Source organism: Triturus cristatus, chromosome 9, assembly GCF_964204655.1.
Source record: "Triturus cristatus chromosome 9, aTriCri1.1, whole genome shotgun sequence".
In the NCBI taxonomy this organism is placed as follows: Eukaryota; Metazoa; Chordata; class Amphibia; order Caudata; family Salamandridae; genus Triturus; species Triturus cristatus.
Genome location: NC_140592.1, coordinates 982,182,156 through 982,326,334, shown reverse-complemented (window position 1 = coordinate 982,326,334; position 144,179 = coordinate 982,182,156).

Genomic DNA, 144,179 nt, shown 5'->3' with positions numbered 1-144,179 from the left:
ATAATAGCACAGATGGTTGAAGTGATCAAGCGAGCAAAGGATAGGAAGGGAACAGCAGGGAAGGTATATTTTTCATGTATGGTAATCTATACATATGATGTCTACTCTCTCTCTCTCTCTCTATATATATATATATAGATATATATAATATATATATATATATATATATATATATACACACATACACACATGTGCCACACACACACAAGCACGCACCAGTGAAGAAACAAAAAGGTATGTCATCATCTGATAACTTGTAGATCACTAGAACTTAAGAAGGTTGTAACAAAAATCCATACTTTGGTATGCTGGAATTAAAACATGACAGAGTTTTTTCAGATCTTCCTTTTGCTACACCTTACCTCCAAGAAAAGTGAATATCTAGATGTGGCTCAACATCTATTCACACATACCAACCGCCGTGCATCACAGGGGTGAAGAGTAAAGACCAGGAATCTTAATGGGACCCCTTGTTAATGCAGCAAAATGTTTATCTTCATATTGCAATGAATTATGCAAGTAGTTTATCAATCAATCAGTATTTGTTATGCGCAACTACTCACCCGCGAAGGTATCAAGGTGCTGAGGGGGGGAAGGAGGGGCAGCAGGTCCTACTGGGTGCTGAGGTTCAGTTGAAGAGCCAGGCCTTGAGATCCCTCCTGAATTGGGTCAGTGACATGGATAGGCTGAGGTGGAGGGGCAGTATGATCCAGGTTTTGGCAGGAAAAGGATCTTCCTTGGGTCCTGCTTTTTTAGATCTGAGGGAAGGTGGCAAGGGCCAGTTCGACAGAGTGGAGGTGTCTGGTGGGTATGTGGAATGAGAGGTGGTGGTTCAGGTATGCAGGTCCCGCGTCATGGAGGGCTTTGTAGGTGTGTGCGAGGAGCCTGAACATGACTGTTGACTGGAGCCAGTGAAGTTCTTGCAGGTGTTTGGAGATGTGGCTGTGGTATGGAATGTGGAGGACCAGTCTGGCTGCGGCGTTCTGATCGTTCTGTAGTCTCCTGAGGAGTTTCTGGGTGACGCCTGCATAGAGTGCTTTGCCTTAGTCGAGTCTGATGTTGATGAGTGCATGGAGGACTGTCTTTCTGGCCTCAGTGGGGATCCATCTGAAGGTCTTTCGAAGCAGGCGAAGAGTGTGGAAGCATGATGAGGAGACGGCATTGATCTGGCGGTTTTATTGTGAGTGGGAAGTCCAATATGGTGCTAAAGTTTTGTGCGTGGTCTGTGGGTGTATGGGGGGTTCCTAACATGGCAGAGGTGTTGGGTTCCAGGATAAGGACTTGGGTCTTGCCCGAGTTGAGCTTGAGGCAACTGTCTCTCACCCAGGTAGCTACGGCCTCAAGTTGTTTCTAGCAATTGTGGGTTCACATCGGCATAGGATATGATGTTGAGTCCGTGGTTCTTGGTTACGGCTGTGAGCAGGGCCATGTAGACATTGAAGAGGGTGGGGCTCAGGGGGCAGCCCTGGAGGACTCCACAGCTGATCCCGTGGGTTCTGAGAGGAACGGTGGTAATCTGACTCACTGTGTTCTACCGGTGAGGAAGGAACGGATCCAGTCCAGGGCTTTGTCGTGGATGCCGGCGTCATGGAGTCTCGTGCTTAGGGTGCGACGGGAGATGGTGTCAAAGGTGGCTGAGACGTCCAGAAGGATGAGGACTGCTGTTTCTCCCTGGTTGAGGAGAGAGAGGATGTCATCGGTGACGGCAAGGATGGCGATCTCGGTGCTGTGGTTGCTTCAGAAGCTGTATTGAGAGGAGTCCAGTACGTGGTTGGCTTCAATGAACTCTGAGAGTTGGGCATAGATGGCCTTCTTGATGACCTTGGCTGGGAAGAGGAGCAGGGAGAAGGGCCTGAAATTCTGAAGGAATGTCAGATCAGGGGGTGGTTTCTTCTGCAGAGGGTTAATCTCGGCATGTTTCCAGTCATCAGGGATGGTGGCGGTCTCGATAGAGCAGTTGCTGGTGCAGCATAATTCTGGAGCAATGTAGGTGGCTGCTCTGTAGAAGATGTGGTATGGGCAGGGGACCAAGGATGCTTTGGCAACCTTCATGGTCTTGAGAGCGTAGTCCGTGGTGAGCAGGGTCTAGTTGAGCAGGATCTTTTGGAGGGTGTTGTTGTCAGAAATTATGTTTGTGGGAATGATGGGTGTGTCCGAGGTGTCGAAGCTAACGTAGATCTGCTTGATATTATGGTGGAAGTAGGTGCTGAGTTTGTTGCTGAGGTATTGGGAGGGTGGGACTTCAGTGGTCTTGCTGTTGGGTTTGACAAACTCCTTGACGATGGTGAAGAGTTCTTTGCTGTTGTTTGCATTGGTGTTAATTCCGTTTTGCAGGGCCGTTTTCTTTGTAGTTTTGAAGAGGAGGTGGTGTGCGGTGACGGAGGCTTTGAAGGCTGCGTGGGCTTCTGGGGTATTGTTGTTCCTCCATCTCTTCTCAAGCCATCTACAGGTCCGCCTGGAATCCTGGAGGGAGCCAGTGAACCGACTGGCTTTCTTGGAGTGTTGAATACCAGTTGCTATCTTGAGGGGTGCCAGCACATCAGAACAGTTGTAGATCCCACTTTGGAGGTTGCATGCTGTGGTATTGGTGTCTGTGGATGTCAGCGGTGTGGTTGTGCTGAGGGAGGCAGTGAGATGTTCTTGTGTTACCTTGTTCCAGTTACGGCGGTGGGGTCAATTGGTGCGGTGGTGTACGATGGGTTTAGTAAAGGCAAAGTGAACGCATTGGTGGTCGGTCCAGAGGAGTTCGGAGGTGTGGCTAAAGGTGATGTTTCCGCTGGTTGAGAAGACAGGGTCGAGAGTGCGTCCTGCTGCGCTGGTCGGAGAGGTGACTAGCTGCCTGAGTCCGATGTTAGTGAGGTTCTCCAGAAGGGATGCGGTGTTCTAGGCATTGGGGTTGTCTAGGTTGAAGTTGAGGTTGCCAAGTAGGATGTAATCGGTAGATGTGAGGGCTTGGGGAGCGATAAAGTCGATGATGGCGTCAGTTAAGGGCAGGCGGGGGCCAGGAGGTCTGTAGACGAGGGTGCTGTGGAGGTTTGTGTTGGGGTTGGTCTGGAAGTGGAGATGTTCCAATGTTGTGATTGAGTCATCCGAGGGGAGGTCAGGCGTTGGGTGTTTTTGAGACGATAGTAATGCTTCCTCCTGGTCGGTTGGTACATCACAAAGTCATGCATTATGTACACAGTTACATAATCTCAGGAATCCTTTCTTTAAAAGGAATTCCTATGCAACCATGTGTCTGATTATTTCACTTGTAGTCAAAGAAATCCCGTAGTACTGTTCAACTCACAGCACACAATGTTTTTTAACTTAGCCAAGTCAAAGCTAATGAGGAATATTCCATGTGACCTGTTATAGCACAGCTACATACGAAATAGAAATTCCCACGACAGTCAATAAAACAGGCAGTGCTTGAAATTCCTTAGAGCACTCTGTATTTCTTCCGCATTAGTCTACAAGATGACAAGACTCCTCCAAAGGGAGAACTGCACACTGGTTAGTTCTTAACCAAGCAAAGACTAAAGACGAGTTTCATAAGTAGGACTCATCAATACCAGAACCTGCACACGAATATCCAGTGCAGAAAAAATGCATCAAGAATGAGTTATCTGTGCGAGGCACCCTTACCAGACCAGACCTTACCAGACCAGACTGGCTACACAGCAGAACATGTTCACGCTCTTCATCTGGTTCACCAACTCGACCAGCGACATCATGACAAGCCAAAGCCCCTTGGAGGCACCTTGGGAGGGGTATACTGTTGAGCCAGTGAAGCTGAAACACCCCTGCTGCCTAAACTGCCTGGAGCACAAGTGTGCATCAGCGGTGCCTCCATCTAGGCCCAAAAATTGATATTGCACGCAAAGCTAAGGAAGCTTATGATGTGGCAAGACTTTAGTAGTTGCATTTTCTTATGCTTGTCAGGGGGGCTTGTTTTTATATTCACTTATGCTTTTTAATTCAGGTTTGAACTCGCGAGGGCTCAATGGTCTACTGTGGGTGTGGTTCGGTGTGGCAGGTATTAATAACCATGCCCATTCTGGAAACGCTGTTTGCTGTAAAGATATCTTTTTGAGCACAGCTCTCCGCTTGCGCTACAACGTATCCGTGGCATTGTAAGCGAGTTTTCGAGTCCCCGGTCAGCAGCTTCATGCTCTTGGCTTTTAAGTCCCTTGTTGGCTGCCTCATGTTCCTGATAACACTGCAGAGACAAGGAAGATAGCAACATTATGTACGGGCATACTAAGGCAGTAACCCGTCACATTTTGCGTGCATGATGGCATTCAGGCTGATAACTGTTAGTGAGTGCAAAGTGCATACCAACCTTCAAAGTCAATTAGCATGCTCATATTATGCTGCGTGTAATAGTGGGAGCCACCGTTCCCTGCATTATTGTTGTGTTGTTAATGCAGAAGCCACTTGCTGCCCACAGTTGATGTTTGTCTTGTCAATGCAGAATTCACCATTCACCTTGTTGCCCACATTTTAACTTGCCTATCACAATAATTTAAATTGTTATTGTTGATTTTAAGCACTTATATATGTTTGTGTATGTTCTGAGGAGATTTATGTTTCAATATTCCAGTCAATGTTTACAAGGTGAACGTAGTGCTGAATTCAAGCACATTCATTTCTAAGGAGCTTATGTACAATATGTGCAGTCTTTGACAGAACTCCTAATTTGATTACCAGTTGCTGGTGTGCTTATTAATACTGCAATCATATATGTATGATGGTGTCTCAAGATATTAATGTTGTATGCCACCTGTTTGATGTACTGTTTAACCTTTTGCTGTGCACTACTCGAGTGACCTAACCATTCAGAATAAAGAAGCAAGAGCGATCCACTGCATATTATGCCTAATTAATAGGTAGGTGCTCTTTTCTTGGAGGTGGGCGGGCATGGCAGACAAGTATACTGATTGCAGTTAATGTATCCCTATTTCACAGATCATCATCGTCAATATCACTGAATGCAGATATAGAGGAAGAGAGATTAACAAAAATGGAAAAGGGGATCATAGCATGTCCCCTAGATTAGGAAACAGCCTATATTTATGGATACACAGCACTAGTGTATAGTTGGGTAACTGAATGTTCTCATTACAGAGCGAGCCCAGTTCATTGGAGACTATCACTGCACCCGACATAGAACGGAACAGCTGACGAAGGACGGAACTTGCGAAACCATCATCTCTCTCTCTCTCTCTCATACCATTCCCTTTCCCCTAGTACGCCCCTGCACTACCCATGTAGTGCTCGTGGGAAGGGCTTTGGTATCCAGGTGGAGTTGGGCACTAGTACCCAGAATCTACGTTGTGTCCCTGTGGGATGACCAGGTCAGTGCTTGATAGTTTGATATTAACAGTGGTGTCTGTGGTGGGCATGCAATGGAGAAGCCCTTCATCTGCTGCCAGATGTTGCATTTAAGGACAAAGACCTGATCACCATTAGCGTTGCTGCAGTAGTGAAATTTTAGCTGCCACCCCTGCGTGTGCAGAAGCTAAGCCCTCATGTGATGCTAGGATTAAACCTAGACTGCAATCTGAGTTTGGCATTACTCTATACCCCACTCCGGGAATATGACAAATGGTATGTTTTGCACACTAAACTGGTAGGAGTACTTTGCTGGATAGTCTCTCGGCAATGGGTGTCTTCACGGATAGTGTTGACACCCATTATAATGTCTCTATACATCCTCATACTGGAAAAAGTAATTGCAGCGCCAGCAGCAGTTTGCACTGTTGCTTGTGTGGCTTCCTCAGCCATTGAATTCCCTGCAACATGTATTCCTACATGTTGATGACTCAAGGTGTGAATCACATGAGTCCATGTCAAGAATTCTTTCAAGTAAGCCACCTCTTCCCAAAGTGCTTTATGCCTTATGGGGCAACCGTTGGGAATCTTTGAATCCATTCTAACTCCAATACAGTAGATAATCATTGTAAGACTGGACACAATAATATGAATTGCACACTGTAAGTGTAGGGAATTCGTGACTGTATTCTCAAGTGCCAGAATTAGAACTTTTAGTTCTGCCAGCAGCGCTGTGCAATCACCTACTGACTGCGTGTAAGTCTTCTCAGGTTGTAATTCACAATCCTGCATTCTACCCTTAATGGTTGTTCATGCAGCTGAGTATTGCTGTTTTGTCCCCAGAGCAGGCTGTGCCAACTCCTCAATATAGATGATGTAGTCATACTGATCAAGAGACATGACTTAATTTGGCAGAGAGATATTCATTTTCATATTGCAGGTATGCTTGTGTTTGTAGTGTAGAGTCAAATCTGTAGTCTACATCTGTTGTGGTGAGAGAGTTCCATCAGGGATGTAATGCTTGTGCCCACACTGGAGTCATGACAATGATTCATTTCCTCTGAGCCAGTGCTCTCTTTCTCACCACAGCTGCCTGTACTGCGTCAGACTCTTTTCTATTGCTGCAAAACACATCTCAGCATTGGTGTATAAATGTGATTTATCTGCTATTAGCACAGTGTCTCTTTCACTAAATGTAACATAGGTATATCCTGATGCACCCGCTTTGAAAAGTTTACAGCCAAGTGTGATACACACACTGATTTCGACAGTACTTGTTATCACAACACTGACCTTGTGGGACTTTGACTGACAGCAGGAGTTGGCACCCCATTGAAGAATCACTTATCTCAGATTTTTATTTAATGTTCCTTTGTATTCATAGTTACCTTGCCTGTCATGCCACATGATTTCATTCAAGAATATTTATCCTGTGCATTTGATGTGGTTCCCTCTATTCACACATAGTGAAATGACACATTGCTTCTCACTGACCTTCTGTCGCTACTAGCATTGACAGATTAGTAGGTGCATGTCAATGTGGCACATCATTGTCTCCACATTGCTGTGCATTGTTGCCACTATGTGCAGATCAATCAATCAATCAATCATGGAATTGTAAGTGCACTACTCACATGCAAGGGTCTCAAGGCTCTGGGGGGGGGGGTGGTTAGGCAGCTCCATTCAGTTGAACAGCCAGGTCTTGAGTGACTTCCTGAAGGCGTTCAGGGAGAGCGCATCTAATGTTGATCAGGAGCTCGTTCCAGGTCCTGGCTGTGATGTAGGAGAAGGCTCTCCCTCCTGTTTTGGTTCTGTGGATGCGCAGTGTTTCGGCATGGTTGTTGGATCTGAGGTGTCTTTTGGGTACATGGAAGGAGATTTTCTCATTGAGGTATTGGGGTCCGGTGTTGTGGAGGCATTTGCAGGCGTGGGTGAGTATTCTGAAAGTGATTCTTTTCTCGACGGGGAGCCAGTGGAGGGATGCCGAGGACGAGTCTGGCTGCGATGTTCGGTATTGACTGGAGCTTGCGGAGTAGAGACTTGTTGATCCAGTGTAGAGGGCGTTTCCATAGTCTAGTCTGCTGGTTATGAGGGCGTGGGTGATGGTCTTCCTTGACTTGAGGGGGATCCATTTGAAGGTCTTTCAGAGGTTGCGGAGGGTGTTGAAGCAGCCGAAGGCGACGGCGTTGACCTGTCTTTTCATGGAGACGGAGGAGTCCAGTACGATGCCACGGTTTCAGGTGTGGTCCATGGGGCCCAGGGGGCTGCCGAGGGTGGTGGGCCACCAGGTGTTGTCCCATGCAGACAGGGAGGTAACGAGGATGAGGACTTCTTTCTTCTCCGAGTTAAGATTCAGGCAGCTGTTGCTCATCCAGGATGTGACGTCCTGCATTCCTCCCTGGAAGTTGAGTCTGGTGGAGGTGGGATCCTTGTTGAGGGAGAGGATGAGCTGGGTGTCGTCGGCGTAGGACACTATACTGAGGCCATGTTGTCTTACGCTGGCGGCGAGGGGTGCCATGTAGATGTTGAAGAGGGTTGGACTGAGCAAAGATCCCTGGGTACTCCCCAATTGATTTCCGTGGGTTTGAAGAGGAAGGGTGACAGCCTAATTCTTTGGGTTCTGCCAGTGAGGAATGAGCGGTTCCAGTCGTGGGAAATTTGTTTTATGCCGGCGTGGTGGAGTCTGGCGGTGAGTGTGTGGTGGGAGACATTGCCGAAAGCTGCTGAGAGGTCAAGTAGGATCAGGGCCGTGGTGTGTCCTTGGTCGAGGAGGATGCAGATGCCGTCTGTTGCGGCGAGTAGGGCGGTCTCGATGCTGTGGTTACTGCGGAAACCGGATTGGGAGGGGTCGAGGATGGAGTTGTCTTCGATGAACCTTGTTAGTTGTGCGTTGACGATCTTCTCGGTGACTTTTGCTGCAAAAATGAGGAGGGAGATGGGCCGGTAGTTTTTTAGGTCCGTGGGATCTGTTGGGGGCTTCTTGAGCAGGGGTTTGACTTCTGCGAGTTTCCGTCGGCGAAGGTGCCAGGCTTGAATGTGGCATTGATGGTGCTTCATAGTTCTGGTGCAATGGCAGTAGAGGCTCTGTGGTAGATGTGCGGTGAGCAGGGGACTGTGGGGGACCCTGAGTGGATGTTTTTCATGGTCAAGGTGGTCTCTTCTGTTGTGACCAGTGTCCAGGAGGAGATGGTGGGCTGGCTGACGTTGCCAGGGGGGGGGGGGGGGTGGTTGTGGAGTCCGGTGTCCGGTCGTTGAAGTTGTCGTAGAGGCTCTTGATTTTCAGATGACAGTAAGATCCAAGGTTGATGCAGAGGACCTGGGAAGGGGTGATGTCCATGGTTTCGCAGGGGGGCTTGCGGAATTTCTGGATGACGCTGAAGACTTCCTTGGAGTTGGAGGGTTGGAGGGTTGGCAATGATTTTGTTATGGATGAAGGTCCTTTTGGTGGTTATGATACGTTGGTGGTATTCCACCATGGCGTTCTTGTAGATGGTGTGGTCGTCAGGCATTTTGCTGTTTCTCCAGTTTATCTCCAGACATCTGCAGGTGCGTCTGGCTTCTTGGAGGTCAGTGATGAACCAGGCGGCCTTCCTGGGGCGCTGTCTGTTGGAGTTGCATAGGGGTGCGAGCTTGTCTGCGCAGTTGGAGATCCATTTGTGCAGTTCCCTGGCTGTGATGTTGGCGTCTGTCATGGTGGTGGGGTTGTCCCGGTTGAGGGTGGAGTTGAGCTGATCCTCTGTGACTTTGCTCCAGTCCCTCCACGGAGGGCGTAGAGCAGGTATGGGCAGCTTGGGTTTGTCGATGAGGAAGTGTACGCAGTGGTGGTCAGTCCATGGGGGTTGCATGGTGTGGATGAAGTGGATGTTGTTACCGCCTGAGAAGATGGGGTCGAGGGTGTGTCTAGCCTTGTGGGTAGGCATGGTGACGAGCTGTTTCAGTCTGATGTTGGTGAGGTTGTCCAGGAGGGTGGCGGAGTTGGGGTCGCTGGGGTTGTCGAGCTGGAAGTTCAGTTCTTCGATGAGTGTGATGACGTAGGTGAGGGTGGTGGAGCATAGGGCCCGCTGGGTCTGTAGGCGAGGGTGCCGTGGAGTGTGGTTCTAGGGCTGGCCTGGACCTGGAAGTGAAGGTGCTCGGCGGCAGAGATGGTGTTGCTTGAGGGGGATAGGGAGTTTTTGTGTGCGATGGCAAGTCCTCCTCCTGGGTGGTTGGGGCGGTCCTTCTTCTGGGTCTTGTATCCATCTGGGATGGTGATGGCAAAGTCGGGGGCGGAGGAGGCGTTGGTCCAGGTTTCTGTGAAGAAGGCGACATCTAGTGAGAGGATGTCGAGGAGGTTTCAGATCTCTACTGCATGTATGTGCAGGGAGCGCACATTGAGGAGGATACACCCCAGGGCATCGGCGGTGTTGGCGGCTGGGGCGGTGGTGAAGGTCTGGTGGCAGTGGCGGCAGGAGAACTGGTCATGGGTGGTTTTGGCGTGGACAACTGGCAGTTGTTTTTCCTTCTGGGTTGGAGTGCGAGAAGGGCAGCTGAGTTGTAGCGGTGGAAGGTCGGAGATCCATGGGCCCTGGTGCAGGCCGCTGTCGGGTCACGGGCAGGTGCAAACTGGCTTGGCTTTTGCTGGGGAGAGAGCATGGCTCAGACCAGAGGTCAGAGGTCTTGCACGTGCTCCCCCACATCGGCCGCCATCAAGTAGGGGGGAGGGATGTGCAGCTGGGAGGGGGAATGGGAGTCGGCAGGGGGATGGGCCGCAGGGGCAGCAGCGGCGGGGAAGAACAGGGCACACAGGAAAACATAACTAGGCACAGCAAGTAATCAAAAACGAGCAGTACAACCACAACAAAGGCAAAAGGTACAATCACAACAAAGGCAAAAGGTAGAATCACAAGAAAGGCAAAAAATTGCAAAAACATTGCAAGACACATTGAGGGACACTGACCAGGCTGCAGTGGGCACAGCACATGAGAGGACAGCACCGGCCTCGAACACCTGCCAGGTGGAGGCGAACGGAGTCAGTGGCGAGGCAGGCACAGCAGAGCTGCTGGGGAGACAGCTGGTCTCAGACCAGAGGTCAGAAGTATTACTCGCACTCCCCCGCAGCAGCCGCTATTAAGTAGGGGAGGGGGAGGACATGCAGCCGGTAGGTGGGAATGGAAGTCGGCAGGGGGAGGGGCTGCAGGGGTAGCAGAGGCAGGGAAGAGCCAAGCACGCAGGAAAACAAAACTAGGCACAAGGCACAGCAAGTAATCAAAAATGAGCAGTACAATCACAACGAAGGCAAAAGGTACAATCACAACAAAGGCAAAAGGTACAATCACAACAAAGAGAAAACATTGCCAAAACAGTGCAAGACACAGCGAGGGGCACTGACCAGGCTGGAGTGGGCACAGCACAGGAGCAGACAGCAGCGGCCTCGAACATACAATCACAATGAAGGCAAAAGGTACAATCACAACAAAGGCAAAAGGTACAATCACAACAAAGGGAAAAAATTGCAAAAACAGTGCAAGACACAGCGAGGGGCACTGACCAGGCTGGAGCGCGCGCAGCACAGGAGCGGACAGCAGCAGCCTCGAACACCTGCCAGGTGGAGGGGAACGGAGTCAGTGGCGAGGCAGGGACAGCAGAGCTGCTGGGGAGAGAGCAGGTCTCAGACCAGAGGTCATAGGTCTTTCTCAAGGGTCCAAAGTTTTGGGAAAGTAGCACTGCGCAGTGCTGAAAGCCACCTGTCTGCACTGCACTGTGTCTCAGAGAAAGGGTAGAAGTGTACAGTATTTAGACCATGCAGCACATTCCTGACCTATCCCCCTACACTGGCACACAATGTGCTGCCCAGCACAAACACAGATACACTTGCATCACAGTACTGCATGCAGGATTGTCTTCGTGCAGGAGGGGGCACCTTACTGCACATGATGTACCCCCGGAGCCATGATTGTCTATGTATGTTTGCAACAGACTGCAGCACACATAGGAAGTGGAGTGACTTGGCTGACTTCAGTTGAGTTTCCTTGTTACACATTACCTGAGGAAAGCAATTGATTTGTCGCATTCAAAAAGTTACCTGGTGTGTGATACATGGCATGCCTCATGAACCATGGGAGTTGCATAGAGACCCCCTCACAACATCCATGATACACCTCCCTTGTACACAGTGATGCTACACTGCATTTTGGCCAGCGTCATATTGCTCTGTACCTTTACGTCATTCAAAGGCACAGAAAGTGACTGCATGTCTTAACATGTGTGACGTGTGGGATTGCATTACATGTGTACCATGATTCATGGTGCATTTATGAGGCACATCCCTCAGACATATAGCCCTATCTTCTTCAACAGACACCAGATGGCTATCATGTCATACATTTGGTACTGTTAGAAGGACTGTAATGTAATTCAGTTTTGCTTACAAACAAGTAGTTCATTACGATCCCTCTCCCTCGAGGAAATCGGGGAGGCGATCCAATCATTGGCGACGGGCAAAACTCCGGGGTCGGACGGATTGCCCGCGGAGTACTACAAGGCTTACCGTGAGACCCTGGTACCGTTGCTGCGCGAGCTTTACAGCAAAGCGCTGGAGGAGGGGTCGCTCCCACCCTCCATGCGTGAGGCGTTCCTGGTCTCCCTGCCTAAGCCGGACCGCGACCCCATGGCCCTGGGCTCCTACCGCCCCTTGGCGATGCTCAACGTTGACTACAAGATACTGGCGAAGGTCCTAGCGGACCGGTTAGCGCCGGTGGTCCCGCACCTGGTGCACTCTGACCAGAACGGGTTTGTGCCTGCGAGGTCCACGTCGCTCAATCTCAGGCGATACTTTAGGGTGGCCGGTGAGGCAGTGCATAGATGGCCCAGAGCGGGGTGCCTCCTCCTAGACTTGGAGAAGGCGTTTGACTGCCTGGAGTGGGGCTATCTGTCCACGGTGTTACTGCAGTACGGGCTGGATGGGGACTTCCTCCGGATGGTTGACCTACTCTACAGGAACCCCACGGTCCGTGTTCGGTTGGGCCCCCATGTCTCGGAGGCGGTGCCGGTGGGCCGGGGCACCCGACAGAGATGTCCCTTGTCCCCGTTGCTGTTCGCCCTGGCGATGGAACCGCTGGCGGAGGCTCTGTGGACGACCCTGGGAGATGGTATACCGCTGGGGGACGCGGTTCACCAGGTGTCGCTTTACGCGGATGACCTGCTGGTGTACGTTAGGGATGTAGGTAGTATGCCGGAGCGGCTGGCCCCGTTACTGCGTTCCTTCGCCACTGTCTCGGGGCTCCGCGTGAACGCGGGTAAATCTTGTCTGTACGCTTTCGGCGAGGAGACTGAGGACCCGGGCTACAGCCTGAATGGCACGCCGGTGCAGTGGAGGGGCGGCACCTTTCGATACCTGGGGATACACATTTACCGCTGCCCAGCCGACCTGTTTGATGGCAACTTGGGGAGGGCGGTCATGGCGCTCGGGTCGCAGGTGGCCTTTTGGAACACGCTCCCGCTGACAACCACGGGCAGGGTGGCGCTCGCCAAAATGGTCATGCTCCCTCGTCTACTGTACTACTTTGTCAACCTGCCACTGTACGTCCCCCCTGCCTTTTTTGGCAGACTTAACCGGATGCTGCGGGATTTTGTCTGGGGCAACGCCCGACACAGGTTAGCGCTTGCAAAGCTCTTCCTTCCGACGGACAGGGGAGGTCTGGCGGCGCCCTGCTTTGAGCATTATTACCTGGTGGCCCAGCTGCAATGGATCGCCCGCTGGTTGGCAGACAGGGGCAGAGATGACACAGCCACGGTGGCTGCCCCCTACTCGCTGGAGCGTGTGACCGGGCTTTTCCACCCCTTGGCTGCAGTCGCGGGGCCACTACCGCTCCTCCTGGCGGTGGCGCACAGGTGCTTCCGGAGGGCCTTATACCTCACACACGCGGTGGTGCCATATGCGCCGGCGATACCCCTAGAGGGTTCTCCTGGAGGTGGGGGGGTGCTCGCAGCCCCCGCGCTGACGGGCTGGTGGGCGGCGGACGTACACACGCTGGGGGACCTATACAGGGATGGTGAGCTGATACCGTATGAAACCTTGGTGTCGGAGGACGGGCTCCCACCCGGCGGGTTCCTCACACACCGCTCTCTGCTGGCGAGCCTTACCGCCAAATGGGGAAGGATGGCCACAGAGCCTGCCCAACACCTAACTATGCAATATCTACATGTCATGGGGAGGGGCGGACACCTGGTTCGCTGGTTCGCCGCCTCGTTGCGAGAGCACACGGCAGTTGATCTGGGCCCACTCCACGGCAAGTGGGAGCTAGACCTGGGGAGGCCCATGACGGACAGGGAGTGGGAGAGAGTCCTCAGGAGCCCAGCGCGTATCCCCGCAATATGCGGTTCCGTCAAATCCAGCTGTTCATAGTACACAGGGCCTACCTCACACCCGAGCTGATTAATAGGTACTTCCACCGCGCTGACGCGCTCTGCCCTCGGTGCCGTGAGCTAGGGGCGGGGCTGCTGCACTTGCTGTGGGGCTGCCCAGTGTTGCACACCTATTGGAGGGCGGTTAGTGGGCGGTTGCAGGGGAGTACAGGGCGCAGAATTCCCTTTGACTGGCCCGAGCACATCTTGCACCAATTTACCAGGCCGCCCAAGGACAAGGTAGCGTCCCGATTCCTGGATCTGGGGCTCGTGGTGGCGAAGCGCCCCATCACCCGGAGGTGGAAGGCACACGACCCGCGGCACGCGCTGGTCTGGAGTTTATCGTTTCAGGCATGGGCCAGGGCGGAGGGGACGGCTATCCGTAGGGAGGACACCCTGGGGCTGCGGAGGGAGCCCATGGCGGACCGCTGGGAACAGTTGCTTGTTGAGTTTCGGCGCTCGGAGGGGGAGGGTGCCACAGGCTGCACAGGCGAGGCCAGACAGGATGGCACTGGCGCAGGCGGCGGCGTAGTGTAGGCAGACTCGCTGACGAGATAGCATAGCCCCCATTATGGCTGGCTCATGGATGGGGCGTATGGGGACGCTCGGGGACATCCGCGCCCATTGGGGCTTTGAGGGGTACTCCTGGAGTTCGGGGGGGGGTCGGGGTGGCAGGGGGGTAGGAGCGCACTAAGCGAACCGCTGTCAACGCTGCCATTGTTATGGGTTCCTCCTTTTGTATTACACGTAACCTCCCCGACTTTATTGATGCCTCAGTTGTGCAGGCGAGATTAGTTGCCCTTGTACGGCTCACTGGCTGGTGGGTGGTGGTGTTGGCCCCCCCTGCATAGAGGACATCAGGATTGTTCAGGGTGAAGTGGCTGGCTCCCGGGGGGGTGATGGTGGGTGCGCAAACAGACATCAGGTCGTTCCCCCCCCCCCCGTTTTGGTAGTCGGCATGTTCTATAAGTCTGTATAAGTTTATGTCTTACTGTATGTGAAGCAAGATGCCGTACAATGTCCTCCTGTATGAAAATTTAAATTCAAACTCAATAAAAATAGATTTGCAAAAAAAAAAAAAAGTAGTTCATTACGATTTTTGCCATTCTGGAAGTAGTCATTGAGGATTCAGTTCCTGAAGATGTAGGCATTATGCACACTCTCTGGGTATTTTGCCAGCACATTTGTGAACATCCTAAGATGGACCACAATGGCTTGTATGCTGCTAGGGTACGTGTGCTTCCCTTTCCTGTACAGAAGTGATGTTGCTGAAGGGGGAACCAGTTGCACATGTGTACAATCCATGACACCCGGTACATGTGGAAATCTGGCAATTGCATAAAACCTTGCTTGTTGTCCAGCTGCTATTGGTTTTTGTTGGGGGAGAGGAGGTACAAGGGTGTAGGGGGACGATGGCTTCCAGGACAGAGGGTCGGAAGGCCGAAAAAGATGACTGTGATAGACCTGCCACTCTTGTGATCTGAAATGAGCCAGATGGCAGCATGTAGAGGACAGACATCAGCTTGACTTGCGGTGGGATGTTGGTGGGCCTGGCTATTGGTGACTGGAGCCTTGGCACTATCTGGTTCAGCAGCTCTATTATGGACTCACCCCAGAGTCAGTAGTATGTGATCGCCTCATCCTCCCTTAGGTCAAGTGCTGCCTATGTGGTGTGGGTGGGGTGGTAGTGGTCTCCTTGCAACTCCCAGCTGGGATAATAATAATTTCCATTCCGTAGTTGAGCTTGCGAAAAAACTTTTTTGTGTGGCTTGTCTCATTGTAGCACAGCTAATGGGTCATTTCTTATGCCTGAGTTGTCGATCCGCAGGAATTTTTATGCATTTTAGGCTCTGCACGCCGCTTGCCAATAATGCGCAATACATTGTCAAAACCCTAAACCCTAAATATCACTGCATCAGTTTGCACTGGATTTTATGCGGGAGCAGGAGGGAGCACCTACCTGGAATTTATTATTCTCTGTGCAACGCAGCCGGTTCTGGCGCTGGTAATCTCCAATAATTTCCAATACAAGTCTACCAAAACCAACCCATTTGTCAACATGCATACATTTGTAAATATAGAGTACTGTCTGCGCCGCAGTAGTGCAGAATTAGTGATGTAAAGTTGGAGCTGGACTCTTATAAATAAGCCCACAGCGCCTGATTCACAAATGTAAACGTAAACTTTTGTGTACGTTTATGATTGTTTGCTATTCACAAAGATTTTTACGAATAGTATATTTAAAAGATAGTACTGTCCTATCTTTTTATGTGCAGAGACTCCTCACTAGTAAAGATACTACTGGTAAATCCTGGTAAAAACAGAAATGAATGTGTAATGTAACTGGTGCTCATGTAAAGCACGCCAATGCCTTGGGGTCGAGTTTGCGTTATATAAAACTGCAAAAATAAAAATACATAAAGTCATGTTTAATGCAGGAGTTCCAGAGAATGGAGCATTGAGTATATGATGTTCTTCCCCTGAAATAATTTTGCTCTCTTTGGAGAAGCCAACATCATGGTAGCACAACAACCATGTATTGTTGCTTATATCTTTAGTTTCAGTGTTTTCTAGCTAATGAACGTTTGAACACCTTGGAGGTGCTGCTGCTGTCACGGAAGGAGAAGGCAAGGCAATCACTCTTGGGTACAAGACCAAATGTATCATAACATTAGCTAGATAGCATTAAAGTACAGTGTCCATGATGCTATCAAGCAATTCCTTCGAACTTTGCTGCATTTATTAACTAAGCCGAGCACAAAGAGGCTGGTCACTAGGAAATCATGTCTCTACACTGCCATGGGTCATTTTGCAAATCCTAACAATAAGCTGTAAATGAAGAAACAGAGGCCTGCTCATGAATAATTCTAAGATGAAATAACTTTTATTGTTATATAAATGTTAATCCCGCAAGGAATTTTTTTTGTTTAATATGCCGAAAAAGTGCACATTGCAAAAGGGACATGCATGAGAACATGGAGTGGTGTAGATATCAGTGGCCTGCTCTCTCCGATGCCCACTGCTGATAATAACACATTTGCAGGGGTGCTTTGCTGATTGGAAACTATCATTACAACTCAGGCCTCACAACGTGATGCCATCACAATGACTCCCTTACAGTGCAGGTACCATTGCAGCACATGCCATTACAACGCATGCTATTACAAAGCAGGTGCATTTACAACGCATACCTTTACATCACATTTATGGTTACAGTAAGAGTTCAGGATAGTTTAAATGTATGTATTTGTTTTTTGTTAATTTAATAATTATTGTATGATTATAGGATTAGTATATAATTAGTGTTTTTTAAAACTTTAATAACCTAAGTATTTTTCTTTTTTTAGAGAATTAATCAATATAATTTAATATTTTTATAAAAAATGTAATTATACTATGGAAGGCTTTGTAACATAACCTTTTACATTTCATAACCATTTGGGGCCCATTACGATGGCGGACGGAGGCACCCCTGCGGTGCCATCGGAGGCGAAAAAAGAAGTTTTCATCAAGCTGGAGGCAGACATCACGACTGCCATATTACAATGGGTAAAGATAGCGTATTTACCTTCTGCCACGGTGCTTTTGGATCCGCCAGAAAATTCCCACCGCAACGGTGTTGGAGAGAGCCAATGGACACCCACACTCCGACCGCCTACTGCATAACGATGCACCAATCCGGTCATCCGAACGTGGCGATAAAGCCTGCCCATTCAAGATGGCAGAATCAGGAAAACAGAGAAGAAACTTCCTGAGACGCACCCCTCCATGTAGCTGCACGCCATGGATCCTGTACTACAAGTCCTGCCGCTGCTCTACCTGATCCACTACTATCAGATATGACGCCGTCATGGACCCCACCCGAGGTACATCCAACACACACCACTGCATTCATTTCCCTACCACCAATATCACCCACACCAGCTCAGAGACTGCGAGCCTGTCAAACTCGGACACCTTGCTTGACACAGGGAACTATAGGTAGGTTACACAAAAATGGCATGCAAAACGTGCCGTAGTCACCTCATTTTTAGCCGGGCCAAATTGCGGACACAATATGGACTGCCCGTGGCAGTCACAGCACATCAGTGGCAAAGCGCTGGGCAAAGATGGCCACGTGGATGCAGATGTTCCTCTGACGAGGACAATGTCGCACAGTGCATTTAGGGTAGGGGTATTTCAAAATACTGGTGGGGCTCGCAAAGGAACATGGCAGATGTAGTAGAGGGTGTGGCTTAGTACGCCTAAGCATTGATCCTTTGCTCTGCATGGTGTGCTGCCTGACTGCCAAGATCAGGCCATTGGCCATGTCATTGGGTGTTAGGTGCATAATATACATAAGCAACAACAATACCTTGGTCTCTGTGACATAGGGCATTGAAAATACATCCTAACTTAAATGATGAAACTTCAAAAGATTTTAAAGAGTCCCTCAGAAGTGAGCTCAAACGTAAATGGAGTGTGTTACTGATGCAGAGTGAAGACTATCTAACAAGCCCCAGGATGAGTGCAAAAATGGGGAGACTAATAGAGACAACTTTAGGCACCTGCCTATTGTACTGCTGGTGCTGAGCACTGGCAAGACTAAGCCCACTCAAAACCCTGTTGTAGCCAAATCTTCACAGCATTCCCTGGCCAACTGCCAAACCAAAGTTTTTTGACAAAGGCATACCAAAGTAGCCTTACATCGCTACTGTAATGAAGGAGGTGCAGGGACAGCGTCAAGCATGAAGTAAATGAAGAGACTGTCAGGACCATCTACTAGAAGTAGCCTGCGCAGAATGTATGCACCTGATAAGTTTGCAAAGACGAAAGTTGTGCTCTGTCTGTTGCAATGCATGTGTAGTAATTTGAGCTTACAAGCGGTTTACACACACTACTCATAGGGCAGCACTAAGCTCACAGTCAGTGCAGGCACATCATCCGTGAGATCATATTGAGTCCACTCACCTTAAATGGAGCGCTTAGTGGTCCGTCGCATGCCATGCTGTAAGCCATAAAGAATCAGTGATGGAATAGTCCATTGAAATCACATTTAATGCGAACAGTGGCCATGAGAGAAGGTGACATGATTTGTCAACGATGGTGGAGGGAGAGTGGAGGGAAAGGTCCAGAAAGTGTTCATTGTGAGATCATATTAGGAATAGGAGTTTTGGAATGACCAATATAAAAATTGTAGAAGGGCACAGTCTCCTGAAAGTTATTAAGGAGCTCATGCTAGTAAAATGAGGCTTGGATTGATCCAAGGAGGAACAGAGGAATGAAGAGTACAACAAATGTGAAATTTGAAATCCTAATTGTACAATGAGTTCTGAGATGCGTCACAGAGTGAAGGTAGATGACACATGAAGAGAGGTACCATGCTATACAATTACAAGCCATATCATACCACAATCAGTCAATGACAGGCACACACCATACAATGGCAGAACATACAGCATAAGGACAGGGCATGCCATTCATCACACCAGAGTATTGCTGCCCTGCTTTGTAAACTTCATGGCCTCAGCAGTGGACATCTTGACTCATATCTGTTTAGCAGCACAACAAATTGCCATGTGTGTTCTGTGCACCAAAAACAATATGTATGCAGATAATCAACCTAACTGCTCTAACCCAGTACTTAACATGTACACCTGTAGCTTAAAGAACTAAATTGGCAAACACAGGTGAGGGGCACAATGAAGTAGGTCAGAAAGGATTGTGCCAGAGTATAGTGACACACTGGAGTTGTGGGTAGTGGAGTGCCATACACTGGAATTCTACAAAGTGGAATGGTGTATAGTAGAGTAGCATGGAGAGGAATGTTGCACAGTGGATTGATTTAAAGTACCATGTGAAATATTGGAGGATAACAAATTGTAGTGGTGGATAATGATGTTGTGTACACTGTGGTGTCATATAGTGGGGGCAGTTACAGCATAACAGCATATAGTGTAGTGGCATACACTTGCCTGGTGTACAGGACTAGCATGGTGTGAATTAGCATTAAGTTGAGAGGATACAGTCCCATGGAACATGAATGTAGGAGATATGACAGTAAGTAAAAATATATTGTGCAAAGTTATGCTGCACAGTGAATTCATGGTCACAAAGGAAAATCAGAAATTTGGGATGTCCAGGGACCATTGTCTCACACATTAGATCAACACACTCTCCCTAATTACAGTTGATGTGGCCAACAAGTAGCTGGATACTAGTACGCTAACTTCACAACAACACACTGCACATAGCACCTGCAGCAATGTTCCCTTGTGCGCACAACCTGTTGCATAGCTCTGAGTTTTGCACTAATCATGCTGTGACCAAATGCCATGTACATGTGTGAATGCTTGTGCTTGAAGTCCACAGTACACATTTGCACTTCTGCAGTACCCATGGCAATCAATATGCATAGCTTGTTCAGTCCAAATATGGAAATGTGCAATGTGCCTGCGAAACACTACACATCAAAGAGAACTGCCCACAAGGTGGTTACACATGAAACTATCCATTCACATATTATGCACCCTGTCCACCACACAAGCCAAACAGTAAGGACTAATTGCCGTTTTTGATGTAGAGGAAGCAAATCTCTGATGGGTTTCCAAGCTGAGCCCACACAAGCCAATGTAGATGCCAAGAGTTGCCCATAACACATATGTATCATATACCCATTTACCCTATGATCCACGAATCACATTACCTGCTCAACTTTCTGGGGTCCTTCACACCTGCAAATAACTTACATGCCACAGTGACATTGGTACCAATTTACTTGATTTGACAACATAAGCACCAACATTGACCAGCATCATTAGCAAGCACAGCCACAAGGGTCATGCACAAAATAATATTTATTATTCAACACGAACATCTCTCAGACAGACTGCAAAAATGTCAAGGCAAAGTGCCAGTCCAAATCCAACAAAGCACATGTGTGCTTAAAAACGTGCCATACAGATCACTGCCAGGGTAAACCTCCCTAGGGGTAAACAGTCTAACTATCGAGTTTTTTATTTCAATCTACAAGAATATCGAGTTGGAAATATCGTAGGGACATATTATCGAAGTCAAGAATATCGACGACTAGAATATCGATCTGAAGGTAAGAAATATCGTTTTTGTTAATATCGAAGTTAGTAATATCAATAGCAAAAATATAAATGATACTAAAATCGATATTAAAATTATGTTATGTCTTTTAATATGTATTTTATATGTTTTTATATTTTTTGTCAATTATTGTACTAGTTTTAGAATATATGTATTACATTTTTAGAAGTTAGTAATAATTTTTTTAAGGAAATTGTGCGTTTTAGTACCGTAGCGGGTTGTGGGTTTATAGGGGAATAGGGTGGGAAGTAATTTCATTATAGTAAATTAATTACATTTATTTAGGAATTAGTCATTATTTTTAAATACATTTTGCATTTTAGTTCTGTAGTGGGTTGTGGGTTTATAGGGGAATAGGGTGGGAAGTAATTTAATTGTAATTAAGTAATTATTTAATTTTTATTTGTTGGAATTGATAATTTTATTTTAAATAATTTATTGGTAATTTGTATTAATCGGTAATTAATTTTTATTAATTGATTAATTGGTAATTATATTAAGTGCATTCATTTATTATTGAAGTGTGTTGTGAGGTGATATGGCAATAGGGTGGGAAGTAATTTAATTGTAATTGCCATTATTTATGTTAGTGTTGAGTATTGATAATTAATTGTTAATTAATGATTAATTAGTAATAACTTTTTAATAATATATTTTTTGGGGACATTAATTTAGTGTTCATTAATTAATAATTAGTAATTAAATGTGATTAATTGTGATTTATTGGTATTTATCAATAATTAGTTGTTAATTAGTTATTAAATGCTAAATGTGTTTTTAATAATTATGATTTTTTGGTATTGAAAATTATTTATATTTTATTACATTATTATTTGGTAATACATTCTTAATAATTATTAATTAATTGTATTTATCATCAATTTAATTGGTAAATAATTATTAATTGGTAATTTTTGTAAGTAATTATTAATTGGTCGTTTTAATTAACGTATTGTAATTTAATAATTACATTATTATTATTATTATTTTTTTTAAATATTTCAATTATTAGTAAGTTATTTTAACCCTTCCTGTATCCAACACTTTCCCTACTGTTGCACTCTCTGGAGTTGGAATAGTAATTTTAACCCCTACGCTATCCAACACTTTCCCTACTGTTGCACCCTTTGGAGTTGGAATAGTAATTTTAACCCCTACGCTATCCAACACTTTCCCTACTGTTGCACTCTTTGGAGTTGGAATAGTAATTTTTACCCCTACGCTATCCAACACTTTCCCTACTGTTGCACCCTCTGGAGTTGGAATAGTAACTTTAACCCCTACGCTATCCAACACTTTACCTACTGTTGCACCCTCTGGAGTTGGAATAGTAATTTTACCCTACGCTATCCAACACTTTCCCTACTGTTGCACACTCAGGAGTTGGAATAGTAATTTGTACCCCTACGCTATCCAATATTTACTGTTTTAGCGAATGTATTGTATAATTTATTTAATTTTTTTTTACAATTTGTTATATATAGTTGTTATTTACGTAAATGGGTCGCGACACTGCTCGTCATGCTGCAAATAACCCCAAAGGATTCTGGATAGTGTAGTGGCTACGGTGAGTACGCCTACGCCACGAGTATATAGAAATATAATGCCATCCCTGGACACGTGTTTCGAGGTAATTGCCTCTCGTCAGCAGGGAGCAGGTAGGTATGCGGGGTGCCGATGACTGCCATATATATAGGTAAAATACCTTCCGAGGCGCGCAGGTGCAGACACCGGGCTCGCCAGCCAAAGTCGCTCGAATGAGCTATTAGTAATTTACGTAAATGGGTCGCGACACTGCTCGTCATGCTGCAAATAACCCCAAAGGATTCTGGATAGTGTAGTGGCTACGGTGAGTACGCCTACGCCACGAGTATATAGAAATATAATGCCATCCCTGGACACGTGTTTCGAGGTAATTGCCTCTCGTCAGCAGGGAGCAGGTAGGTATGCGGGGTGCCGATGACTGCCATATATATAGGTAAAATACCTTCCGAGGCGCGCAGGTGCAGACACCGGGCTCGCCAGCCAAAGTCGCTCGAATGAGCTATTAGTAATTTACGTAAATGGGTCGCGACACTGCTCGTCATGCTGCAAATAACCCCAAAGGATTCTGGATAGTGTAGTGGCTACGGTGAGTACGCCTACGCCACGAGTATATAGAAATATAATGCCATCCCTGGACACGTGTTTCGAGGTAATTGCCTCTCGTCAGCAGGGAGCAGGTAGGTATGCGGGGTGCCGATGACTGCCATATATATAGGTAAAATACCTTCCGAGGCGCGCAGGTGCAGACACCGGGCTCGCCAGCCAAAGTCGCTCGAATGAGCTATTAGTAATTTACGTAAATGGGTCGCGACACTGCTCGTCATGCTGCAAATAACCCCAAAGGATTCTGGATAGTGTAGTGGCTACGGTGAGTACGCCTACGCCACGAGTATATAGAAATATAATGCCATCCCTGGACACGTGTTTCGAGGTAATTGCCTCTCGTCAGCAGGGAGCAGGTAGGTATGCGGGGTGCCGATGACTGCCATATATATAGGTAAAATACCTTCCGAGGCGCGCAGGTGCAGACACCGGGCTCGCCAGCCAAAGTCGCTCGAATGAGCTATTAGTAATTTACGTAAATGGGTCGCGACACTGCTCGTCATGCTGCAAATAACCCCAAAGGATTCTGGATAGTGTAGTGGCTACGGTGAGTACGCCTACGCCACGAGTATATAGAAATATAATGCCATCCCTGGACAAGTGTTTCGAGGTAATTGCCTCTCGTCAGCAGGGAGCAGGTAGGTATGCGGGGTGCCGATGACTGCCATATATATAGGTAAAATACCTTCCGAGGCGCGCAGGTGCAGACACCGGGCTCGCCAGCCAAAGTCGCTCGAATGAGCTATTAGTAATTTACGTAAATGGGTCGCGACACTGCTCGTCATGCTGCAAATAACCCCAAAGGATTCTGGATAGTGTAGTGGCTACGGTGAGTACGCCTACGCCACGAGTATATAGAAATATAATGCCATCCCTGGACACGTGTTTCGAGGTAATTGCCTCTCGTCAGCAGGGAGCAGGTAGGTATGTTAGAAGTTAGTAATAATTTTTTTAAGGAAATTGTGCGTTTTAGTACCGTAGCGGGTTGTGGGTTTATAGGGGAATAGGGTGGGAAGTAATTTCATTATAGTAAATTAATTACATTTATTTAGGAATTAGTCATTATTTTTAAATACATTTTGCATTTTAGTTCTGTAGTGGGTTGTGGGTTTATAGGGGAATAGGGTGGGAAGTAATTTAATTGTAATTAAGTAATTATTTAATTTTTATTTGTTGGAATTGATAATTTTATTTTAAATAATTTATTGGTAATTTGTATTAATCGGTAATTAATTTTTATTAATTGATTAATTGGTAATTATATTAAGTGCATTCATTTATTATTGAAGTGTGTTGTGAGGTGATATGGCAATAGGGTGGGAAGTAATTTAATTGTAATTGCCATTATTTATGTTAGTGTTGAGTATTGATAATTAATTGTTAATTAATGATTAATTAGTAATAACTTTTTAATAATATATTTTTTGGGGACATTAATTTAGTGTTCATTAATTAATAATTAGTAATTAAATGTGATTAATTGTGATTTATTGGTATTTATCAATAATTAGTTGTTAATTAGTTATTAAATGCTAAATGTGTTTTTAATAATTATGATTTTTTGGTATTGAAAATTATTTATATTTTATTACATTATTATTTGGTAATACATTCTTAATAATTATTAATTAATTGTATTTATCATCAATTTAATTGGTAAATAATTATTAATTGGTAATTTTTGTAAGTAATTATTAATTGGTCGTTTTAATTAACGTATTGTAATTTAATAATTACATTATTATTATTATTATTTTTTTTAAATATTTCAATTATTAGTAAGTTATTTTAACCCTTCCTGTATCCAACACTTTCCCTACTGTTGCACTCTCTGGAGTTGGAATAGTAATTTTAACCCCTACGCTATCCAACACTTTCCCTACTGTTGCACCCTTTGGAGTTGGAATAGTAATTTTAACCCCTACGCTATCCAACACTTTCCCTACTGTTGCACTCTTTGGAGTTGGAATAGTAATTTTTACCCCTACGCTATCCAACACTTTCCCTACTGTTGCACCCTCTGGAGTTGGAATAGTAACTTTAACCCCTACGCTATCCAACACTTTACCTACTGTTGCACCCTCTGGAGTTGGAATAGTAATTTTACCCTACGCTATCCAACACTTTCCCTACTGTTGCACACTCAGGAGTTGGAATAGTAATTTGTACCCCTACGCTATCCAATATTTACTGTTTTAGCGAATGTATTGTATAATTTATTTAATTTTTTTTTACAATTTGTTATATATAGTTTTTATATTTACCATCTACACCATCTACACCATCAGTGCATTATTGCAGCTGCTGTGAATATGTCTTCCAGAACAGTAGTGGGGTGCCATGCTGCTGATAGGCAAGTGAAGGGTGATGTGGGATGCTGTTATCTGTATCATTTGGCTTAACACAACACTTTGGTCAAGTTTATAGACCACTATCTCATAGCACCCTGAGTGCAGAAGTGTCCATGACTTAAACCACACCCGCACCATCCCATGAGTCACAAGAGTCTGTGAGCCACACTGCACACACATGGATGATAACGGTACTGTGATAGCTAATTCACAGACCTACATACATGTGTCTAAATAGGTCGGATCAGACATCAGTTCTAAGATCTAATCTGCAACCAGGGGAAGGACATTTTGGCTGACATTGGTCAGGTCAATGATACCTGATAAGGAAACACATGGATGCTGATGGCACCACATGACAAACACCCAGACCCCCCCCCCCAAAACAATAAATAGCATTACACATGAGACATCTCTGTCCTTCCTGTGTTGATGATGTCTAGAATTAAGGTGGTCAATCATGCAAAAAGATATACCCAGACCAATACTCACCCCCAACTTGCTGCTGTTGGGCCTTCAAGCATCCATCCAGCTCAGGCTAGGTAACCGCCAGGATGCGAGACATTAGTGGGGTCATGGTCCGACACACCAAGCCAGTTCGAGGGGCGAGCCCTAGCTGCATCTCTGTGATGTTCGTACTGAAGTGGGCGATGTTGTGCCACCTCTTGTGGCAGTGGGAACTGCACCGGTTGTAGACCCCCAGGGTCTGTAGGCATGGGAGCCATGTAGTGCAAGTTTACAATAATATCTACTGGACATTTGTGAATCAGTATAAAAGCAATAATACATACAACACATACATAGCATGGTCATCTAGCCCATGTCACATACTATGCTCTGATAAAGATTGAAGAGTACAATGGTAATGACTGTCAGGATGTCCCTACTAACTGGCCATTACATTAACATTTGAGGTGCACCACTTAGACCAGGCTGAGCAAGGACATCCTCTGTGGTGCGTAATGTGAGTGACCATCACAGACATTATACAGTAATAGAAACCTTGATAAATGCTCACTGTGTATGACACTACAGACACCTTTGAGTCATGCCTCAGTGCGATGCATCATGTGGTACAGAGGGTAAAGTAGTGCACATGACACAACATTCAGTCATTAAGGTGAGATGGCTAAGGGCAGTCATGGGTACAATAGATCTATATGACTGTTTTTTCCACATATTATGGTGCACTACTCAGATGGCTGAACTAGTCAGTTTATAGAGTATGATTGTCAGCATTGTGCATTCACAGGACATCCCTTTAGGCAAATGGTACACTAACACTGGCATGCCATCATGATACTCAGCTGCATGTCCCAAGTGAATTTACAAACAGTACATACACATGTAACCCACAGATTACAATTAGCATAATGGTAGGATTGTGTCTACAGTGTACATGTCTCTGATGTGTCGGAGTTGATTTCTGATAAACATTGGCCAATGCAGAAACATGCCTTGAGCTCGTGGGCCGACAGCACTCCTCTCCATTGGCTAATAGTATACATCTATACATAACTTAGATGCACCATGAGCACAGTAGACATGGCCCATCACAATCATGTAGACATGCTAAGTCTGATCTAGATTGCTAAACACCTCCCAGGGAAGTGGTGCATAAAGTGTGACTTGTTCCAGTCATCATTGTACATGTACAATTTGCAAAAGACACCCTGTCCACATCAACATTGCATGCAGTCAGGGGTCATGGGGATGGAGTGTCAACAAACCATTGCACTATAAGTGTGAAGTCACCATGCAAAACAAAATAACAAACATTAATCAGAAACATGCCTTCTAAAAATTGTCAAAGGGATCTACACTGCATCGAATGTTTCTATACCCTACACATACTTAATTGCAACTTCTAGATTGTCAATTATGGGCCATGTGTAGCGCCACAAAACTAAGCATGCTAATTTTCTTGCACCCTGAGGCACATACAACTGTACAGTTACACCAGCCAAGCGTTGACAGCATTTTAAATATGCACACATTCATTTACCAGAGCTGACCGTACTGTGCAAGGACCTCATCCTCCAGGATGAACAGCTCCTCTATGGTGAAGGCACGGGCTCTGATGTTCTAAGTACAGCACATGAGTGCTCCCAGAGCTTTAACATAGCAGCAGTTGATGGGGAAGTCAATCAGGCAGCAGTGTCTGTGTGCAGGTGGCAAGTATGCACAAATGCCAGCCTCATATTGAATACTGGTGTGTCTTCTGTGTTATTCTTCAATTGCCATTGGTCTGCCTCTGAGGCATTCCTCAAATCTCCCCAATGGCACTAACTTCTGTGGCTGATCACACCTACCGCGATGTTCAAATGGCCATTTTCTGACCGCTCCGGCATGTCCTATTGGCTGCCATGTCATGTGCTTCGGTGTTGACACACTGCGGTGATCAGAATGTCTTCACTGCCAGGCTGGTTTATTTAAAATATGTCTACTGGCAGAGACCGCAGTGGTTGACATATACCGGGCAGGTGACACCATCTTACGTTTGCATTTTTTGAAACATGTTTCACAGCATTGTGCTCCACACAGATCCAACATCTAGGGGCCGATTCCGATCCTGTAAAAAGGCCCTACGAATCGTCGTACGGAGCGTTTTCTCCGTACGACTCGCACCTGGTAAACTGTCCCTACAACCTAGGAAGTACGATTTGTACAGAAAGCCTATTTCTGTACGAATCGTACAAAAGACCGTACGTGGAAAAAATACCTACGATTATGATCCGGAACAGCTTGTACGCGATGTCTGGATGTATTCAGGCAGCGGTTTCCGGCCCAACAAGTACGATTCGCCCCTACGCCACTCTGTGTGGCTCTTTTTTTACGGGAGTCGAACACAGCCGGAAAAGCAGAGTTCGACGCGAACCGCTACGCAACGGAGCCCTGGTACGTGACGTACACGCCATGAACCCCATCGTACGTGTCACCCCGGTCCTCTTGGCCTACGACCTGGTGCACCGCACCCGACGCACACGCCGCAGAAGGTGAGAACAACACCCAGGGGCCAGCATGGGGTTGAGGGTCAGGAAACATACCCCATACACAAACCCAAACTTATAATATGTAGGCCATACATTACCACCAGGCTCTGGTCACTTGGGGGGGCTTGTCCAGCAACCCCTGCGTACTGCAACAACGGAAGTGGACGTGTACGGTGCGTACCACACGTACCCCTATGGCACCATGACAACTGAGGTACAGACCGTACCCACACATGAATGCGTGGGTATGGTGCGTACCACACGTACCCCTACGGCACCATGACAATTCAGGTACAGACCGTACCCACGCATGAATGCGTGGGTACAGTGCATACCACACGTACCCCTACAGCACCATTACAACAGTGGTACGGACCGTACCCACGTACCACACGTACCCCTACGGCACCATTACAACAGTGGTACGGACCGTACCCACGCATTCATGTGTGTGTACGGTGCGTACCACACATACCCCTACAGCACCATGGCAACTCAGGTACAGACCGTACCCACGCATGAATGCGTGGGTATGGTGCGTACCACACATACCCCTACGGCACCATTGCAACAGTGGTACGGACCATACCCACGCATTCAAGCGTGTGTACGGTGCGTACCACACGTACCCCTACGGCACCATGACAACTCAGGTACGGCACCATGACAACTCAGGTACGGACCGTACCTACGCATGAATGGGTGGGTACGGTGCATACCACACGTACCCCTACGGCACCATTACAACAGTGGTACGGACCGTACCCATGCATGAATGCATGGGTACGGTGCGTACCACACGTACCCCTACGGCATCAGTACATTTGGGATACGAGGCGTACACACGCCATGAATGTGGGCTTAGAGGACTGGCCCAGCATGTTAACATCATATTGGTGTGTGTAGGTCCAGGCCAGCAGTGTCCAGCTCCAAGGGGGTGCGTGGGTGGGTGCATATGACTCCCAGCAGTGTCCAGACATATGAGGGGTGGGTGCATATGACTCCCAGCAGTGGACAGACATGTGGGGGTGGGTGCATATGACTCCCAGCAGTGGACAGACATGTGGGGGTGGGTGCAGAGGACTCTCAGCAGTGGACAGACATATGAGGGGTGTGTGCATATCACTACCAGCAGTGTCCAGACATATGAGGGGTGGGTGCATATCACTACCAGCAGTGGACAGACATATGGGGGTGGGTGCATATCACTACCAGCAGTGGACAGACATATGAGGAGTGGGTGCATATGACTCCCAGCAGTGTCCAGGCATATGAGGGGTGGGTGCATATGACTCCCAGCAGTGCCCAGACATATGATGGGTGGGTGAATATCACTACCAGCAGTGTCCAGACATATGGGGGTGGGTGCATATCACTACCATCAGTGGACAAATATATGATGGGTGGGTGCATATGACTCCCAGCAGTGTCCAGACATATGAGGGGTGGGTGCATATCACTACCAGCAGTGTCCAGACATATGGGGGTGGGTGCATATCACTACCAGCAGTGTCCAGACATATGAGGGGTGGGTGCATATGACTCCCAGCAGATGACAGACATATGGGGGTGGGTGCATATCACTACCAGCAGTGGACAGACATATGAGGGGTGGGTGCATATCACTACCAGCAGTGTCCAGACATATGAGGGGTGGGTGCATATGACTCCCAGCAGTCTTCAGACATATGAGGGGTGGGTGCATATCACTACCAGCAGTGTCCAGACATATGAGGGGTGGGTGCATATGACTCCCAGCAGTGTCCAGACATATGAGGGGTGGGTGCATATCACTACCAGCAGTGTCCAGACATGTGGGGGTGGGTGCATATCACTACCAGCAGTGAACAGACATATGGGGGTGGGTGCATATCACTACCAGCAGTGTCCAGACATTTGGGGGTGGGTGCATATGACTCCCAGCAGTGGACAGACATATGAGGGGTGGGTGCATATCACTACCAGCAGTGGACAGACATATGGGGGTGGGTGCATATCACTACCATCAGTGTCTAGACATATGAGGGGTGGGTGCATATGACTCCCAGCAGTGGAAAGACATATGGGGGTGGGTGCAGAGGACTCCCAGCAGTGGACAGAGATATGGGGGTGGGTGCATATCACTACCAGCAGTTTCCAGACATATGAGGGGTGGGTGCATATGACTCCCAGCAGTGGACAGACATATGGGGGTGGGTGCATATCACTACCAACAGTGTCCAGACATATGAGGGGTGGGTGCATATCACTACCAGCAGTGGACAGACATATGAGGGGTGGGTGCATATCACTACCAGCAGTGTCCAGACATATGAGGGGTGGGTGCATATGACTCCCAGCAGTGTTCAGACATATGAGGGGTGGGTGCATATCACTACCAGCAGTGTCCAGACATATGAGGGGTGGGTGCATATGACTCCCAGCAGTGTCCAGACATATGGGTGTGGGTGCATATCACTACCAGCAGTGGACAGACATATGGGGGTGGGTGCATATCACTACCAGCAGTGACCAGACATTTGGGGGTGGCTACATATGACTCCCAGCAGTGGACAGACATATGAGGGGTGGGTGCATATCACTACCAGCAGTGGACAGACATATGGGGGTGGGTGCATATCACTACCATCAGTGTCTAGACATATGAGGGGTGGGTGCATATGACTCCCAGCAGTGGACAGACATATGGGGGTGGGTGCAGAGGACTCCCAGCAGTGGACAGAGATATGGGGGTGGGTGCATATCACTACCAGCAGTTTCCAGACATATGAGGGGTGGGTACATATGACTCCCAGCAGTGGACAGACATATGGGGTGGGTGCATATCACTACCAGCAGTGTCCAGACATATGAGAGGTGGGTGCATATGACTCCCAGCAGTGTCCAGACATATGAGGGGTGGGTGCATATGACTCCAAGCAGTGTCCATACATATGGGGGTGGGTGCATATGACTCCCAGCAGTGGACAGACATATGAGGGTTGGGTGCATATGACTCCCAGCAGTGTCCAGACATATGAGGGGTGGGTGCATGCATATCACTACCATCAGTGTCCATACATATGAGGGGTGGGTGCATATGACTCTTAGCAGTGGACAGACATATGGGGGTGGGTGCATATCACTACCAGCAGTGGACAGACATATGAGGGGTGGGTGCAGAGGACTCCCAGCAATGTCTCACTCCCAGGAGGATGGATGTCCTTCACACACTGCATGACCCACCACATGTGGGTGTGAGGACATATAACACATGCATACCCATCCATGGCGGATGCAGTACAATACACACCCTGATTTCATGGCAACAGACTGTATAGTCATGTAACTGCATACAAAACTAAGATAGCCAAAGGGAACACACACTGTCACTCACATCCCAGGACTGATAGGAATGTCCAGGTGCTGGTCCAGCCACCAAGATGTTGTCTCTCATGGAAGGAATAGGGTACAATCCCACTAGATACAATGCACACAATTGTGAGTCAGGTACCCAAATACCCTGCATAACACATACCTTTTGTGTGTTAGGCCGTGATTACACACATGCATAGTGCTGAAAAGGGACAATTTGTCCCTGATGCCACTCCTACATACCCAAAACACAAGTACAGTGACTAGCAAGGATGGCACAGATGATTCAGCAGGAGACATCGGTGAGCAGGCATGGCCATTGTTGAAGGGATACGTCACCAACAGAGGAAATGTTGACACAGGTCAGCACAACAATTGTGCAACTGTTTACAGGGACGATTTCAGGTGCCACAGAGGAAGGAACACTCCTTGGGACAATGTCTCCAAAGGAAATGAACACACACTACCAATAATTATTTGCACAGACATTGTGATGGCACACAGATACCATGGTCCACCTCATGACCATCATACAAAAACATATCTCATAACCTTAACATATTACCAGAACACCAACTTCATGAGCCTCATCACCAACATCAAGTACCTGAAATGCAATAGTGTTGAAAGTAAAAGAAAAGGCTTTATTCAGCACAGAAAAATAATAAATTAATAAGACTATGTTAAAGGCCAATGGCCAGTCCATTTCTCGAGTCCAAGGGTGGACGTAGGGGACCGCGTCCACCCCTACCTTGCCTGCACAAACGAACCTCAAGGTTTGTCGACCGGGGGGGCATCATCTGTGGCAGTACCAGGCACCGCAGGGACAGGAGGGGGTTGGGTAGGTGTGGTGGGTGCAGGGATGGACGTCTCCACCACAGGGGGTGGGGCAGCGCCAAAGGTGGAGGTGAGCTCAGCACTGAAACACTGCTGCTAGGGCCTCCATCCTAACCCCTGCACCTGAACATACCCCAGGGCCAACGGAGGGTGTGGTGGCCGAGGGATGGGGTGCAGCGCTCTTTGGGGAGGGGGTGGACATGGGGGGACTCAACTCCCCTGCCCGGGGTCTTCCTCGCCCGCTTGTGAGGTGGTGTCACAGTGGGGGTGAGGGCCAGATCAGCCATGTAGATGTCCTTGGGTGACAGTTTGGCAGGGGAGCTCAGGGGAGTGGTTTTGGAGGAACTGGGTTGTGAGGACTGCAGACTATGACTGTGGCTGCGTGTCTGTCATCTTCCCCCAGACCCTGTGGGTGTGCCTACATCCCCCTGAGTGTGCGTGCCAGGATGTGTGCGCTGTGCCTTACTTGTGGGTGTTCTGGATGTGTCTGTTGGGGTGCGTGCCCGTGACTGTCTGGGTGTGCGTTGGTCAGGCATGGGAGAGGGCAGTGTGGATGAGTCCAGGGTAGGGGGGGACGGAGCACTGCAGGGCAGTAACTGCTGCTGTCAGTGAAGAGTCCATGGACCGCAGAATCCTGCGTTGGTCAGACATCGTTGCTGACATGCCCTCCATGAACGACACCACCTGTGTGAGCAGTCTAGTGTGGTCATGGAGGACATTCAGCATCGATGCCTGCCCAACCTGCAACTCCCGCAGTATGTCCACAGACTCGTCACTGAGGGCAGCAGGTGTGACAGGCGCAGGGGGTGCGGTGCCTGGCCCGAAGGAGACATGGTGGGACGCTGCACGGACAGGAGGGACGGCAGCAACTGGGAGGGCAGAGATGGGAATGGAGGAGGCGGGGACAGATGCTGTGGGCAAGGATAAGAAACCAAAATGCATCAGTCACCTGTATACATCTGACACATGAGCACAAAACAATTGGTCACAGTGCATATCCGGCAATGCATCATGAGTAACAGCTACATTACTCCACACATATGTATGCCCTGTACTGCCCATTTGGTAGACCCACTATGCCCCTTGGACACCATGAAAAAAATAACACACCAGGCCACAACTTGAAGGAGAAATACACTGAGAAGCTAGTGTCTGTGAACCGGTGAGCACAGCAATACAATGAAGTCATGCCACCTCTCGTTTATCCTGAAAGAAAAAGTAGTGGTGCACCCAATGGAAACTAACACACCTCAATACTCAAGGTGTCACCACACTCAGAGACCTGTAAGTACTTTGGAACACAAAACATAAAAATGTTGTTACCTTGGGACTCACAATAATTTACACAATCAACATGTTTTGAATGTGGAAATTCGCCATTTCGTGAAAAGAACATTCATGTGCCTGAATGAAATATGTCGTACAAGGGAGTGTACACAAAAGTACATTTACCCTGTCATTGAAGAAGCTGACACCTTTTCTAAGAATCCACAGTTAGAAATAAATGGTGTTGCAGAAAGTACATATACATGTGCCCACGGAGGTCTTGATGTCTTGACACTCGTTAGTTCGTATCACCAACAACAAAGGAGTCTCACAAAATCCAGACCACTGTGGGAACATGTATATGGAGAATCTGCAACACCAACTAATTCTAACAGTGGCTTCTTGGAAAAGGTCAAAATGGTAGCATCCCCACTTCTATGGGGTGTCTCCCTGGGCACTGGACAATAGCTGGACAGCTATTCACTTTTTACTGGAATAAACTATGCGCTTCTCAATCAGTTAACTTGCTAAATATTCTGAATGGTTTATTTTCACAATCAAAAGATCTGTGTTCCAAAAAATTTCATTTCCCAAGATGCACTATTTCTGACTTGATCAATACAACATCTTATTCATCGTTCCAATGCATTTCGGCAAGAAGCCTTCATCAGGGAACATCTATGAAAATCAAAATTAATATGAGGAATTTACACCCGAATCACTATCTTTACCACATCCTGCCTTTATTTCAGAAAGTGCGTTAGTGCGCTAATTCATCATTTTGTGCCACTTTTACCGTATCTATGACTAGGGGTGTGTGTTAATAGCATGCCTTTGATGTAATTCACAGGCTTTTAATCTCTTATTGGAGTACCTCTAACGTTGTGGGCGTGTTGGTTATTCTTATGAATGTACATCGCCTTGCGGTTGATTAAAACTCGTGCTAGTGTTAATGTATAGGTCATGCCGTAGCATGCATCGAGTCTCGTTTAAAGGTTACTCTCAGGTACCCAGTTCACCACTAATCTGATGGTTCTAAATCTTACCGGTGTTACGCGGTAACGTGCTTCTCTCTCCGGAAACTGCCATGTATGTTGAGATAATCCACGGCTGCTTGGATGATAAAGTGACGTATTTACGTGCTCGCGTGCTAAACTAGATATAGAAAGAGGATTATTCTTATGGTACTAAGAACCGCTGCTCACAATGTGATCGGTAGTGGTTAAACATGAATATTATGGTCGTGATTTATGAATAACGCAATATTGTAAAGAGTTTCAAATGAAATTATGTTTACAAAACTCCTACCTATTAAAAAAATGTAAATAACGGTGTGCCATACAATCAATTGTATAATCACTTGACAACAGATGTAAACTAGTAATATTTACAAAACGATATGTCGCCAGCAGTCCGATATGATGCCCAAAATAGGTTGGTGACTTGCTCTCAATGCAAATTGCTACTGTTCATGAGAATGTCTATCCACCGCTTGTGGTTTAAAGGTAACATTGAAAATCCACTCTCTCATTCATTCCATTGGGTTGTAATGTATTCAAGTGGTATATCCAGAAGTTCTCTCGTTGAAGTAATGAGTTATGGTTATCTTTGCCTTCCTGTTTTTCTACTATCTCTAGTACACAAACTTTAAGTTGACTAATGTGATGGTGTGCTTCAATGAAGTGGTTAGCTACCGTTAATTTCATTTGTTTAGTCCTGATGTTACTTTTATGTTCATTCATCTGAACTTTTAGTTTGCATTCTGTTTGACCAATGTACGCTTTTCCGCATGGACATTTCAGCATGTAAATTATGTTAGATGTGTCACATGTTGCCGTGACTTGCAATTTAATTTTGTGACCTTTCATAGGGTGAGTAATTTAGATGCCTTTGATTATATTGTTGCAGTTGTTGCAATTCCAACACGGAACTGTACCTTTATATCTGATCTGAGACTTGTCTTTGCTAGAATGTTTAATGAGTTCACCTATGTTTTTGCCACGGGTGTAAGCAAACATTGGTTCCTGGATAAAGATGTTTTAAAATCCTGTTCTAATTTCAATAAGATCCAGTGTCTTTTAATAATCTTTTTGAAATGCTGGCTCACGGTAGAGTATTTACACACACTTGGCATTCTGTCTGCCTTTGTTTTAGGAAGCCTTCATGAACTCGTGGGTAAATTTCTGGACAGCTACTTACAACCATGTGTTTTTAAAAAGAGATCATTCCTTAAGGACACCACAGATTTCCTTAACAAACTCAAACAAATCATAATCACAGTAGAGGAACCTACACTACTTTGTACTATAGGTGTAAAATCTTTATATACATCAATTCCGCACCAAGAGGGCTTAGAGGCTGTCGAAAAGGCTCTGTTGAATACTGAATATGATGAAGGCATAAAGGTGTTTTTAATGGAACTTTTGGAATTTACTCTTCTACACTCCTATTTCAAGTGGCAAGACACATGGTATTTACAGAAGACTGGCACATCGATGGGCAATTGTGCCGCGCCCACGTATGCCAATACTTTTATGAATGCCTATGAGGAAGAACATATTTTAAACATTCAACCTTGGAATAAACGATTACTATTATACTTGAGATTCAATGAAGATATCTTTATGATATGGAGAGGTACTTAACTTAATAGACGACAGAATACAGTTCGCGCATGAGATACATGAACGTCCCATCAATTTTTTGGACGTAAAGATCACTAAAACTCCAACAGGTTTTGAAACGAACCTATACAGAAAAATTGCAGACATAAATAACACTTTGGCATATGACAGCTTCCATCCTCAACCTCTTAAGCAACATCTACCATATTCTCAATTATTGAGGGTTAGAAGGATTGTCTCAGACCCCACAAAAGAAATACAACAACAAGAAGATATGCTACAGAGATTCAGAATAAGAGGATCATATTGACACAAGCTAAAAATCGCATTACGAATACAACCAGACAAGAATTACTGATCACGCAACCTAAAACAAAGGCAGACAGAATGACAAGTGTGTGTAATACTCTACCGTGAGCCAGCATTTCAAAAAGATTATTAAAAGACACTGGATCTTATTGAAATTAGAACAGGATTTTAAAAACATCTTCATCCAGGAACCGATGTTCGTTTACACCCGTGGCAAAAACATAGGTGAACTCATTAAACATTCTAGCAAAGACGAGTCTCAGATCATATAGAAAGGTACAGTTCCGTGTTGGAATTGCAACAACTGCAACAATATAATCAAAGGCATCTAAATTACTCACCCTATGAAAGGTCACAAAATTAAATTGCAAGTCACGGCAACATGTGACACATCTAACATAATTTACATGCTGAAATGTCCATGCGGAAAAGCCTACATTGGTCAAACAGAACGCAAACTAAAAGATCGGATGAATGAACATAAAAGTAACATCAGGACTAAACAAATGAAATCAACGGTAACTAACCACTTCATTGAAGCACACCATCACATTAGTCGACTTAAAGTTTGTGTACTAGAGATAGTAGAAAAACAGGAAGGCAAAGATAACCATAACTCATTACTTCAACGAGAGAACTTCTGGATATACCACTTGAATACATTACAACCCAACGGATTGAATGAGAGAGTGGAATTTTAATGTTACCTTTAAACCACAAGCGTTGGATAGACATTCTCATGAACAGTAGCAATTTGCATTGAGAACAAGTCACCAACCTATTTTGGGCATCATATCGGACTGCTGGCGACATATCGTTTTGTAAATATTACTAGTTTACATCTGTTGTCAAGTGATTATACAAATGATTGTATGTCACACCGTTATTTACATTTTTTTAATAGGTAGGAGTTTTGTAAACATAATTTCATTTGAAACTCTTTACAATATCGCGTTATTCATAAATCACGACCATAATATTCATGTTTAACCACTACCGATCACATTGTGAGCATCACATTCATATAACTTTATTAACACACGCAGCGGTTCTTAGTACCATAAGAATAGTCCTCTTTCTATATCTAGTTTAGCACGCAAGCACGTAAATACGTCACTAATCATGCAAGCAGCCGTGGATTATCTCACCTGTAAGATTTAGAACCATCAGATTAGTGGTGAACTGGGTACCTAAGAGTAAACTTTAAATGAGACTCGATGCATGCTACGGCATGACCTATACGTTAACACTAGCACGAGTTTTAATCAACCGCAAGGCGATGTACATTCATAAGAATAACCAACACGCCCACAACATTAGAGGTACTCCAATAAGAGATTAAAAGCCTATGAATTACATCAAAGGCATGCTATTAACACACACCCCTAGTCATAGATACGGTAAAGGTGGCAAAAAACGATGAATTAGCGCACTAAAGCACTTTCTGGACTAAAGGCAGGATGTGGTAAAGATAGTGATTCGGGTGTAAATTCCTCATATTCAATACATATTAATTTTGATTTTCATAGATGTTCCCTGATGAAGGCTTCTTGCCGAAATGCATTGGAACAATGAATAAAATGTTGTATTGATCAAGTCAGAAATAGTGCATCTTGGGAAATGAAATTTTTTGGAACACAGATCTTTTGATTGTGAAAATAAACCATTCAGAATATTTAGCAACTAAACTGATTGAGAAGCGCATCGTTTTTTCCAGTAAAAAGTGAATAGCTGTCCAGCTATTGTCCAGTGCCCAGGGAGACACCCCATAGAGGTGGGGATGCTACCATTTTGATAATTCACACGCTCCAAAGCAGGGAGCGATACCCAGGAGCACGGCACAAATTAAGAAACTTTATTGCAAACCAGACAGTGCACAATTGACTCTATAAGGGATTATTCTTTGAAAAGGTGCCAGTGTGTTCAATGAAAGTGGAAATGCCGTTTGGTGTGCACTTCCTTGGGAGATATCTTTCATGCGGGCACATCATTGTTCTCAACACAAATCATCAAATTACCACATTTAAAACATGGGGGGAGGAGCCTAGCGCGCAACCAAGATGGCCGCGTAGGTGCGAAGCTCCCGAGGACCTCCGCGACCTCCTGCATTAATCCTGACTATATCCTGTCCTAGATGAGGGGACTGTGTCTGTGAACCCGAGCTGAGGCGACACCCGTTTTCCGTTTCCGAATCGGACCTCGGACACCGGCGGGAGCACCGATTGTAGTTTGCGGCCTTCTCCACGCCGGCCCCCCGGATTGGAGTTGTGGGGCGATCCGGGGACAAAGTGAACAACAGCGGCGGGCAAGGCTGGGCGACTCGCGTACCCCGCGCTTTCACTTTTGCTTTTGCGCCCTCCTTGCTCTCAAGCGAGGTAGGGTTGCGGGGCGGTGTGCGGTGGTGTGGCCTTGTCCGGGTGCCCAGCCGACCCGCCGGCTGTGTGTCGTCCTGCGGACCTGTGGTCACCCCCCCCCGGAACCCGTGAACTGGTTTGTCGGCCCTTTCGAGGAGATTGGCACGACTTTGGGAGTGCAGCCATGTCCACAAAGCAAGATGGCGACCGGGCAAAGGTGAAATCGACCCGCCGTGGCACGGCCCATCAGTCCAACAGCATGGACCGCTACACCCTCCAGAAGGGATCTCCAGAGGCGCCGCGTACGTCCCCTGCGGGCCCGACTGATGCGTCTGCTCGGCCCGCGGATCTGACCCTCCGAGACGTCATGGGCGCCATTGCCGAGATGAAGGCCTCGGTGGACCAGCGCTTTGACACTCTGGCGCAGAAGATAGACTCGGTCCTCGTGGATGTGGGCCTGGTGAGGGCCGATTTGTCCAAAACGAATGACCGGGTCGATTCTCTGGCCCACACTACTTCGAGCCTCACAACAGACTTGGCGGCCCTCCAAAAGGAGGTGCGCCGGCTTGGCCAGGCGAGCGCCCTGATGGACCGTCGACTGGAGGACTCCGAGGGTCGGGCCCGGAGGAACAATGTTCGCATTGTCGGGGTGCCGGAGGGACGAGAGGAGGAGGCGGCGGATCTGTTTGTGGAGGACCTGATTCTCACCCGTCTCCAGCCCCGGGGGCTGAGTAAACTCTTTGCGGTGGAACGTGCCCACAGGGTCCCCGGAGGAAGACCTAAGGCCGGAGCCCCGCCGCGGCCTCTCATTGCCCGGATTTTCAACTTTCGGGATAGAGACGCTATCCTGCAGACTTCTAGGCTACAAGGACCGGTCAGGCTCGACAACATGGACGTGAATTTCTACCCTGATTTTACTCCGGCGGTCCAAAAGCAGAGACTGAGTTTTCTCGGAGTTAAACGTCGCCTACGGGACCTGAACCTTAAGTACGCAATGCTTTTTCCAGCTAAGCTAAGGGTAGAGGTGGATGGCCGCACGCACTTTTTTGACCGTCCCGAGGCGGCTGGGGACTGGTTGGACACTTTGCCCGGGGATCGGGGCCGGGAGGGTGGGGGGGGCGGTGCGGTTGGCGGGGAGGGCTCGCCGGATCAGGACTGAGGGGTGAATGGTAGGCCTTGCTCTGGACAACATTCTTGTCACCATTTACCACTCGTGTATGTTCCCCTCCTGTGGAGGTCGTACGGGGTCTATTGGGGGCTTTCCCTCCTCCTCTGGGGGACTAGTTAGTTTTTCATCTATGGGGCGACAGGCACACTGCACTTTGGGGGGGCTGTCTGGGCTCATGCAGGGGTGCAGGGAGGGGGGAGTTCTGTTGGGATGGGTGGGTGGGGGTGGGGTGTGGTTTCTTTGTACCGCAAGGCAAACCCTTTACTGTATTGGTGTTTTCGAGGTGCTCTTTGGGGGATGACTGATGGCTTCTATGTGTGATGGGGGGTAGGGATTTGACTTTGTTGTCGTGGAACATTAACGGACTGGGGGATAGGATTAAGCTTGGTGTGGTCCTGCAGTATCTGAAACGAATTTCACCAGATGTGATCTTTCTGCAGGAGACACACCTTATTGGTAATTCCTTTCATGCCATGAATCGGCGGGGCTATCGCTTGGTGGCCCATTCGGGCTTCACCTCGGGCTCGCGGGGGGTGGGCATCATGGTTAAGAACTCGCTCCCGTTGGAGATTGATGAGGTGCGACATGATGAGAGGGGACGCTACGCTGTCTTGGTGGGTAGAATGGAGGGCAAAGTAGTCGTTTTTGTATCAGTGTACGTTCCGCCGGGGCTACAATCTACCACGTTTGCGGACCTGGGGCGCCTCCTCCTTGACCTCCCGGGGGGGCTTCTGGTAGTTGGGGGGGACTTCAATGCGGTGGCTTCTGGGTCTATGGATCGTCATCCCCCTAGGGACCTCCCCCGGGCACAGGCGTGGCTGTCCGGCCTTTTAGATACACTGGGATTGGTGGATTGCTGGCGACTAAAGCATCCTGCGCAGCTGCAGTACACCTTACATTCGGGTGCCCATGGTAGCCTCTCGCGGCTTGATTATGTCCTTGTCCCCGCGGCCTATGCTGGGAGAGTGGGAGAGGTGCGCCATCTGGCGCGGGGTATTTCAGATCACTCCCCACTACTGTTGCACTTTGATGTCTTCCCGAGGGGGGAGGGCAGGGTAGCTCCAATCAATGCCTGGTACCTGCGCGACCCCACTATTCGTGCTGACTTGATTAAATCCTTGCAGCGGTACTTTGAGGAGAATGTGGGGTCTGTCCCTTCGGCTATCTCCCTGTGGGAAGCCTTCAAGACAGTTCTCAGAGGGGAGGCCCTCTCCTTTATCTCCCATGCCCGGAGGCGCGAGCAGGAGGAGGTGACCCGGGTGGAGGCCGAAATTACTGAACTAGAGGGTGACCTGGGGAGTGGGGTGACGGATGCCGCATTACATGTTCTACACCTTAAGCAGGCGGCCTATAGGGCCCTCGTCACGGAGGCGGCCAGGGGCCTCAGTAGAGAGCAACAGGGGCGACTGTATGATGTGGGTGATAAGGCTGGTAAATTGATTGCGTGGTTGGACAAAAAGGAGAGAGCGAATCGTGTGGTCCCGCTGATCGAGAGAATGGATGGTGTACGTGTCACCGAGCCGGAAGCCATTGTCTCCTGCTTCGCGGATTATTTCCGCGAGGTGTATTCCCCGGTTTCTCCCTGCTCGGAGGAGGATTCCCATGCCCTGCTTCGGGACATCGCGCTGCCCTCCCTTTCGGTGGAGGACAGGGAGTCGTTGGAGGCTCCTCCCACCTCGGACGAAATTGCCCTTGCCATCCGCTCGGTCGCATCTGGCAAGGCCATGGGCCCCAACGGCATCCCTATCGAGCTGTATAAGCTGCGACCGGATGTACTGGCGCCCCACCTTCGCGCAATGTTCCTGGCGGCCCGCTCGCGGGGCTCCCTTCCGCCGGACCAGCGTCTGGCTACAATCGTGGTGATCCACAAGGAGGGGAGACCCCATGAGCGGGTCACATCCTATAGGCCTATCTCGCTCTTGAATGCGGAGCCTAAAATCCTCGCCAAGGTGCTCGCCAACCGGCTGGTCGGTGTGGTGGGCGATCTGGTCCACCAAGACCAGTCCGGCTTTATACCCCATCGCAACACGGCCCTTAATTTGCGGCGCCTGCACGGGGTGCTCGCGCGTGTTCCGTATGTGCGGGAACCGGCCATCTTGGCGTCCTTGGACGCCACCATGGCGTTTGATACGCTCGAGTGGCCATACATTTGGGCGATGCTGGCGAAGTTTGGCTTTGGACCGGGATTCATCAGCTGGGTCAAATTGTTGTACTCGGGCCCATTGGCGCAGGTGGTGGTGAATGGACGAGTCTCGGCCCCATTCGCGCTGGGACGGGGCACGCGACAGGGTTGCCCCTTGTCGCCTCTCCTGTTTGCACTGGCCTTGGAACCCCTGGCGGAGTGGCTGCGGTGGCACCCTTCCATCCGTGGTCTCCGCTGGACCCCCGAGCATGAGGACCGCGTGTCCCTCTACGCTGACGATATCCTGTTGTATCTCGCCTCCCCGCGTAAATCACTGATTGTCCTGGTCGATGTTTTGCGCTCATTCGGCCGCAACTCAGGCCTTGTCATCAACTGGGCTAAATCCTGTGTATATGTGCTTTCCGGGGAGGCTCCCGTCCTCCCGCGGGACTGTCCGATCCAGATTGCCTCCCAGGGGTTTCGGTACCTGGGTATATACATTACTCTGGACCCGGAGGCCCGCTACGAGTGGAATTTGCTTCCCCCCCTCCAGCGCTTGAAGGAGGACGTTGTGCGTTGGCGGCGCCTGCCGCTTTCGCCGCTCGGCCGAGCGGCATTGTTTAAGATGATGTCGTTGCCGCGCTTCCTGTACGCTCTCCAGAACACTATGGACTTGGTCCCGGCGCGCTACTTCCGTGAGGTGGAGAGTCTACAGCGTCGCCTGTTCTGGGACGGGAGGCCGCGTATTGCCTTGGCTAAATTGACGCTCCCGTGGTACGATGGGGGGGTTGCCCTCCCGGATATTAAACGGTATTACTGGGCCTCCCAGCTAGCTGCCATTAATCACGGCCTCTACGGGCCCGCCCTGAACCCGGCATTTGAAATGGACAAGATGCTCCTGCCTGGTGGCGACTACAATCGAGCGCTTTACTCTGGCGTGCCCGACCCCCGCCTGACGGGACCTACGCGTGTCATGGTGCGAGTATGGCACGCGGCTAACGCAGCTATGGGGTGGAAGGACCGTTTGACCCGGGCGTCACCGCTATATGCGTCTGAGAGGTTGGGCTCCCTGTGGACCTCGAGGGGCTTCGAGAAGTGGGACACGATCGGCATCAGTACAGTGGGAGATCTCTGGACGAGGGGGGGATTTAAAACATTCGAGACGCTGCAGACGGAGTTTCAGCTGCAAGGCAGTGAATACTTTCGGTACTTGCAAGTCCGTCACGCACTGGGCTCCGTCTTCCCGGATGTCGCATCCATTCCGGAGTCTTCCCCCCTGGAGGATAGAGTGCTGGATGGCCATGTCCCAGACAGCACGATCTCCCTTATATATAAAAAACTGATTAACGACCGATCGGGCCTGCTGACTGGCCTCCGCGAGGCCTGGGTTGCCGATGGGCTGGAGTTGGACGACGAGGACTGGATTTCCGCGGTGGCCTCTCCGAAGGAGGTGGCCATACCGGCTCGCCTTCGCTTCGTCCAGCTTAAGATCCTCCACCGGGTTTACGTGACGGGGCCAAGGCTTCTGCGTATGGGCTATGCTGAGGATGGGTTGTGTAAGCGTGGGTGTGGTGCTTTGGCAACTTTTTTGCATATTCTGTGGGAATGCCCAAAGGTGGAGCGATTCTGGCGTGGTGTGCATGAGGTCCTGCGAGTGGTTACGCGTGTCGCGCTGTTGCCTGAAGCGAGGAGATGCTTGCTGAATGTGTGGGAACCAACTGACTACTCGGTTCCGCAGACACGATGGGTGACTCTGGGATACACGGCACGGCAATCTGCACCATGGTTTACGGAGGCTCTTCGTGTGGCTCGCAGCCAATGTAAGGTGGCCGAGAGGGCCTGGCGACGTTTGTATGGTGGGGAGGCTAAACTCGCCTACAAGGCGGTGGTGAAGGCCTACCATCGGGACATTCTGGGAGCTAAGAGGGACTATTTGGCCAGGAGGATCGAGGCATCCGCGAACTCCTGTAAGGAGATCTTCACCATTGTGAAGGAGTTCACGACCCCTAGTTCCCAATCGCCCCCTCTAGTTTCTTCAGATACGTGGGCAGGTGATCTGGCCGGCTTCTTCACTAATAAGATCAAGGCGATTCAGGCCTCCTTTGTGGAAGGACCGGAGGATGGAAGCGGCGTCACCGGGGCTGGGTGCGGATTTCCGCACACACCGACGGCGGTGCTGTCTGATTTTCCTGCTGTTTCCAGCGATGTGTCCAGGCAGCTGTTGGCCAATTTGAAATCTGGCTCGCCACTTGACCCCTGCCCCGCCAAATTTTTGGCTGGGATGGCGGAGGTGGTGAATCCGCTGGTTAATCCCATCCTCAACGCCTCGCTGAGGGAGGGGAGGGTCCCCAGCTCTTGGAAGAGAGCGATGGTGATCCCCCTCCTAAAGAAACCGGGTCTCGACGTCGAGGTTCTGGCCAATTATAGGCCAATTTCACTTCTTCCGGCCCTCACGAAGATCACGGAAAAACACGTCCACGGTGTCCTGTCGCGCTTTCTGGAAGCTAACAATCTGCTCCATCCATCTCAATCCGGTTTCCGTCCTAATTTTAGTACGGAAACGGCATTGCTAGAGGTCACTGAGATCATCAGGGAGACTCTTGATGTCGGCGGGAGGGCGATGCTGGTCATGTTAGATCTATCGGCGGCCTTCGACACCGTCCCCCACAGGGCGCTCTTAGCGAGGCTTTATGACATCGGCCTTAGGGGGACGGCGCTCAGGTGGCTTACATCCTTCCTTGAAGGCCGCCGCCAGACGGTCTGGGTTTCCCAGAGCTCTGCCGAGATGCCGCCATTGGGAGTTGGGGTTCCACAGGGATCTGTGTTGAGCCCCACGTTGTTTAACATCTTTATGTCCCCTTTGGCGGCCTTGGTGGAAGCATATGGGGCCCAGATCATCTCTTACGCCGACGACACGCAACTCCTCTTCACATGCGGGAAAGACCAGGAGTTTGATGGAGGGAGAATTCGGGACTGTCTTACATTGGTCTTTGACTGGTTCCAACGGAACAGTCTAAGGGCCAACTCGAGCAAGTCCGAGGTTCTGTTTTTTGGTTGCGGTGTCGATCCGGAGTGGCAGCATTGGTGGCCGTCCGACATGAGCCCTCCTGCACAGTCTTCCTTGGTGGCTAAAAACCTGGGTGTCAAGCTGGACAACCAGCTATCGCTGCGAACACACATTTTGGGTCTGGCTGGCACCTGTTATGGAATTTTGAAAATGCTTCGTAAATTCCTGCCCCTGCTGTCTGAGGAGCACAGGCGTATTACTGTGCAGGCTCTCGTCGGTTCGAGGCTTGATTATGCTAATGCCCTCTTCCTTGGCCTCCCTGATTACCTAGTTCAGCGCCTACAGGTGGTACAGAACTCTGCCGCCCGGGCTATCTTTGGCCTGCGTAGACGAGCCCGAGCTTCCGGGCTGCTTCAGGCGCTACATTGGCTGCCTGTCCGGAAGCGGATCCAGTTTAAATCCCTGACTCTGATGCACAAAGCCCTGTTTGGATCAGGGGCTGGATACCTGCGGCGGAGACTAGCCTTCTATCGACCAGTCCGCTCCTTGCGCTCGGAATCCCTTTACAAAGCGGTGGTCCCTCGGGTGAGGAAGGCCCGCACGGGAGGGCGCTCTTTCAGCTGCAAAGCCCCACAGCTGTGGAACTCGCTTCCTCTTTCGCTGCGCAGCACTGTCAATTTGTTCCAGTTCAGGAAGAGCCTGAAGACCTGGCTTTTTAATCTTTAGGCTGTTCTTATTGCTTCAGTTTCAGTTCTTTTTCTCATTTCTTTTGCTGTGTTGTGTTATTTTTATTCTGAGATGCAGGTGGAAAGCGCCGGGACACTCTTTTCGAGTAGCCGTGCGCTATAAAAGAACGCTGTAACATAACATAACATAACATAACATACATGGTAGCTAAGCGTGACATCGCGCAGCTGTGGGGGTCCCAGAGGCCCCCGGCGGTGTCGGCCTGGAAAGAACACATGGATTGGTGTATGTTCCGTGAAAAGGTGGTGTATGTGGCGAGGGGTAAGCCTGGGGCGTGGGTGAAAATCTGGGGCCCCTGGAACGCCTACCGCGGGGGTATTTGTGAGCCACCACTGCTGCCGGCTGCCTCACCAGCTCTGTCCCCCTAGCTGACCCCCTCCCCCAGCCATGGGCACGGAGTTCCCCAGTCCCTGATCTGTTCCCATTCCCCTCTTTAGAGTCTTGCGGCTGGTTGGGGTCCCCCACTTAAGGAGCGCGTGCTGTCACTTCGGATTGCGGGTTGCCTTGCGGGTGTGGTTTTTTGTGTTGTTGTGTTTTTACAAAATGAAACCGTATTGTGGGCTTGGAGTCTTGTGGCCCGCGTCATTGATATCTCCTGATTTACCTCTTTGCACCGCCAAGAGCCTTTTTCTGTATGTATGTCATATGCTTCTGCCACTCTAGCGGCCGGCCAGACGGTTGTAGGCCCATACTTGTAACTATTTGAGATTGCAATAAACGGTTTCAAAAAAAAAAAAAAAAAAAAAAACAATGTTAAAACATGAAGAACTGTTGACAAGTGCTGTGAGTGCCAAGGTACAATTTATTTAGAGTAACAACTTGAATTATGTCATTTGTCACATGGCTATCCATCACCTGATTACACAGTTGGCTACACATATGACCTACTGCCTGTCATCTGGAGTGACACAAATGTCCACAACCAGGACAATGCATTAGCTAAGGGGCCTGCAATTAGTTTGAAAAAAATCCTAGCTGTACTGTGGGGGGACCATCATGGCAAGCCAGATGTCAGCATAGAAAGTCAAAACTGCGTTGCATCTGAACCACACACAGGTGCAAAAAATATATGTGCACGATACATGTTTGTAAAAAACTGGCACAGGCTGCAAAGCACGAACATTAAGCACTGGCCACCATCACAGGGGCACTGCACGTTGATTTTCTGTATAGCCAATTCTCACACACAAGTCAGACCTGGCAATGAAAAATCAGGGTTGCACATGTATGCCCCTCCCGCACACCCCCCCATACCTAAGTCAATGTGACTGATACAGATCAAGAAGTGACACCTCTTATTCAGGGTTACAATAACTGTGCTTGAAAACTTGCTTCATTGACACAACATCACCTCGTGGGGCTGGCAACACATATTTGTGACAAACAACCATCAACAGATTGTTGTGAATAGCCACACAGTCACTGCCCAGTGTGAGTATGCACAAGCAAAATGGTGTATCCCTGTCCAGTAGACACATGTAGCACAAATTTGAAAAATACAAACTAGGCCAGGTAACAATGCCACAGAGGCAGACCTATGCTGAACACACAGTAAATGTGCACAGGGTTGGATGACACACATGATTAGGAGGCCAGGGTGTCTCAGGGGACTGTAGTGGGCACACTGCTCCGTGGTCCTGGAATGAGCTGACTGTATAATGTTCAACTGTCATGGCACTATGCATATCTCCCACTCATGCACATCATGTCTGAGGCCACAACATTGGTCATGCATGCTGCAAGGGGGTTCAGTTGAAAGCTCACACTCCTATGTTGAGAATCATCATCAGTGACAACAAATATGGACCCCCAACATAGTGAACAGGTCATGGCACAGGCAAGGTACCAACACAAGTCACAGACCACACTCCAACATGATGCAGAAAGCTATGTGCACTTAGATTTACTGGCACCCTAGATGACCATGTGCAAATGTGATTACACACAGACCAGGGGACACATGTCAAGGAGGGGAAGGGATGAAAAAGAGCCCCAGGTGACATTGGGGAACAGAAAATGCACTGCACATATCAACTCTGGGAGTGTATTTATTTATGCGAAAGAGCACTTTCAAAAGCAGGCGACACATAACACGACCAAAAGCCATGTACCTACCCCCTCCTTGCTGCAGTTTCTCCTGTAACTGCCTATCGAGGTCAGGGAAGACCACCGCCAGGACACCTCTCATGTGGGGGGTCAGGCTTCGGCGGCCGCCATGGGGGTGAGGACTGTCGAGCTCCAGCTGGACCCGGGCGATCCGCCGGGTCCAGCACCAGATGTCCTGCCACCTCTTGCAAACCTGTAGCAGCGGCCGACTACGCTCCCCCGCATATCTCAAGGCCCTGACAACGTTGTTCCAGATCACCCCCTTCTAGTAGGCAGTTCCCTGTCAGGATGACAAAGTGACACTACATCAATACACCTGCTCCATGTCCCAGAGACACACATTAGAACATCTTTGAAATGTTGAACAGGGCATAGGATACTGACATGAATTGCCTCATTCACAACAAGAAATAGCCCTTTGTGCAAGCGCCAATGCACTACATGGCATTGAAAGTCAACAGGTTTCATGAGGGGTGCAACACACTCACTGATCATGCCACACTCTGTGCAGCACATGCAACAGCAGGCTGATGGCCAGCACGTGCCAAGCAGTCACATGTCCCACTCCACTTATGCACCCTCAGCAGACTAGACAGACACACCCAGGCACAGATCACTTGCCTGTCATTGACAACAGCGGATACAACCCTCACTCTGCACATGTGCCATTTGCCAGTGGGGAGTCACAGTTGTCGTGCTAGCTCTGCAAGTCAGACACAAAGCACGGCTTACTTGTCACATCAGATGGGTAGATCTGTTGCCTCCACCATGCAGCTGTGGTGCAACACTTCACATAGACACTCACCCATATGACAAGGAACATTCACACACATCAATGTCCATGAGGCCGTACACATCATGTGGACACTTTCACCACAGGTCCACTCAACTCATACACATGTGTGGGTACAGTCACCTGTCACACCAGGTGGACCACTGAATCACCTCAGGACAACAGGAAAAAAAGCCACCAAGGATTTGCCAGGCTGAATGTGTCATGCACTATGCAGTGAAAGTCACTGTAAGCACTATGCAAGTGAGGAGTGCACACAGGAACTACATCATGCTCTGCATGAGAGCCATAAGCATGACCCCCCCGGGACACACTCTAAACAACATTGCATGTGTGTCCCACCTGGACAATATATTGACTGTCACACAACAGGTGCATAGGCAAAGGTAGTGGAGTCAGCACTCACCTGCTCCCCTGGTCTCCCATACAGGCTGGTGTGCTGTGGGAGGAGGACGTCCAGCAAGGCCTCATCCTCCTCCAGGGGGAATGGCTGGGCCCTCTCCACAGCACGTGACATGGCCAGAGGAAGCAGAGACAGCAGCAGTGTTGTTGACTATTAAGTTGTGCAGGCAAGTGCCCTCTCATGGGTTCTGGCTGCCTTATATCTGTCATGTTGAGGGGCATTCATTTTGAGGAGCACATAGTGATTGGTCTGAATCATTCGAATCGTACGTTTACTCCAATCCCTTTAAACATACACCAGTGACAGCATTTGCATCGTTCAAAATTTGAGCATCATGTCAGGTCAACAACCACTTTGCAACATTGTATTTTGTGGCCAACTGACTTTTCCAGGACACCTGATGGACAAATTTCAACTGAAAGCTCGGTATCCATGACAACCAGCATGCATTTATGACCTAACACTTGTCCCTTATGTGTCCCCTATGTAATTTTGAAATCCACACACAGGTACTGTGTGTTTCACACATACCCCTAAGGCACCAGTTGTACAGTGCGTTTGACTCATACGTGTACGCACTAGTAGTACATGTACGTGTACTATTAGTGCGTACCCATAAGGGGATTGCACTAGTACTAGTGCGTACCCGTAAGGGGATCGCTATAGTAGTACATGTACGTGTAGGCACTAGTAGTACACATACGTGTACTACTAGTGCGTACCCGTAAGGGGATCGCAATAGTAGTACACGTACATGTACTACTAGTGCTTACCCGTAAGGGGATCCCAATCGTAGTAAATGTATGTGTACTACCAGTGCGTACCCGTAAGGAGATCACACTAGTAGTACACATACGTGTACTACTATTGCGATCCCCTTAAGGATAGTTGTCAAAGATTGAGCATCTGTGTGTATGTGTACTTTGGCAACATGCATGTAGTGCTTTATGGCTAATGATCTCTATTGCGCATGAAGTACCTGGTTGGGTATGTATTTGTGCAGGTTGCTCCCCACAATGGGACGTGAACGCCTGCTGATGGTGTGTCTCCTTATGGTGATTGTTCATACATTTTCGCGGAGTGACCCATGAGTAACCTGACACTCCTTCCTTTATATACACCTGTTGCACTGTGCCTTTCTGACCTTGTCTTTGTGTGCTACTTTTTGCCTAATTTCTAACCCTTTCCGCCTGCTGCTGCCTCACCTGTGGCACCGCTCCTCAACACAACAGCCCCACACATCACCTTCATGACAGTAACCTGGACTAAAGCATCCTCAGCACATGACGTCTTCATTGCCATCTCAGACGGATACCAGATCACCCGTAGGGACGGCAACACCAATCCCGGGGGATGAATTGCTATTTATTCACAAGTACACCCTCAGAGTCACAAATCCGGGTTTGCAGCAACTCCATGGTAACCCTCAGAGTAACACTCCTCTACAGATCTGCAGGCCTACATCCACTATTCCCCTAAGCCATCAACACATACATCTGCACGCACGCCCTCACCTCCACGGGCTACATGTGGCTGGGGGCCAGTAACTTCTTGCTGGAGGGGAACCACACCACCATCTATCATTGGTCCATCAACATTTGAATCCACGTCTCCGACAAGCAACACACTGCCCCACACCCCGCTACCGATCCCCCAAAGATGCTTGATGTAAGTCACGAAAGACAAGCTGTGTGGGACACTCAAAACAACACCCCCGCCACACCCTGCAACCTCACACACTGGATCAGCAACTGATCCAACAATCTTGCCACATTGACGGACTTTCCTGTGAAGCACAACAACAGTTAAGGCACCTGGGACAAGGCAGACCTACTGGACTCCTACAGACTTAGCCGGACTCTTGTGCAAACCTTGCAACACAAATATCCATCATTTGCCTTACAGCCCTGGAAAAATGCCACACACAGCCATCACCATATCATCAGCAAAGACAAGTGGAGATCCTTCAGATAGTGCCGAGACACCCAAACACACGACATCAAGGAGCTCATCAGCATTGTGAGTGAACTGACAGCAGATCTCCATCCAGCACACCCCACCCTTGCAAGGCAGATCATATCCCTTGCAACTTTGTGCCACTGCAAGCTCATGGGCATACACGACAGCCTTGGCACCCAGAGGCAGACAGCACTATTATCCGCAGGACAAACCCCATCAGGTTATGGACTCCCATCAGCAGCAAGTACACAACCTGGCTCATGTGCAACATACACTCTGGCTCTCCATAAGGCCCTTTCCCACACAACATCTAAACCACATCATTCCACATCCTTGAAGCCCACGTCCAACGCGTCCTGAATGTCTCCTTTGAGTTTGCCACATTCCATGGGTGCAGGAGGAATGCAGAGACCCAGGCCCTTCTTAAACAACGGACGGCAGTTCCGCTGGATCTCCCGGTACATCACCCTGCTTCCCTACCCAGAAAATGTCATCAGGAAGAAACTCAACAAGCAAGTGACAATTTTCCTCCATGCAACCATCTCCAGGCAACCGGCACCAGACCATCTTCCACAGTAATCACACCACTGCAACCGTCAGCATTGCCACCACTAACGACAACTTTGCCATGCTCAACAATGGTGAGGCCACCACCCTTGACCTCTCAATGGTATTCTACACCATGTGCTACCACACTGTCAGCTCACACATCTCCAACACTGGTATCCAGAGGAGTGCCCAGGGTTAAATCAGAAAGTCGCTCACCAGCAAGGCCCAGGGAGTCTGCCTCCACCCTGCAACATGTAGTACACTGGGGTCATCTGGCCCATGCCACAGGGCTCTTCTCTCAGCGTGACGATCTTCAATGCCTCCATGAGCCACCTTTCCACCATCACATGCGCACATAACCTCATCATCATCTCGAATGCCATTGACACCCAGCTGCTCCTCAAACTCACCAAAGACCCAGCCATTGCCAGATCCAAACTTCAAGAAGGCATGAGATCCGTTGAGGAATGGCTGAACATCAGCCACCTGAAACTGGACTTGGACAGGACAGAGGTCATCATCTGAGGATTGTCCCCTTACAGCTGGATCAACTCCTTGTGTCCCACTGGTCTGTGCACCACACCAGCACCCAGTGGTCACACACGCAAGCTGGTGTTCATCATGGACCCATCGCTCACAATTACCATGCAACTCACCACCATCTGTACCTCATGCTGCAACACCCTCCACATGCTGCAAATGACCCTCAGATGGATCCACTCCAAGGCAAGACAGACCGCCCCCCTGGTCCACGACACCGCCCGGCTCAACTACAGCACCGGCCTCTATGGAGAACAACAGCAAAACTGCAGGAGAACTTGTCCACATCCAGGGTGCATCCGCACACCTCATCTGCAACATCCCCCGCCCAAGCCACATCACCGTCCACCTGAGATAGGTACAATGGCTCACTGTGTGCTGCAGGATCACCTTCAGACTCCTCAACCACACTCAGGAGGCAGTCCACAACCCCAGACCCAACACCGACCTTGGATGTCTGTCATCCAACACCCCGCTGGCCTGACTCCATGCAGCCCACCTTGCCCTGGCCACCATTCATCACATCCACATAAAAACTGCATGCAGGAGATAGTTCTCCCACCTCGCCAAACAGATCTGGGACTCCCTCCCGGGGCACATCAACATGACCCATGACCTCTACACCTTCATGATACTCTTCCGAATTGGTCTGTCTGAGCAGTATTGCAAGCACCCCCTCAGCAGCTTGAGGCCATCACGGGTAAGTATTGGGCTCCATGTCTGTATTTTGTGATACATTGTGACCCATGTGTGTCCTCCACCGGACTCAGATCCAAGTGTATGGATGGCTGGAGTTTGTTCCACACTCAGGCATACTTCGACATATCCCCACACGTATAGTGTGGACTCATGCTAAATGACTGCAACATAACATTTCATGTATTCATTCTTTATTTATAGCTCTGGGGCGTGATTTTTGCACAGAAAAAGGTGCTGTGCAGGGACCATAGAATCCAAAGTTCACAGGGGGAGATGGGATCCTTGGCATTTGAAGTCATCAGAGTCCAGACCACAGTGTTTGGCATGATTGCTCAGACTGTGACCAGCAAGTCCATGTGGCAGATGATATCAGTCAATGAGGTGATGCTGTCGCACATGAAGGCCAGGTGCCAGGCCAGGTGACCTTGGAGATGTGAATTGGCCGCTGCCTCTCATGGTATTTTCCATGGATGACCCACCTTCCTCGCGGGACCCTCAGATGCAGACCTTGACGATGCTTGGGACGCTCCGTCCGACGAATCCTCCTCCTCCTCCCTCCCTGTGGCTGGTGGTGGTCTGCGCCTGGTGGCACAGGGAGGGTTGCCCATGTTGTCGGCGATCCGACGGAGTGAATGGCTTATGTCCCTTTGCACCGCCAGGAGCTCAGCCAGTCTTGCCTCCATCCGTCCTTGGTGTTCTTGTTGACTGGCGTGTTGCTCGGCCTGCTGGTTCTTGATCTCTGTGAGGGTTACCACTACCTGGCTGAACTCCCTGGTGTCACGCCGGTATGCCTCCATGATGTTGTGGATGTGTGACACACCGGTCCCTTCAGCTGGCTGGTCAGGTTCTCGCCTCCGCCGTCCTCCACTCCCACCACCTCTGCCCACACGAGCCTGGCCTGCCGTTGTGGGCACATTGGGTCTACGCTACGGGACCCCTGAATGATGGCAGTGGCGGTGTTGTCTGCCTCCTCCTGGGTGCCCGCCGCACCTTGTCCCTCCTGGTCAGACTGGCTCAGTTGTTCACTGCGGGCAGGGCTCCTTGGTGTCTCCTGGGATGTGGCAGGAATTGGGGGTGGTGGTTGGCACAGATGTTCCTGAACCAGGTTCTGCAGGGGCTTGGACACCAGAGGGTCCAGGTCAGTCGAGGTCATCCGCGGAGTGTTGAGAGGCGTCGCTGCCGGTGGGATCAGGCTCCTCCCGGGCCTGTGACTGTGATTCTTCCCCCCCATTGTTGGGGGGGATATTCATCACGTTGCCCTGTGTGTGAGAGACAGACAATGTTAATGCTGTTTCATGCAACATGCATGTTTCATACACATTCAAGTTGGCACTGTTCCTCCAGGTAGTTGTATGTGCCTAGCATTCTCCTCAATGTTCACTTGTGGATTGGTATGTAGCAGGGGACAGATTGATATGTTCTCCTGAGTCATTGACATGTCGATTTGTGGCTTGGATGCTTCTTCGGCTATGTATTGGTCTTGTTGTGTTGCATGTCCATTGTGACAGTGGGTAAATCCATTGCCTGTCCTGGTGGTGTCTGCTTGTGTAAGGGGTGTGTGTGACAGGGCCTGCTGGTGGGTGTAGTGTGATTTAGCCCTGGGGCTCCCAGGTGATGTAGCTGTCCCCCCATGGAGCATGCTGCCATGACAGTGAGTGTGAGTTCCTGTCCTAGATATCTGACCTTGTTGTCTTGGTGTTTGTGTTTAAACTGGTCACAGGAGGGCCTTGTCCTGCCTACACCAGGTCCAAGTGTGAGCTATCTTGTCAGTACTTTCCCTATCCGCATGGTGCATGGATATGTAGCTGGGCCATATAGGATGAGGGCAATTGTGTCTGAGTTATGATTCAAACATGCGTTTTGTGCCACCCACCCTCCCAGCATACCGGACATCCATTCTTGGGTTGGTGCTTCATGTAGCATGGGACATAGCATGGCCCTGCTTTCTCAATGGGGCATACTGAAGAACCAGGGCCTTATGGGCCTGGCGGCGCAGGGTACGCCTTAATCTCCTGAGTTCACCTGCTTTGTTGAACAGAGACGTAGGACACTCTGTTGAGCGTAGAAGATCAGGTTTATTCGCTGCAGCTAAGTACAGTTGTCCCAGAAGTACACCCGGTATGTTCTTAGGAGACTGCCACTTTACTCCATGGCGCACAATCTTTTATAGCACATAGATTCACCAAGAACACACCCAATGCATACATGTTTAGCCAATGGGAAGAGTTTGAAAACCAGATATAACCAATGAGAAAAGTTTGAAAACAAGATATCAAGTAACCAAAATAAACCTCTCTTACAACTGCTTTTGTCACCCCTCCCCACAAGTTAATCAGTGATTGTGTCTACAACTCAACTTGCAGGTGGCAGGACACATTTGTATGCTTTGGAGGACAGTTGTGAAATGAGAGAATACAAGTAGAGAATAGCGAAGGCCAGAAGATAAGATAAAGTCAGGAAAGAATGGTGCAAACCAACAGATAGTTGAAACAGGGATCAGTCGGACCAGACGGGGATTAGTGGACTCAGCCAGTCCCTGACATCAGTCTTGTAAACAGAGGCAGGAGGTTATTTTTACACGTCGCAGTGAGATCAGCAGAAAAAACTTCGTTCATTGTGCTGCCTGAGTGAGGGCAACACAAAATGGTGGCGGAACACAAAATGGTGGCTGAATATAAGCGAGATCGAAAATCGAATTTCCTCAGACCCTCCTTTTGCCATAACTCAGGCAAAACATCACAGATTCACGTTAATCTGAATCAATGTCAATAGCCATGAGGTCGTCAAGCTGTTGCTGCAACATCATTTTAATGTTCTCTGTGTTCTGTGACTCAGGTCTTGGGACACACAGAGTGGCACAAAGACCGCAGATGGCGGGGCCACACTGCATACAGAGACAAAAGGAAAAAATGATGGCCAAAACCACTCCAAGGAAGGTTAGTGCCTTCCATCCCCATTTAGACAGTAATCCCCAAAACCATCCCAATAAAGACCAATCTCCTTCGTCTTGATGGATCGATTCAGAGATCATATGTAATTTGGAGATGGCTTGGCATACCGTAGGGGCGTCGTCAGGTATATAAATACAACAGCTAGATCCGATCAATTTACAGACTCCACCACAATCTGCAAGAATAATATCTAGTGCAATCCTGTTCTGCAAAGTCATGAGTTCGCCTGAAGTTCAGCTGTGAGATTACTCAAGGCTCCTACAGTGACATCTATGGTAGTCTCAACAACACGAACCAGCTGTCTCATGTTTCTGCTGTTGGCCATTGGGCCCCAAAAAGGAAGAAATCCTTTGAGGAAATCACTTCCCTCTTGTCCTGCCGTGTCTTTAGAATCAATAATCCCTCTGCCATATCTGTTTCTATGATGGCCTGAAGGATCAGTGTATGTAGGAGGGAGAAGAAAAGCTATACAGCATGTTCCTGAAAAATCAGTTGGTAGCCATGTGTAAGCTCTATTGTGGCAGACAAAATATGTGCCCTGGAATGGCACTAACGGCGGTGAATTTTGAGACGTGTAGATGTATGTATGGGAACAAAAGCTTTTTCTTTGTCCAGTGTCAGTAGTTTGGCCATTCATTTGTAAACAGAAATTACCTTGATGAGGGACAGTCCAAATTGGTGGAGATTTTCCCTGTTTAGTTTTATCTGTAAGGCTAGTAATGTAACGAGTCACGTTCCAATTAGTATATGATTGTCTCTCATCAACAGGAACCTTATTATTCTCCACAATTTTAGTCATAGCCACCATCCCCTTTATCAGAGAATTATGACTAAAATCTGGCTTACTACCATAGGAACCAACTGGACGTCTAAATCGGCTCTGATATGCATTTGAAAATATTACAAAATAAGCCCAAGCGGAACCTTCATAAGAAAATGGAAGGACTAAATATGGCATCTCTTTATCTGTGGTATGAGGCATAAGTCCACACACCCAACAGTCGGTTGTGTTGACTACCAATTGGTGTTGGTGCAACAATTGGATAAATGAATTATTAAAATATTCTGTTCTCCTGATTAGTTCATGTTGGGGAAGTGTATATAATTGATGTGGGGAGATAGTAGAATGAAGAGGTAAAGAGATAGAATTAGGGACAACTTTTTGCTGCATAGCATGAATAACCCAACCTACACAAGCCAATAAGATACACAAAAACATAAAAACACACCATGTTATGCCACATCAACTGTACAATAGTTTACAATATTTCTTTCTCATCTCTTCCTTATTATCCTTCTTTCCTAATTTAACATCCATCCTCTAAAATTGTTGCTCACGGCAATCTTCCTTATTCACTTGGCTGTGATTATTAGCCGTACTATGACACTGCAAGTCCTGGGGGCCTAGCCACTATACAGGTCACAAACCAAGACTCCTACCGTGACCCTGCAACCTGGACAGATGATAAAATGTAGCAGAAGAGATGAAAATCTCAGGTGTCCTTGACCAATCTAGGTCTTAAATTGTATCTAGTCCTTGTTGGTACAGTTTGGTCTTGAAATAGGGTCTGTGGCTCTGTAGTGTTTAATCGGAGATGGGAAGGTATAGCTTCCTGTAGAATGTCGTCATCTTCTTTCTCCGATCGAGTTCCATCCAGGTGTGCTTTACTGAAAGGTATGAATCGGAGGACTTTTTCTCCTTCAGAATCACCTATACCTTTAAACCCACTGATCAAAAGGCAAGGGCAAGGGCACTTTCTTGCAGTGCACGCCGTGGATCCAGTTCTTTTTCCATTCGACTGTTACTGCTATACGAGTTGTCAGGAGGACTTGTCGAGGTGGCCTCCAGCGAGGTTCCAAATTCTTTGTCCTCTGAAAATTTTTCACGCAGACCCAGTCTCCAGGTTGGATAGAGGGACCTGAGTCTGTGGAGGCTTCTGGTAAAGCGTTTTGAACCTGTTGGTGAAGAACACGTAATTTAGTGGTGAGGTCATGTAAATAGTCAATCAGCATTGGATACTGTATGTCAGAGTACTTTTTAGGGCGAGGGACTCCCCATACATTAGCTGGGCGCCCGAAAACAACCTCGTATGGGCTGAGTCCCAAACGAGAATGTACAGAGCCAAAGGTAAAGCATCGGGCCAACTAAGACCTTTGCTGGCTTGTACTTTTGCAAGCTTAAGTTTGGGAGTGCCGTTATAGCACTCTACCAAACCTGCTGACTGAGGATGATTTGCCACATGGAACTTTTGTCTTATACCAAGACCGGTACACACCTTTTGCATAATTTGGCCTACAAATTCACTTCCATTGTCACTCCAGACAATGCGCGGCAAACCAAACCTAGGGAAGAACTCTTTTAGAAGAACCTTGGCAGTGGACAAAGCAGTGTTGTCTTTCAGGGGGAAAAGGCACATACCACCACCAGAACATATTTAAGATTGTTACATCGATCCTTGTGAATATAGTCGATTTGCAACACCTCAAAAGGATATGTTGGGGGAGCAAAATGACCTGCCGGAGTTGTGGTTCCCTTTCCCGGATTGTACATCAAGCAAATGATACAATGCTTCACCACATTATCTGCACATTTTGGAATCCCTTCGTTCAGCCACACTGGATCCAGAAGTTTACATATTCCTTTCGCACTGATGTGGGCTGGACCATGCGCCATAGTAACTACAGGCAGTACATAGGCATCTGGTAACAACCAAAGCTGGTGTTCTGACAATTCTATCCAACATCCTGTAGCGTCTAACATTCCTGTACTCTCTTTCCACTTTCTCAACTCTTTCTCTGTAGCATCTCCCTGAATCGATCTCACACTTTCTATTGTGTCCTCACACATCCCTCTTTCCCTGACCCAATTCGCAGGGCCCGCGACATACATGCGACTTGTAGCATCTCTGGCTGTCCTTTTTGCTACCTCGTCCGCAAAAGCATTTCCGCGACCAACATCATCAGTCATCTTCTTATGCGCACTACATTTCACAATTGCTATCTGGGTAGGCAAAGCAAGTGACTCAAGAAGATCAGTTACCAATTGACCATGCTGTATTTTAGTACCGTGGGAGGTAAGGAATCCTCTTTCCTTCCACAAACGACCAAAGCTATGCGCCACACCGAACGCATACTGGCTGTCGGTATATACATTCGCTCTCTTTCCTTTAGATAACACACACGCTCTGGTCAAAGCTATCAGTTCAGCCGCCTGAGCTGAATTATATCTGATGCGTGCTGTCTCCACAATTGTATACAAGGTGGTAACAGCATAAGCTGAAGTTGTCTCGCCATTTGGGAGTTTGAAACAAGTCCCATCCACCCACAGGATCCCATCTGGATCCACTAGCGGCGTATTTTTCAAATCAATTCTTCCTTTTGTTTCCTCCTCAGTACGGAGAAAACAATCATGTTGTTCCTGAATATCTTTCTCTTCTGGAAGAGGTAACAGTGTGGCTGGGTTTAAAATGTTACATCGTTTGATGTACACATGACTAGCCAAGAGCGTCAGCTCATATCCAGCACTTGTAAGATGTTGTGTTTTTGTCCTATTTAGCAAGGTATCCACTGCATGTGGTACCATAACAATGAGAGTATTATCTAGCACCACTCCAGCAGACTGACGAATAGAAATTGCTGCTGCTGCTGTAGCTTTAAGACAACTAGGCAATGCCTTGGCTACTGGGTCTAATGTAGCTGAAAAATAGGCACATGGCCACTGTTTGTCTCCAAATAGTTGTGTTAAGACTGACAACGCACAACCCTCTCTTTCATGGACATAAAGCGTGAAGGGCTTACTGTAATCTGGAGTACCCAACACAGGAGCAGAACACAGAGCAGCACGTAAATCAGTAAAACTCTTCTGACATTCGTCAGTCCAAGGAAGGGGTTGGGGTGTGTCTTTCAAAGTGAGTGCTAACAAAGGCTTGGCCAACAAAGAAACATTTGGAATCCATTGCCTACAATACGAGGTAATGCCCAGAAAGGCACGCTCCTCTCTTTGTGTGGATGGCACAGACATTTGCGCAATCGCTTGAATTTGTTCTGGGGTTAATCGCCTTCCCTCCTTTGATAAGAGATGACCCAAATAGGCAACCTCTCGACGGACATATTGTAGTTTAGAAGCGAAACCTTATGATTAAGATCAGACAAGTGACGTAACAGTGCAACAGTCACATTTTTGCAGACATCCTCTGAATCAGCAACAATCAACAAATCATCCATATATTGAATAAGAGTAGCACCTGCGGGCAAAGGAAAAGCATCAAGCTGACATTTCAGAGCTTGACTATAAATGGAGGGGCTTTCACAATAGCCTTGGTGTGCGCGCTTGAACCGGAAACTTCGACCTCCTAGAGAGAAACCAAAAATATCCCTACTCACTTTGGCAATGGGAATGCTGAAGAAAGCATTTTTCAGAACAATAACAGAAAACCAAGCCGCTGAGGCAGGTATCATAGTTAACAGGGCAGTAATATCTGGGACAACAGGAAACTGTGGTACAACAATTTTATTGACTTCCCGAAGATCAATCACAAAACGATAAACAGGAGGCTGAGAAAGATCAGTACGTTTAAGAACAGGAAGAATAGGACTATTGCATACATTTCCTCTCGTTTCCTCAATTACACCCTTCTGAATCAAATCATAAATGATATCCAAAAGCGCTCTTTCACCTTCATTGGAAATTCTGTATTGAGGAATGCGTGGCAATTTAGCATTGGGCTTGAGAGTAACAACATAAGGCGGGATCTCAAGACAACCAACATCATTTGGACCCGTAGCCCAGAGCGTTGCAGGAAGAGAGAGCAATTCAGGTGGGAATTGATCTTTAGACAAATACATTGAAGAATTCAATTTCTGCCCCAAAGTAAGATGCACACCAGAAGGAGAACAATATATTGTTGCATGCAATCTTTTCAATAAATCCAAACCCAACAGATTCTCGCCGCAACCAGTTGTTAAAAGAAGAGGAGCTTCCAAATCATAAGGGCCAATTGAAATAGGCAGAGGGTTAGAGACTGGGTTATGAACTGGGGCGCCAGAAAATCCTACTGATACATTCGTTGAGCCGACAAAGGTGCCCCAGGGAATTTAGAGTGAATGATAGAACTTCTCATCGCACCCGTATCTAAAAGAAATGGCTCTCAAGCACCCATTGTAGTGACATTAACATAAGGTCCACTCTGATCCACTGGAATCGATACAACTCCCTCACTTTGTCTATGGCTGTCCTAGTTAGCGTGAAGGCTTTCATTTTCACCTTCAACATGATAATCATCATTGTAATACTGGGTAGACTGAGTATTCTGTTGATCAAAGTAGTTCATAGAATTTGGAGGGGGAAGGGAACGCTGTTCTTGGGTCAACGCACCTCGACCTCTACCCCTGGGCGCTAATTGATAAATGCCACGACCTCGTGGAGCAGATAGTCCTCCATTACACTGTAATAAAACCGGGCAACTATTCTTGAAATGACCCTCCTCTCTACAATAGGCACATTGGTTAGGACCTAATAAAGGTCGCGGAATAAAAGGCTCAGGCTTTTGATACACCCTCCGAAACTGTAGAGGCTGTTGAAACTGGCGCTGAGCAGGACGAGGAGGATAAGCCTGTTGCAGAAGAACCCTCGTTTTTAATTCTTTAGTCTTTTTCTCTTGCTTGTCTTTTGCCTCTTTATCCCTGTTCTCATAATATTGAGCAGTAGCCAATATCTGAGCAGAAGAGGAAACAGCCCATGAACTTTCTGAGTCTTTCAACTTATGTGACAGCTCGGGAAGCAAATTAAATACAAATTTATCTACAAATAATCACTGTCCACCCTCCGTAGTCATATCCTGACCACTGTGATCAATAAACGTATCCTCAAAACAAATGAAGAAATCAGAGACACTCTCATCTTTCTTCTGCTTTCACGCAGTTAGTTTATCCCAATTAACTCGCAAGGCGGGCATCATCGTTTTCATTAAAGTAATAATCCTACCAGGGAGTTCTGAAATCAAAACATTAGGCTTAGCACCACCCACTTGAGCTCTATCCGCGTTAATTATAGCAGCCCAATCACCACCTAATGCTTGGGCGTGATCCTCTCTACGAATCCGAGCCCATAATGCTTGTGGGACTACATTACCCAACAACATATCAATATCGGCTAAATTCATAATACAGGCATCAAGAGTCTGGGACAACTCTTTATAATAACCAGCAGGGTTTTTACGGGGATCTGGTAGAGACTGCTTAAGAGCTAAAACTTCAGATCTTTTCCAGGGGACATGTACCAATATACGCTGGAAGTGCACGTGAACAGCTGGATTAGCACCTGCTGCTGCAACCGCTTCTCTCCACACTGGGGAACCTCTCTCATGTTTGGATGTCAGCCTAACAGCAGGATCCGAATCAAAAAAAGTCTGTGAGGAAAATAGGGACCTAAAAGTGACAAGTGTCTTTACGGCGTCCTTAATCCTAGAACCCACAATGATTTCCTTATCGAAATTACCCTGAACATCTAACAGACCCTGAGGAACTGAACCCAAATCCATATCCTCCCATCCTTTAACAAGAGTGTCACACATAACATTAAAAACATATCTCTGCGTGGGCGCTTCCCACTGGTGAAAGGTGGCCATGATATCATTCACACTATACTGGGGACCCTTCTCGATCCATTTGCGAGCGAGAGAGTCCAATATTACCCGTTCGTCGAAAGCTGGAAGCTGACTACGAGACAGTCTTCGGGGAAAAACCGGAGACATATTAAGAGTCTCAAAGAAAGGAGACAGAAAATCAGAGACAGTATCTGTGATTCGTTTGCGCACAGTAGGAGAATTAGACATAAGGACAGGGGACACGGTATTAGGTGAACTAACAGAAGAATTAACTGTTATAAAGGGAGCCGAAGGCAAAGGAGATTGATGTTCAGGAGACGAAGGCAAAGAAGTCGGTGGCGGAAGAGATGGGGGTGGCACTACCGGAAAGGGCAAATGCGGAAGAGCCGGAGCAGGCGGAGGCGCAACTAATGGCTGAACTGGTTGTAACAATGGGGGTGCATTAGCACCTTGTACATAGGGAGGAGGCAATCTCAATAAGTGAGACATCAAAGGATCTTCCTCCGGATCCTTACTTTTATCAGAAGGGGAAATAGGCAACACCGGATAGCATTTATCTATCGCCATACGATGCTGTCTGTTGGACAGGCCACACGAAGGGCTTGCTCCCTCCCCGCATGACAGGGCCCAAGCCCCGGCCCGCCAGGCGTGACCCACGAAGATCACCCGCACCCCGTCTCCCGACGGAACTCCTGCCCTCAGACCTCCATGTATCACGGGCCCCAACCACCACCGGCTCCCCCGGCCGGGTCAAGCCGCCATCTTGGGCCCTGCGCCACGAGGCTGCGTGGCCTCCACCCGACCCTAACCCTGGGCCTGGCCGGCCCCGACATCCCGGCACCACCATCCACCCATGAGGTGAGCGGACCACTTGGCAGGTCAATGGGAGAACGAAGTGTCAAGGGCTCTCCCCCCGCCAGGTGCCGATCGCCTCCAGCTCCCCCAGGCGCTGGCTCCACCCCCTGCTGGGTGTCTGGACACCTTCATCCCGGACCCTCCGACCTCCAAGTGCGAGGGTCCGGACATCAAAGGGCGCCTGCCCTATAACTGGAGCAGCTCCGGAGCAGGAAGGCAGTTGTATCCTGGAGTCGAGAGACACCGAGAGAACTCAGCCTTGACGGACTACTGGCGCTGCCGTAGCCCTATCTTGCGAACTATCGTCCTGCCTGCTGGTGCTGCCGCGGCCTTCTGCAACATCCATCCTCGTCGGGACCTGCTGGCGCTGCCGCGGCCCGTTGTAACGACCATCCTCACCGGGACCTGCTGGCGCTGCCGCGGACCGTACATCGACCATCTTCACTGGGACCTGCTGGCGCTGCCGCGGACCGTGTATCGACCATCTCTACCGGGACCTGCTGGCGCTGCCGCGGCCCGTACCAGCTAAACCACCAAGCTCGAGGATTGTGAGCTACCCACCAGACCATCTCAACTACCAGACTGGTAACCAGACTGTCCCGCTACCCTCTTCCCTACCTTGAGAGACTTGAATCGAGGGGACCCCTGAGTCCAGACCTCCTTGTACCATTCAATCGTACCTTAAGAAGTGATTATAAAGAACGCTAAATCTTCTCCTTGTGTGGTATCTGTCTGTGGGGGGGAAGTTATTTGTCTGTACGATCGCTGGAGACGGCTCTCCCCGGAGACCTCTCCCCCTGACCTCGGCCGACCCTCCCGGTCCGTCTAACATTGGTGGCCAGCGGCGCGATCCGAATCAACGCATAATCGTACAGAGAGTAGCTCACCCCACGACAAAACCACGATGTCAGCCAAAGATAGCGGTTCCACTGAAAAATTCCAAATGGATAAGTTGGAAGAATATAGCCACCGCGAACTTAAACAATTCTGCATGGAACTAGGCATTGCTACCACCGGCCTGAGTACCAAAGATGATTTGAAGCGCGCCCTTGAGTCGTGGACAGAAACTGGGATCGCCGGACCCTCCGACCAAAACAGTGTCGCACCAGAGGGGAACGCCACGGCTCCCGAGAAGCGGGGAACGGGCCTCTCGCAGGAGGAGATCCAAGAAAGAGAAAGAACCAGATTACACGAGTTGGAAATGGCACGACTCAAGATGGACGGTGAACTCAAGTTAGCCGAGCAGAAACTAAATCTAGAGCATATGCGGCTCCGAGAGGAACGAGAAGAAAAGCAGAGACAGAGAGAGCTCGAGGAAAAAAGAATAACACTCGAACACGAGCGCAAACTGGCAGAAATAGAACTTCGGAAACAGAATAAAGAACCGGGGGTGCCTGAGCGACCGCACACCCCGGGGCCAACCGAGAAAAAAGTCCACATCCCCAAGGATGTTGTCCGAGAGTATGTCCGAGAAGACGACATACAACAGTGGTTCAAAGCCTACGAGATCGCCATGACCTCCCACCGGATCGACCGGAGTGATTGGGGAGCCGGACTATGGGGGAGGTTCGTCAACGAAGGTCGCGATGCCCTGCTGCAGCTCCCAGATCACCAAATGTCGTCCTACGACCACATGAAGGCTGCCCTCCTCACCCGCTACGGCCTCACACCCGAGATGTACCGCCAGAGGTTCAGAGATTGCACCCGGATCCCGGGTACAACTTGGGTGGAGTACGTTAACTATTTCAGCCGAGCCTTCGAGGGTTGGATCAAGGGGAGCCATGTCACGACCTACGAACAACTCTTTAACCTTATGGTATGGGAACACCTGTCGAACAACTGTTTCGTCGAGCTCAGGCAGCACCTCCTCGACAGTAAATTGACTGACCCCCGGCAGCTCGCCGCCGAAGCGGACCGATGGGAAAGCACCCGAGTGGGCCGGAGAGGGCCACACGAGCAAAACCGAAGCAACCAAGGCCAGCACCGTCCTCGGGGAGGAGGAGGAGGCCAGGGGCGAGGGAGAGACGCCCTACCGGCAACACCCGGGGCCAGCACCCCGCCTCCGGCTGGCCGGGGCAACCCCCCGATGCGTCCTGGGTTCCGAGCCAACGTCACGTGCCACCGATGCCAGCGAGTCGGCCACTACGCCAATGACCCGAGCTGCCCGCAGAACCAAACACCCAAGCCCCGCCAGGTAGCTGCCGCCGCCCTGGGGGAAGAGCGATTATCAGAGGAACCGGAAGAGTATGAGCCGGCCCAGCAAGAGTGGGAACCGGCCGCCATGGTCCTGGCGTGCCTAGGGGGAAAAGACATGGTCTCGCGGGCTCCCCTACCCGCTAACACCAGGAAATACGGTCAGTGGGTGACCATTAATGGACATCGGGCCGAGGCCTTGCGTGACACAGGCGCCAGTGTGACGGCCGTCCGCTGTCACCTGGTGAAGCCCGAGCAGATCCTGCCGAACATTCTCTGCCCCGTCCGCTCAGCCGACAACTCTGAAAGTCTGTGTCAAATGGCCTGCGTCCCATTCGAATGGGGAGGGGTCTCCGGCCTGTTGAAAGTGACGGTCCGGGATGATGCCCCCGTGGACTGCCTCCTGGGGAATGACCTCGAGAGTTCCCCGTGGGCCACCGTCGAGAGAAGAGAACACCTGGGGATGCTGGGCCTCCCGGACTGGGCCTGCATAACCACCCGGTCCATGGCTGCCCGTGCCGTCCCCCGATCAGAAGAACCGGAATGGCCAGCACCTCCGCCCCCGGTCGCCCCAGTAGGAGACAACGACGAGGCCAACCCCGCGGAACCGACGACCGAAGGGGACGCACAACCCCCGGACTTTCCCAGCCTGGCTCAGTGGCATCAAGAAGGGGGGCCCACCCAAGAACAGTTCCGCCAGGAACAAAATACCTGCCCCTCCCTCGAGGGACTCCGCCAACAAGCCAGCGCCCAGAGCGCAGGGGACTCCACCGGATCTCACTGGGTCTACTGGGATAACGACCTGCTATACAGCGAACAAAGAATCGCAGAGCTAGGGGCCGGTCGAGTGCTGGTGGTACCTCTCCGCTTCAGAGACTTCCTGCTCAACCTGGCCCACGATGTCCCCCTGGCTGGACACCTGGGCCAGGACAAAACTTACAGTCGCCTAGTGACCCACTTTTTCTGGCCGAAAATGAGGAACGACGTCCTGAACCACTGCCGGTCCTGCCCCACGTGCCAAGCCAGCGGGAAGAGTGGCCGTAAGCTGAAAGCCCCTCTGCAACCCTTCCCAGTGGTCACCACCCCGTTCGAGAGGGTAGGAATAGACATTGTGGGGCCCCTGGACCCCCGCACGGCACAAGGACACAGGTTCATCCTGGTACTGGTGGACCACGCCACCCGCTACCCCGAGGCGGTGCCCCTACGAACTGTGACAGCTCCGGTGGTTGGCCGGGCCCTAATGGGGATCTTCTCCCGGGTGGGCTTCCCCCGAGAAGTCGTCAGCGACCGAGGCACGAACTTCATCTCCAAATACATGAAGTCCCTCTGGCAACAATGCGGGGTCACCTACAGATTCACGACCCCCTATCACCCCCAAGGGAACGGACTAGTGGAGCGTTTCAACCGCACTCTCAAGGGGATGATTGGGGGATTGGAAGAGCCCCTCCGTCGCCAGTGGGATGTACTACTCCCGTGCCTCCTCTTCGCCTACCGAGAAGTTCCCCAGAAGTCCCTCGGCTTTAGCCCTTTCGAACTCCTGTACGGGCACCCTGTGCGAGGGCCCCTCAGCCTAGTCAAAGAAGGTTGGGAGATGGCCCCCCTAAAGACCCCACCAGACGTCTTCAAATACCTCCTGGCCCTACGCAATCAGACCCGGCGCTTCAGGGAGATGGCCAAGGCGAACCTCGAGGCCAGCCAGGAAGACATGAAGAGATGGTATGATCACAATGCCTCCTCCGTCGAGTTCGAGCCTGGTCAACAAGTGTGGGTGATGTCCCCCACCGAACCATGTGCCTTGCAAGATAAGTGGACGGGGCCCTTCAAAGTGGTCGAGCGCAAAAGCCCCGTCACTTACCTCATCGACATGGGGACCTCCCGGAACCCCCTTCGGGTCCTCCACACCAACAGACTCAAACCACACTTTGTGCGCTCAGAACTCAGCCTCCTGATGGCTACGGACAGTGGGGCAGAGGAAGACTCCGAACCCCTCCCGGATCTCCTGAAGACTCAGGAGAATGACGGTTCCGTGGACGGGGTCCGGCTCTCTGATGCCCTCACCCCGGAGCAACGCCAGGGCTGCCGGGACCTCCTGCTGCGGTTTGCTACACTGTTCTCCCTCACCCCCGGGGTCACCCCTTGGTGTTTGCACGGCGTGGACACCGGGGACAGTCCCCCTATCCGACACCGGGCCTACCGCGTACCAGATCGGGTACGGGCCTGCATACAAGAGGAAGTGGACAAAATGCTCACGATCGGGGTCATCGAGCCCTCGGACAGTCCCTGGGCCAGCCCGGTTGTATTAGTCCGCAAAGCTGCTGCCCCCGGCACCACACCGGAACTGAGATTCTGCGTCGACTACCGGGGCTTGAACGCTGTCACCCGGACCGACGCTCATCCTATCCCCCGAGCGGACGAATTGATCGACCGGCTGGGGGCCGCCCGCTACCTCAGTATCTTCGACCTAACAGCGGGCTACTGGCAGATTGGTCTCATACCCCGGGCTCAGGAACGGTCAGCCTTCTCTACCACCGATGGCCACTACCAATTCAAGGTCATGCCCTTCGGCATGAAGAACGCCCCCGGCACGTTTCAACGCCTTGTGAACCAGGTCTTGGCGGGGCTCGAAGAGTTCAGCGCTGCCTACCTGGACGATATCGCTGTATACAGCCGCCACTGGTCCGACCACCTCCTCCACCTCCAAGAGGTCCTACAGGCCCTCCAGCGGGCCGGCCTCACAATTAAGGCCGGCAAATGTCAAACTGGCCAAGGGTCCGTGACCTACCTTGGGCACCAGGTGGGAAGCGGGCTGGTGGCCCCGCTGCAACTTAAGATTGCTGCCATCCAGTCCTGGCAGCCCCCCGTCACCCAGACCGAGGTCCGAGCCTTCTTGGGGCTCACCGGCTACTACCGGCGGTTCGTGAAGGACTACGGCAGCATCGTGGGGCCCCTCACGGGTCTCACGTCCAAAAACCAACCAAAGCGGATTAACTGGACCCCCTATTGTCAAGCGGCCTTCGAGAAGCTGAAGGCCGCCCTGTGCACCGCCCCTGTGCTCCAGGCCCCCGATTACAGTCGGGAATTCGTGGTACAGACAGACGCCTCCGACCACGGCATCGGAGCGGTTCTTTCCCACTTGAACCCCGAAGGTCATGACCCCAGCCGGTGGCCTTCATCAGTCGACGTCTCCTGGCCCGAGAACAGCGCTGGAGCACCATCGAGAGGGAGGCCTTCGCAGTGGTGTGGGCCCTCAAAAAGCTCCGGCCCTATCTCTTCGGTACCCACTTCCGGGTACAAACCGACCATCGACCCCTGCAGTGGCTGATGCAGATGCGGGGGGAGAACCCAAAACTATTGCGCTGGTCCATTTCCCTGCAGGGAATGGACTTCACCGTGGAGCACCGACCGGGCCAAGACCACGCCAACGCAGATGGCCTGTCACGCTTTTTCCGCCTCGACGAGGAGAGTCCCCAAGAAGATGGGTGACTCTCCCCGCCTTCAGCTGGGGGGGACGCATGTTGGACAGGCCACACGAAGGGCTTGCTCCCTCCCCGCATGACAGGGCCCAAGCCCCGGCCCGCCAGGCGTGACCCACGAAGATCACCCGCACCCCGTCTCCCGACGGAACTCCTGCCCTCGGACCTCCATGTATCACGGGCCCCAACCACCACCGGCTCCCCCGGCCGGGTCAAGCCGCCATCTTGGGCCCTGCGCCACGAGGCCGCGTGGCCTCCACCCGACCCTAACCCTGGGCCTGGCCGGCCCCGACATCCCGGCACCACCATCCACCCAGGAGGTGAGCGGACCACTTGGCAGGTCGATGGGAGAACGAAGTGTCAAGGGCTCTCCCCCCGCCAGGTGCCGATCGCCTCCAGCTCCCCCAGGCGCTGGCTCCACCCCCTGCTGGGTGTCTGGACACCTTCATCCCGGACCCTCCGACCTCCAAGTGCGAGGGTCCGGACATCAAAGGGCGCCTGCCCTATAACTGGAGCAGCTCCGGAGCAGGAAGGCAGTTGTATCCTGGAGTCGAGAGACACCGAGAGAACTCAGCCTTGACGGACTACTGGCGCTGCCGTAGCCCTATCTTGCGAACTATCGTCCTGCCTGCTGGCGCTGCCGCGGCCTTCTGCAACATCCATCCTCGTCGGGACCTGCTGGCGCTGCCGCGGCCCATTGTACCGACCATCCTCACCGGGACCTGCTGGCGCTGCCGCGGACCGTACATCGACCATCTTCACTGGGACCTGCTGGCGCTGCCGCGGACCGTGTATCGACCATCTCTACCGGGACCTGCTGGCGCTGCCGCGGCCCGTACCAGCTAAACCACCAAGCTCGAGGATTGTGAGCTACCCACCAGACCATCTCAACTACCAGACTGGTAACCAGACTGTCCCGCTACCCTCTTCCCTACCTTGAGAGACTTGAATCGAGGGGACCCCTGAGTCCAGACCTCCTTGTACCATTCAATCGTACCTTAAGAAGTGCTTATAAAGAACGCTAAATCTTCTCCTTGTGTGGTATCTGTCTGTGGGGGGGAAGTTATTTGTCTGTACGATCGCTGGAGACGGCTCTCCCCGGAGACCTCTCCCCCTGACCTCGGCCGACCCTCCCGGTCCGTCTAACACTGTCTCTCTGAAATTTCTATTTCTTGATTAATCTCATTATCTTTAAACTGCTGGGCAGCCTGTATAATCGTCATACTTTGTGTTTTCTTATCTCTTTTTGCCTGTTAAACTCTCTCTGTTTGGCTTCCTTGCGCCAGAGTCAAACATTGCCGGCCGGGCTTTTATTTTAAACAAAATTGCTTCCAAATTAAAAATATGTCAGGCTCAAAGCTACCATTCTGTGGCCACTGCAGAACACCATCGTTCTTCGTGTATCGGATCCATGCCTAATTAAAGGCAATGGGGCCAACACCATGTTTAGAATAAAGCTCATAAGTGGGAGTTCCAACCGGAGGAATTGGACAAGAGTCCTCCAGCCGGGAATCCCTTTCACAACCAAAACAACAAAACTTTCTAAACTTACTCAGACCAGGAATCGTTATTTCACTGGACTGTTCACAAACATCAAGGGGTTAAATCAAATAATATAGCACAAACTGTACTCACCCCTCGGCTTCGGCTTTTGCAATAGCCGAATCAAAGACCCAATTCAAACAAAATAGTGGCAGCTACCCACCAATACTTAACTAAGAGTCTTCTTACGCCAACAGAGGCCCGTCTAACGTCTCGCGATACCATACATCACCAAAAAGGGGGCCAAAGCAGGGCGGCAGTCAGGGCAGTAGTCGTCAGCAGCCGTCAGGAAGGAGAAACTGCGCTGAAAAAGACCTTCGGACCACTTTGACATACATGGGTCGCTTTACGTGGTTCGCGATTCCTCTAGAATTTTCTTGCGGGGTTCCTCACGACCTTCAGGCAAAACCGCTACCTCTGAAGCCGCCTCACAGAGGGCACCAATTGAAGAACCAGGGCCTTATGGGCCTGTCGGCACAGGGTACGCCTTAATCTCCTGAGTTCACCTGCTTTGTTAAACAGAGACACAGGACACTCTGTTGAGCGTAGAAGATCAGGTTTATTAGCTGCAGCTAAGTACAGTTGTCCCAGAAGTACACCCGTTATGTTCTTAGTAGACTGCCGCTTAACTCCATGGCGCACAATCTTTTATAGCACATAGATTCACCAAGAACACACCCAATGCATACATATTTAGCCAATGGGAAGAGTTTGAAAACAAGATATAACCAATGAGAAAAGTTTTAAAACAAGATATATAGTAACCCAAATAAACCTCTATTACAACTGTTTTTGTCACCCCTCCCCACAAGTTAATCAGTGGTTGTGTCTACAACTCAACTTGCAGGTGGCAGGACACATTTGTATGCTTTGGAGGACAGTTGTGAAATGAGAGAATACAAGTAGAGAATAGCGAAGGCCAGAAGATAAGATAAAGTCAGGAAAGAATGGTGCAAACCAACAGATAGTTGAAACAGGGATCAGTCGGACCAGACGGGGATTAGTGGACTCAGCCAGTCCCTGACATCAGTCTTGTAAACAGAGGCAGGAGGTTATTTTGACACGTTGCAGTGACATCAGCAGAAAAAACTTCGTTCATTGTGCTGCCTGAGTGAGGGCAACACAAAATGGCGGTGGAACACAAAATGGTGGCTGAATATAAGCGAGATCGGAAATCGAATTTACTCAATACACATGTTATTGGCATTAGCATAGTTTCTGACTGTGGTTCTGGCCGGTGATGGCTTGGGGGTAGTTGCATGCATTTGTTGTAGTTGGGGTGTGGATGCCATTACCCCCATGTTACGTAAGTTGTTTGTTCACTCACCAGGCTCTGCAACTCCTTGGGGTCCATGTACTCCCACCCGCGGAAGCATGGCCATCACCTTCTCCTCCCAGGGATGGTAATGTACTGGTCTGCGGGGCGCACCACCTCCAGTGATGTTGCTCTGGGCGTAGTCATCATTCATTGGACTGTTCACAAACATCAAGGGGTTAAATCAAATAATATAGCGCAAACTGTACTCACCCCTCGGCTTCTGCTTTTGCAATAGCCGAATCAAAGACCCAAATCAAACAAAATAGTGGCAGCTACCCACCAATACTTAACTAAGAGTCTTCTTACGCCAACAGAGGCCCGTCTAACGTCTCGCGATACCATACATCACCAAAAAGGGGGCCAAAGCAAGGCGGCAGTCAGGGCAGTAGTCGTCAGCAGCCATCAGGAAGGAGAAACCGCGCTGAAAAAGACCTTCGGACCACTTTGACATACATGGGTCGCTTTACGTGGTTCGCGATTCCTGTAGAATTTTCTTGCGGGGTTCCTCACGACCTTCAGGCAAAACCGCTACCTCTGAAGCCGCCTCACAGAGGGCACCAATTGAAGAACCAGGGCCTTATGGGCTTGGCGGCGCTGGGTACGCCTTAATCTCCTGAGTTCACCTGCTTTGTTGAACAGAGACACAGGACACTCTGTTGAGCGTAGAAGATCAGGTTTATTAGCTGCAGCTAAGTACAGTTGTCCCAGAAGTACACCCGGTATGTTCTCAGGAGACTGCCACTTAACTCCATGGCGCACAATCTTTTATAGCACATAGATTCACCAAGAACACACCCAATGCATACATGTTTAGCCAATGGGAAGAGTTTGAAAACAAGATATAACCAATGAGAAAATTTTGAAAACAAAATATCAAGTAACCCAAATAAACCTCTCTTACAACTGTTTTTGTCACCCCTCCCCACAAGTTAATCAGTGGTTGTGTCTACAACTCAACTTGCAGGTGGCAGGAAACATTTGTATGCTTTGGAGGACAGTTGTGAAATGAGAGAATACAAGTAGAGAATAGCGAAGGCCAGAAGATAAGATAAAGTCAGGAAAGAATGGTGCAAACCAACAGATAGTTGAAACAGGGATCAGTCGGACCAGACGGGGATTAGTGGACTCAGCCAGTCCCTGACATCAGTCTTGTAAACAGAGGCAGGAGGTTATTTTGACACGTCGCAGTGAGATCAGCAGAAAAATCTTCGTTCATTGTGCTGCCTGAGTGAGGGCAACACAAAATGGCGGTGGAACACAAAATGGTGGCTGAATATAAGCGAGATCGAAAATCGAATTTCCTCAATACACATGTTATTGGCATTAGCATAGTTTTTGACTGTGGTTCTGGCCGGTGATGGCTTGGGGGTAGTTGCATGCATTTGTTTTAGTTGGGGTGTGGATGCCATTACCCCCATGTTATGTAAGTTGTTTGTGTACTCACCAGGCTCTGCAACTCCTTAGAGTCCATGTACCCCACCGGCGGAAGCATGGCCATCACCTTCTCCTCCCATGGATGGTAATGTACTGGTCTGCGGGGCGCACCACCTCCAGTGATGTTGCTCTGGGCGTAGTCATCATTCATTAGGTCTCGCTGAGACAGTGAAAGCTGTCTCTTTGAGACATTTTGTGAGTGGGCTTTCAAAAGTGCTACCCACATGGTTTTGCTGGCCTAGGGCTTGAGTGCACGATGGCGTGCACGTGCACAGCTGCTCCTCTGCTCCTTGCATTCCCCCCTCCCTTCTCACCCAGCCCTTTGATGCTCTGCTCGATTACTTTCACTTTAGCCGCTTTGACCCTTGCATTCCCCCCTCCCTTCTCACCCAGTCCTTTGATGCTCTGCTCGATTACTTTCACTTTCGCCGCTTTGATGTTTGATCGCAAACGCGATCACTTCCGCTTGGCATAGCCTGTACTTGTTCCCTCTATGTTTTTCTCTCTGGTCTCACATGTGCTATTCCCTCTGTATTTTCACTCTGCCCTCACATGTGCTTTTCAATCTCCATTTTTCTCTCTTTCCTCACACATGCTATTCCCTCTGTATTTGTCTCTCTTCCCTCACATGTACTCTTCCCTCTGCATTTTTTCTCTATGCTCTCACATGTGCTCTTCGCTCTGTATTTTTTTCGCTGCCCTCGCATGTGTTCTTCTCTCTCTATTTTTCTCTCTGCTCTCACATGCTCTCTTCCCTCTATGTTTTTATCTCCGGTCTAACATGTGCCCTACCCTCTGTATTTTTCGCTTTGCTCTCACATGAGCTCTTCCCTCTCTATTTTTCTCTCCTCCCTCACATGGACTCTTCCCTCTGTATTTTTCTCTCTGCCCTCACATGCTTTTCCCTCTGTATTTTTCTCTCTGCCCTCACATACTATTCCCTGTATGTTTTCCTCTTTGCCCTCAAGTGCACTCTTCCCTCTGATCACATGCATACACAACTATGCACACATACAGACACACACATGCATTTACACACACATATGAACATATACAAACACACACAGACATGCATAAACATATGCATATACATGCACACCAATACACCAACCCCACATACACATATAAACAAGCACGCACACCAACATACTCAAACACATATACATACACACAAACATGCATACACATACATAGGTATACACACAAACATATGTGTACACATCCATGAAGACAAATGAACACAATGACACACCCATACTTGCACACCAACACACACATGCATACACAAACATATACACATACAAACACACACACATGCATACACACACAGATATATACATATAGACACACACACTATGCACACACACGCATCTCTCGTACTGTCTCAGGGGAAGAGTCAGTGTCAGCTGTCTCCTAGAGGGAGATCTCGCATGAGACAGTAAGACTCAGAGACATGTGGCGGTGGGGAGAGACAGACATGCCTCCCTTTAATTGTGTTGTTGCAAGATGGTGACTATCTTCTGCCACTGGTGCATTCAGATAAGCGGCAGGAAGTTCGTCGGACACATGCACTGGTTTCAATTTCGAGAAAGTGGGGTGAACGTTTCACAGATCGGGAGTGTGTGTCAACACGTGTTTCTCCTTCATGGCAATGCCAATCAGTACGTTTTGTTTAACCGTGTGGTCATGAATCCTTTAATTGCATAAGTGAGCGGGTATGGATGTAAACAAAAATTTAACACTAATACCACATTTTCTGTCACTCTTGTGAACAGGTTTGCTGTGAATGTATGAATGAGAATGGCGTTTTAGAATACGTCGCATGGAAAAGGGTCAACATGGTGTATACGTGTTTTTGGGTGTTTTTAAAAAAAAAATGTATTGCATGGTTAACATCATGATATACCGGATTCGGATGCTTCATTGCAGATCCGTTGTTTGGCCCGTGGTTATTTACGAGTTTGGAAAATACTTTTTATTGTTTTGATTCTTTTTGTCTCTGCCCTATCTCTTGGCTGCGTCCTTACTCTCCCCCATCTTCTCTCTACACCTCTTTGCAACATGTTCTCTCGTAATATTTTCATTTTCCCCAACTCTCCTCTTTACTCTCTCTAATTCTTTTTTGCTCCTTTTCTGTCTCTGTCCCTTCTCTTTCTCTCCCCATCTGTCCCTTCTCTAACCCCACTCCTCTTCCTCTGCCCGCCCCCCTCATCCCTCTCTCTCGCAGTACTGCAGCATAGGCAGCACGAGGTCTCTGATGCCTTCTCAGTGTTGGCCCTGGGGGTGGAGGAGGTAAGTCAGCCCCCCAAGTGAATCCCATTATCAACAGATAGTGAACCTCTATTTACCAACAAGTACGGAGCGGTCTCGGGTGAAGGCTGATGCGAACAGTGATCTGCTCCCGGCCCCGGCAGGGCCTGTGGGGTGGGGGCGTTACCTTACACTAGGAGAGGAAGTAAAAGTGATATCCTCCCCTCCCCCCGACTCCACCACTGTCTCTCCTCACCCTCCACCTCTCTCTCTCCTCCACTTCTGATTCCCTTCCAACTCGGTCTCTCCTTACCCTCCACCTCGGTCTCTCCTTACCCTCCACCTCGGTCTCTCCTTACCCTCCACCTCGGTCTCTCCTCACCCTCCCTCTCTCCTCACTCTCCACCTCGGTCTCTCCTCACCCTCCACCTCGGTCTCTCCTCACCCTCCACCTCCGTCTCTCCTCACCCTCCACCTCCGTCTCTCCTCACCCTCCACCTCCATCTCTCCTCACCCTCCACCTCCGTCTCTCCTCACCCTCCAACTCTGTTTCTCCTCACCCTCCACCTCACCCTCCACGTGTCTCTCCTCACCCTCCACCTCACCCTCCTCACCCTCCATGTGTCTCTCCTCACCCTCCATGTCTCTCCTCACCCTTCACGTATCTCTCCTCACCCTCCACACGTGTCTCTCCTCACCCTCCATGTGTCTCTCCTCACCCTCCACACGTCTCTCCTCACCCTCCACACGTGTATCTCTCCTCACCCTCCACACGTGTCTCTCCTCACCCTCCACACGTGTCTCTCCTCACCCTCCACATGTGTCTCTCCTCACCCTCCACACGTGTCTCTGCTCACCCTCCATATGTGTCTCTGCTCACCCTCCACGTGTCTCTCCTCACCCTCCACATGTCTCTCCTCACCCTCCACACGTCTCTCCTCACCCTCCACACGTCTCTCTCCTCACCCTCCACCTCACCCTCCACACGTGTCTCTCCTCACCCTCCGTGTCTCTCCTCACCCTCCAACTCTGTTTCTCCTCACCCTCCACCTCACCCTCCACGTGTCTCTCCTCACCCTCCACCTCACCCTCCTCACCCTCCATGTGTCTCTCCTCACCCTCCGTGTCTCTCCTCACCCTCCACGTGTCTCTCCTCACCCTCCACGTGTCTCTCCTCACACTCCACGTGTCTCTCCTCACCCTCTATGTCTCTCCTCACCCTCCACGTGTCTCTCCTCACCCTCCACGTGTCTCTCCTCACCCTCCACACATCTATCCTCACCCTCCACACGTGTCTCTCCTCACCCTCCACACGTGTCTCTCCTCACCCTCCACACACCTCTCCTCAACCTCCATGACTCTCCTTACCCTCCACACGTGTCTCTCCTCACCCTTCACACGTGTCTCTCCTCACCCTCCACACGTGTCTCCTCCTCACCCTCCACATGTGTCTCCTCCTCACCCTCCACAGGTCTCTCCTCCTCACGCTCCACATGTGTCTCTCCTCACCCTCCACACGTGTCTCTCCTCACCCTCCACACGTGTCTCTCCTCACCCTACACGTGTCTCTCCTCACCCTCCACGTGTCTCTCCTCACCCTCCATGTGTCTCTGCTGCACGCCTCACACTGCTGCACGCCACACACTGCTGAACGCCTCACACTGCTGCACACCTCACACTGCTGCACGCCTCACACTGCTGCACGCCACACACTGCTGCATGCCGCTGCACGCCACACACTGCTACACGCCTCACACTGCTGCACGCCACACACTGCTGCACGCCGCACACTGCTGCTCGCCGCACACTGCTGCACGCCGCACACTGCTGCACGCCGCACACTGCTGCACGCCACACACTGCTGCACGCCACACACTGCTACATGAAACATTGCTGCATGCCACACACTGCTGCACACTGCTGCATTACTCACTGCTGCATGCTGCACGACACTGCTGCACGCAGCACACTGTTGCACGCAGCACACTGCTGCACGCCGCACACTGCTGGACGCCGCTACACGCCACAGTGCTGCATGCCTCACACTGCTACACGAAACACTGCTGCACGCCGCACACTGCTGCACACAGCACACTACTGCACGCCGCACACTGCTGCATGCCGCTGCACATCACAGTGCTGTATGCCTCACACTGCTACACAAAACACTGCTGCACGCCGAACACTGCTGCACGCTGCACACTGCTGCACGCCGCTCACTGCTGCACGCCGCACACTGCTGCATGTCGCACACTGCTGCACGCCTCACACTGCTGCACGCTGCACACTGCTGCACGCCGCACACTGCTGCACTCCACACACTGCTTTTATGCGAGTTTATGCTACTGACATTGTAAATGACAATGCCTTTTATTTGTTTTAAAACCAAAACATAAATAAAAGGCATTGTAATTTTACAATGCCAATAGCTCAAACTCTTATAAATGGAAGACCTATTGCATTGCAAATGCTTGTTTTTCTCTTGACTGCCCTCTGCAGATCGTACCACCTGGCTTGGCATTCGGTCCTGGTCCTTCTGATGGGTGCAACAGCATTCACCCTATGGACGATCCTCTGCCACAGGCGTGATTTTTCAGCTATGCTGGTCTGTCTGACCAATGTTCCAAACAGCTGTGGCTCGACTAAGATGACTTCATTGACAAGGATCTCCAGCTCCTCCCTTGTGAACTTTGGATTCTTGTCTGTGGGCATGGTGTAGGGTGAGGGTGTGGATGGTTGTGGGTGTGTGGGTCTGAATGTGACGGTGTGGGTGTGAATGTGTAGAGGGGGTATGTGTGAAGGAGGTTGTGTGAAGGTGTATATGTTAAGGTGGATGGGTGCAGTTGTTGGTGAGTGCTCTCTAGATGCAGTGAGTCTGTTGCAAAGGCTCATGGTTTGTGTGTGTGGACCCTTTTTATTGGTCCATTTGTGGGTGTGGCTCAGTTTGAATTTTTGGTGGGTGTGTTATAAGGGGTGGTTGTGAGCTTGCCCCTCTGTTTGCCTGTTTGGATGTGTCCAGGTCAGTCCTTTCCATTTTTTGTGCAGTGTAGACGTGTTTTGTGGTGTTGTGCGAGTCGAATAGACCCTCCTTGTGCTGTTTTACAGTGTCCTTGGATCAGTACGGTACAGGGGTACAAGTCGTACAGACACACACCCCCATGTGTTGTGTATGTACGGTGCATACACCGCCATTTCTATGTACGGTGCGAACACCCCCATTGCTATGTACGGTGTGTACACCGCCATCGCTTATGTACAGTGCGTACACCGCCATTGTTATGTACGGTGCGTACACCGCCATCGCTTATGTACGGTGCGAACACCCCCATCGCTATGTACGGTGCGTACACCCCCATTGCTATGTACGGTGCATACAACCCCATTGCTATGTACGGTGCGTACACCTCCATCGCTTATGTACAGTGCGTACACCGCCATCGCTTATGTACAGTGCGAACACCCCCATTGCTATGTACAGTGCGTACACCGCCATCGCTTATGTACGATGCGTACACCGCCATCACTTATGTACGGTGAGTACACCACCATCGTTTATGTACGGTGCGTACACCAACATTGCTACTGTACGGTGCGTACACAGACATTGCATATGTACAAGTCATTCCCCGTGTATGGGACGGACGTTTTCCGTACAAATCGGAAATCGGAAAGCCGGTCCGGATCGTACTAGTACGGTCGGACTGCATTTTTACGATTCGTACGGAAAAGTGTCCGGGTACGTCTCGTACAACTTTTCACGATCTGATTCGTACGGATAGGGCTGATCCGTATGTACTTTTTCCCATACGAATCGTACTTCACGGGTCGGACGTGACTTGTACGATTCGTACGGAAAAAAATGCGGATACGAGTCGTACGGGAAAAAAGTATACAGGATCGGAATCGGCCCCCTAGTTTACCTTTCGAAGGGACTTGTGAGTGTGATGTTGTTTCTCCATCCAACACATGAACTACCTGTACACAAATGGCTTTTGTCTTCCTTAGAAGTCACTATCATCCATGTGTGCATGTACACACATTACCAGGGAGATTGCGTTCCCTGTGTGTGTGGCAATGTGTGTGATGCACACTCATCACACAGACGTACTAAACACGATAAATGCAGATATGTGGAAAACAAAAGGATGTCTTGTCCAGTTTACAGTTAATGTTGGAATATAGTGATGATGTTTTCATCAGCTACATCAAGGAGTGTCCTGTTCAGGGGCCCTATGCCAATTTACAGATTATTTAGTTCAGTATGTACATTTTAGCAACCTAAATAATATCATGATTACAGAGTATGTATACAGCTCACACGTGCATGATAATGATTCAACATTACAGTTACGCATGTGCTTGAATCATCATACACGATGTACCAACAACTCATATTTGACTCTTTCCACCTATGTGTACCCTGCCAGAAGGAGAAGGAGACAAGCACCTGTCTATCAGCCTTTTCCAGACTTGATGACCATGGAGGAGCGTGAGGTCATCCTGAAGTTCAAATTCAATCGCCTGACTATTCAAGAGCTATGTCAGCAGATGGCGCCTCAGTTAAGGGGTCACAGAAACTATCCCACAGTTCTGACACCAACAGTGAAGGTGCTGGCCACCCTGCATTTCTTTGCAACTGGGTCTCTTCAGTACACTGTGGCTACATCAGGTGGGATGTCACGAACCTATGTTTAGAATTGTGTTGTGTCATGTCCTATCAGCATTGTTGGTACACATAGACAGTTTCACACAATTCCTAAAAATAGGAGATTTGACAAATGTAAAGGCTGCTTTTTATGTCCTAGGTCGCATCCCACATGTTGTTGGAGCAATCGATGACACACACATTGGCCTTGTTCCCCCTCAGGTACATGAGCAGATGTATAGGAACCATAAACATCAGCATTCCATCAATGTGCAGTGACATGCCTAGCGGATATGACCATTTCACATGTATGTGCTAAATTTACAGGCTCTGCACATGACTCATATGTCATGTGGAACAGCAACATACCCCAGTTGATGTCACATCTACAACTAGAAAGGGCCTGGCTTGTTGGTGAGTAAGATGTGTCAATATTTGGAATGAGTGTGTGACATGCAAAACTCCTCATCATTGTGGTACAACCTGGTTGTGCATCTGTGTGTCTCACAACTAGGTGACTCGGCGTATCCAAATTGGCCTTGGTTGTTTACCCCATTGAGAAATCCAAGGACACCAGGGGAAGTCCGCTTCAATAATGCCCATGGGAGGACACGTCGGGTAGTGGAGCATACCTTTGGGCTCTTAAAGCCAGATTCCGGTGTTTGGGCAAGACCGGTGAAGCCCTCCTGTACTCACCAGAAAAGGTGTGTCAGATCACAGTCACATGCTGCATGATCCACAACTTTACATTGCACAAGGAGATCCCTCTAATTCTGGAAGATGGTGATCAGCAGGAGCCCCCGAGTGTGAATCCTGACATGGGCAGTGAAGATAGTGGTGAAGAGGAAGGTGTGGACCAGCGGCAACAGATCATCAACAACTTCTTCCCTTGACTTTAGTATGCATTGAGATGACATGATTTTTTGGTTGCATCTGTGTCAGCTGAAACAATGATGAATTTATGTGATGACACTATTTGTTGTGCAAAACCGTGGCCTACTTTGTGCATAGCTGTCTTTGGGCAAACTCCTAGATGATGTATACATTAACGGGGACAACACGCATTGAAACACAGGCATTATAATGCCATGCTATTCCAACACGGACAATACAACACTTTTTACATTAAAAGGCATGCCATTACAATACAGGTCACTCCCTGACAAGTACTTTCCCCGATGTACGCTCATTGTGGGGTTAGATTACTTATTTTTGGGATGTAAGAACATGGATTTTAATGGCTCACATTGTGTTGGCATGCATTGTAATGTTAGATGCCTTGTATTGACCTCGTTGTACTGGAATGCGTTGTATGTGTTTGTGTTGCAATGTCATATATCCCGTTATTGGTGTCGGTAGGTGTTACGTGATCTGATCCTTGTACTGTGTACTCCAGTAGCGTCATGTAGTGGATGGGACATGATGAAACTCCTCACTTATATCTCCTTGTTGTGTTGTTGTAGGTTCCTTCACCCTGTAATTACAATAACTGGCATGCCAGTGTATTGACATCATCTGTGGAATGTTGCTGTTCTGCCATACAAATTGGTCCTGATGTGTCCATGGGAAAGTCTGACACTGTGAGTACAACTCTGCTTTGCAAACAACTTGCAATGCAATGGGATGGGTGTTTAAGGATCAACTTGCTATTTATGATGTGTTGTGTGTTGGTGCATATCCTATATCTTCCCTCGTGTTTATCACTGCATTGTGTCTGAAAACTAATACATGTTTTTCTACTTTTAACTAGACAGATATCTCTCTATGTGCAAACTGGATGTAGGTGTCCATGTGCTTCACTATTGTATGTGACAAACATCATGTTGAAATACATATACATGGTCCAATGATATCCATGGAGATTAACCCACACGTGTTTGGAGTGCACCAGTGCAGACTTGCTGTTTAGAACCACTCATGCTGTGACTGTTTGGCTGTGTAAAGTCTCTTGTGGCATACTTGACATGTCTGTGGCCTCACTGATGAAACAGTGGTGTGATTACTCGGGCATTGGACAGTGCATTGTGTTTCAAAAACATACTTGTACTTCAGATGTTGCTTTATGTGAATGGTGGTACTGCATCTTACACTGGTGACACATGTGTGTTGTCATTCTGTGGATGTGCTCTCCTCACAACTACCTATGTTTGCAACACTGTAATAAAGATGTGTTTGTTTTGGACCTCAAGGTCTGTAAATGTTGTCATGTTTGTTGTACTCATCTGCTTTGTTGGCTAGAGCTGCACCCAGTGACTGGCTACACTATTTGCACATAATGAGATTTTTTGGTAAAGTCACCGTCAAATAAACTGATTCTAAAATACATGCAACTCTGACAAATGGATGTGTGATATGTAATTGTTTATTGAGGTGCATGACAATGATTTATCAAAAAATAAATTGAGACAGTGGGAAAGGGAACACAGAGGGGTTGAGTTGTCTGTGATGGTGGATGTACACATAGGAGCTGAAAACACATTGGTAAGTAAATGGCCTGCACACAACTGGTGACATCATTTGTGTTTTGTCTTACTCGCTTGGGGTAGGGCATTGCCCCTAGAATCTCCTATAGTGATTCTTGGACATCCCCGCTTCCATTTGGGGGGTTGCACTGCAGCAGGCTCTGAGGAATCTAAGGACAAGGCATATGTCTGCTCTCCCTCTCTGTAGCAGCCACAGAGGTAGAGGGAGTATCTGCTGACCGGCCACTAGATGATGATGGGGGGGCGTGACTTGACCTGCTCTGATGTCCCTCAGAACCCCAACGTGCTGGCACATGACATCGATGAGTTGACCAGAACTTGTGTCCATGGATTGCTGCAGCAACCTGATCCCCCGGAGTTCTTCCAGGACCTGGGCCATCTGTCCCTGGTTATTTTCATAGGCCCCAAGGACTCTGGCAATGCTGGCGAGGGCTTCAGTCTCGACATTGGGCTCCCGTGTTTGGCCTGCAGTGGCCCTCTCACCAGCCATGCCCCCCACCGGACCTATGCCCTTGGCTGGGCCTGCACCTGCACACTGTGCCCTGAATCCTCACTGAGCGTGGCGTTGTTGGTTTCCTCAGGGACAGATACTGTGGTACAGGCAGCAGTGGTGGTGGTGGTAGTGGTGGATGGTACACAGGTACGTGGGGAAGTAGTCTGCATTGTTCTGGCTGCTGTGGTGGGAGTGGTGTTGGGGCCAGTGACAACCATGGATTGCTATTGCCTTTGCAGTCCAGAAGGGCCAGGTTGATCCTCCACGTCTGAGTTTTCGGTAGAATCAGCATCCGAGAGTTCTTGATCCAGGGGGGAGAATTGGCTTTGCTCAGTGTTCTGAGTCTCAACTGATGGTGATTGTGATTCACCTGTTGGAGAGAAAGGTGACATTGTCAGGATGTTGAGTAATGTCCCCAAAATTAGTGACACATTAAGCGATGTTTAGAAGGCAAGAAAAGGCTTGTATTTGTACATAACAGACATTATTCATGTGCTTTACCCGCATGAGATAAAATAGTGGTACAACCCTTATTTTCTTGTGAACTTTCATTGACTTGAGGATTATTATACGTATTCACATTTTCTGTTTCAGTAGACATTTCATCACCTGGCAACTTGATGAACAACAACTGTATTTTGGGCATGTGTATTAGTCATTTAGCAATTGTATGTTTACAAACTGTGGGCATATTTAAAATTATTTTTGGACAATTTTCATTCTCCTTTATATGTGCTTTGTACTTTAAATGGATTTACATGCATGTATTGTTGCCGGGTCACCTTCATGTTTGCCATCCAATGTATGTACACATATCATTGGTCACAAGATATGGTCTCTCAACGTTATACTGTCCAGGGGTGAAGCAAGATAGCTTAAGATGGCTACATACCTGTAAGGTGAATCCGAGGAGTGAGATGGCTGCCACATGCCTCTGGGGGGGGTGGGGGGTTCCATGATGTTTGATAGTGAGTCAAGATGTACTGGTGGGAGTTATAGTGGTGTTCCCCTGTTCCTACACCCCCCTCCCTAGTAAGATGGCTACCTACCTGTAAGGTAAATAATCAGAGGAGTAAAATGACTGTCCATTGGGTGATCGGGTGGTAGCAGTGAGAATAACATATGTAATGATTGAATGTGACAGACTTTCTTAATTGGTATCTAAACAATAACATAACATTGTGTTGATTTTTTGGTAGTTACTTACCAGTCTGCATGCCCTGGGTATTCCTGTTGAACTCTCTGGAAGCAGGATGGCAAGCACCTTCTCCTCCCATTCAGTTAATAGTAGTGGTGGAATGGAAGGGCCCTCACCAGTCCTCTGAGCCGCAAGGTGGTTTCTGTTGGCCCATTCTATGACACAGGTCTTGAGGTGATACCACCTCTTTCTGATGCCACATATTGTGCGCAAGGTAGTACCTACTGCATTTACTTTGTTTTTTATCCTCTCCCACATTTGATTCTTCCTGGCAGCTGGGGTCTGTTGGACTAGTGTTCCAAACAAATGTGGCTCAACTCTAATGATCTCATCTATCATCACTGACAACTCCTTCTCAGAAAATGTTGGCATTTTTTTCTGAGACATGGTGAAGGGTGTTAATAGTAGGGATACTATAGAACATGTGGATGTGGAAAGGAAAGAGGGATAGCAGAAAAGACGTAGGAAAGCTTAGGGAGAATGATCATCTTCACCAGATTAACTTTCCCGTATATGGTCAAAGGGAGGTTCCTCCATCTAGAGAAGAGGCGATCAATTTCCTTGGTAACTCTAGACATGTTCACAAGGGGGACTCTTGCCAGATCTTTGACTATATAGATACCCAGGTATCTTAATTCCAAAGAATCGGCTCCTCCCCAATGATCGACATTCCAGCCCATCACCTCTGTCTTGGATTTATTTACCAGGTAGCCCGACAGAGCCCCAAATCCCTCCGTAATTGACTCTAGATGGGAAAGAGCCACCGCAGGATTGCTTGTATATACTGTCAAGTCATCAGCATATAGAGCTAATTTACAACTATAAAGCTGAGACTTGAAGGGATGGATATCATTATGTAGTCTGATGCTTGCGCTAATGGTTCAATATACATATTGAACAAGAGTGGAGAAATTGGGCAGCCCTGCCGGGTCCCTCTCTGGATGTTGAAACTTGAGGTAAGTTTCCCATTCAATAGAATACGGGCAGATGAGCCTTGGTAGCAATTTCTCAGGGTATGAATAAAAATTGGGCCAAACCCTAGTGCTGCCAAAACCTCCCATAGATATACCCAGCAAACCCTATCAAATGCTTTGGCCGCGTCCAAGGCTATTATAGCCAAAGGATCAGATCTTGTAATGGCCAAATCGATGTTGCCAATCATTAACTGAGTTTGCTCTTGGATCTGCCTGCCTTCTACAAATCCCTTTTGGTCTGAATGGACCAGCTTAGGAACCACCTTCACCAATCTCCCTGCCACTATGCCCATGAAGATCTTATAATCGGCATTGAGCAGGGAGATTGGTCAATATGAATCAGCCCTTAGAGGATCTTTACCGGGTTTAGGAATCAAGACTATGGTTGCCTCTTTCCAGAATTCCGGGACCTTACCAGCAGGGCTATAAACAGAGTTAAACAGAGAAGCCAGGGCAGGAGTCAGTTCTTCAGCCAGAAGTTTGTATACTTCGTTTGGAAGTGAGTCCATACCGGCAGCCTTTTTATTCTTGCATTTGTTAATTTGCATACTTATCTCTTCCATGGTGAACGGGGCCTCCAATTTATTTCTGCATGCCACTGTAATAGAGGGAAGAGACTTAGTACTTAACCAGGCTTGAACTAAGCTGAGAGAGGGCTCCAGATCTTCTTTGTATAGATCAGAAAAAAGGGAGAGTAGGCAAGATTGCATATCTTCAAATTTACTAGATGTTGCCCCCGTGGAGTTTATTATCAGCCTATTAATATTATTTTTTGCTCTATCTATCCTGGATTTCCAAGCAAGGAGAGCCCCTGCTTTCTCCCCATACTCAAAGTTCTGCATATTCCTTGCTTGCCACTGTGCTCTGCACTTCGCTTCTAGATTACCTCTGTACTCCCGTCTTACTTCTTCTAGGTCTTTTAGGACTTGCGGTAGATGTTCTAAGTCCCCTGGAGGTAGCCTGTTCCTCTCCCTCTCCAACTGACTTATTCTCTCCTCAATGGATTTTAAGGCACTAGCCTCAGATCTATTTTTAAACCAGATGAGGCTATGCAGACTGCCTCTCAAATTGGCCGTATAGGCGTCCCATATAAAGTCCATTGACGTAGACCCCTTGTTTAATTCAAAAAAGTCTGTAGTGGAAAGCTTTACCGCCTCAATAATCTCAAGGTCAGACAACTTAGCTCTGTTTAATGTCCACCTTGACTGAAGAGCTGACCCCTTAGCTCTATAGACAAACTGAATTGGTGCATGGTCTGAAAGATGACTAGATTTGACTGAGATTTCCTCGATGTCATTAAGGGATGGTGTATCTGTCAGAACATAATCAATCCGGGAGGAGTGACCGTACTTTTTACTATAAAAAGTAAATTCCTGTAAATCTCCTTTCTTGGCCCTCCAGACATCTGCCAAGTCTAAATCCTGTAGCATATTAATAAATGCTCGGCGAGATTTTGGAGTGCCAATGTAATAGCTCGTGTTAGATCTGTCCCTAACCGGGCCAAGAAGGAGGTTAAAGTCCCCTCCGATAACAAACGGAGGAGTTGCCAATGTTAAAATAGACTGGAGTTCCCAAAATTTAATAAGTAAAATCCAGAGTAAGATTGGGAGTTTCATCTGGGGGGATAAGGGCACCAGATTATCTTGGAAAAAGCTGAGGCGTAGGCTTGTCAAGGGGGGTTTGGCTCTGCCGGACATAAGCTGGTACGCAGTAGCTTTCCAGTTTAAAGCTTTCCGCATGTTACTGATGAGACCCGAGGATTCGGCGTGGGGGAGACTCCTGGGCGAGATGGCGAGAGCGGAGGTGGGGGGAGGAAGCGAAGAGGCCTTTTTGTATAAGTTTGGTGCTCCAAAGTTCTTAAAAAATGTTTGCCTAAAGGTTTTAAGGGCAGCCTTGGTTCTTTGGTATAAAGTTAGAACAACATGGGGGATAGGGTACTATTCACACTATGCGCCCATATGGGACTCCTCCGGGACACCTCACTGTTTAAAGGATGGTTTGGCTCTATCTATTAAGAGGGCTGGAATCACAATCTGGTCGGAATTGGCAGACCCAGAGGGGATACTCCCTTGGGAGGTTTTGAGGTCCAGGATCGGCACCGGTTTCTCTAGGTTTAAATTCCTACAGCTGGCTTCGTGGTTTGAGGGTGAGAAAGAGCAATTGAAAGGAAATTGGGAGTTAGAAAGGTTATGTCACTCTACCCTGGTTATAAGAAAAGAGATATCGGTGTGGTACAACCTAGCCCTAGAAGCTGTAGATCCAAAGACCTCCCCATCGACCAAAATTTGGGAGCAGTCCCCTTTTGAGCCCACAATAGAAGTATTGTTTGAGCCATCACTGAAGCTGTTGTATAAATACATTAAACCTGCGGCTTTAAAAAAGAACCACTTCTTTGTCATCAATAGGCTCTACTACACCCCAGCAAGAATTGCGAAATTTGCCCCAGCGCCAACCCCGAACTGTCTAAGGTGTAAGTTTCCTCTAGCTAACGACCTCCACATATTTTTTGAGTGCCCAGAAATAAAGACCTTCTGGAAGGAAATTGGAGTCATCCTCAAAGATGTGTTTAAGTCTAACATCGAGGTTAATATGTCATTGATTTTCTTTGGAGATGATGGCTCATTTTGCACAAGGGCTTTACAACAGCAAAGAGGTCTATTGTTATATTTGGTTCTGCTTGCACGCAGAGAAATATGTAAGAGATGGAAGGACCCTCAACCTCCTAACAGAGAAGATTGGCTTAAGGCTACCTTTGTTATGGCTCATCTGGAATATGGTGGAGTAGAGGAAAAATCTACGAATCTTTGGCATCCTTTTATGAGCTGGGGTCATAACCTACGACTAAATATTTAGGTCCAATGATTACACCAGATACCTACACTAAACAAGGGACTGGTCGACCATTGGAAACATATGTGGTAAGCTGGCCGGTGCCTTCCCCACAGATCGTTTAAGCGGCTTCATAAGATCCACAGGTGTTTATTGGTGAGATGAGGACCAAAAAAAAAAGAAAATGTGGATGTGGTGGTGAAGGTGTAGGAGGTGTTTGAGGTGTGTGTTTAATGAGGGTTGGTGTGTGGAGATAGGTGGGTGTGATGATGGGCTGTGTGAAAATTTCACCTCTCCTAGCAGTTGTATTGCACTACAATGCTGGGTTTTGGCAAAGGATGCTGGTCAGGGAAGGGGGTGTGTTTTATACTCAGTAATATGGGTGTGTCCGCCTGAGGAATGACCAACATCTGTGTTTTTAATTGCTGAATTTACTTTGGGCCTATTTCTTTTATTATACTAGCCTGACAGAGGTGGTTGGAACGCAGTTTGTTGCGACGGGACCGTGGTCTCAACATAATTTGCTCAGTGGTTATACAGCTCAGAAATCGTCATTTGGTTCTCAGGAAAATGCTTTTCTCTCTGCATTGGTCGTAGTTTCAGGCATTTTTGCCCTTGCGGTCGGAATTTTTGTGGTTTCTGACCACAGCGGAAGGATTCTGCAGTACGTTTCCAAAATTGTCCGTCGGATATTCCCCGGTCCCGGCAGGCAGTTTTTCGCCGACACCACGGTGGTCAGAGGGCTTTTCTGCCCACCATCTTAATGACCCCCTTAGATAGGGTATGTGAGGGATTTATGATTTATGGGTGGGAAAGTGTATTAAAAGGGAACCCCCCCTGTAAGTAAGTCTGTTACCCGACTGTGACGTCCCTCTTTTCTCCTCAGGCCTTCCTTGTGTATATATCGAAGTGTATTAATACTCAGGTATTAATTTTAATACCTGAGTATTATTTTATATATAGCATTATTAAATATAATTTAATATTTTTTACCAAAGCAATTTCTCATAAGAAAAGGGGGTGTAACATAACCCTTTGAGCATGAGATGTGAGGGATTTATGGTGTATGGGTGGGGAAGTATATTAGTACGCAGGTATTAATTTTAATACCTGAGTATTACTTTGTTTAGAGGATGAATAAATATACTTTCTTTTCTTCTTAAAAAATAATTTAAAAAAAGAAAAGGGTTTGGAACATACCATTTAGGAACAAGATGTTAGGGATTTAGGGTCTATGGGTGGGAGAGTGTATTAATACTTAGGTATTAATTTTAATACCTGAATATTACATTATTTGGAGAATTAGGAGCCAATTATGGTCTCGGTTGGAAAGCCTCTGACCTTAGGTCGGAGGCTTTCCAACCAAGATCATCGGGTTCAAAACCGACAGCCTCATTACAATGGAGGCTGTCGGTTTTTAAACCGACTGGACATTCCGGCTGGCTTCTGATGGGCTCAAGGAGCCCATCCTCGATTTGGAACCACCACGTAATCCATATGGACAGCGTTTTACGCCGTTCGGATTAAGATGCATGATTTCCGGCAGGGTTTCCATGTCAGGGTCTCCGATATGAAAACCCTGTTGGAAAGTGACTTTGTGGGCATCTAGCAGGGACCATTTTTCTTTGTGACCTATGGTTGGTGGCGGAGGGTGCACCTAGGGTACCCCCTTGTTGATCCCTGCACCATTTGGCAGGTACCTTGAGGTGCCTTCCACGCGATGCAGGGGTAAACACAACCTCCCATTTCCCGATGTGAGCTTGTGCTACAGTGGTTTATGGCTTTAGCTTATGCTCCCATAAGGAAATGTGAGAATGCGACCGCACCATATGCGGTCGCATCGTATTTTGGTGGTCGAGACCACTGACCAGAGGTCGGTTGGTCCCATTTCCGCGACAGTGTCGGGCGGACACAAGTCATAAGTCCCTCAATTACAATAAGAAAAGGGTTTGTAACATAACCATTTAAGCACAGGATGTGAGGGATTTAAGGGTTATGGGTGGGGAAGTGTATTAATACTCATGTATTAATTTTAATACCCGAGTATTAATTTATAATGATTCACTGTTTACTTTTAAATATTATAAAAATGTAAAGACTGCATAAAAACATAGTTATAATTTAGAATAACATGTCAACAATATATTAAAATAATAAATGAAGCATAACACAATACCTAATAGTTTTTATAGTATTGAATACATTTTATTAATAATTAAAAAGGAACAAAAGATTTAAGATACCATAATAAAAATTAAATACACATTTAAAAAACGAATTATTCATTTAAAAAAAATAAAGTTATTTATGTACTATTTTTTAAATGTTTGTATAATTTTGAACTGTGCCAATATTTTATTAAACATTAATAACAATTTTTCCCACGCTTTTTCATTATGTTAATTGGGAATAATTGGCCTTTTTTCTTTTTACTTTCAGCCTTGACATACACTGTTGAGCATCTGTTTCTACAGTTGGTGGAGCATTGCGGTCAAGATCAGATACAAGGGAGAGCTGCAGCAAGGTAAGAACTTTTAATATTTTAAATTTAAAATTGTAGGTGGCCAACTTTTTGTAAGGAGAGAGGAGGGATTTATTTGAAAGGTGGGTAGTGTAAAACTCGAATGTTATGTATGTTTTAACAAATTTTCATTCTATGCAGGTAGCTGTTGTAGGCCTACGTCCTGATGATTCCAGTTATTGCAAGATAAGTTTAAAAAAGTATTTAAAAAAAACAATTGAATACTTTTTAAAACTTATTTGGAATAATAGCAATCATAATTTTTTTCCAACTTGTTTTTTTTCACAATAAACGCTATGGGGTATATTAGGATGGCAGACGGATGGCCGCTGCTAGGCTGGCGGTGGCAACCGCCGGACTGGTGGCGGACATCCGCCCGTGAACGCAACCTTGAAAGCCGCTGGTCCCATTAGCATGGCAGTGACGACGCGGCGTTGAGAATCTCCACCTGCCACTTTTCTGCTTGTACCAATCTGCACGCATGCCTAGCGGGTGGAACTGGACTGTTACAGTGATGCCGGTGACGGGCCAGGCTCCGCCGGCATGATAATGATGCCAGCGGTAGCCAGCCTTTCTGCGGCGGTGGATCCGCCATGGAAAGGCATGCGGAGAATGTCTCTGGGGGCCCATTGCGGGCTCCCAATGTGTTGGGGGTGTGGGTGCACTGGGGGGGTACCCATGGTACCACCTACATGTCCCTGTACCAGGTGGCAGGCACTGTGCAGTGCCTGCCACGCAGTGCAGTGACATGCATGACATACTCCTATTCACACTGCGGTGGTGCTGCTGGCAGCAGCAACCCCCGCAATGTTAATCACGGCGGTCGGATTTCGACTGCGGGGCATCCTCATTGGACTGGTGGTTATGCCGCGGTCCTTGTGGATGATCTTTTCCCGCTACCATGGCGGTCGGGGAGAATTTCCGACTGCCATCCTAATAGACCCCTATGTGTTTAAAAGAAGGAAAAGGATTCATGGGTTTGGAGGCAATCCTTTCAAAAGGGTGAAGAAGGTTTTTTTTTTTTACTGATTTTTTTTATGGATTATTGGATTTTGGAACTGGGTGAACAAGGATGGACTCGTACACTTTATTTTTTCGATATGGAACATGGATATGCCGGGTTTAAGTTTGAACAAATTCATGTTTTTCATTTTTTTTTTTTCTTTTGGGTTTGCGTTATTTAACCCCTTCGATGCTCATGACGGAACGGTTCCGTCATGAGCATCGGTTGAGCTGTGCTCATGACGGAACCGTTCCGTCATGACCACGCCCGCGCTAGAACCCTTCAGCACCGCGGGGGAATCCGCGCAGCGCTGAAGGGGTTAATCACAACTCAGATTTTTAAACTAACAAATGCATTGTTGGTACTGGTGTTTACTCCACTCTGTGTTTTAGTTTTTTGATAGTGAAATTCATGGATTTATGGTTAAACCCTGTGGATTACTGGAGAACAGAAGATTTTTGGTGACACAATGAATTGAAATATCACCAAAAGTTAAAGAAAGAAGAAATCTGCTGTCATGCAAAAGGAAAGATTTGTTAGTAAAGGTTACTGTCAATTCTTCAGAAACGTTGATATCTGTGTAGGTTTGAGGTGTTACATTTTGAGAGTTACTACCTGTTTTTGTCTCTGTATAATATGACTTAGATTAGGTATAGTAGGCATAGAACTAGCTACATGCATAGGGATGTTTTGGGAAACCTCCCTCAAAACTGAGCCACAAGGTTGATTAGAGGTGGATGCAAGGGTTTTAATTTGTTAAATATTTTTACGAACTTCAATCTCCATTAAAGGGGCAGAGTGGTTATGCTCCGTTGTGTTTTTTCAACAGTGTCCCCAAGAATAACCACTCTGCCTGTGTAATGGGATGCATAATACTGCACACGCCTCCAGTGACTCCTGGACTCAGTTAATCTCTCCTTACAATAATGGTAGCCACCGTAACTTAGTAGTCTGTTTCCCCTGATGATTTAATATAGTTTTCTTGATTTCTTGCTGCCATTCTTTATCTGCAGGTAGAAAGAAAAAACGATAACAAAATGTTTTTAGTGAATATGAGTTTTTTTAAATATTACCTGGAAGGGAAAAAAATAAATTACTAATTTCACACCCTACATGTCTTTTTGATAAAAAAAGGTTATTTATCTTCGGTTATGCTATGTTTGCTTTGAATAGTTTTTTGGTTGATACCTGTGAAAAGAAAGTTATTTTGGGTGATAATTGAGTTTTGGTCGTATGTTACCTTAAATGGGTTTCTCTGTTCTATGAAAAGTAACTATCAAAGATAATCGTGTGGATTGTTTGATTTGTGGAGATTGTGTTCTTGCAGATAGGTGGTGTGGTATGGATTGGTCTCTATAGAAAGGAAAAAAAAAACAAAATGTGTTGGTTTATAAATGTGCTTGTAATATTATCTTGCAAGGGAAAATATTTAGAATTTATTTATTTGAGCTTCTACGTTCTTTTTTTGATTGTGAAGTTAATTTTGATTAGGCAATGCTATGTTTGCATCAAATGTATTTTTCCTTGAAACCTGTGAAAAGAAAGTTATTATTGGTGATAATTGTGATTCAGTTCAATTTTGCCTTCAATTGGTTGGCCTGTTGCGTAATCTGCAACTTCTGATAGTGAAGATTTTTTTGGGAGGTTGTGTTCTTCACACTGGTGGTGGGATATGGGTTGATCTGTAGAGAAATGTAAAGAAGACATGGCTGTATATTATTTTTTTTGTTTTCCCCAGCAGATGGATGGTTTGCATTAGATCTGTAAAAGAGACAATGTCTTTTTCTATGGTTACTTTTTACATACTCCATTTACTTTATATTGTTTTTTTAGTGAGATTCAGTTAGGAGTGATTTTACATTTTCCTTGTTATATTGCTGCAGATTTTAATACTTTATGGAATTAAACAGTTTCTTGTATAAAATCTTTACCTGTTGAGCTATTTCAATGTTCATAAACTCTGTGGATCGTTTGTATTATGTTGCGCTGTGGTTTTAGAACCTTTAATTTCAATGGTACAAATTAGCAGTTCTGGTAACGAAAAGAAAATGTGAGTGTTACTTTCTGTTCATGCTTTTTCTTTTGTATAGTTAAGTACAGTTGAATACTTTGTTTCAGGGCAGCACCCATATGGCTCCTTGTACCTTTTACTGTGTTAAACATTTGTCGGAATAGGAATAGGAATTTTGCTCCCCCACTACAATCCATCACTTTCATTGGGGTAAACACCTGTCAGAGCAGAAATAGTAAGTGTGTGTCCCCCACCAAGATGCAGCACCTTTCCCTGAGGCAAAAACCTGTCAGAGTAGGAATAGTAAATTTAATCCCCCACCTTCATACAGCACCTTCCCTGAGGCAAACACCTGTTGGAGTAGGAATTGTAATTTTGCCCCTCACCACCACCCAGCACCTCCCCTGAGGCAAACACCTGTTGGAGTAGGAATAGTAATTTTGTCCCCCGTCACCATCCAGCACCTTCCCTGAGGCAAACACCTGTCAGAGTTAGAATAGTAATTTTTCCCCACACCACCATCCAGCACCTTCCATAAGGCAAACACCTGTTGGAGTAGGAAAAGTAATTTTAACCCACTGCCACCATCCAGCTACTTCCCTGAGGTGAACATCTGTCGGAGTAGGACTAGTACTTTTAACCCACTATCACCATCCAGCACCTTCCCTGAGGCTAACACTTGTCGGAGTAGGAATAATATTTCTGCCCCCCTATCAACATCCAGCACCTACTCTGAGGCAAACACCTGTTGGAGTAGGAATAGTAACTTTAACCTACTATCACCATCCAGCACCTTCTCTGAGCCAAACACCTGTCGGAGTAGGAATAGCAATTTTGCCCCCCACTCCATTCAACACCTTCCATAAGGCAAACACCTGTCAGAGTAGGAATAGTATTTTTAACCTACTACCTCCATCCAGCACCTTCCCCGAGGCAAACAACTGTTGGAGTAGGAATAGTAGATTTAATCTCCCAGCACCATCCAGCAACTTCCCTGATGCATACAATTGCCGGAGTAGGAATAAAAATGTTACCCCTCCAATACCATCCTGCACCTTCCCTGAGGCAAACACCAATTGGAGTAGGAATAGTATTTTTAACCCACTACCACCATCTAGCACCTTACCTGAGGCAAACAACTGTCAGAGTTGGAATAGTAATTTTAGCCACCACCACCATTCAGCACTTTCCCTGAGGCAAACACCTGTCGGAGTAGGAATAGTAATTCCCCCCCACCACCCACCACCTTACCTGAGGCAAACACCTTTCAGAATAGGAATAGCAATTTTAGCCCCCCACCACTATACCACACAATCCCTGTGGTAAACTCTTTTCGGAGTTGGATTGGTAATTTGGTTTGCCTTCACTTTCTAGAATCTGGCCTTAGGTCAAATATGAGCACTCATTTTATGAATGACTTTCACTGGTGTACTGCCATTAGTAATTTTGAATACCACCTCAGTAATTTAGTTTATGAATTTTTGTTTTAAATACTTGAAAATCGATTTATGTGACGTACACTTACTTTTGAAAGTGTCCAGTACAGAGTCAGGCAAAAGTCTGTGGATTATTAAAAAATATATATTATTACCAAATGTTCAGGGGTTTTAGTATACTATCTGTATGTGTCTTTCTTGTAAGAATTTGACTTACTAGATTTGTTGGTGTTCGTGTACAAAAGCAATCTGTCTCTTTTTTTCCCTCTGTGCTCCAAATCGTAACATGCATCGTTTGGACACCAGGTAAGTCAATAATCCACTTATCACAAAATGGTGGACGGCTAAATTTATATGTTTTTGTGTGGTGAATGGTAATTCCTAACTAAATATGATTTCAATTGCATTTTTAATTGTGAACCTATTTCAGACAGATACTATATTTAATATGTAATGTTTAGAAACAAGTTTTTTATTCTTTCATGTTTAGAACGACATCCATTTTGTTAGGTGACGGAATACAGAGATTTATTAAAAATGAAGAAAGGACATCTGAAATATTTTTTGTGTAATGCATCTGCTTCTTTTTCTATCAGTGTTATATTGATTAGTTTTTTTTTTAACCTTGTTAAGTACAGTAAATATTCATTCTCCATTTCATTTTCTTACTGCTATTTCCAACATATACGAGAAGCTGATTAACACTATTTTCATGTTTATTAGAATTGTACTGTAATGGTATGCGTTGTGATGGTATACATTGTAATGTATACGTTGTAATAGTAGTTATAATGTTACTCTATGGGACTGCATTATAATAGTATTTGTTGTAAAATCGTGTTGTAGTGGTGTTAGCTTTGTAATGCCCGCCTTGTAAAAGCTTGCGTTGTTATGATATGCGTTGTAATGTCATACAACCTATCTGATATTTCCACTGTGAGACTATGTACTGGCTAATAGAAGGAGGGATATTTTTCAGGTAGTGGCTACTTACCCGGCCACCGGGCAAAAAGTATTTTGTTCCTGCTATTTACTCAATAGTAGAAATGATTTACTATTATATAGGGGCCGATTACCATGTTGTTTGGAACCTCTTCCGACCAAGGGGCATATTATCAAGAAACGGCGTTAAAATTATCGCCGCTTTAGCGGCAGAAAACTGCAGCTAAAGCGGCAATAATGGGCTTGATAATATGCCCTTGAGAATTCCCATAGAAGCCCATGTTCTGGTGTCAACATGGGCTTTTATTGGAATTCTCTGCGGCATATTATCAAGCCCATTATCGCCGCTTTAGCGGCAGTTTTCTGCCGCTAAAGCAGCGATTATTTTAACACCGTGATTGGTAATATGCCCCCAAATCGTTTCCGGATTCGTTTCTTGAAAATATCAGAAAAACTTCCATATTCACCCAGCAACTACCTAAGTAGTAGAGATTTTGCACTGTTATATTTAGTGAGGCCATAAGAGGAAATTGTCTTTTGAGAAGTCATAGCAAAGGAATGGGACTATAATTGATTGAGTTGAATGTCATTGGAATATAAATGAATTTTCCCATTAAATCAGAGAAAGACATATAGACATCAAATACACAGAGATTTGTATTCCTTGACTTTAATTGTAAGAAATAAGACACTGAATAAACAGAGACCTTTTGTAACCTCCATTCTTCTGACCTACCGAGCAATAATTTCTCAGTTCAACTTTAATACATATTTTCCAGTCATGGAATGTGGATCCACTATTGATGTTCCAGAACTGATTTGTGGCGTTTCTCTTTCGAATATTATTTTCTGGCTGTCGTTCAGACACAGCCTATGTGCTTGGAGATGGCTCTCACAGTAGGAGCAATAGTGCTGGCTCCTATCAGAAGTATCCAAGACAAGGACACAATAAGAATGAGCTTTCAATCCTGGCTGTCATCAGCCTTTGTGAGTAGTCATCAGACAGTGGCAAAAGGGCAGACCTGCTTAGATCCATTGACACCTTTAACAAGAGAAAGCTATGGTGTACCTATTACTTCTGCCAACTGCTCACTGTCATTACTCAGGAAGAGCTAATCAAAAGCTCTTGGCTAAAAGAAAGACCTCACAGAAAATATTTTGGTAGGCTTTTCTCCATTCTCCCTCACTTCAGTTGTGGGTCTCCACTCTTTATCAACAGGGGTACAGTCAATACACTACCACTATGTAGGGAAGCTGTATCTACTCTTCATCATGTCATGAAAACTACATCCCACTGGTCCATACAGTAAGACTTTCATCACACAAGGAGTCTTACTGCTCTGCTCTTGACAATATGCATAGGTGTTCGATACCAATGTCACATATCTACCAGGAAGAATTGAAGATATATGTTTGACTATACTAAGGAGTTGTAAAAGGAAGCCCAATTGAGGGCATCATTATGATGTCAGTCAGAAAGCATTCCAAGCGACTCGGTTTCGGAATAATTTTCGATCAAATCGGATTCGGGGAGTCCGCTCGACCGTTTACGATGTTTCCAAGCAACGATTGATCGGACTCCGATTGACTTCAATGGGAGCCTGTGTTCCGACCGACAACACGGGCTCCTATTGATGAAAGAGTTGATTGTGGAAAACCTTGCATCCTGTAGTGGGCACCACTTGGTGCCTTGCACACCATTCATGGTTGGGAAGAGGGGACCTATGGGTACCCCATTGGCCCAAACCAGAGGTCTACAGGTGCAGGGGGGCCTGCTGCAGGCCCTCAAATTTGGATTTGTGCAGCCAATCTATGTCGGACAAACCGATTCAGAAAGGCTGTCCGAATGTAACATCATAATGCGTCTGTCAGAAACTTGGTCCATGGACCTGTACAAGTTGGCTCAGACTGACTCGGAGTCTCCGAATGCCGATCGGAACCGAGTCGGAGCGACCGAACGATTTCTGACTATCGTAATCGGTCAGGTGAAAGTGTTTCCGAGTCAGTTGGAAATGTGGAATCCGAAACGGATTCGGACAAAACAAATGCCTTTCGGAGCTTTTTCGACTGACATCGTAATGAGGTCCTGAGTGTTCTTGGGCTTTCTGTACATTGTCATGTGTTTGTATTATGTTACATGTGAAGCATACTTGGTATGGCACCACTTTATATTATTATACGTGTTGCATAACAGTAGGGGTGGGCGGAATTTGCAGAATTAACCTTCGCAAATTATCGCGAGAATGTTTAAAATTATCGCAAACAAGCAGAAATATCGCGAAGATGCGGAAGTTTTTTTCCGGCATGTTCGCGAGATTTTCTGCATGGTTGCGGGTCGCCAACTTACCCATGTGGTTGCTTGCGGGCGCGGCCATCTTGTTTTGAGTTGTTCTCGCGGTGCATGATCGCGAGAAGAAAGACGTGATCGCGCGACGCATGACGTCACTGCGGGCGCGAACTGTCGCGAGACAGCGCAAATGGCTAAAAACAATACAACATCTCATGGAGAACGCGACCGGATCAAGAAAACTTGTCGGCGAACGCAGGGATTCAGGTAAGGCGATCGCGCGCGCGCGAGAATGTATCATTTTACAGCGCGAGCAAGAAACAAATTATCGCCAAGCTGCGGAAACCGGAATTTTTGACATTTTCGCGCTCTCCGCGGAACGCAAAAATGTCAAATTATCGCAATTTCCGCGAACGGAACGAAATTTTTGCCCAGGCCTACATAACAGTCCTGTTATTTGATGTGTAACACTTGTGTCTCTCCACAATATTTGAATATTAATTTACCATGCAAAGTACAGTTTTTGTTTCAGTGTTGATTAATATTTCATTTTTGGTACTAATATACGTTTTGCACACCATTCACTGGCATTTCCTAGTTAATCAGGATATAAATGTTTTAACTTGAAAGAAATTTTGCTTTCCCCCTACAGAACCAACTGTTATTATAAACTAGTAATTCCCCAGGGTCTGCGGGACACTGGGACACCCAATTAGTATTTATAGCCTCTGCTCTTAGGGACAGATTTATTAAGGGCTTGCATTGCCCTTGCATCGAGGAAGGCAACACACCCTTAAATAGAATTTACTAAACCACACATAACCACCTTGTGTGGCTTTGGGTAGCCTAGTAAATCCAGAGTAAAGCAAGGCAGCGCAAATAGCTGCCTTGTGTTCAGAAGGCATTCCACGGGTGGAGAATGGGCATTCTCATGCATCTGCACATGGATTTTGAATCAATCTCAGATTTGCTAATGTTATTTAACCTGGAATTGCATCAGAATGGTACACCTTCCCAAGTGAGGTGTAATGAGGAGAAATACTCACACTGCTCCTTGTTACTTCCATAGAAAGAGTAAAATGCCTCAAATGATTGATTGTGATTTTCTTACCCCTTTAGATAAAACAATGATTTTTACTCAAGTTGGACCTGCATTGCTGCTTTTGCAGATTTTACCAGGTCAGCAGACCTGTTTTCTATTGCAGCCTTTTTAGCCAGAGCCGTGAAACTGAGAATGTTGTTTGACTTAATAGGGCTTACTTTCGACCGCCTAATTAAGATATAGGCAGTCGGAAAGTAAACCGGCTGGTCATTCCGGCTGGCTTACAATGGGCTCGGAGAGCCCATCGGTCACTTGGAATCCAGCCAGTAATCTCAAGGGCGGGCTTTTCTGTCCTTGAGATTACAATGCACGGTTTCCAGCATGGTTTCCATGCTAGCCTGTCCGACATGGAAACCATGTTGAAGAGTATGTTTGGGGGGTCCCAGCTGGGCCCCCTTTGGTGCACTGCCTTGTGCCCCCCTGTTGATCCCTGGACCTTGTGGAAGGCACCTTGGGGTGCCTACCACGGGGCGCAGGGATGAACCGCACCTCCCATTTCACTATGGGCATGCATTATGGCTCGTTTTTGGCTCTAATGCATTCGCCCATAGTGAAATGTAGGAATGCGACCGAACAGTGTTCAGTCGCATCCTAATGCTTCTGCTTTGGCATACTTAGGGGGCTTAAACCGTTGCTTGGGTTCTTTGACCCACCAGTCAGGCAAATGATCATCCAGGCCTCGATTCTATCTAGACTGGATTATGCCAATGCACTGTACCTAGGGGTGAATAAGAGCAAAACCCTGAGATTACAGTGAGTTCAAAACATGGCGGCTAGAACCCTGCTGGGTCTCCCCAGAGCCTGCCCCACCTCTATGCCTATCCGTTGGTTGCACTGGCTTCCTGTCGTCAACCGAGTGGAATTTAAGGTCCTCTGTACTGCATTTAAAATCCTGAAACTCTCCTCTCCGGCCATCTTGTCCAATCTGCTGTCACCTTACCACCCTACACGCCAGCTTCGCTCCACTGGACAACACCTGGCGACTGTGCCTCATATGAGGAGGGTACGGTCCGGTGGTCGCTCTTTCCGTCTCTTGGCTGCCAAGCTTTGGAATGCTTTACCATACTCCATTTGTGCCATGGAAAATTACATGGTCTTTCGCAGAGCTATTAAAATCCATCTCTTCCCCAGAGCCTAGTGTTCTTTCTGACTTCCAGCCTCTATGTTCTGCTTCAGCGCTGGGACGCCTCTTTGCTGAGGCAGCTGTGCGCTATACAAAACATATTAACATAACATAACATAACAATATGGCAGTCAGGACCGCCGACCGGGTGTTGGTCGGTCCCAGGACTGAGTCGTGTCAGGTGGAAACAATTTCGCCCGACATAATAATAAGGCCTTTAATGTTTTAACCATTATCTTCCTTGCTACTGAATTTTATCATGAACTATTGTGTTTTCTATCATGGTTTTCCATGTTAAAACTGAATAAAGATTTATGACTGACTGACCCTTCAATATTGTGCCTTCATATTTCAGGATTTGCAAGAATCAATAACAGTTTTGTGATGTCTGAAACTGCCGAGATTTAGAAGCCAGGGTCAGGCAAACAAATCAGACCTGCTCTCAACAACACAATTTCATATACAATAGACGCAATTAATGCCAATAAGCCACTGCTACAGGCAGAGTGCAGTGTTCTAAGACAACGACCTTTCTTTTCAACCTTCATAACCCCCGATGGGCCTTGAGAGTTTTCCTCATCACCAGTGAAATAGTGGCTTCTTAGAACACAATGCTGAACAGAGAGATATAATATTTTGCATTTGTAACCAGAAGGCTTTCATGATTTATTGTTTGTATTCAACAAAAATAACCAGAAAGCCCATTGTTTTTTGTCCATAGTTCTATATTTCCTGGAAGATGTATGATCCATGGTTTCACGAAATTACAGCAAAAATGCTAGTGATGAATTGAAACATTTCTCCGCTCACGGTGACTAAACTTCTGCACTTCTATCTGCAAATCACTGCCCTGGATCAAAGTGCCTTTGAATTGAATCCAGCAGCGCATGATCTTTTTGTGCTGAAGATTCTCATTAGCATCCTTGTGCTTGCAAGCTACTAGCAGGGGTGCACTGCGTGTCGGAGCATGAGAGAATAGATTGTCTGGCTTCATTATAATTGGTTCAGGAGCTAAGAGACATTCAGCAAGGCTTCAATATCCGACACTTTAGAAAGGCATTTTGATGTTTATATAGGACTATTGGATGATAGTTTCCTCCAAGTACTCCCATTTCACATATGAACAATTGAGGAACACAGTGAGATGCACTAGTGTGCCAAACTCACACAGTGGGCAGAGTATCTGTGACTACAATGTGGCATGTCAAACGCCTATTACACCATTTAGAAATAGATACATTGATGGAATTGGAAGAAATTTATTTTGGGAACCCAAAAACTGGTGGTCAAGGTGTGGAAGATGAAAGAGGGTTGAGTCAAGAGGGGCGGAACTTGAAAAGCAGAGTCTGGCATTCAACTGATAGATTTAATTAAAAAAAATGCTGCAAAGAAATTGACAACAAGGACATGTGTGATAATACCTCTGTTCAAGCTTACATGATTGGCCACAAAATGGCTGCATTTTAAAACGTCTTAGAAGGTTAAGACATCTGCTGGAGGAAACTTTGTGTGCCCAGAAATTTAGAGGGGATTATAGTATCGGTAAGAAAACTCTAGTTGTTAATACAGTCCTGAGAAAGTTCTATGTTTGGTCCCATCAGTTTTGACTTATAAAGTAGCAAAGAGAATTAATGTACCTGCTGCAAAGCATGTTGTGTAGCATACAGATCACATATTTGTATTTTAGCTAGACAGAAAAATTGACTATTCCTTTTGACACTATCACTTTTTTACTTTCAGTTCTTAAGTTGTAAGCCTTCTGATATAGAACAGTGATCTATTTATCAGCATCAAGGAGCTTTATGCAAACTGTAAGGTCTGGGTTTAGATCCTTATTGTTTTTTCTCAATCTGTTATTCTAAGATTGCAAAGGAGGGTTCTTTTTAGAAGCAATACAATCTTTTTAGTAAAGACAACCACAATATTTGTATTACATTTTATATCCTGGCGATGTGCTTCTTCTGACCATACACTCTTAACATATAATGTCTGCAAGTATGTATGATATTCGATTTCTACTCCTATAACCCTCAATGTCTTTTGTAAAATTTCCTATACTGATTTACTCACTTGTATGATTTATCTTGCCTTTGTGAGTCATGTAAGGTGCTCTAACAGTATACACTGGCATAGGCAGTGCTGTAAAAGAATGAAATACAATATAGTAGATGCCAATTTAATCATTGTTAGGGAAATTACTCATACACATAGATAATTCTTGCATTCCAAGGGTGCATGTTCCTTTCTTACATAGAGGGTTGAACAAGGTCAAAAACCCTCCTCCAAGTCATGATTTCTCTCAAGTACTTATTAAGTTAAAAAAAAAATCTGTGGCCATAGTTACCTTCCTTTGTATGGGCTTCAGGTGTTAGGCTCCAGATAACTCCCAGCCAAACTGATACTTGAACAAACGACGGCTCGATGACCCTTTAAATCAGGCCTTTGTTTTAGACTCTGCTGGAAGTGAAAATAAGGAAGCCCCCTTGATGCCAGTAAATTGCTGCTCCTAACAGAAAGTAGATTTCGCGCAAGCACTGCTGAACTGTGTCCTAGTGTCAGAAAATGACACCAGATCAAATTCAGCATGCTTCCCTGAGTTGGCCACAACCCATATCCAGCCCAATAATAGCTGCAGAACCTGAGATCTGGAGGTATACCTCTACTTTCCAGCGCTGAACACCTCATTCAATCTTGTTGCAAGGGTACCATGGGCCATAGGGCAAGCAAAAACTAGAGTCTGTTGGAGTACTGAAATACACCAATAAACAGGGTGCAGTAGGCCTCGCTGGACACTGACGCTCAGTGTCACTGCAACCATTGCACTACCGATAGCCACACCCTTGATCAAATCAAGTTTAGCAATTCAAAATGGGAGTCGAAACTTCATAGAATGGGAATTCAGTGTCTTCCCATTTTAACAGCGTCATTGGCTCCTTCACAAGTATTTTGCTTTCACCCGGCCAGGCATACTATACATCACTTTGTTAATATTAGTCTTTGGATACTTGGTAGGACAAGGATACATTTAGTTAGCAGATCAGAAGCCTCTAAAATCTTCAGATCAATGAAGGTGCCCATTCTGCTAGATCCCGTAAGACGAATTCCATAATATGTGAGCTCCGACATTTATGGAGAGTAGCCCTCGTCTCCAACATCAGACAAATAAACACCCTTTCGTTCTATGTCTGACTATGTTTGAACCCCCAGGATGGGGTTCTGCATAGCTTAATTACTGCAAGCTTGGGGCCTAAAACCAGCGGCATCGTAAGCATGGAAATTAAAAACAGGGTAAAGAAGAACAGTCGTCAGGAGTCAGTGTGTGCCTCAGCATTCACCCCACCCATAACATCTGACTGACTATAAAGGAGTCGGAATTTATTAGTTGCAAAAAATAGTACCTATTCCAAGTTTTTGGGGAAATACATGGGCCTTTTGGTGCGTACTGCACCAATATCTACATCCTCTGGTAATAATTATGCATTTTACCCCAGTAAATTGCACAGGTTTAAATGGTGCAAATTTACCTGGGGAAAATTGCATGTGTGTGGTCTTAGTCGCAAACACTTATAATTCTCGCAAGTTAGATAACAGAAGTTGCCGCACATGCAGGAATATGACTTGTCACTCATAGTTAGGGAGATATTAGGGACAGAAAGAGACAGATTCCAAAGAGAAATAGTACACATAGGGCCATATTTATGACCCCAGTTGCATCACACTCGAACCACGCTATGTGGTACATGTGCGAAACAACTGAAAAATTAGATTTAATAAGCCATGCAGCCCACTTTGCGTGGCTCTGAGTGCCATCATAAATCTCGAGTAAAGTAAGGCAGCGCAAATTGCTGCCTTGCCTCACTCTATGCTATCGAGGTGATCCATGGGCAATGTGTTAGTGTTCCCATGCAAATCCCATGCTTTTGTCACATAACCTGATTTAGCATGACTGGTAAACCTTGGAATGCGCCAAAAAGACGTACCTTCCCAGGAAAGGTGTAACAGGGAGAAATATCTTTATTTCTCCTTGTTACTTCATCTTTCTATGTGTGAGAGGAATATAGATTGATGCTCCGTCCGGCACAAAAACAATCCTGCATGCAACACTAGCACACTTGCACCATAGTGAAAGGGTGCCTGCATTGGCGCAGGGCAGCCACAACGGCATCAGTGCATGGGAAAAAGCAAGAACATGCTGTTTTCTTTTAAATATGGCTCATTACTGTGCTTCCCTTTCATGCAGTGCAGCACAGCAAGATTACTTGCTGCACTGCGTGACAAATCTCATAAATGCCCCATAATATTTGTGCATTTGGAAATGCCTGTGTTTGCTTCAGAATAATAAAGCCAAACCGATTGCTTTGATCTGCGATTCCCTGTCAGTCCCCAAGGAAAAGAAGCGCACTCTGTCTGGCTACCCAACATCTTTGTGACCACTTTAGACATTTCGCTGATGTTGGATGGCAGAGTAGGTTAATAAAGAAATTGAGACGGGAAGTCGGCAGCTTGAAGTGGCCTTCTTGATTTAGAGGCTCAGTTTAAGACCTAAGAAAATTGAACGGGCGTGGCGATGAGCATGTGTTGTGTTGTGTTGTGTCCTGCGAGACACGTTCTAGTGTCTCGACAGGCACAGAGTTAGTAGCCACTCCCCTATGGGAGTGAGCACAGACACCCCACACCCATTCACCACTCGTGTCACGAGTGACGTGGCCTGGTTAATAAAAGGGCCAGAGTGCACATGCTCGTGGCCAGTTGAGTAACCCAGAATGCTGTGTCTGCGTCAGTTAATCAGTAGTATGTGGGCCTAGGGCCCATGACACAACAATGGCAATGAGGCGGGTCTGACCTCGTGTGCCCGCTGATAGGTGCTTCGTCGTTCCTCATGGGGAGGAAATGCACCCAGGATGTGAGATGCCCACTGCCCTGTGGCTCGAGCTCAACACTGTCGCAGAGGGGTGCCTGGTGACTGGCTGCCTCCTACCCCCGTGACAAGAAGAGGAACCGCAGTTATCTAACACCGGAGTAAGCGAAAGCCCCGCCACGCGACCAGTGAGTGAACAATGAGCCTACTCCCGTGCTCAGCCTAACGCTACAGCAGGGGACGAGGCCGGTGACCTCCAACGACAACCCCTGCATCGGTCCTGAGCACAAGGGCAGCCCGAGGCGTCGGCCAACTGGGGACACATCACAACCCAGCAACATGCTGCTCGGTTAGGCTCTCGTGGTTCGGCTCTGGAGGCCCCCATACAGGTGGGAAGAGTGGGCCACCCTGCGGCAACCCAGCGGAGTGCACACCTGTAAAGCACGCCGCAGGAGAGTGCCAATCACCACCGATGCCCGAGAGCAGCTACAATGCTAGAGGTAGTGCAATAATCGCCCCGCATGTGAACGCTGCGCCACCACAGAAAAAAACCACATGTGCGCCTGAGAAGAGGCGAAAGGGTAAGGAGCAGCACTGAGAAACGGTCCATGCCCCCTTACCTGGTCGGGTGCCTGGAAGCCGTGTCACCCGCCGGTTGCTGCTTCACAGAGAAATGCTCTAGTGGAAGCGCTGTCTTCCAGGTTCCGGCACCAAGCTGCTACTGGCCTGCGGGGAACGACCCCAAAAGTAGTTCAGCCTCCAGCACCCAGAGACGGCCCGTGAGTGAAGAGGCCAGCCTGCATAACTCCGACATCACGCCCGCAATCGGTGATCGGAGAGACGGCTATGGCGGTTGGAACGCAACGCACAGCGCCACCTAGCGGTCGCCTGGGAACACCGTAGCGTCCCACAAGAAGCAGCACACTGCAAACCGGTATGCGGCGGACAGGAGGGGCTAGAGAACAGCTAATTGTAGACCTGCCCCGCATAAGAAAGCCCGCAATAACCACGCTACCATGCGTTGCCAGCCAGCAGCATAAAGAAAAGAGCCCCGCTCATCCCTGCAATATCACTGCAATGCGCCTGAACTTGCAAAGTTCCAGAAAAGCAAGCGCCAAAGCTCCGCCCCAAGCAACAAGAAACAGCCTGCAGTGCCCCCGCATACCTTTGAAACCCTCAGAAAGGAGGGTGGTCTCCCTTCTCTGCACGGGGAGTGGCAAAGGCCAGCCGTTTCAAGAAATAATACCGGAGCATGCCGTAAGCACAAACGCGTTACAACAAACAAATGATGGACGGAATGCTGACAATGCAGACATTCTCCCCCAGTCAAGAGATCTGAGTTAAATCCATCGTTCTTTTGCCCACTACATCACCCCAGTTTAGACATGGCCATATGCAAATCAGTCTTGACCCTGTGCCTCATGGGAACAGTCCAGCCCGAACTGCCAAGACATGTCTTCCCTGGACCGGAATCAAGCATCCTAGGACCGGTTTCTGGCTATCAGCCGTCATCAGCCAGGATAGCTTGACTCCAGTGGCGTAGTGAGCACGGGTCCCACGTCTGGGAATACCCATCCCACTTAGGGCGAAAAGCATTACAACAAACAAATGATGGACGGAATGCTGACAATGCAGACATTCTCCCCCAGTCAAGAGATCTGGGTTAAATCCATCGTTCTTTTGCCCACTACACCACCCCAGTTTAGACATGGCCATATGCAAATCAGTCTTGACCCTGTGCCTCATGGGAACAGTCCAGCCCGAACTGCCAAGCCATGTCTTCCCTGGACCGGAATCAAGCATCCTAGGACCGGTTTCAGGCTATCAGCCGTCATCAGCCAGGATAGCTTGACTCCAGTGGCGTAGTGAGCACGGGTCCCACGTCTGGGAATACCCATCCCACTTAGGGCGAAAAGCGTTACAACAAACAAATGATGGACGGAATGCTGACAATGCAGACATTCTCCCCCAGTCAAGAGATCTGGGTTAAATCCATCGTTCTTTTGCCCACTACACCACCCCAGTTTAGACATGGCCATATGCAAATCAGTCTTGACCCTGTGCCTCATGGGAACAGTCCAGCCCGAACTGCCAAGCCATGTCTTCCCTGGACCGGAATCAAGCATCCTAGGATGCTTGATTCCGGATTTGCGGATTTCCGGATTGCGGTTTGAGCTTAAGTTGAGAGGGAAGGGTAACAGAGGCTGTCAAATAGGTTTGACACAAGACCTCAAATGGAATACCAGGACTTAACCCTCCTGTCCTGTATGTAACACAAAGAATTCTGACTGTTTTTGAGGTCTTTTGAGCTGTACAAAGTAAAAACGTAATCGATGAGTATTGGTCTAAAATTGTTTCTATTCACAAAATACAGGATATTATTGGTTAAGGCCAACACGTGTTTCAAGGCAAATATTCGTCTGAATAAAAGAAATATACTATGTGCACACACTGGATCCTCAGTATTCATGAAAATCAAGAAGATTATATCAACTATCACAGTATCATCTACACATTGGGCCTGATTCACAAAGATACACTTAGACCAAAAGTGCAAGTTTAGACCTAAAGTCTAACTTTACTACTACTAAAGTTAGACTTGTGTTCTAAGTTTAGACCATAAGTCTAACTTAGACAGATGTCTAACTTTATTGGTAGTAAAGTTGGTCTTTAGGTCTAAACTTAGACTTTTGGTCTAAGTTTACTTTTGTGAAATAGGACCATTGTGTTTAAATATCCTCACTAACATTTGTACAGAGACTTTATCTTTTGGCCCTGATGAAGAGACATGTTGTTGTGAAACACGTGTTGTCCATAATCAGTAATAATCTGTATTTAGAGAATAAAAACAATTTTAGACCAATACTCATAGATTAAGTTTATACTTTGTACAGCTCAAAAGACCTAAAAAACAGTCCCAATGTTTCCATGAATTAATGATTTTGAGGATCTGCAACAATTAGGTAATTTCGTTTTGCAATGAAATTTCCAAACAGAGTACAGTCACTATAAAAGGGGAGGACATAGCTAACTTCCTTACAAAGAGGGCAAGTACATTCATATGTTTGTTGAAAAGAGTTGAGGGAGAGGAACAAGCCTTCTGAATTACCTTTCTGAAGAGAGCAGGGGTGGGGTGGGGAGGAGAGACATTCTAAAAATGGTTTTGATGCATCAGTTTTCCAAGTAAGTGGAGAATGAGTTTAGAAATGTTCCATATATTCTCATTCTCTCCTTAACCACAATTCAGGTTACCCTATCAAATGCTGCTGACAGGTTCATTAAAATAAAAAGGAATCTGTTTCCTTTGATAACAACATGGAGACTGTTAGAAAATATCAGGAGAAACCAATTTATCTAATTAAGGTTTCCAAAAGGCTGCCATCTGAAATTAATTGGTTAAATTGGAGGCCAAAGCAGTTTTCTAGGACTTTAGAGAGGTAGGAAAGATTGGCTATATGAGGACAATTTCTATATTCAAGTTGTTTGTGTGTCAATACCTCTTTTATAATAGCCCATTAATCCCCTGACCTACATCAAGGGTGTCTGGCACTATTCCTTGTATCAGAGAACGATTGATTAGGTTAGTCCATTAAGGAATGATGAAGGATATGATATCTTTGAGATGAGAGGCAGGATTTGGGTCTTTGAAGTGAGAATATGGCTTGAGCTTATATGCAAACTACCCCATTTGAGTTATATGCATGAAAGGGGATACATTTGTTCACTGGGCTGGACAGAAGCATGTTAGGTCTTTTTTTTTTTAAATCAATAAGAGATAGTACTGGAAGGGTGGCCGTTGTGTCTCTCTCATTGTTTCAAATGTTTCTTTGGTTGATAATTAACATGTTTTTTTCTATGATGTGCCCAAAGTGGCTGTTACATCAAAGATACGTGTTTTTCATTAATTTTTCTCCCTGCATTGAGTATCAATGTTAAACCTAGAGAGATGTTGAAGTTATTTATTATCCGCTCTTAGAAGTAAAGAACAATTAAGTGAAGTTTTTGGCTTTCATGCTTTTCAGTTGAGGTAGCACCAACTCACCTCTACTCCCCTTCATGGGCTCAGTATGGATCATACAGTAATATTAGCTTTAGCTGTGTGTGTGTGTGTGTGTTCTACCTTAAAGTAGATTTTGACCTCTATGGTGGACAGGATAGGCTGGTATCCTTCAGACCTCTAACCTATTAGTCAAGTTTTTTTCTGTTGACCCTTGATTGCTATTTTTGGCAGCATAATGAAACAAAATGGGGGCCAAAATTGATCCTTTGATCCTACTGGCATTGGCTTTTGAGTCCTTTAGTTTTCCTTCCTTAGCAATCACAAGATCTCATATACCGCCATTCATATTGCTGAGGAATATCATCGTGAAGTAGGTCATTATTCAACATGAAAGAAAAAAAATTAAATACTGAGTTCTAATAATGTGCAAATGATTCTGTGTGACCTAGTGATTCGAATGGCAGCCTCTGCAAACCAGGTTCAAATCTTGGCCTCTGCAGTAGACTCAAGATCATGCGATTCTAAGTAAAACCCTTAGGGGCATATTTACAAAGCCCCTTGTGCTGCTGGTGCGTCAGTTTTTCCCACGTAAAAAGTGATGCACTGGCGGCGCAAGGGGCTTGTAAATAAGCCTCTTAGTCTCAGTGCCTAATAAATGTAAAATGTATTTGTGTAATCCCCACTCGATGTGAATGATCTTGTAGCTTGTCTCTCAACCTCTCTTGTTAAGTGCAGTGCTTCATTGCTTTACAGCTAGGATTGAAATATAACAATATACCAATACATACATACAAAGATACATTGGCCGATCCAGTTATATAAGGAGGTGGATAAACTTGAGTTTGACTGTGAATCTGAAAACTTGAACACCTGCAAACTGAATCAGGCTTTAACTTCAGAGAATCTCCCTAGAACCCATGTGGACAGTCTCCAAATTGGTGAAAACAGATTCTATACCAATGGCAGAATGTGTGCTGTACAACTACTGCTACCATAACATAACATTCTTCATGCAACCAGAGGTCATATTTGATGATGAAATAGTAAGTCCTGATATCTTAGGAAAATTTAATATTGGCACAGAATGTATTAGACTAATTATGTGGAATGTTCAATGTGCAGAAAAAACTTGAGTGGATGTTTCTTCCCCCTCACCTTTTTGTAATCATCCCAACATTAGTAATTGTCTTTCATTGTTCACAAAGCCTCACATACCCATTCTTCTTTTTATCTGACTTAGAAAGTAGTAGGTGTTTCATGGTCACTTGAAAGCTTTGTACCTCCTCTCCTGGAAATTCTTGCTTTCAAAGAGAAACAAAATAAACTCACCTTAACATAATTCTTTTCAGGTAATGCTCCAAAAACGATAAGCTCTTACCCTATCACCTTATTGGCTGGCTTTCAACAAAGGTTCACAACATGTGATGTGTGGACTTAATCTTAGCAACTGACAATTGTATTTTCCATCATTTATTTTGGATGAAATGTCCATAAAACACGCAAAATAAAAAGGTCAATCACAAACAAATGTAAGGATAAAAAAAAACAATCAAATCAAAATTCATCAAGAGAAACCCTAAGTTAGAATCAGTACATCGCTTATCCTTGGTTCATATTTTTGGCTAACAACATAAGCTTGATAATAGATGTCCAATTCCACCTTTTCTTTGGATTTCGGTACACAAACCTCTTTTCCATTATCCACACAGACCTCAGGATTTCAGTCAAGTTGTGGACTATAATGCCATTGGTGCTCAATCTTAAAACTCTCAATGCTTCTAGATGCTGCCTGACCTTCAACAGTTGACAAATACGTACAATCCATTTCCTTCAAGGACCATTATAAGAATGACAAAAGAAAAATAAGTGTGGTATCACTTCAGTCTCCCATTGACAAACTGGACAGCAATTGTTCCCATAGTTTGCACTCACCCAGTACAGGCAAAACGTCCTTGTGAGCAAAATATCATACCTGAACTTAACATGTAACTATTTGGAAAATGACAGGTTGTAGACATTGGGTTTCTGGTTGGCAGAGGTATACACCCTGTCCAAGCAGGAACCACAATCCTAGTCAGGGTAAGTGTAGTACACACTAAGGCCCTCATTTACAAAAATGTGTTGGGTCAGCCGGACTTTGTAAATCTGGGAATGTGTCAGGTTACATAGATGTTGTTTGGGATCACCCACAACAATACTCATGGAACGCCCCGTTCATGTTGAGTAATGAATGAAAGGGGCCCATTCCTCCAAGGCCATGAAAAGGCATGCAAGGTGACTTTAAATAGCTTTCTAAATATGGGCAGGCACACTGCACTGCTGGTGCATCAAAACAAATTGATGCACCAGGGGGTCAATGACCTTGTAAATGAGGCCCTAAAAGCTTACCTCTGCTCACCCTCAGGTTGCTTGCCACAGAGAAGTTAGGCTAAAGTAAAGAGGCAGGGGCCTATTTACAAGCCCTTTGCTCTGCTGGTACGTCACTATTTACCACATTATAAATGACGCACCAGTGGCGGAAAGGGCTTATAAATAAGCCCTGCAATGTGTAAAGTATTTGTGCATGCAGTAACACAGTGAAAACCCCATAAAAGGGTGAGTTTCGGGATGCGGGCTGTCTAGTTACGGAAGGCCAGCATGTAACTGAATACATCCTGGGGTGGCATCCTGGGAGATTGCTCCCAGCCCTCCTCCACCAAACTGAGAGGTCCTCTCACAGTGTGCCCATACAGAAGTTCAAAAGGTCTGAAGCCAACCCCGTTCTGCGGTAACTTCCTCGAGGCAAATAATAGACTTTTTCTTCGAGGTCCTGAAGCTTCTTGTACAATTGAATACCCATGATATATGTTCATTATTGCATTTACATTTTTTATTCATTAATCTTATACATGTTATTATGTTTTACATGTGTAATGTGTGAGTGATGTGAAGCATATTATAGTGGCTTCAACTTTTACCTGTGAGGTTCACTTAGTTTTGTGGTTACTTTGTTTGGGAAACAAAGTCTGTTATTTATTTGTTAAACCACAGTTAGATGCATCAAGTGGACATTTTTCCCGAGTTCCTGAAGCTTCTTGTACAATGGAATACCTATGACATACGCTCGTTATTGCACGTACTTTTCTTTTTTCTATTAACTGATTATACACATGTTTTTAATGTTTTGCACCTGTAAAATGTGAGGTAATTGGTCACCCATTATATGGCCTGAGCACCACGGTGCGCATTATGGCATCCACTATATGTTTCTAGCAAGATGTGTTTTCAACGTCCATTATTCGCAAATGTTATGCTGTTTCTGTTTGGCGCTTTGTCACATTATTTTGTTATACGTCTCGAGCGGAGTCCTGGGATCGGTTTTTGTTTGTTTCTTCACATTGGCCGGGTATGATTTTCTCCCTTTTCATAATACCCAGTTCCATGATCGTCATTTACTTCTGGGTTAGTTCCCACACATCCGGGTCAGATACACCTCTTTTCTTTTTCTCCGTGTCAGCGCAATACTGACGTTTGGACGCTTGATTCCTTCGCACAAGATTGATGTTTTTCTCTGTTGCGGCGGTAAGTCTCTTCATTATCGCATGTAGACACTCCCTGACATCCGTTTATCTCTGTTGCACTTTTTTATACTATTTTTCTTCATGCATAGTATGGAGTCAGTGTTGTGGACCGGCTTCTACTACTTGTTGATACGCTTGGTCTCTTTCAACAAGGGGGCTGTTTCTCGCAGCTGCGGCGGGTTCCTCCAATTTTTTCATGTTACCGAGCATTTCACGGTTGGTAAGTTTTTCCATCAGTGCATGGTATTATAGTTTTTTAACACTCGTTTCTCTCAGTCTCGCTTTTTTAAATATTCGTTTTTATGTGCGGTACGGAGTCAGTGTTGTGGATAAGCTTCGACAACGTGTTGAAGCAGAGTGTTTTTCTGGGCGGGAGGTACGCTTTTTTAGCTTTCTCGGTTTACCTGCATTTTTTAGTCCCCACTGTTCACTGGTGTTTGAGTTTTTTTTTTCGGTCATGGTTATGTATATATTGCATGGGACACGTGTTTTCAAGTCTTAGCATGTAACGCATGGACAGCACCTTCACCTTTGCACTTAAGCATGGGCATATGCCACTTTGAGATCTATACTATCAACAGTTTGCTCTGTGGTAGTTCTTTTTCTCTCAACAATGAGAGGGGCTCTTAACACCGAAAGAGGTAGAGCACCAAATAGACATAAGTAAAAAAACAAGTATCCTCTTTTGGCCTCAATCACACCATACAGTTACAACGATACAATTTATATAACCCGCATCATCAGAACATAAATGTATCGAATCTCAAAATATATATATATCAAAAATGTATTTCATATGATAAAAACAACTAAATTAAGATATAATCATGTTGGAAACATTTAAAATATCTTTGCATATTTTGTACAAACTCAAATGTGACAAGAATAAAAAACGTTTTCTACAATTTCGAAACATAAGACACACAAACGGGAGAAAACAGTATACAGAAATTATTCATATCATTGTATAGAGTCACCAGTAACTTCAGGATTATCTGTCACAGTTGAGATATTTTTCATAAACTTTTTTCATTAACTGGCAGTTATCCAAGTAATCTCGTTTCTACACACAAAGAGCATTGACTCGTTTCGGTGGGTAACACACTGGAAAGACTACCTTCTTCAGGATTGTTGATATCTCCCGGTTTATCAATGGTATAATCTAAAATACACGTACACAAAAAGACAGATTCTGTTTCAGTTTATGAATAAGTAGGTTTGGGCGGTACCTCCTCTGAAGGTGCACACTGCATGCTATTAATTTTTGTATAAGTGTTTAACAATGTTTACTGTCTAACATCCGAGTGCATCAGGCTGTTTTCTTTGATTTCACTTTTAGAAAGTGGGCATTTTCTTGTTTAACCATCCTGTGCATCTGACTGTGTGGAATCGACTTCTGGTTTAGACTGACAGGAGCCTGTTTATACATTCACTCTACACAGTCACACAAATTGAGTTGAGATGTGACCTGCATATCCTGATGGCCTATCACCACGCTGATGGGCTTTCCTGAGCTAGAAGGGTCGGAAGAGTTGTCACTGACACCTGAATAGGGATGTGCCTGTCCTCCCTCAATGCTGTCTCCACCCCCCTCCCCCCTGGAGACTGACTGGGTCCAAGAACAGGCAAGGCAAGAACTTGTGCACTACAAAGAAGAAGAATGCCTACTTGAGGTATAAGCATTGGACCTAAAACCCTAGACTTTTAAAACACTTTTGAGGAGACCCTGCCAAGGAGAAGAGCTGAAGAGCTGTGAGGATGAGTACTGCCCCTTTGCTGTGTGTTGCTGTGCTTGGTTGGCCTGCAGTTGCTCTTTCTTCTTTGGAGAGAAAAAGGACTGGCCTTTGGTTTGGATTCTGCTTGTGAAGTTTCTTTAAGGGCTTGCCTCCTTTTAAGAAGGGCAATCAAAGACTTCACCTGCAGCATCCCTGAACTTCACTGCTGGGAGTCCTGACCTGCCAAGTGGTTCCAATTTCTGTTTTGTGCCCTTGGAGGTTGTTCCTGCTGCACAAATTTACAAGAGACCTGAAGATCGACACATCGTGTGATATCAGCTGAAGAAATTGACGCAGTGCCTGTTTGCCCCAGCTGCATTGACCTTCTTCGCATCCGGATTACCGCGCATCGCACCTGTAGGCCAAGTTTTCCACCGCATCACCCGCAGACCAGAACTGTCTTGGATTTTGACTCATCGCTTTCCCTTACAGTCCGGATTTGTCTCTACACTGATGTATCGCCTCTGCAGAGACTAAGAAATCGACGCATCGCTGTGTTTTCTGACACTTCCCTCTTCTGCAGCTTTTTTCTATGAGGATTTTAATGCATCTAACGTATTTTGTGTAACATCATGGCATCCATAGAGTTCTATGAACAGAATCGCTTGAAACCTTTAAAAAGTCATATTTTGAGTTCTGTATGTTGGTTGCTTGTCATTTTGGTCTTGTGTGGTTTGGAAAAAGATATTTTATTTTTATAAACTGTTATACTGTCCATTTGTAGTCTTTTCATTGTGTTACTCCACTGTTATGCACAATTACTTTAAACATTGCCTCTGAAATAGGCCTGACTGTGCGTGCCAAGCTACCAATGGAGTGAGCAGGGGTTATCTTGGATGTGCAACTCCCTTACCCTGACAAGAAGGAGGGGTCCCTACTTGGACAGGGTGCATACCACTGCCAACTGAAATCACCCTTTCTAACAGTTACCTCAGACAGGAACCAGCCATATGGAACAGTCCAACCTTAAAGTTCCAGATCAGAGTCCCTGTCAACAGAACACAAGAAATTCAATACCGCTTTTGGCTATTTGGGTCTCTTTAGTTGGGTGTAGCCTGAGTCCTATGGGGCAGTGAGCATGGGACCCAAGTCTGGTTATTCTCATTTAACAAAGAGTATTTTACTGATGTACAAAAAAAGGGATGAGTCCAATGCGTGAATTCATCTCAGCCACTGGTAATTACTGTGGTTTACATTCAGTCCATCATTCTTTTGCCCACCATGACACCTCAGACAAGATTCAAGAATATGTCAATCAGTCTTGAACCTGCTCCAATTGAACTGTCCATCCTGAAGTACCAGAGTAGGCCCCTTCTGAACTGGAACACAAGCAACCAAAAATCAAATGTAGTCTTTGGTTGTTATGCCCTGCGTTTGACACATATGCACAGACACAGGGCCTGTGCTCATTGAGCCACTAAAACTAAGTTGCACCCAAATGAAGTGACCCAAATCGGCTAAAACCAGCTTTGGATTGCTTATGTTCTAGTTTGGAGAGGACCTGGCTTGACAGTAGGGCTTGATTGCTCCTATTGGAGCAGAACCAAGGATGCTGGGTCTAATTTGAGGTGGCATGTTGGTCAAACAAATGGGGACAGGGATGCAGCCCCAATTAATTACCAGTGCCTAAGATTAATTGAAGCATTCCTCTCATCATTACTTTGTTTGTGTTATTTTATGTGGCACCTTAAAGTGCGACGATTATACCCAGACATAGAACCAATGCTCACTGTGTCACTTGGAGCAAGCTGCACCAAACTGAAATTGACCAAAACCAGACTTGGTTGGTTCTCTTCTAGTTCTGTTCGGCCCTTCCTTAACTGTTTGGGCTGGTCTGTTCCTACTGGAGAAGGACCAAGGTTGATTTGCATATAGCTGGGTATAATCTGAGGATGCATGGTGTGCAAAAAATGATGGCCTGAGATGCAGCCTGAAACATTGATAGTGGCTGAAATTAATTATAGCTTTCCAGTCATTTTTTTTTATTCTTCAGCTTTAGCAGATATTATATTCAGAACTCCCAGACGTATGATATTTTTTTAACATTTCTGTTTGAATTTGTACATATTTATTTTGTGCTAATTCTTTCCATATGGATTAATTTTTATTTTGGATTTAGTATATAATTGAAGCTGCGATGGGTATATTTTCAAATTGTTTCTTGATAAATGTATACAAATATTTGGATACCCAAAAGGTTTTAGCTATATACACTCCAATATAGTGATCTGGAAACATTCTATTGTATAACACTGTAAACAGCTGTATATCTGCACTTATATAGGGTCATTAGGAAAAAATTTTTTTTAACTCCCCTACCTGTCAATCTTGACACCTACTGACCTGGCACTGTTGATTGACAGTAATGAGAGGTCTGAAGTCAGGCCTTTTGACACTGTGGCCCTGGTGGCACTGTAGATGATGGCTTGCAAGTAAGAATTTCTGATGAAAGAGCCAGCTAAAACTATGCCATGTAAGTGTGAGTGCTTAGAAAAGCATAATTCTGTTTAGATCAGGCACTGTTAAGTACCTGTTGTGTCTTCCCCTGGGCTATAAACAGCATCTTGATTCCATATCTTGCCCATTTGACGATGTTTCTAAACAGACTATGCTTCATTTTATCATTTTCTCCAAATGTACTAGTAATATTCCAAGTTGTTTTTAACAACAATTTAAAAAGAAGTACTGGTATAGCCTAAATCAATGCAGACCCACTCTTAGATTCTTATTAGTTTTACATAATGATGAAGTGTCTTTTAATGTGGGCACATTTTTAAAGGCTGTCATGCGGGCACGAACTTCAATGCACTGATGAGATATGCTGCTCGAATTTAGCACTTTACGAGATATTTTATCATTCTAGCTGAGGCATTTTATGGATTGGTCAAATCATAATTTAAATTGTTATGTTGTAAAATGTTTTTAGCATTTTCTGTTCGTGAATAGCTTTTATGGCTCCCACAATACTGCCATATAAAGTTTTGATTTGAATTGTATTTATTATTGTTGTCATACTACTGCAACCTGATCAGCCATGGTGCCAGTTGATGCACATCAGTGGAGGTATTCTCAAGGAGTGCTTCTGTTATGTTGTACATTTCCTTTGGTGCACATTGTTCTATTTGCAGGTTTACAAGTGTGTTACTGATTTAAATGTTAGGGTCCCTCAACGCCCACGTTGCCTCTTTACATTGGAAGTGCTATGGTTATTGGGTGTGTCCAGTTGTCTCATTGATATTTTATTTGTCAGTGAAGGAGGAAGAGTCCTCTCTCTGTGTGGTTGCTTCCTCATTGCCTTATTAATGGTTGCTTCTTATTGAGTGAGGGCCTGGAGACCAGTTTCAGTGTGAAACCACCTTGCAGGATATAACGAAAGGAGAGACGTTCACAAAGAGAGAGACATCCCTGCAGACCTGTGAGTGGTACTCTTTAAAGAAGGAACTAGCATTGTATATCGCGTGAACCAACACAACATTACGTGGAATGTTTGCTGTGTCTCATCCATGTATTTAGATGAAAACATACCCACACAGTGCATTTGTCAGTGCCATCAATTCTTTTGGCGGGACAGGCCCTATAACACTGTTACTGTACATATTGGATTTGCTAACTAAATTTTTTTTTTTCCTTCTGTATATCCAAGTTATCAAGTGTTTTTGAATCAGTCAAATATGTATCCAAGTGTTTTTATATATACTTTTACAATAGTCTACAGCTTGTTTCTAGTCACTCATATTAGCAGATATGGGTATCCAGGCAGGGTGAGATATGAAGTAACTTGACCAGGGTCGAAACAGGTATTGCATATGTCTAAAAAACCAGGACCTTCTGGGTCCAGTTATGAACTTTCCACAGTATCACTTCTCTCTAAATATGTATTGGTGTGCATATTCATTTATGGGTTCAGGCTGGTCAGAGGCAACATGTGGTGACATCACTGGTTGTGTAGCACAATCCCACACGTTCTAAGCCATTTTTGAGCAAATGCTTGTGGAAATTGCTTTGTAAAACAACCCACATTTTTGGGAATTATCTTGGGGCAGAGCTGTTCAAACCCCCTGAGTAGAAGTTGTCATTAGTAATACTAATTTGGGCAGTAGTACAGCCCACTACTTTTAGAAAGAATGTTATATATTCCTAATGTATTCATGCATCTCCCCTGCTAGCTTGGCTCCTAGCTGCTCGGCCAGTGTGAGTGTTCTGAGTGGAATATTAGTGTGATGGAGATGAATGAAATGTTTTGGTACCTGTGTAGTGAGGTGTGACATTTGAAGAATGGGCTGAGCAGCAGGCAGGGTGCTCCTGGTGGGGCTGCTGTACTTGGATACAATCCTGCAAATAAGACTAATAAACAATCTTCAGAGATACTCCTCGGCTACTAGCCATTCATCACAACATATTTCTGACCACAATTTGGAGACAGACCCATGTGTTACAACTGGTTTTCCTGAAGTTGACAGTCAAAAGAAGATTGTAAAACTGAAGAAATCTACAGACACTACACCAGTTGACAAACACAAGTAAATGGGAAGACTGAAGATATTCACAAAAACTATAAGAGTCTAGAAGTATGCTGAGAAAATGAAGCACAACGCCTTGCAAACCCACCAGTGTCCTTTACATCGGGCAGCCCTAGCCTGGGCATATTTCTGTTAATTACATTCCTTAGTTTTCTTATGTTTGAAGACAACCTGCAGTATATTGGATTATTCCAGCAAGTCTAATTTGCCAAGGCTGACAAAGAAAATGTAGTCTGCAGTGAGCTGGGTCAGCATTTTACTAGTGTCCTCTGAAATTGGAAGGTCTACATGTGACGCATTCAGCTTCAGTGTGGCACACTGTGCTGGGGCATTGCAAGATTGTGTTCTCAGGTGAGCTAGCCCTGTTTACAGTTATGAAGATGCAGCATTTAAACGAGCCACAACACATTTGTTTGAAGTTTTTTTGTGCACTCCTTACTGTTTCTGCAGGTATATCTGCTGTGTCGTCATCCAGGAACACAAGCAGTCCAAACTCGTTTTAGAGATCGCACATGCCTGAAGCCAGCCGGCACTGGATGTCCCTTTGTGCCGCCATCTTCCTTTACCATGTCTGTGACCGGCGCTTCTCGTACCCAGCTCTGGCTCATTTACGCACTGCCATCTTTCTCTTACGTCCTAAGTGCTGTGGCTCGTATTGTTCTTCATAATGTCAGCAGAGTGGCGTATTTGTTTATGGAGGGGCTAGCATGCTGGCTTACATTATGGGGCAGGGCCAAAATAAGACCAGGGAAAGCCTGGTCTTAACCTGTTGAAATGAGGCACAATTATCTATTTCTCCTATTTTTGCTGTTTCTATGTGTGCTGCATTGTGCAGCAAGCATAGAAAAGCAAATCGCCACTAGTGATTGTTTATGTGCAGGAAGGATTCCCTTCCTGTACATAAACAATCATTAAATAATAATGAGTTGTAATTCTATGTGTGCTGCACAAAGAAGTTACAAATTGCCATTAGTGATTGCTTATGTACAGGATGGGACACCTTCCTTCACATGAACAATCATTCTCTGCAACGCAGACACCCTTGCACTATGGTGCAACGGTGCCTGTATTGGCACTAGGCAGCTAGATTTAGTGTCAGTGCTAGGGGAAACGCAGGTGTGCACCACATTCTTGTGAATCCGGAGCATCCCTTCATTTTTAAACTGACAGAGAATGACAATAGCAATTTTGAGGCTACGCCTCGCTCTGCCAGTTTATTGTAAATATGCCCCAATGTGTCTTGAAGTTCACAAAATCACAAAACATTGCTTTTTGTATATAATGCATGAATGAGATAAAGAATGGAATGTTACAAAAAAATTATTGATCGGGTGCACGTTTCAGATCTAAAATAGACTCTTATGCATTGCAATGAGGGCACTTTCTAAGAAGCGAATTTGGTAAGCCAAATCACACAATAGCGGCTAGAGAACCTGATTTTGAAGCTGGGGAACCAGGTTTCAGTCTGGCCTATGGCTCAAACATCCTATGAATCTGGACAAATCACTTAATCTCCCTGTGCCTAAAAAATGATTGTGTCTGTCTGTCATACAACTGGTTCTCGTGCAGAGCGCTCTGATCCCTTCAGGTCGAGTTTGGCTATATAAAAATGCAATTATATATATTTTATATATATATATGTATATATATATATATATATATATACATATATATAGTAGTTATAGTTAGGACCACGTTTCCATAGGAAATCCGCAACATTCTATTTTGAATAACTTTGGCGCCGGTCGACGAATCCTCGCGAATTTTTCAAAATAGGTGGGGCGCTACGCTCCGCTCCTACCCTGAAAGTCTCGGGGGGATTCGTCAAGCGGGGGCTGAGATAAAAGGGGGGTCCCAAAACGCGTTTTTCCCATGCATTTTTCCATAGGACCTTTAGACACAGCTACAGCCCGAACGGCTGAACAGAATTACTTGAAATTTGGCAGAGAGGTAGTCCTCAGGTCAAGGAAGTGCCTTTTGTAGGTTTGGTGTAAATCTGTTCAGTAGATTCTGAGAAAATAGCCTTTAAATCAATGTATATATATCTGAGCCAGCTTACGGTGCGCTTACGGTGCGCTTACCGTACGCGTACGGTGGCGTGCGCGAGCGCGATTCTGATTGGCTGTTAGATCTTAGTAAACATTCGAATCGGTCGAAACCAGGAAGCGGCGGCCGCCATTTCGTGTGTTTCACTCAGAAAAAAAAGAGTGATATCTTGAAAAGGGGGCAAGGGAGAGAGTTACAGACCCCCTAACATTTGTAAGGGGGTCAAAGAAGGACAGAAAAGTACAAAGAAAACATTTATTGATTTTAAAAAAAATCGCGGGGTACGCGTACGGTAAGCTCAACGTACGCGTACGGTAGAAAAAAAATAAAATAAAAAAAATGAAATGCAGATTTAAGAGTTTAGATATTAGGGGGCTCTAAAAAGAGCCGTTGTGTTTATGAAGTGATTTTTTAGTGGTACCTACAAGTAAGTACCGATGCAGAGTCTAAGGTTCAAGAGGAAGACTCTGTTCCCTTCATCATTGAAGTGCACACCATCTCCTCTATAAATGTCTTGCATGTCGGAACGCAAGTTGTTGTGGTAAATGGAACCCATACCATAGTCACGGAGGAAAGCAGAAACAGACTTGTTGACGTGCTTTCTTGCTTTGTCAATCTGCGGACAAAATTGATTGGACCAGTTCCATTTTTGCCTTTGGCATATGTTAGAAAACACAAAGGCAGTTTTAGGGAAAAGTGAAAACAGTTGTGCGAAGGTCTCCTTCATAAGCATTTCCAGACCTACCTCTGTCAAAGTGCCTAGGTCATTGCCACCACAGTGCACTATTATGAGGTCAGGGTGTTGGATTTGCATGAAGGATTTCACCAATGGCATCAATTGGTGCCACTTTAACCCTCTCTGAGCAATCCATTTAATGTCTACATTTGGCAAAGCAAGGTCTCTCACCATATCTGTATTCTCTGCATACTTTTCACTCCAGAAGACATAGCTGTGCCCTACAATCCACACTGTGAACATCTTCAAAGGAGAACTGGATGCACTCAGGAGGTGTAATTCAGTAGAATGGTAAAAAGAAATGAAAGACAGTTTGGAAATGGAGGCATACATATTTTTTTATAAAAAAAAGAACTGATTGGCTGTTTCATACCATTCTAGAATAAAAACTAGGCTGTATGTGTAAATTAATAGAAGCATGTTTTGTATTGGTACAGAAAAATGTGTTACCAAAGAACAGTACTATGGATTTGCTGTTAGGTTTGAAAAGTCAAGCACTCTTGCTCTGTGGAATTGAAACATTGTGTGGCGAACTTCTGACCTAACTCCACACAGCAGTGTTCCATTAGCTGTTGCTATGGTAGCAGGCAGAAGTCAAGTTGGGGGAAGGGTACTAGGCAGAAGTCAAGTTGGGGGAAGGGTACTTTTTGAAAAGGGTTGGTTTTCAACCAATAGAAATGTGTGATTACATTTGAAAAAAAGGGGGAAGCACTGAGATTTGAAATTAACATGTATATGTGTGGAAAAAGAGAGGGAAAGTTTGCCATTATCTGGTTCTGCTGAGAGGAGAGAGGTGTAAAGAACAGAGATCCTGGCTCTGATAATCTGCTGTTTGAGTGCCACATTTCTTTCACAGCTAACTAATTTTAAAGGTGAGTTTAGAGTTTGAGAGGGGATGTATATGGTAAATTAAGAAATGAATAATAGAAATGGAATTCCTTTTGTTGAAGTTGTGTTTATTATTTTCTGTTTTGGGAGAAATTTAAATGTGAGGAACATGTAAAATAATATGGACTATGTTTTCACGATAAATTAAGGTGTACTGGTAAAAATAAGGAATACTTTAAGGGTTTGAGGTTGGACTCAGTAATGCAAATACATACAGCATCAGTAAGGCTGGTTGCCCTTGCTGGAGTGTAGGCAGTCACCCAGGTTACACATGGTGCTGGTTTGAAAAAGCAGTTTGGACATGTGCTTTTTTAAGAATCTGAAAAGTGGATTCAAAATGTGTCAGTCTGTAAAAGTGTTTATCACTTGCCAAAAAAAAGAGTAGTAAGTGTGCTTTCAAATTGGCAAAGAAATTTCATTTTGTGACTAATATGAAAACATGACTCTGTGTGCAAAGAGGAATTACAGGCAGAGATTTATTGCGTATTGCTCTGGTGATTTCACAGTTGCATTAGATGGAAAGGGGGAGCCATTTTTTGGTGCAGAAGCAGACTCTTAGCACACACCCAGCTGCTTACCCTGTGGAATCATGCACAGTATTCACAAGCGAGTGGGGTTTGAGGTTTCAGTCAGTAATGCAAATACATTCAGCATCACTAAGGCTGGTTGCCCTTGCTGGAGTGTAGTCAGTCACCCAGGTTACACATGGTGCTGGTCTGAAAAAGCAGTTTGGACATGTGCTTTTTAAAGAATCTGAAAAGTGGATTCATAATGTGTCAGTCTGTAAAAGTGTTTATCACTTGCCAAAAAAAAGAGTAGTAAGTGTGCTTTCAAATTGGCAAATAAATTTCGTTTTGTGACTAATATGAAAACATGACTCTGTGTGCAAAGAGGAATTACAGGCAGAGATTTATTGCGTATTGCTCTGGTGATTTCACAGTTGCATTAGATGGAAAGGGGGAGCCATTTTTTGGTGCAGAAGCAGACTCTTAGCACAAACCCAGCTGCTTACCCTGTGGAATCATGCATAGTATTCACAAGCGAGTGGGGTTTGAGGTTTCAGTCAGTAATGCAAAAACATTCAGCATCACTAAGGCTGGTTGCCCTTGCTGGAGTGTAGTCAGTCACCCAGGTTACACATGGTGCTGGTCTGAAAAAGCAGTTTGGACATGTGCTTTTTTAAGAATCTGAAAAGTGGATTCAAAATGTGTCAGTCTGTAAAAGTGTTTATCACTTGCCAAAAAAAAGAGTAGTAAGTGTGCTTTCAAATTGGCAAAGAAATTTCGTTTTGTGACTAATATGAAAACATGGCTCTGTGTGCAAAGAGGAATTACAGGCAGAGATTTATTGCGTATTGCTCTGGTGATTTCACAGTTGCATTAGATGGAAAGGGGGAGCCATTTTTTGGTGCAGAAGCAGACTCTTAGCACACACCCAGCTGCTTACCCTATGGAATCATACACAGTATTCACAAGCGAGTGGGGTTTGAGGTTTTAGTCAGTAATGCAAATACATTCAGCATCACTAAGGCTGGTTGCCCTTGCTGGAGTGTAGTCAGTCACCCAGGTTACACATGGTGCTGGTCTGAAAAAGCAGTTTGGACATGTGCTTTTTTAAGAATCCAAGTGGATTCAAAATGTGTCAGTATGTAAAAGTGTTTATCACTTGCCAAAAAAAAGAGTAGTAAGTGTGCTTTCAAATTGGCAAAGAAATTTCGTTTTGTGACTAATATGAAAACATGACTCTGTGTGCAAAGAGGAATTGCAGGCAGAGATTTATTGCGTATTGCTCTGGCGATTTCACAGTTGCATTAGATGGAAAGGGGGAGCCATTTTTTGGTGCAGAAGCAGACTCTTAGCACACACCCAGCTGCTTACCCTGTGGAATCATGCACAGTATTCACAAGCGAGTGGGGTTTGAGGTTTCAGTCAGTAATGCAAATACATTCAGCATCACTAAGGCTGGTTGCCCTTGCTGGAGTGTAGTCAGTCACCCAGGTTACACATGGTGCTGTTCTGAAAAAGCAGTTTGGACATGTGCTTTTTTAAGAATCTAAAAAGTGGGTTCAAAATGTGTCAGTCTGTAAAAGTGTTTATCACTTGCCAAAAAAAAGAGTAGTAAGTGTGCTTTCAAATTGGCAAACAAATTTCGTTTTGTGACTAATATGAAAACATGACTCTGTGTGCAAAGAGGAATTATAGGCAGAGATTTATTGCGTATTGCTCTGGTGATTTCACAGTTGCATTAGATGGAAAGGGGGAGCCATTTTTTTGTGCAGAAGCACACTCTTAGCACACACCCAGCTGCTTACCCTGTGGAATCATGCACAGTATTCACAAGCGAGTGGGGTTTGAGGTTTCAGTCAGTAATGCAAATACATTCAGCATCACTAAGGCTGGTTGCCCTTGCTGGAGTGTAGTCAGTCACCCAGGTTGCACATGGTGCTGGTCTGAAAAAGCTATTTGGACATGTGCTTTTATCAGAATCTGAAAAGTGGATTCATAATGTGTCAGTCTGTAAAAGTACTTTTCACTTGCCTAAAAAGTAGTAGAAAGTATGCTTTGCAATTGGCAAAGAAATTTAGTTTTCTGTCTAATTTCAAAGCATGACTTTGTGTGCACACAGGAATTATTTTTAGATATTTAATTTGTGAAGGTGTTATTGTGATTTTCATTTATAGGAAAGGGGTTTATAGTATTTTAAGATTTCTAAAGAACATAAAAAATGTAGTAATATATTTAAATAAAATAAAGGAATTTTTTTTTTTGTTTTTTTCAGGTATTGCTGAAGAGCAGTGAACAAAATTTAAGATGCCTACAAAATCCAGAGTAAAGAAAGACCACAAAAAAAACCTATATTTGAAGACAACTGGAGGACCTAAGTTAGTTGGAGATGCTCATGTTGGGAAAAAGAAAAAATCTTCTGGTAAGCAGACAAAAGATTTTTTAAAGAACATATTAAAAAAAAGGAAAAATGTACAAAATGTCTGTACTGGAAAGAATGTTTTCAATAGAAAAGGACAGGAAAAAATTGAGAATTTAGTTAATGCAAATATACCTTCTGCAACTATAAAGATTAAGTTAAACAGAAAAACAGCGTTTAAAGAGATACGTAGAAAAATGTTTCAGAGAAGAGTTATGTCCAATTTGATAAAGGATGTGAAGAAATATAAGCAAAAGGCAAAATTTTACAAGAGAAAAAAAGAAATTGAAGCCATTGCAGCAAAGGCATTAGAATTAAAAAGGAAACTATTCATTTTAATTTTGAATAGGATGCGTACATTAGATAAAATGGTTAATGTACTGAAATCACAAAGCAAAAGGAAAAGAGTAGTGAACAGAACAAACTTTTGTAAAGTGTTTTTAGGAAAATGGATGCATAGTTCAAGTAGTGAACCTTTTTTTAATGAAGAGAGCTATTTTCAAAGTAATAGTTTGCTGCATGCAGTTGACACCAGAGGTCGTGCTTACGAAGTGAAAAATGGTTGCATAATGGAGAAGGAGATAATGGTTCCAAGAGATGAGGTACAAGTGATGGCGGATGAGGCTATGGGGAGACGTCCTAAAGCCCCAGTGTACACTTGGAATTGTAGTAGTATTTGCACTGTGCGTCAGGAATCTATTGATAAATTTTGTGAGTTTCTAAGAGAATATAGTAAAAAAGTGTAAAACAAAAGATTAAGGTGCTTAAAAGTCTAGATCCATGCAGAGTGAGAGAGAATACTGGTTTGCAGGGTCATTCTCTGGCTTGTCTATCTAGAAAAGTGTGTAATAGTGTTTTCCATCATTTTAGGATGCTGGCTGTTCATCATACTGAAATGAGAAAGTTTGTGAGACGGTTGTATTTTGCTAAAAGTCCAGCAATAAAGTTAGAAGAATTGAATAGGACTCTGTTCCGTGGATCGGTATCAGATGTAGAGAAGGTTGTTGATGAAATTCAGTTTTGTTACTTTGGTCCTGAACAAAACAGTGCAGAAAAGGACACAGTAAATGAGGAAGAAGTGGAAGAGAATGTAGAACCCTCTGTAAGTAAGACATTTAATGATCACATAACAAAATTTGCAATAATCTCTAATGAAAGACCAAATATTACTTGTATTTGTTGCCGCAGAACTCATTATAGAAAACAAACTAGGAATGTTGATCTCTACAGAAAGAGTGAAAATGAAGATAATTATAAGTGGAAGGATTTTGCCACATATATATTTCTTGAAAATTGTTTTGAATTGGGTGAAGATCAGCGTATTTGTAAATACTGTTACAACAAGTTAGAGGAAAATAGAATGCCGACCAGAGCTGTACATAATAATTTAGAATTGGATGCTATTCCTGCTGAACTTTCTGAATTAAATACATATGAGTCTATACTCATTCAATGTGTTCATCCGTTCCAGACCATAGTACGTATGGAGCCCAAAACTGGTAAATTACCTCCTTCAGATTTACTGAGAGGTTTAAAAGGTAGAGTGGTGTATTTGCCCTTGGATTTGAAAAAAAATATGGAAACTATTGATGCGGATACTTTGGAAACTGAACCATTAATTATTCTGGTTAATGGTGTACCTACAAAGAATAAGAAGATTTGGCAGGAGCTGGTAGATGTACGGAAAGTACAAAGAGCAAATTTGTATTTGAAAAGGAATAACAAATGGTATGAATCAATTTATATAGAAGAAGAAGAAGAAGAAGAAGATTTACAAGAAGACACAGAAACACCAACTGGACAAATTGAAAAAGTGGACAAGTCAAAGGAAGAAGACATTTATGAACATTTTAGCATACATCCTCTTCATTCAAAAGAAGTTATGGGAGACAATATTGATCTGTTTCAGATGAAGAAAGCAAAAGGAACTCCCGTGAGTGTATGGGAGGAGAGCTTGGAAGCTCGATGTTTTCCCCAGCTGTTTCCTAAAGGAAAAGGAGGACGATACGATGAACGTCCAGAACAGATTCCAGCTTCTGAGTATCGGAGTACAAGACTATATGCTGAAGATCCCAGATTTCGACAAAGTATTCCTTATTTGTTCCATCTTTTATTTGAAAGCGACTTGTCTGCACTGTCTTATGCAGTAAATCACATTTTAAAAAGTGGAGTACATTTACAAAATGTGTCTGCTAAGGATTTTATGGAGAAAGTGCAGCACCGAGATGATCATTTGGAAACACAACTGATCAATCTGATGGCTTGTCAGCGTGGGACAAATGAATATTGGTACCGACGCCATGGTGAATTAAAATGCACGTTACGGAATTTAGGAACACCAACATGGTTCGTTACCCTAAGCTGTGCTGAGTACGCTTGGGATGATTTACTGGATTTTCTACGAGAGGCAAATTCAAACATCGAATACAAGACAGCAGGAGAACTGTGCTCATTGGATCCGGTTAATGTTTGCAGATGTTTCAATCATAGATTTGAGGCTATGATGTCCTTCATCTGCAATAAAAAAAATCCACCTCTAGGAGAAGTAGTGGATTTCTTTTGGAGAAAAGAGTACCAGGCAAGAGGTGCTCCTCATATTCATATGCTGTTGTGGATCAAGGATGCCCCAAAGTTTGGAACAGATGCTGATGAAGCAGTGTTATCTTACATTGAAGAATATGCAACATGTGCTATACCAAAAAGCACAGAAGAGAAAAAGTTAAAGGAGCAAGTTTTACGTTTCCAAAGTCATCGGTGTGGAAAATACTGTCGACGGAAATACAAGAGCAAAGATAAATACTACACTAAATGTCGATTTGGATTTCCTAGACCTGTTCTTTCAAATGGAAGAGTAAACAGTTTTATGTCATCTGTGAGACATACTATCACAAGAAAATCACCTAAGAATACCTACAACCTTAAAAGAAAAGAAGAATCAAAAAATATAAATGACTACAACCCAGTCATTTTATCCATGTGGAATGCTAACATGGATATACAGTATGTAGCTGACAATTCCATTGCTGTTGCTCGATATGTAACGTCTTACATTACGAAATCAGAAAAAACAGAATTGAAGGAAATGTGGGAAGAGATTTCTCACGAGAAGACTGTCAGTAAGAAGCTGTACAGTTTCAGTTTAAAGATGTTATCGCATCGAGAAATTGGATCCTACGAATGTTCAGATAGGTTATCTTCTGCAAGTCTCTACTCGAAATCAAGAAGAATAATTTGGGCAAGTTTAGGCCTTGCAGCAATGAGAAATCGGGTACTGAAATCTGTTGGAGAAATTGAATATTTGGCCGAGAATGACCCAGAAAGTACAGATATTTTGAAATCAAACATGTTGGACACATATTATCCCAAGAGAAGTCATCATCTGGAGAACATGTGTCTCTATGAGGTGCTGCAGAACTACATTTATTCACGGAAAGCCGCAGAAGACATCAACAATGGAAAATATAAAGTCATTGGTGAGGAAGGATGTTTGGTGAAGCAAACAAAAGGAAGTTTGATAAATCACAGGAAGCTGAGTTGCGACAGTACTGACAAAAAGGAATTTTACAACTTGGCTCTTTTACAGCTGTTTAAACCATGGCGTACAGAGGATGAACTACTGGGAGAATTTCAAAGCTATGAAGATTCTTTTAATGCTTGCAAAGACAGCATACAATGCAGTACATTCTCAACTTATCTGCAAATGTTAAATGAAGAAATTGAACAGGAAACTACAATTGCAGCAGAAGTAGCTAGAGACAGTTCTCAGGACAGCCAAAGTTCAGGAACACTCAGTCAAGATCCCCTAGGACAACCAATCGTTGAAAATGAAGCATCAATAGCCATGAATGAAGTGGAAACGGCTATGAATCAAGCTCAAGAAGAATTTATAGACTTACAAAATTTGGAAAGACAACTGAACGAAGAGCAGCAACAAATTTATGAAGAGATCAGAAACAAAATTGATCACGGATTTCTACATGAAAAAAAAGAGTGCTCATGCACATCATTTCATCCAATCAGGAGAAGCATGCTTGGAAGTTTCAAGAGTATTGAAGAAGATGCAAGTTCTCATTATTGATGAGGTGAGCATGGTATCAAACTTAATGCTTGCCTTTGTGCATTTAAGAATGCAGCAAATTCTAAGGACAGACTATGACGTGTTATTTGGTGGAAAACATGTCATAGTTTTTGGGGATCTTCTACAGCTTACTCCAGTTAAAGGACAACCAGTGTTTAATACTGTGACACATGAAGACACAAAGAAGTCATTGGGAAGCATCGGTAATGCAAATATTTGGTCCTTCTCTGAGTACAAGGAACTTACTACTAATATGAGGCAAGCAAACGATGAAGAATATGGAAGTATTCTGAAAGATATCAGGATTGGACTACTCACTGAAGCTGGCACAAAAGCATTACAGAGTCGGTTGCTACATAATTTATTTCCAAAGGAAGAAATAGTTGCAGAGAAGATATACAAGAACATTGCAGAAAAGAAAAGTGTCATCTGCTTAATGCCAACTCTACGTGAATGCTCAATATTCAATGAGGAGCTTTTGAAATTGGAAAAGGAAGATATCAGGAAATTGGAAGCAGTGGACAAAATTGAGGATGGAAGAATTACTATCACATTAACAGGCACACTGAAAAATAAATTGGATTCACTAGAGAAGAACATTTCCAAAACAGCTGGATTAGAAAAAAATCTATATGTTTGCATGAACTGTAGAGTATTTTTAAGGAGAAATTTGGATGTTGAAAAAGGTTTAGTTAATGGAGCTATGGGAAGAGTTGTGGGTTTTATTAATTATCAGAAAAAAGATGGAATTGAATGTTTAAAAATAAAATTTGATCAGATAGAAGAAGTTAAAGACATTTGTCGTTGTTCAGTTCGTTTCATGCTTGTGAAAGACTTATATGTACGTAGGAAGCAGTTTCCGTTTTCTCTAGCATATGCTGTAACTATTCACAAGTCTCAAGGATTGACTGTAGATTGTGCATTTGTGAATATTGGTTCAACTGTGTTCAAAGAAGGTATGGCATATGTTGCTTTGTCACGAGTGAAAACATTATCAGGTTTATTCATGATAGACTTTGATGACTCAAAAGTTAGTGCTGATACAAATTGTGTAAAGGAGTATAATAGATTAAGAAGAAGCTATGCTCCTCATTTAGGTCAGTATCCTGTGTTGGAGAAACGTGTAGTGTCTCGTAAAAGGAGAAATGAGAATATCTGTAATGAAGATGTAGAGAGGAGGAAAAAAAAGAGGAGTGATGTAATTGCAAGCAAAAAGAAAAAGGAAAATGAAGAACAGGTTGTAGGATGTCATTTTGAAAATAGCTCTCGTGTCAACTGCTACGCTAATGTAGTGCTGAATGTTGCATTTTATCTGGAAAGTGTGCAAGAGCAGATAATAGTAAATCAGGGAAAAAGATTCTGTTCTGAGTTGAGTCTCCTTTTTCAAAAGCTGAGTAATGATAAAACTCAAATAGAAAGTGCTACTGAAATTAGAAAACTTTTAGATGTATGTTCAGGACGAACACAGTTTTCTCAAAATGTACAGCAAGACGCACAGGAATTCTTGATGTTTTTTCTTCAGGTACTGGAAGAAGAAGGGGTTCCCATTGAAAATTTATTTGGTCTCTCTTATAAATGGGAACATAGTTGTGAAAACTGTTATAATATATGTGGCTCTAATGTTGATTCTGAAAGGTTTATTTATTTAACATTGCCAGAAAGTAAAACAGTCACTTTTGCTAAATTAGTTAAAGATGCTAATCATAGCATGGAATGCAGTGAGTGTCAATCTGACATGTTTTCAACGTTAATTTTAAAGGAATACGGACAGTATGTAATTTTAATGATGCAACGCTGTAAAGCTGATGGTTCAAAATTAGATACTTTAATAAAGAAGTTTACAGGACAGCGATTATCAATTTCAGGAAAAACTTTTGTAACAGTTGCAATAATTTTCCATGATGGACCTACTGTAACTTCTGGTCATTACACAGTTTATCTTAAATGTGAAAAAGGCTGGACACTGTGTAATGATTCCCAATTGATTTTTAAGCAACGTTTGCCTTTTGATTTAGCAACTTCCTATCTAATCTTCCTGAAACCTAAATTTTAGAGAGACTTGGCAAGATCTGTACAAAACAATTTTACCATTTTATTGGATTACCATTGGAATTTTCAAAAAAAAAGATTTTTCAAATTACCATTTGGCCTAATGGAAAGGTAACCAATTGTAATGTGGACTTTTTCAATTTTTAATGAAACTTTGGAAAACCAAAAATTTAGAAAAAATCGGTAACATCTGCACAATTTAAATTTTGGAATGTTATTGGATTGCCATTGGAAATTTATTCCAAAAAGATTTTTAAAATTACTATTTGGCCATGCGGAAAGGTAAACAATTCTATTGTGGACTTATTTAATTATTAATTAATCTTTCGGAAACCAAAATGTTACAGACAATCGGTGAGATCTGTACAATTTAAACTTTAGATTTTTATTGGATTACCATTGGAAATTTAATCGAAAAAGAATTTTAAAATTGCTATTTGGCCTAAAGGAAATGGAACCAGATGTATTGTGGAGTTATTTGAGATATATTTTTGTGATTATACTTCTGAAACAAAAATATCAGACGGTATTTTAAAGAAATAAGTATTGATATTAGATGATATTTTTTAAGAATATCGTTATGTTTATGCAAAAAGAGATTGTGGGCTTTTTTAAAACAATCTTTGAGATTGTTAATTTTTTTTTTGCCCGCTGTTAAATGATGAATGCAATTGCTTTCACAATTTATAGTGAAATGCAATATATTCTGAAAACAGCAAAAAAAAGGCAAATTTTTTTTTTGAAAAATATGTAAATATGTGTACTGTATTATAAAATGTTTTATTAAATATTAATACTTTTTTCTTTTTTTTCAGATTGAGATAGAACATTTTCGAAAACTAGAACCATTTTTAAAGCAATTAAAAAAATCTTTTAATGAATAAATATTTTTTTGAGTGGGTATGGTAAGTCAAAAATTTCATGGTCCCTTTTTTCCACTTCTCCACAATCACATTTTCAGTTTTTCATTGTAGTCTCTCAAGGACCTTGTAATGTGATAATTGATTTTTAGTGTTTTTTTTAAAAAAAAAATAATAATTACGCGTACCGTACGCGTACGGTAAAAAAAAAAAATCAAAAAAAAGTTAAAAAAAATATATAAAAAAAAAGTTGAAAGGTAAGGTTGGCTCTTAAAAGAGCCGTTTTGTTCATGCAGGGACAGAGGAAAGAAAGAATGGGAATATTAGTCGGTACGACAAATGTGCTGATCTATTTTATTGTTCACTAGGGAAATACTGGTCTCCCTATGACAAATTAGATCATGACAAGTGGCGCACCGTATTTCAACCCTCAGAAACCGAGGGTTAATTTCCAGAGGACGAGAAAAAGGAGATGCTCCCCCCACAGATGAAGGGCTCACCTGACCTGCCGAAGATGGACTCGGCCCTGCAGATGATGGTCCAGGCTGAGCTGCTGTGGATGTGCTTGGTTGACTTACTGAAGGGTTACCTTCAGTATGTCGAGCATGTGTCCTACCGTGTACATCTTGAAGGTGTCTCAACATGGTGTGATTCCCGAAGGAATACTTCTTGTTGGGATTCCCTCTTGAAAATACACGCTTACACAGCTTACAAGTCACTAAGGGTGCATTTACCTTTTTCTTGCCCTCTGGAAAAGTAAAATACTCCCATATGAAAGAGGTCTTTTGTTTCATCCTTCTCTGCCTCAAGGTAGTGCTGCTAGCCTCACTCTCAGAAGAGTTCTGCTGTTCTGCCATCATATCACAAAGACAACCCAGCTCCTTCTCCTAAGGGATCACAAGCAGAAATGAGGGGAATGGGTGTGGTGTAGGAGAGTTCTAGAACTGAAAGTTGTAAAAACCAATCAAAAGTCTTGTTTCTTGATCACATGATCTACCGTGCGCGTACGTTACACTTACAGTGCGCTTACGGAGCGCTTACGGCAAAAGTACGCATGCGCGTAAAAAAGACACGCACACGCGCGCATGCGCAAAACAGGCACGCCCCTTCATTTCCGCGTAACGTGCGCGTGCAGCGTACGCGTTACGCGCTGTGCGCGCGTGACGTGCGTCTACGCAAATTGCGTAAATGAACGGAAACAGCATAGAAATCTAACGTAATTAAAGCAAGACGTGCGCTTACCGTACGCGCACGTTAAAAAAAAAAAAAAAATATGTTATACTAATAAATCTTACCTGTTTATTTTATAAAAATGGTAAAAAAAAACATATTGTAGAATTTTTAAAATTTAACCATAGTCTTTAAAAAAGGATAGAAAATTAAAATAAAAATATGTAAAAAAAAAAGAAAAAAAAAAAAATTAGCATGTAAAAAACCTTGCAAATTTACTGAAAAAAACATGGGTTTCACTCACGTTATAGTTAGGAATTAGCATTTAAAAAACCTTAGAAATTCAATGAAAAAACCAAAGGTTTCACACATGTAGCTGGACATTTCACTCGTAAAAAACCAATGAAATTTCCCCGTTATAGTTAGTTCAGCTAACTATAACTCGCGCGCCCGCAATGCACTACTGATGACGTCACATATTACATCACTAATGACATGGTCACTGACATCACTCATGACATCACTGATGACATCTCAAATGACATCACTGATGACATCACTAATGACATCATCCTTGTGATAGAGTGGCAGACCTCCTCTTCCCCTAATATAACCTTTGATACACACATTCAAAAATAGAAACTAAAATGTTCAAAATAATGAACATATCAATATCAGTTACAACAACCTATTCAGTAATTCTAAGAACCACATACACATACAGTCATTCACCAACAGTCCTCTACAGTCACTCATACATGTACTCACTCATCATATGTATTCATACACCTATACATCCTGTTACACAACGCCACTCATCCATAGAGTTACTCACACACATAGTCACTCATGCTAATAAAGAATCAAACATCCATTTACTTGCATATACAGTTATACACACACCACCACACTTACTTCTACAGAAACTTACATATACTTACTCTTTTAAACAATAACTTATAGAAACACATACTTATTCATACAGGAACTCTTCCAATCTCTCACTCTCACATATACTCACTTATATACACCAATAGTCACATATACTAGTTTAAAACATATGTAGTTACTCATAAAGACACTATAGAGACAATCATTCACTCACTAACACACCCATGCACACACTCATCCACCCATACAGTCCTGCACACATGCTGTATTCAACACATACAAACAGTGAGTCACTCATTCATGCACCTATGCACTAAGTAATACCCCCCACCGAACCATACAGAAACTCAGACACTCATACTGATAAAAAACCAACTAATAACCTATATAGACACTCATGTAGCTACTCACCAACCCATGCAGCCACTTATACACAAAGTAAGAAACTGATACAGATATTTTCATATTTAAACATTACTCAGTAAGCCATGTATTCACTATGATACACTTAATCAGTCAGTTACACAAATGTTTTTTTTTTTAAAAAAGCATCCATTTAGACACTTATATACCCATTTATTCTTCCATTGACCTTGAGATATACATAAATATAAAACATATTTAATTTTCAGAAAAACACACAATCACTGGATGATGTCATCAGTGATGTCATCAGTGATATCATTTGAGATGTCATCAGTGATGTCATGAGTGATGTCAGTGACCATGTCATGAGTGATGTAATATGTGACGTCATCAGTAGTGCATTGCGGGCGCGCGAGGTATAGTTAGCTGAACTAACTATAACGGGGAAATTTCATTGGTTTTTTACGAGTGAAATGTCCAGCTCACTATAACATGTGTGAAACCTTTGGTTTTTTCATTGAATTTCTAAGGTTTTTTAAATGCTAATTCCTAACTATAACGTGTGTGAAACCCATGTTTTTTTCAGTGAATATATATATATATATATACATGTCTATATTCCTATTGACTGATCCATGATGTGACTGACAATGTCCCTCGCTGATGGCTGACGGAGACTCACTTAAGCTAATCAAATGTTTAAGGAGGCTTGCTCGAAGGAGTATTGAACGCCAGAGGTTAAGTTTGTCATAACTAAAAAGAATGTGGAATGGTGAGTTGAGAACCAAAAATGTTGATTTTTATGCTACTGCTAGGCCAACTACGCCAATCAACAAATAAGTCAAATCATTCATGTACCAGCCCTTAATAAATCCTTTCTGGTCTTCATGGACTAACTCATTATTTATGTTAGGCGGGTTGCCATCATTCATGCATACATTGTATAGTCTGTTTTGAGCAGCAAAATTGACTTAAAGCAGTTGCATTTATTCACATTCTTGCTGGGTTAGAGTATCAGTGGTATGGTTGCCTCATACCAGGATTGTGGGGATCTTCGCATTTTCTTGCTGTATTGAGGTAACTAGAAATCTTTACACTGGAATCACAGCTTCCATAACCTTCTTATAATTCACCCGGTGCCATTAGGACCTGAGGTCTTACAATGTCCTGTTCTAAACCTTCTGGTTTCATGTTTACTGACCTCATCTTTCAGCAGGGAAATGCCTATCTGACAACCAGCATTTCAGAATATTTTCTTCTATTTTACTCTCATCTCTATATGCTTTTTTAAAGTAATTGTGAAAGACCTGAGTGGTCTCCTCATTAGTGCTTAGTACCCAGCCACCTTCCATCCTCTGTATACATAGAATCTAATGTAATTCCTCTTTCTCCAAGGTCTCTCGATAGCTGGAGAGTAGTGTACCAAACCACCAAACGTATAAAAGAGAAACATACGGCAAAAGAAACTAAAACTGTTGAGTACTGAGCAGCTATAGGTCCGAGTGCAGTAGTATAGTCCGATGATTACACCTGACATCTCTGAATGTTTCAGAGACAGAAATTCACAGATAACCACAATGTATAATGTAAAGGATGCCACACGATCTGGGCTGGTAGAGAGAGGGGCAGAAGGGCGTGAATCAGAAGAACATGAAGAATTAAGAAAACATAAGAAACCGATAAAGATTCCTCTTTTTAAAACCTGCGATAGAGGTGGTTGTTGCTGGGTGGAGTGGGGGTGAATGTTGCTGGAAGAATTGGAGGGCAACATGTCAAGTCTCATCTAAGATATGCTGAATAACATTGCCTCCTCCAATGACGCTTTCTTTTCAATCAGTCAATTGTCATTTTAGTCATTTTGAAAATGTAGGTGTTCAGTTCGCCAATGTTGAACTTTGAAAAAACTGTTTGGTAAACGCTGGGTTCAGCCTTTCCGTTACTTTTTTTTACTTACAAGGGGGCATATCTACAAGGCGGCGATATAAAATTATCGCCGCATTTGCGGCAGTTTTCGGCCGAAAAGCGGCGATAATTTTATCGCTATATTAGCAAGGTCACGTGTGAAACCTTGACTTAGCGCCTGAATTCCTAACGCCCATCTTTGCATCTCTAATGAGATGCAAAGTGGGCATTCCTCCCAGGATAATGGGAGAAATGTCGCTTATCAAGCCTCACGCAAAGCAGCATAGCAACAAGAAAAGTAGCGATAACCTCTGTTATCGCTACTTTCCTTACGCCTGCTTTGAAACTGACTTAGCCATGATATCCTATGGAAGGTGGATATCATGGCTAAGTATATGAGGCCCTATCAGCAAGCTATCGCCAAACTTCGTGGAATTATCGCTGGGTTTCCAGCGATAATCTCACGTTTGGCAGTTAGCGCTAGGATTTTTATCGCTTTTGAGCTAATAGCACACTAAAAATCCACACTAGCCGCCGATAATTATCGCCGGTTGTTGCTGATATGCCCCAAGCGAGTTCATCAGTTTTAATAGAGAAAATGTCCACCCATCACATCCCCTCTCTGCCTTTCCCATGGGCCCAGCACAGACCGAACTTGCTATAAGAATCTGAAAGTTCAGTTTCTGAAACCAGGAGATTTGCTAATGTTGTCTGTAGTATAGATAATTTGAAAGCGAGTCAATGTATTTTAAGGTTTCCTTATGGGAAGTGGGCAAGGAGTGTTGTTCCGTTGAAGGGAGTTTTACATTTAACCTAGAGGGCTGTTACCTAATAGATAAAAACAAGTCAGTTGTGCCAATGGTTTCTGTACAGGGCTCATAAGCCACCTCATGTGGCTTCCAGTGAGTTTGTGATATTTTCCATCCTGGCCTCGGTGAGGAAGAGTCAGGGCGAATAATTCCACCTCCCAGTGGGCTTCAATTAATCGCTTTTGATTCAGGACCTATGTTGATTGTTTTGTTTGTCTAACAGAAAAAAAATCGATTAGTCAAGTGCACCTTTAAAGAGCAAAGGTCACGCTTAGATAATGTGTTGGTTTGCATGAGAAGTGCCTGCTCCAAAATTCATTGACCAGCAAGCATGTGGTTTACTTGTGGCACGCCCCCCATGCAAATAATGTCTGGAAATTTTACCAAATATGTGGTATAGACAGGAGATTTTAAGAATAAGAATAGGTATAAATCCCTGGTTGGCAAATGAGGAACTGAAAAGAAAAATGTTATATTTTGATGGCCATTGTAAGTGTAATTTGGGCACTAAAGGCGATATATTGCACATTCTGTTGGACTGTACAACGCTACTAGAACAGCGTAAATGTTATCTCCGCCCAATATTTTTAAAATATGAAATAAGGCAAAGGAATAAGGCAGCAGAACTACTTACTGAAATGCCAAATCTTGATATAGCGATTGCAATTGGGAAATATATGAAAGAAATTAAAAATAAATAAATACATTTCCTAGCAATGAATTAGTTAATAGATTTAATGATTTTAAACCATTTTAACTTTTGTATTATGGTACTAATATCGTATTTTATAAGAATATTTTTATATTGCATATATTTTAAAATGTGTTGAGCCTCCCTGAGCAGGAAAACTGGATTCTTGTACTATTTATTGAAAAATTGATCAATTCCCTAACATTGATAATGTATATATTGTGATGTTTTTTTTAATTGGTTCCATAATTGTTTAAAGATCAAGGTCTAAATAAACATTGTTTTTGACTGACTGACAAATAATGCAATGTTCCAATATGGATGTGCAGATGCTTGAAAATATGAGTATTCTGTCTTATTGTGGTGACATTTCTTACCGCTGTAATAGCAAGTGCAGGGCCCACCATGCATAAGCACTAGGTGCCACTTGCACAAGTCCCCTTCCATTGTATAACCCCGCATGCAAACGTGGCATGGCTGAGAGATGTAGGTGCATTAAACTAATGGAATAGTGAAACTAGACTCCCTTCAATGAGCTCATACCGATAGGTAGATTTTTATATATTGATGCTCAGGTACGAAAATACTGAACATGAGGAATGCAGCAACAACGCAATGAACGTATTGGTCCACATAGTGATATAATGTATATTCTCCAGCTCTTGCTACTCAATAATATCGCTATTGTCATTAATTTCTTGTCCAGTCGTTCATTCTGATACCGATGGAAATTCACATTTTCTCAGATTTGGGTGAGTTTTCAAAATCTGACAGCCAATCAAAAAAAGAGGTAAGGGACCCTTCATCTTCTCAGATCAATCAAAAAAAGAGGTAAGGGACTCTCCATCTTCCCAGATAATTATTTTATGTGGCATCCTGTGTTAGCTTCGCATTATAAAATGTACCTGCTGTGAAAGGTCTCCATCCTCATCCCACTTCCGGAGCGTGCACTGGTTGACTGTTCTTTCTGTAATTGTGTGTTCATACACTGCAATTCCATAGACATTTTTGACATCTATATGCACTGTGCCTGATGGCACAGCATGGCAAGCTTAGGAATTTTCTCCTTGACCAGTGCACTTACAGTGCTGCTCAGCTTAGCAAAAACTCTGAATGCCCTTTAGTGATCTCTGCACATTATTATATAGCCAAGAGTCCCCTTGCTTTTCTTGAGGGTTGTGTAGTGTTTTACCTTTTTATCCCCAATCGCGGATTTTTTTCTGGGAGCAATACAGCGTTTCCTGTACAGCACGGGTACTCATAGTACGGCCCGCGGGCCGCCAGCAGCCCGGCAAGCCTTCCCTGGCGGCCCGCGGACCTTGCAGACATCGTACCTGTGCAAGCACCGCCGGTTGCAGCAGTGCGGACCGGGCGGGTGATTCTTTTAAAAGCCAAGTCACTTGTTAATGAGGCTTTCTTGTATTTCACCTCTTCTTAGCGCCCCTGCATCTCCCCTCTGAATGAGGGGAGATGCAGGTACACTAAGAAGAGATGAAATACAACAAAGCCTCATTAACAAGTGATTTGGCCTTTAAAAGACCTGTGAAGTACTTGGGTGCGGTGGCGGTTTGGGTTCCAGGGAAGCTGACTCAGCGCGGGGTGAGGTGACGGACAGGGGGCGGGGGGGGCAGTGCAGGTGTACAACTGAAAGGGCACACAGTCCTAAATTCAGGAACTCTTGCAAACTGTCGACTTCGTTTCCAAAAGTCAGCCTCAAAATTTGCCTCCCACCAAAAGACCACCACATCTTTAACAGTCTTAAGGAAGGCACTACTCTTGGGGGCTAAAGAGACATGTAGAAGGAAATATTAGGAGCAAAATGTCCTGTGAGCTAAACAGACAACCTAAGAGAAAGGTGAAAAAGAATACCTCCGTTTCCGAGACCGAGAATCCTAACGAGACATTTAAGAAAAAAAGATTAATCAGAAGATATTTGACCAGAGCTTATCGGGTCTCTGAGACAGAAGTTAGGGAGGCGAATGCTGTTCACTTTGACCCTATGCCTCTGGCCTACGCTTGGGTCATTTTGAATATGTTGGGCAGGCTACGAAAGTGACAACGTGTACATCTTTTTCAGACTCTGTTCGACACTACACTGCTGTTTCTGGTTCTGTGGGACTCCCAACTCGATGACGGAGCTTGAGGAGAACAACCCTGTTGAATCCCTAGGGAACACACTAACACTTTGAGCACTTAAAGTCCCAGTTGTCAGGAAGAAGCTGGGCAAAAGAACGGGGAGCCCCTTACCTTTCTAGTTTCCCAAAGTAATTGGTTCAATGAGACTGGAGGCTTGCTCCGGCCATAAGTCCAGTAATAGGGCACTGTTTTTTAACGATGGCCCTGCCAAGCTACTTTGTGGAATTCTTAAGACTGTGTGGTCCTTCAGGGAGGGAGACCGAGAAGGAGGGAGGGAGACAGAGAGAGAGGGAGGGAGACAGAGAGAGAGGGAGACAAACAAAGTGAGTGAGACAGGGAGGGAGGGAGACCGAGAGGGAGGGAGGGAGACAGAGAGAGAGGGAGGGAGACAGAGAGAGGGAGAGGGAGGGAGGGAGGTACTGAGACAGAGAGAGGGAGGGAGACAGAGTGAGTGAGACAGAGGGAGACAGAGACTGAGTGAGGGAGAGAGAAAGGGAGACAGAGGGAGAGAGAGAGAGAAATAGAGAGAGAGGGAGACAGAGAGAGGGAGAGTGATAGAGGGAGAGTGATAGAGGGAGGGAGGGAGACAGAGATAGATAGATAGATAGATAGATAGATAGATAGATAGATAGATAGATAGATAGATAGATAGATAGATAGATAGATAGATAGATAGATAGATAGATAGATAGATAGATAGATAGATAGATAGATAGATAGATAGATAGATAGATAGATAGATAGATAGATAGATAGATAGATAGATAGATAGATAGATAGATAGATAGATAGATAGATAGATAGATAGATAGATAGATAGATAGATAGATAGATAGATAGATAGATAGATAGATAGATAGATAGAGATGTGTGAATGCCGGGTCTGGTGACTCATTGGACGAAGGCGTCTGCTGCAGGGGCCTGTGTTCAACCTCATGGTCACAGGTTTTTTTTTGCTCTAGCCCCGCCTCCTCCCCCACTGACCCCGCCCCCACCGGTGCGGCCCTCGGCCACAAACCACACTGTAAATTTGGCCCCCGAGAGAAAGTTTGTGAGTAACCCTGCTGTACAGGAACATGCAGGCAGGAAGAAAGAGGGCAGTGAACTAAACCGTGTGCACGAATAGAAAACAGATGCGTAGCAAGGACGCTCCCGTCATATGAGCTTTTAAGGTAACCAGCTATTTCCCCAGTAAGATAAAATTAAGTTGCTGTTAGAATGCATCCAGTGTGATGATTCTTCCTGCCTCCCCCAGAGTCTCTGTAAAGGAATGCTTGGACCCTACATAGGTCTGATCAGAAGAGGGGTTCCCATGGAGGCTGCGGCAGTCTAAGTGCATTCAGCCTCGTGGTGGCCTCTTGGAACATCTTCAGTGTTGGGGTCCGGCAGTAGCTGGTGAAGAGCAAGGTTTCACTGCCCATGTCATGCTCCTTGCAGTTCTGCCAGTGAAGATCGCTTGGCAGCCAATTACACCATCTGTACCATACTGGGACTAGTCATACTGCCTCCCAAGGTGCATGCTCTGCAATGTAGGTAGGCATCAAATAAACACACATCACCCCCTCATATATCTTCTTCCTATCAGTCCTTACAAAGTGAGGTAACACTGCCTCAGGACAGGCTACTTCAAACCGCTAGTATTTCTTTTATATAAGCCCCTCCCACCCACCACCATGCCTGTTATCAACAAGTCCAGACACAAACACAGCGGGAGGGAGGGAACAGGACTGGGACGAGGAGGACTTTAATCAGGGTAATGAAGATTACCGGTAAGTAACTTTACATACCCCGATATGCATTGGGCACTGTAGGAGTCACATAGCTGTGTCTGTGCTATGATAATGGTGGGACTCCGACCTTCTATTTGTCAGGATAGCATCTTTAGCACTTACCTACAGAATCTCTCTTTTCTACAAAGGTCGATACAACAATATTTTCACACTGGGCATCCCTGGAAGGGAAGAAAATTGGAAAGCCGATAGAGCGACATTTTCACACGGGGCATCCCTGGAAGGGAAGAAAATGGGAAATGAAATGTTTTTTTCGCATCCAAGTGCACTTTTAGCTGGAGGTCCACTTTAATGGAAAATTCAAGTTGATGTTCAAAGTGCGCACATGAAAACCAGACAGGTGATGCGTTTTTAATATTCTATACTTAGCACATTCTAAAGTGCTTTGAGATCCCACGGAAAGGAGAAAGGTTTGTCTGCGGCCCATGGTACAGCTAAATGTTTAGTTTGCTATGATGAAACATTCAATTAGGTTTTCTGCCTTGCAAAGGCTGTCTTTCATCTCTCTAACTCCAAACACTTCCTGGAAGCCTCTGCGGGTTTCTAGCGAAGAGAGGAGCGCGAGATTACCTACACGGCCTCTTCACTTAAACCGCATAAGCCATCACTAATGAAAGGATGCGCATCACCACTCAACAGCACCACACACCCAGAGATGTAGAGCAGTGTTATTAACAAGCGCCTTGGAGAGCTGAAGGTCGCATCGCAAATCCCCATTGATACTTTATTGATAAATCAAAGATATTTCTCAGGCTGCGAGGTCCACAGAATGTATTCCATGCTGATTTAGACTGTGGGTTTTCTGCTACTTGGTGCAAATTGCGGTGACGGAGAACTCTTGTTCTATATTAACTATATGTGGGGGACACATTTTTAAAGTAATATAGTACAGGATAGAGAGGTAAATACCAACTGCCTGCATTAGCTTCCACAGACAGAAGTCACAAACCAATATCCATTTTGGATCTTCAATGCTAAGTTGGCCCACATCGATAGTAAAATAATTATCTTTTTAATATGTCTTTCAATGTTGTGGCAATTTTGTATGGCAGATACATTTAGCTTTATGAATATCTATTTATAGTCATGAATATATTTAAAAATGGTCACTTTTGTATAATTGTACACTGATGTGAACTAGCAGTGAAATAACAACAGATCGACTGTGCAATGAAAGGGGGAAGGCCACAGAAAGCCACTCGGTTGCCCTTGATTCCTAATACCAGCAGGCATTATTTTCCTTTCACACATCATAGCAAGCATTGGCAAAAGCCAATAGGTCTCGCCTATGTGAGAGCAGGCTTCCCTTATGTCTTTTAACAATGCTGTACAACAGTGTGGT